Source organism: Lissotriton helveticus, chromosome 12, assembly GCF_964261635.1.
Source record: "Lissotriton helveticus chromosome 12, aLisHel1.1, whole genome shotgun sequence".
NCBI classification, from domain to species: domain Eukaryota; kingdom Metazoa; phylum Chordata; class Amphibia; order Caudata; family Salamandridae; genus Lissotriton; species Lissotriton helveticus.
Window position 1 is genome coordinate 90,105,984 of NC_136073.1, and position 144,179 is coordinate 90,250,162.

A 144,179-nucleotide genomic window follows, 5' to 3' on the forward strand; every position below is an offset into this window, starting at 1 on the left:
GTGGAGTTTATTACATCCAGGCTGTTACAGCCAACAATACCACCAGGGTAGCCTGGGCATCAATTGAAGCAGCCAAAAAGGCACTGTCAATAGCACAGATTCTAAAAGATGGGGGATACTCATGACTCTCTTCAACAAACCAGCTTACACCTAACCCTTTGCAGTCCATGCTAATGGGAAAGACAGCACCAGAGGCTCAAAGCAGGAATACTCGATCCTAAGGAGTGCTCTTAACAGGTCGCCAAGAAAGCTTCAAGAACCAGATCCATTACCAGTCCAGGAAGACAAAACACCATTGGACAAGAGCCATGACTGGATCTTTGAACAGACCCAGAATACACCAGTAAATCACACCCACAGATAAAACCGTTCTTGCAAAAATGGGACACTTGCGGATAAGTTCATGAAACATTAATGTCCTGCTGGATAAACTAGATTGTGAGATGCTGAAGTATTTAAGATAGTTTCAGACGATCATGTTGCAGGAAACCTGGGTGGAGGAGCCCTCAATATTACCAGGCTATTCTGACCTTTACACACCAGCAAGAAAGGAGTCACCCTAAGGCCATTGAAGCAGAGGACTGGCGGTGTATATATCTGCTGCACTAAAAGAAGATTGCAAACTAAAATCAACGGCATGCTCAGAACTGCAAATATTTAAAACCACTTCACCTGGGCCACAAGCGTGACCCTCTTGGCAATACTGAATATCTACACACCACCAAAAGTGCAGGCCAAACATAAAGTCATAGAGTATCTGAAAACTGATATTATTGAACTCTTGGAAAGGTTGCCTCACTTGGAAATAATTCTCTAAGGTGATTTTAACATGAATATGCGTGACTCACCACTAGAAAACAAGATCCTATCAGTCCAAAATGCACACTGGGCAATCCCAGCCCAGAGTCAACATCATTCCTTCAGGTCAGACAAAAAAGGTTAAGAGCTTATTAATGAGCTTGAGCATCTAAACCTCACGGTTGTTAACAGTCCACCAGTGAACACTTCTACAACCATACAAGCAGCTCTTTAATAGACTTCACAGTACTATCAGCCTCCTTGTGTCACGTTCCCGTGTGTAGTTGGGAGCGAATGCTGCATGGTTGGCGGTCTAGTTCTCCACATGAGCGCAGTACCGCAGGTCACCTCTTGAGCACTTCGGGGTGACGCCGTCAAAACCCCACAATGCCCTAACACAGTGCTTGTGGCTCCGAAGCTGACGCTATCAGGAACTCTGTTCCTGCTAGCAGAGCTAGTGCGGGCGCACTCGCTCTTCCTGATTTCCTTCCATGGTGAGCGCAGGAGCGTTCTCTCCCATTCATGGTAAGCCCAGGAGCGCATTACCGCTTTCTCCCTTTTAGCGGATAGCGCTGGAGCGCGTCACCGCTCAATACCTTCCACGGTGAGTGCAGGAGCACATCACCATTCTCTCTGAGTCGCAGTGAGCACAGGGGAGCATTACTGCTTTCTCCCTTTTCGTGGTGAGCGCTGGAATGCGTCAATGCTCAATACCTTCCACAGTGAGCGCAGGAGCGCGTCACCGTTCACTTTGAGTCGCGGTAAGCACAAGAGCGCGTTACCTCTTTCTCCCTTCCACGGTGAGCGTAGGAGCGCATCACTGCTATCCTCTTGCCATATACCTAGCGCAGGAGCGCATTGTTACTTTCCCCTGTTTTCACACCACGGTGAGTGCAGGACTTCATCAGCACTATCTTCTTGCCATACACCTTGCGCAGGAGCACATTGTTACTTTCCCCTGTTTTCACACCACGGTGAACGCAGGAGCGCATCACCACTTTCCTTTTCTTTGCCACGTATCGAGCACAGGAGTGCCCTGTTACTTTATTCCCTTTCACGGTGAGCGCAGGAGCGGCTAACACTGTAACCACTGTTTAAGGAACCCCCTGTTACTCAGAGACCGTGGCTTCCAGCGCTGGTGCGCTACCTGTCTTTTCCTGGTACCTAGGTGGTAGGCGCTCCTACCGGAGGTTCCTGAAATCATCACTTCCTTCAGGTGACTGTCATTCTTTTTCTACCATCTTCTCGATTAATGCATGGATGTGTGTGTATACCGGTTGAGGCAGTAAAGTGACCGATTGTTGGTTATCCTTCCATGCTCCAGGTCAGGAAAGACAACAAACTCCACGGAGGGTCCATTATCGTTTCATGACACCTTCAGGCATATCCCTTCCCAGGATTCCTTCTCCGGTCTTCACCATGCCCCAGTCTGGTACTGATTAAGGTAGGACAAGGGAGCAGGTGGGAGACGGTGGAGGTTATTCATATCATCCCTGCAAGCCTACTCTACAAGCAGATGGTAAGGTTTGTGGGGTCCTTGACACCTTGGTCAATCTTGTTGACAGCTTCCAACTGGCAGCAAGAGGAGAAAGTGACCACCTCCTGCACGAACTGAGCCTAGCCATCTGCCTTGCCTATTACCTGCCAGTTAAAGCAACACAAAGCTCAACTTATACCATCAACAACAGAAGAATTAAATGGTCAACCAACTCAGATCACATCGTTCCTGAGCATACAAAAGTACCACTGCTGGCACACATAGCTAAGGGGGAGCCCTACCACACCATATGGGCTCAGCTTATCCAACGATTTGCCAAACAATATGCTGTGCAAGTGTGTATCCCCAGTAAACAAACTCTGAGCGAAAAGACCATAGCTCACTACTAGCTAAAAAACCTTAAACTTACAGTCAATTAAGCCCTGATGGCACTCCAAAAAGCACCAACAGATAACTCCCTGAAAGCCATAGTGGCTAAAGTGAGAATAGCTTTCAGGAAACACAGACTGGACCTAAGGAGAGACGCAATTGTTAAACTTTGGACCATACTATTAAATGATTGAAAATCCAACAGATATGAGAGATCTTGGAAGACCGTGAACAATCCAAATTACTTATCAAAAACCACTACAACTGCAACTATTCTAGAGGAACTTTGGCATGAGTACCTGCCAACCCATTTTTAACATAATGCCGCCAATGATGGACTACCTAACTGGGTACCTAGCTCCCAAAGCATAAAAGTTCCAGCAACAAGTTAATTTATTGAACCACGTGGGGATCAATAGAATTCTTGTAATGCAGAAAACAATCAAAGCGATACCATCCCCCTTAAGTTGTAAACTGCAACCATTGAAAAGCTATCTACAAAGGGCTGTCGTGAAATCGAACCAGGTCCAAACAGCTTCCCTACAGTTATCTTCAAAGAGGACGAGTACTTCTGGGCAAAGAGCTTTGAGCCAGTTTTTTATAATATTATAACAACCAACTCCATACCTGTCTCCTAGTAGGAACTAATCATTTCTCCCATATACAAGGGAGGCGACATTTCCGACCCAACAAATTATTGGCTATCAGCAATCCTCGATGTTGAATCAAAGTATTTCACTGGATGAGTACTGGAAGAAATAACATCTTGGGTCTCAGAAAAGCAAATATTCCCCCTCAACCAAACTTGATTCTCAAAGAGCATGGAGAAAGCTCCCAACACACTATCATTACCACTAATAATTGACCAGTGCAAAAAAAAAACACCACCATCTTTTCCCCTGCTTTGTTGAACTTTGAGGCATCATTTGGTCTAGTTGACCGGAATAAGCTTTGGCTTATTGATTTTCTGTTAGTGTTTTTTCCTTTCTTTGTCTCCAGGTGTCATCATTGCACCATAATTCCCTGAGAACCTAGACGTCAGGTCGGTATATTGTAATTGGTCCAACCTAATCTTTATGATTGTTTGTATTCACTTTTCACACATGCAGTAGCATAATTATATAGGTCCTGAGGAAGGACAAGATTACACTCAATCAAAATGACTGAACCATATAGACCTTGATTTTGGACTTACGCAGTTATTATTCAAACCTGCATTTGCATAGGAGGCATACATTTCAAGTCTAAAGTCAATTCCTGAACTACATATATACCTGACACTGACACCAATACCTATGGCCTGTTAGTTGATTTTTCACACAGCAGATGCATATGAGGATGGAAAAACCCTCATTATAAAACAATACATGATGCTCAGCATATTATTAGAAGATGATTCTGGAAGGAGTTTCTTGGTTACATGCATAATTTGGCAATGAAAACCAGCACTGAAATCCACACGAGAAAGACATTGCTGTCATTAACTCCCACATGTATGATCAAGGTGGCGCAGGTAATTGTTGACTTCAGGCAGATAGGTTACAATCCATAAAGTGGTGGCTTCTGTGCTAAGGCAGAGGAGCATTGCCCCAATGCATTTCAGCAGTGCTGAAAAAAGCAATACGTACCCACATAAGAGACACATCTACTATATGTACTTGAGACAAGTCAGTCAAAAGCTTGTAGAACATATATATATATATATATATATATATATATATCAGAAAAATCTAAGCTCCTTTCTCCCAAGACACAAACACCTGCTGTGAGAAAGTGGATTATTAGTTGAAGTGGATGGTAGTCATCTTCAATTAATAATGGAACTATTTCTTACTAGGTCCAGTTAATTCTCAATAATCTAAACTCCAGCTTAAACTTTGGTAGCTAGAGCAGAGCAGGCATGCTTAAACTATGACAAATGTGTACAGCATTTATCAATTTCAAACAGTTAATAAGTCAAAAAGACAACACAATAAAAGTCCTACTCTAATTCATGAAGATAGAGACGATTGCAATGAGCAAATAGCCACAAAAATGACAGAAAGTGAATGTAAAGAACCAGACAAATGAATTTCACAATGTTGGACGTTTATAGCACCAAAAAGACCAGTTGGTTATCTGGCTACCTGGTCGTGCTAGACCGTGTGAAAGTCAGAAGTTAAGGATGACTACAATTGAGTGCAGGTTGACTACTGGGAACTGGTTCAATCTGATGGAACATTTACCTTGCCTTTCTTGGAAAAACATTCTCATTGACATGGTTGTGGGTGATTGGGATGCAGGCTGAATTCAAAGAATGGTTAATTGATGGCAGTCTAACAAAGTCCTAATCCTGAGTCAGAAGTTCATGTTGGCAGGAAATTTGGGGAGGTCATTGTTGACCGTGTTGTACTCCATGCATGCGAAGTGTACCAGAGATATGATTCTTATTATAATGAAGATGTTTCTAGTTGCAAAAAGCAGACTCGGTCAACAACATGTATCTGCAGGTATCTAGTTGTGGTGTAGGGTTCAAATCAGGCCTACATACTCTGCTAAACTCTCGAACACCTTAGTATAGAAGTTGGCACGGACACTGGAAAAGGTAAAAGACAAGTTTATTAAGACCCCATGGGGTGGTGATACATTCCCACAGCACCCTTCGGCAATGTAAGAAGTAGCACACCGAACATCGATGCGCGACCTCTTTTATACAGTTTAATAGCAATAAAAAGATAGGCGGGTACAAGTTACACATTTTAGGTACATATAAGGTCATTTTTGGAACACAGCCAACATGTGGGAGGAGTTTCAACAGCACTGGTCAGTTAGTGTGGACATTCCTAAAGAGTGACCAATTGGTGCGTAGTGCGCATGTGCGCTTGACCAGTACTAAAAATAGCCTGTTGCCGAGCAGACTAGTGACCATGGGTATCGAGAAAGGACAAAAGGGCACACTGACCACGAGGCAGCGTTCATAGGAAACGGAAGTCAGAGGGATTCAAAATGGCCCCCGTTCGTTTTGGTCAAGTTAACAGAAAAGACCGTGTAGCTGTGCTAAACGCTAACTCAGGAGCTGCCAAAACACGACATAGTTGTGCTAGACTGGATCAAAGTCAAACGTTAAGGCAGTCCACGATGGGGCATGGGTTGGATACAGGGACCAAGCTTGGCCCAGTTTTACGTTTACCTTTGTTTCCTTTGAGAAAAATCTTTGTTGATTTGGTCATTGGCAGATTGGGGTTCCAGCTGGATCCAAAGAGTCAATCGTACCTGGGAACCATCTGCAGTGCAGGATGTCAGTGGGAGCTTCAGTGTTTGAGTGAAGTTCAAGGCTCTTAACATTGAAGGTGAGAAAAACTCCAAGCAGGAAAAGTTGGGCTTCTTGCAATATTTGCGTTCCTGGAGCTTAACAGTAGGCTAGCCAACTAGTCCTTGGAGTGTTATGTGATACCCGTGGAGCCCAATTTTCTTTTCCTTATGTTAGCCTACTTTTTTACGATGCATGCTGCTTTTGCTTTGCTCACATTATAATTTATGTATAGTCGGCACATGTTTTAGTATTTTGTTCTTTTCTGGGATTTAGCCTGAACAGCCTAGGCAAGGTAAAACAACATTGCTCCTTGTTATTCTTTATGATGCGACACTAACAACTAGACATAATAGACAAATTCAGCTGTTGCTTTGGAATGTACATGCATTATAATATAATTTGAGATGTCTTATTCTGGGACATGGACGGGTCTAAGGTCCTGCAGATGAGAGGTCTGCCCAGCTGAGACATAGGAAAGCCTTCTATATTTGCTAAGGTACAGGGTCTGCCACTAAAGCTCAGAGAATTCTATTATGTAACCACTTAGCTTGGTAGTATGGGTAGGTTTAGTTATATGTGTCAGATAATTTGACAGGACTTTTAATTGTATATGGTTTACTAAGTTTGCTGATGACATTATTGGCATGCATTTGCTTTATATTTGTGGCATATTTATTGCATATTAGAGCACAATTGTTTAAATATATATTGCAAACTGTTTTTGTGTCTTGGTTTCATTTTATTTTAAGTTAAGTAAAAGTGCGAGAACAGAAGGTTGTGACCTGCCACCATGATCCCAGTGAGGGTCAGGAGTATTGTGTTTTGGGGTGCCAAATCACTGGTCTCTCAGGAAGGTTTGGCAGGTAAGTTAGACTTTAATATTTAGTCGGAATTGGGCCCATAGATTTTAGCATAGTATGGAGACTCAGTCCCTATCTAACGATGTTTTGTGGTCCCAAGCACAGTTCTGTTCCTGAATAGAATCCATGCAACAGGAGTCCACTTCTGAGTCCTGGGACCAAGTTGGGAGCAAATCTAGTATTTGGGATTTCTCTCCACGAGTTAAACAGCACATGCAGTCCATTTTCTGTCTTTCGCAGGTCAAGAGGTGTTATGAAAAAGGTAACCAGAGATTCCATTTTTAAGCCTGGTGTTAGCTTGTGGATGGGAGAAACTCTTTGGCCAATAAGAACAATGTTACCAGGGTCAATCCTACCCACTCTGAATCATTTTCTGGGGGTTTGGCCTTAAACAATCCCACAGTGCCCTTTTCTGCCACAATCTAACTTAGCAGAATCTTTATTTCCCCTTGCCAGAGCTGAGATGTATCTAGGAAAATTAGATACTCCTCCTACAAACCAGTTCTGGAACAGTTATCCCTCCACTTGGATTGGTGTTACTCTGGCTACTTGGACAATAGTCGAGGCAGGCCTTGGTGTGAGTACATCTGCCTGTGACAGGTGATGCCTATTGAAGCTTTTGCAGTTGATTGGCAAATCCCGTAGGCTATCTTATTAGGAGGAGGTGATACCTCCTTCCAGATGAGACATGTTTGTCTCTTCCCTGAGAGCCATTCGTACATCCCAATAGGCTGATATGTGACAGTAGTGGATTAATGCTGAAAAGGATACTACAAGAAGAAAAACGTCTACCTTCTGAAATTGGCATTTTCTAAATGGTAATTAAAAATCAGATTTGACCATTATGTTAGATTTTGAATAACTATTGATTTGGGTTCTTGAATCATGGTCTTAGCTACTTCCAAAATGAATTGATCCATTCTAAGTTGTTATAATGTAGCCCAGTGCTTTACTTTGGACGAGCCAGCCTTTTCACAATGACAATGACTTTGGAGATGTTTTTACTTCCTGGGCAAGTAAAACCTTCGCACACATTCCCTCATGTTTAAATACGATGCACCCTGCATTTTGGGTTTTTAGGGCCTACCATCAAATGAATTATAAGTGTTTAAAAGGAAGGTTTTTTGTGTCAGCTCAAATTTTCAGTTTTAAAATGCCTGCTCAGGATGCAGGGCAAGTGTGTAGACAAGCTTTACATTGTGACTTTAGAGTTCCAAAAAAGGGTCTGTGATCCACTGGTAACACTTAACCTACAGCCCACTGGTACTGAGCACCATAGACTAGGGACTTATAGGTAAGTTAAGTTTACCAAATAGGATTGCATACCAATTCATTATGGGTCAGAGCACATGCTTGTTCAGCAGGGTCCTTGTGTGCAGAGTCAAAAGAAACAACAGCATCAGCCAAAAACAAGGGGATGATCATACAAAAAGAGGCATTTGGTTACACCCGGGATTAAGGAAGGGCATTTCACACAAGAAAAAATGTTTTTGCAAGGAGAAAAAAAATCAAAGAAACCCACAAGAAATGCCTAATAACATTCAAAATAATAGGTCTAAAAGTGTGGGTCTGATACAACCTTCCAGGCACACTTCTGGGATTATTTCTCAACTGGAAAATTCTGAAAGTTTAATCAGGGGGAAATGAAAATCTCAGACCTTATTTTTACATTTTTTGGTCAGACACAATATGTTTTCATTGTTCCTAAAATACTCACCTTCTCCAATCATCAGGGAGCAATTGTAGTTTGTTAAATTGTTATCCAAGAATGAGAGTGAATTTCACACTCATAAAACATTGTCCGTTAAAGAATATGAATTCTTGTTCAATTTGACACTTTTTTACATGATGCCATTACATAACTGTGGTTTATTTACACTGTATTACCTCCTCTCCCTGAACCCTGTTGATAGTTGATAGAACTGACAGTGTTAAATCTAAAATAATAAATGCAAACCTTTTCCGCATCTAATTATCATACAGCTTAATGCATCAAGTAATATGAAAATATAAATGTCCATTGTTCTAACAACAAGGTTTTATATTCTCAGTCAGAAAAACTGGCAGCCTTAACCACAATGTTGATCTTGAATCAGTAGTCACGTTTGAATTTGATTTAATTATGTCAGAAAGAGAACAACCTATGGATCTTTGTAACTCTTCCATTTCTTATTGTATTGGTATTATTAAGCATTCCTATCATTTTCCCAAACTGAGCTGCTTGCATTTCAATAAATAGAAAACATTTGGATACTCATTAGAAATGTCCTGGAGCGGGGGGCGTGGTTTTCGGCGCCGTTCAAGATGGCCGCCTGAGGAATAGCTCCGCCGCACCTGCCTTTTCTTTAGCATTTTATTCCCACTATTATTGTGGCTGTGGGATCCTGTCAGCAGCGATATGCAGCGGAATGCCTGGAGCACAGGGTGAGACTGTTTTGGAGCTTCCAGCGCGTCCCGCTTAATATTATTTCACTAGCGTCTCCTCCGGCATCATTAACCGCCATTTTGAAGCTCTCCACAGCGCAAGCGAATATGTCGGCTTATGACGGAATTAGTGCGTAAAGACCGACACTGCTACTGAAGAATACCTTACATGTGGAGCACATAGCAGACCTGGTGAAGAATGCTGTGCAGTTCTATTTCCATATCTGTCCTGTGCTGTGTGTCAGTTCCCACTCTACTAAAGGCAGTGTAGTCATGAACAATATGAGTAGAATTCCATGGGAATGAGTACAGCTCGGTAATGCGCAAAAAGCAACACAGCCCTTCTGAATAGTATTTGTGCTGCCCCATGGAACACAGCCTGCTGAGCTGACAAGTGCCAGAGTTGTACGATAAATATAGCGCGCCCCATCTGACAAGTAGCAATGTTTTTGCATTAGAAATAGTGCAGTCGGGACAATGCTTTCGGCGCCGTTCAAGATGGCCGTCTGAGAGATTAGCTCTGCCGCAACGGCCTTTTCTTCAGCAATTTATTCCTGTTATTACTGTGCCTGTGGGATCCTGTCAGCAGCGATCTGCAGCGAAATGCCGGGGGCACAGGGTGAGACCGGTTTTGAGTTTCCAGCGCGTCACACTTAATGTTATTTCATTCGCGTTTCCTCCAGCGTCATTAGCCGCCATTTTGAAGCTCTCCACAGCGCGAGTCAATATGTCGGAATTTGGCAGAATTAGCACGTTTTGGAATAAGCTCTACATATGCTACCCCTCTGCTCATGCTGTTTTTCAGCCTCCTCAGCATTGACTGAGTTGCCCTTAATACTTTACAGGATGCTTTGCCAACTTTTTGGTTATACCATTAAGTTTTCCTCAACAATGACGCCATTGTAAGTACCTGTGCACTCGCTGTTTTCCAGCCATCAACTCAGGAGCCTCATGTATATTTCTTTGACGTACATTTCTGGCTTGACATCGCAAATTGCTACTGTATCTCCTCAGTGGACCTCTTCCTTCTGTGTGCTGCACCACAGATATCTGAGTTGCCTCTGACATTTTGTGTGTGACTGTTTGTTATTACCATCTGCCTTTCTTCCCTCAGGAATATCGTCATTTTAAACATCTACACCACTTGCGGATGCTATCTTCCAGGGGTGTGCTGCATTAGTCAATCTACGTCTACCAAAGCTTCTCCTCCTACTACATCGACCAAGCACTTAAAACATGATCCTCCATTTCCTGATAAATCATCCTCTACTATCTCTATGGAGTTAATTTTGGAGGAGTTTCGCGCTTTACATCCATTTGTAGAGGAGACTAGTAGTGATATGCAGCTCTTGAAGGAAAAATGGTCTTCCATGGACAGCAGACTTACCTCTGGGGAACAACAAGTTACGGAAATTCAAACCAATTCTCAACGTATCTCTGCTTTGGAAAAGTCTATCCAGACTCTTCAGCAACATACAGAAGATTTAGAAAACAGGGACAGGAGAAACAACCTTCGTATATATGGATTTCCTGAATCCCTGGAGAGTGATGAACCCGTGACTTTTTTCCACTGCTTTTCTTCCGAAATTACTAGATATGCCTCCTACTACTTCTCTTAGTATTCAGAGAGCTCACAGACTTGGTCCTTGTTCATCTACTTCATCAAAACCACGTGGAGTCATTATTCTCTTCTTGAAATGTACAGACTTACTTTCTGTCCTTTCTGCAGCAAGAGCCAAACGTCAAGTTTCCTGGCTTGGTCAGAGAGTGTTTATTTCTCAAGATATCTCATATGTTACTGCAACTCGACGAAAGGAATTCCTGAATCTTCGCGCTCCTTTGAGATCTCTTGGTGCTAGATACGGCTTATTCCATCCATGCACCTTCAAGGTTACTCATCAGAATCGTACTTGGACTTTTTTGGATCCTAATGAACTTAAGAACTTCATTCATATTCAGTCTAACAGCAGCATGGACACCTCTACTCCTCCTACAGGCTAATTGGTTTGACATTTATCTTTGTTTGTTTTCCTGTTTCTTCTTACAGTTTTCCTGTTGGTGTTTCCTTTTAGATTTAATATAAGACATTTTTGAACACTCTGTTATATATGTTTATTTGTTGTTTCCATTGTATTGCTCTCTCCTAATGTTGTTTTCTTCTTATTATTTGTCTTCAGATATTCCAATGCAAAGTTGTGTCCCTTGATCCCTTAATTTGTGTGGCTCCTATCCCTTGGCTTCCTATTTGTGTCCTGGTGTGGTTGGACTCCTGTTCTTCGGGTGGTTCATCTTATTGAGTGTCGCCATTATCTCATCTCTCCTTTTGTTTTTCCCCTTCAGGTATGTTCACTTCAGTCATCCTTTTGGATATGTACTGTCTTTTCTCTTCCTTCATCTTTTTTCTCCCTTGCTCTTTCCCCTTCCTTTGCTTTCCTTCAACCTTATCCTTCTCCTGATGTTGCATGCAATCCCTCTTTATCCATCCCAATTCTCCTTTTTTCTTTTATGCACTGTCTCTTCTTCTACTTTCTTTTTTCCTTCCCTCCTTTCTTTCCTTTCCTTTCCCATTCTCTTTTTTCTTCGATCCTATTTTCTTTTTTCTGGCTTCTTGTTGTTTTCTCTTTTCGGCTTTATGATGTTTACATACTTTTTTGCAAATTTTAATGTTATTATATTTTTATTGTTTGCAAATTTAGAGTTATCTCATGGAATGTAAAAGGTTTTGTTAACCCCATTAAACGCCAGAGAGTACTTTCTCATTTATCCTCCAATACCCCTGATATTGCTCTTTTACAGGAGACTCACCTTAATGATCTTGAATCTCTTAAGTTAAAAAGAAATTGGGTGGGTACAGTTTTATTTTCTCCCTCTTCCAATAAAAAAATGGAGTTGCTATTTTAATTCATAAAAAATTTAAATGTAAGGTATTATTGGAAGAAAAAGATTCGGAAGGGAGATGGATTTTGGTTAAATTACTAAATCTCTTTCTCTAACTGTTTTTAATATTTATGGTCCTACTCAACCTGATTGTTTGTTTTGGCCTTTAATTACAAGCAAGTGTATACAACACAAAGATGACTTTTTTCTTTTAGGAGGAGACTGTAATCAGATTATAGATCCATTCCTTGATCGCAAATCCACTGTTCGCTTCATCCTCCACAAACCTCACAAGCAATTCTTGAACACTATACTTCAAACACATCTTTCTGACTCTTGGAGACTCACGCATCCAGACACTCTGGGTTATTCATTTTTCTCACACCCTCATGCTTCTTCCTCTAGATTAGACTATATTTTTCCCTCTCACTCTCTCACTCAAAATATCTTATCTTCCTCTATTCAACCTATTGTTATTTTGGATCATGCTCCCATTATAACTGATATTGATCTACTTCCTTCTCTTCCCAAGCCCTCTCGCTGGCGCTTTAATTCTGCACTTCTCACTGTCCCTATTTTCTCCTCTTCATTTCAAACTTTTACTAATGATTTCTTTCAAACTAACTCTACTCCCAGCACTCCTCCTTATATACTCTGGGATTCTTTTAAAGCTACTGCGAGAGGATTTATTATTGATTTTTTCTCTAGGAAAAAGAAACAATTCTATAATATCTTCTCTCGCATATATGAAAATATTAGAACATTAATTCTATACCTCTTCCAATAACTGTATGTCCCCAGAACTTTTGCGTGTGAAGATCTCTTTCAACAAGTTTACCACAGATAATACCTCCTCAATTCTTCTTCGTAGTAGTGCGCATTATTATGGGAGTCATAACAAATCTGGGAAACTTTTAGCTAACTACGTTAAATCTCGTAAGGAGAGTACTTCCATCTTTTCCTCTGACAATGTTCTTCTCCATTCAGATAAACATATTCTTGAACAATTCAAACTTTTCTATCAACAGCTTTACACTTCAGAATCCCCTCCTACTTCTTCTTTGATTCACTCTTACTTTAAAAAGTTACCTAAACCCTCTACATCTCACATAATTGTTCAACCCTAGACCTTGATATTTCCCTTCATGAACTTTCTACGACTCTTTCTTCCCTTACTAAGGGTAAAACTCCTGGTCCTGATAGCTTCCCGGTGGAGTTTTATTTGCATTTTTCTGACCTTTTATTACCTAACCTTTTATTGCTTTTTCAATCCTTTTCTTCCTCTGGTACAGCTGCAGGTACCTTTCAAGATGCCGCCATCTGTCTTATTCCGAAGGAAGGTTGTGACCCATTTCGCTAGTCATTGTTGATTATAAACTTTTTGCTAAATTACTTGCCTTGCGTTTGGATTCTTTCATGCCCCATCTTATTGGAAAGGAACAATGTGGTTTTATTAAAGGGAGGCTCACTTCTGATAATTCTCGTCTTTTTCTGAACGTTTTAAATAAAGCCCCCTCTCTTTCCATACCTTTGGCTGCTATATCTGTTGATGCTGAAAAAGCTTTTGACAGAGTAGATTGGTCTTTTTTATTTGCTTCACTTAAGTGGCATGGTTTCGGCTCCAAATGTATTTCTCTTATTTCTTTATTATACTCTTCTTCCAAAGCTTCTGTTCTTGTGAATGGCCAACTCTCTTCTTTCACTCTTCAAAGAGGAGTTCGTCAAGGTTGCCCTCTCTCCCCACTTCTTTTTGTTCAGGCCCTTGAACCTTTTTTGTCCTCCCTTTGACAGAATAGTTCCATTTCCGGTTTTCCCTATGGTGACCATCAAATAAAACTTTCTGCATATGCCAATGACATCCTCTTGTTTATTTCAGACCCTGAATCATCTATCTCTCCTTTGTTATCTGAATTTGAAGCATTCTCCCTTGTTTCTGGTTATAAGATCAACACAGATAAAAGAGAAATTCTCCCTCTAACTAAGTTTTGTCTCCCTCATTTCTTTTCTTCCACTGGTTTTGCCTGGAATAACACTAAGATCAAATATGTTGGTATCTGGTTCTACAATTCTATTTCCTCCTCCGTTAAATTAAACATTTCTGCTGTTCTTTCTCGAATTGATCAGTTATTTTCTTTTTGGAACCCTCTTTTTCTTTCTTGGTGGTGTCGACTTGATTCCATTAAGATGATGATCGCTCCTATTCTTATTTATACTCTCTCTATGTTGCCTGTACATATTCCTGCCCTGTATTTCAAACATATTGATTCCTCTATCTCAAAATTTCTCTGGAAAAATAAAGAAAATAGAATTTCTCTTCTTCGCAGACCTAAATCGAATGGTGGTGTTAATTTCCCAGACTCGCGCCTATATTACAAATCCTTTTCTTTCCGTCAAGCTTCACGTTGGCTTTCATCAGAATCTTCCCCCTTCTCTCCTCTTTGGCTATGTATTGAACACTCCTTTTTATCGCCATTTTCTTTTGAGGAGATAGTGCGTTTCTCCTCTAAGTCCCCTTATGATTCGCTTCCCTTTTTTAAGCATACTTCCTCTCTTTTTAAATCTTTATTCTTGTTGTCGCTTATCTCGCGCGAATCCTTTCTACATTTACCCATCTGGTATAAATCACTTATTCTTTTACACAATAGGCCTATTTGTTGGACCTCTTGGAGACTTAAGGGTATTATATGGATCCGCCAGCTCTTTGATGGTGTATCATCTTGCTCCTTTCCCCATTTTCAACTTCAATTTCATTGTCCTCGTTCTTGATTAATATTATTCTCTTCCTTCCTCAACTTCCCTTACTACCCCTCCTCATCTTCTTGTACTACTCTCTACTCTTCCTAAAGCGTCTCTTATTTATAAATTCTTTTCTTCTCCTAATCCGGACTGTCTCAAGTCCAAATTGGAACTTTCCTGGGAAACAGATCTGGGATGCACTTGGCCCATTTCCCTTTGGGATAAGCTCTGGTCCAAATCCTTGAAGATTTCCCGATCTGCATCTCTATCACAGACTTTATCTTTCTCCTCTTTCCCTTTCTCGTTTCAAATCTTCCTCTGATTCTAACTGTGGACTTGTAAATCACCTAATGCTGATCTTCTACATATGTTATTTTTCTGTCCTACGGTTTCTACTTTTTGGAAACAAGTTTGGTCTTACATTTTCCATGTTTTCTCACTTTCCATCCCATACTCACTCCCTCTTATTTTTCTCGGTAGTCTCTCAGATTCTCTAACTTTTACCCCACACTCACAGGGTCTCTTTGATCTTATGCTTGCCCTTGCATTTCAACATATCTCTTCTAACTGGAAATCCCTTACAAATGTTTCCATACAACATTGGTAGAACTCTTTATGTCATTTTCATAGACTTGATGTCTCCTTCACTTCCTCCTGTAAACCACCTCGTAATGTTGACCTGTATTGGTTGCCTCTTACCACATACCTAGATCATTTAGCTCAAAAGAAACCTGTCCTTATCAATTCGGAAAATTTTAAACCCGTTGAATGAATTTACTCTCTCCTTCTTGTGTATTTCAATACTGTTTGACAGCTTTTCTTTATTGCAATGTTTTGCATATATTATAAATTTTTTTGATTATTGCTTGTACTATTTCTTCCTTTGCCGTTACCTTCTATAGAATTGTTTTGTTATAGTATATTTTCTCCGACTCCCTCCACTTCGCCCTTCCCTTTCCCCTTCAAAATATCATAAAATGCTTTTAGTTTCTTAGTTTGACATCAGCAATGTTGTGACTTTCATTTGACTATATGCTTTCTACTCTCCTTTGCTGGTGTCAATTGTTATCATTATTATTCTTAATAAAGCTTTTTTTTCAAACATAAAAAAAAAAGATATGTCCTGGAGCACAGGATGGTAATTGCACGTTTTGGGGTTAAGAATTATGGGTGTGTAAAATTATCAGGGATTCTAAGTTGAACCTTACGAATCCTGTCATAATGGCTCAGATTTCCCTGGTAGTTCCACATTCTCCCTGAAGATAACCCCACAGAGGGGCCTGTTTTCACCAGAAAAAAACACTAGGGTGTACATAGCAGGTCCATGTTAAGGTCCCAGCCTCGTATTTTCTGATAGGGCCAATAACAGACCTGTTAGAAGTTAATTTGGGAATGATTGACCACACATAATGATGGCCTAGCTGCACTGAACAAAACTATAGGTTTTATCAAAACTGACTCAAATTATGGCAGCACATCAAATTGCAGGCAGGAGCATTGCTTTGGACAAGAGTAAGCTGTAAAAACTTAAGAAGATTTGGCTTTATTCTTGTCACCAGATCGCCTGCCCATTAAGTACTGCTTGGAGTTCATCTCTGGCCTTAATAGGAGGATATAACATTTAGGTACAAATATACAAAATAACAGTGCAGAGCTAGATGACAAGATGGCAAAAATCTCCATGGCCACCATGTACTTGCCTTTAGTGCTTAAGTAGGTAGGTATAAATGACAACCATACGCTGAGGAAGGCAAGCATGCTGAATGTAATAAATTTAGCCTCATTAAAGCTATCAGGAAGTTGTCTTGCCAGAAATGCTACTATAAAGCTGATGGAAGCCAGAAGCCCCAGATATCCCAGCATGCACCAGAAAGCAATGGAAGACCCCTCGTTACATTCAATTATTATCTTTCCAGGTTCAGTATGGGTGTTAAACTCTGAGAAAGGAGGAGAGACACATAACCATGAGATGCACAGACACACCTGAAGGAGTAAACAGACACTGATGACCTTGTACACTAACTGTTGCCTGCCCCATCGATTGATATCACTGTTTGGTCTGGTTGCTTTAAAAGCAATAACTACCATGATTGTCTTAGCTAATACACAGGAAATGCAAAAAGAAAAAATTATTCCAAAGATTGCTTGACGGAGGAGACACTTCACATGGGTGGGATAACCTATAAAACTCAAGGCACACAGAAAACAAAGTGAGAGACACAAGAGCAGCAGGTAGCTGATGGACCGGTTGTTGGCTTTTACTATAGGTGTCTTTCTGTGATAGTGAAAGAGTCCCAAGATGGCAATAGGGACTGTTGATAAGAAGATGCTGATTGATGCCAGGACAACTCCTAGAGAATCCTGGAAGGAAAGGAATTCCTTGATCTTAGGGATGCATTGGTCTTGTCTGCTATTAGGCCACTTGTCCCATTGGCAGTGAAAGCAGCTTGCAGAATCTGAGGCACAATACAAGAAAGAACAAAGTAAAACAGAGCATATGTGTACTGATTGGTGATAATAGCAATTCTTTACATTTCATCCTATATATTTCCATATCATTCAAGCTGGTTTCAAATGCAGATCAATTGAAATTTATGTAGCAACAGGAGTTGAGGTTTGGCCATCAAAATGAATTTGCATAGTTAACAAAACCTTTATTGTCAATATATATCACATAATCTAGGATTTATTTTCAGTTGAGCATTGCCATATTTAGAAAATGCCCTATTTCAAAAGGGTCTGATGCTGATATCCTTTATTGAGCTCTCTCTAAACAGTTTGTAGAAGATTGGAATACAATTTACTGCTCCTTATAATAGCCCTTTGATTTATTCATTATAATTTGGAGACAGGCTTGTCTTTGGCCTCTTACTGTTCAGCTGTTTAGCCCAACTTTATTGGTAAATTAAGGCTGGCCAATCTGTACTTCAAAATATAATAAAACAATCTCTCTAGAAATGTTGACTCAAGGTGGCCACAGGAAGAGATGTTTAATCTACTTAAAGTGTCACATCACCAGGTTGCTGCCCCCTTCAGTTACAGAACCCCATCAGAAGGATGCAGCTCAGCACTTCTGAATGTAAGTCCTTCATTCTAATTCTACAAGCCAGGGTTGATTGTCCCATTGTCATGTTGGATTCCCTGAAGGTATCAGAATAAATTCGTAGAAGGCTTACAATCAATCTGGCTTTGATCCACAATCTATTTTAACAAGTGCACACCTAAAATTATTGTTGAATTACTGGAATAATGCCAGATCATCACATCACACAGAATAGCATCAAACACACAGTACTACTAGACAACTCACATAAAAGAGAGAAAATATATCCATGTATACCTAAACATACTCCATGGCATCTTCCTTGTACTTCCCCCTTTTGCTCCCTTTTAGTTAATGTGTGCAAACTTAAGTTCTAATAGGAGCTCTCCATGCAAACTTTTTCTTTGTGAGATTCTTTTTAATTTACAGAAAATCTAGCTGTCTGGTGTGCAATATTTCCGCATTGCAGCACTTACTTCATTAATCCTCATAAGGTGCTATCTTTCACAGGAAAAGAAGTTGTATATCTCTATAGGTGATCACCTGCAAGCTACTGTCCCATTCGGCTACACAACCGATCTGAAGGATGCAGCTGAGCAGTACTGTTTGACCTCCAGAGTTCTAATTTCACAAGCATACTTGCTGCAAGAGATGCACAAAGAACTGTCTCCTTAGCAAGCTTAATAAAGTTAATCTTTCAAAAAATATTATCCTCATTATATCCATCATAAAAAGGGTTTGCTATCAGACTTAATGTCTCTGTATAACTATTTAAAAAGTCACTCTTGTAATGAGTGATAGGTTATCCGACATCCCCAATGTGCTTGTGCCATCTCAGAAGATTTTGAAACTTGGGATTGCAGTGAACTGGTTGTTGCCTTGGGGGGTATGGTATTGTGTGAAAAACCAGGACCTATTTGCAGTGTCCACCAACCTTTTTCCCTCATTTTTACAAATAGATGCTGGTTTTCTGACTCTGATTGTTCCATGGGCTCTGCTACCCAGACTCATGGTCTATGTTCCTATTAAAAGTAGATGGTGATTAGGAATAATTACAATTTGTTCTTACAACCTAACTGTAAGTCCTTAGTATATTGTAGGGCATTTAGATTTAGAGGCCCAGTAGATGTAATGCACTTAATTGTGCACTGTGTGGTTCCTGCTGTCCTTATAATAGGCAGCCCTGCCTTGCAAACTACTTTTAAAGATAAATTATATGCAATTTCTACTTAGGAATAAAGATACTTAATTGGTGCTACAGGGACGGCCCCGGACTCTTGGAAGACAGCCAAAATGATGTTCTTTTTAAAAAAAATAAACCACCTGTGGAGTGTGGGTCTTATCGACCTATATCTCTGATAAATGCCGACGCTAAAGCTTATTCTAAACTCTTAGCAATGCGAATAACCCCTCTCAAGCCACAACTTGTAAATGATCAACAGCATGGCTTTGTTGTTGGGAGGGACACCACCACACATATCAACATTGCTATTACTGCCTTCGACGTGGCTGCAACTAATCTCACCCCACTCGGTCTGATACTTTTAGACTCAGAGAAGGCGTTCGACCGATTGGGGTGGGATTATTTGTGGGGAGTCTTGAAGCAATTTGGTTTTAGAGGGTGTTTTTTGAGAAGTATACAGGCATTATATAGGGATCCTAATGCAAAAATTTGCTATGCTGGGCACTCTCATCAACTTTTTCAATTTTACGGGGGACGTGGCAGGGATGCCCGCTATCACCCCTGCTTTTTGCTCTTTCTATGGAGCCATTTATTAATGCCTTGCCAGCTCAAGTCAAGATTGTGCCTATCCAGCATGAAGGCAAAATTCTTAAAATTACAGCATATGCGGATGATCTAGCTATTTATACCACTAATGCGGTGGACGCACTAGTAGGGATAACAGAAGAAGCCAATAACTTTGGGGCCATTTCTGGCTATAATTTAAATATAAATAAAACTCAAGTTATTATGAATCATCAGGCCAACTCACCAGTGCAAGGACTCTGCCAGTCTGCAGTATATCTAGGGGTAAAGATATCATCTAAGATTGCCAAAATAAATGCATTAAATTATGATCCTTTATTAAAAGAAGTGACTACTCTTTTGAAAAAATGGCATAAGATTCCGCTAAACCTTCTAGATCGTATGAACTTGATCAAGATGAACATCTTGCCGAAATGTTTATATTTCTTCCGTTCCATTCCCTGTCGCGTTAATAATTTATTCGTTAAAAAATTAGACAGTATTCTTAGCAGCTTTATTTGGGGCTATAAGAAGTCTCGAAGGTTTATGTCAATATTAAAACTTCCACTTGAAAAGGGGGGTCTGAATTTTCCTGATTTCAGAGCATATTTTTTTGCTTCTTTTTTAGGCCGGCTTCGTAGTCTGTTCACTGTTAACAACCAATATTTTTTTCATCAATTTATGCTCGGTAGTGACTCAAAACAATTCCTGGCAAAAGTGCAAGACCCAAACTACTATAAACGGGTAAAATTTAAGACTACGAGGGACGCAGTACGTATATGGAACTTGATGCTGACTAACTGTAATACTTCCTTTTTCCATACCGAGCTGCCACCATGGGATAATCCAGGGCTTCCTGATATTTTTAGAGATAAAATAGGTCGTGAATGGGCTAACTATGATATTGAGACATTAGGAGACCTATATGGTACTGATGGCTTTCTACAATTCGTAACATTGAAACTTCTGTACAAATTGCCTGAAAAAATGCGATATAAATATATTCAAATTAGGGATTACCTATTACGTAAGATTAATTTGAAAGAAGTTAGCAGCTCAGATATATGGACTTGTTGTTACTCTGCGAATAGAAAATCATTACTTAGTTTGGGATACAAGTGTCTCAGTCAAAATAGGTTGGATGAAGCCCCTAGATTGGCGCTAAAATGGACTACTAGCTTAGGATTTATTGTGACAGCCCAGAATATCTCAGCCGCCTTAGCTAATATTTGTAAAGCAGTCCAGTCTTCTAGTTTGAAACTTCAATCGTACAGGACAATTAGTCACCTTTATTATACCCCATTAAAAATGTCTAAATGGTCGCAAAATAACTTAGGTAACGATCGTACTAAATGTCCTAAATGCGGTCTGGTGGCAGCAGACCTCATACATATGATCTATTCATGCCCATCATGAACTAAGTATTAGTCGGAAATAGAAAATATCTTATTCAAAATCAATTGATTAATTTTCGACTATCTGCAGCTTCTGTATTACTGTCTATGTACCCGGTTAGCTTTACCAATAAAGATTTGTTAAATATTGTTTTGGCTTGTGCCAGACCGGTGTTAGCGAGGGATTGGATCTCTCAGAATCCTCCTCATACGACCGAGTGGTGGACACTTGTTCATGAAATTTATACTATGGAAGGTGCAATTGTCAGGAACAGAGGCACAAAAGCAAATGCAAAGTTTGTCAAGATTTGGGGCAATTTTCTGTAAAGTCTGCACTGATACGGATTATGGATGCTCTGTGCTTATGATGTTATTAATGATTTATATGGATCAGGAACTTCCTCCATTTCTCTTGTTCGTGTTTCTCTTTTTCTTTTTGTTTGTTGTATGTTGTATATTGATCTGTACCTGTATTCAATGTGAATTTGCACTAATTTGAAATTAATTTATTTTTTGTTTTTTTTTAGTATATGGAAAATGTTAATCTCCTTGACTTGCTTGTCAATAAACCCCCCCCCCCCAAAAAAAAGTAATAAAGGTACTTTCAAAGTCACATACTACCTTATGTTTACATATGCATCACCCCAAGGTCTCGGGTAGGGTGCCTTGTAACTATAAGTGGGGACATTATTACATTTGTTTTATAAGGCATGGTGGGGGAAAACTTACATTTCACGTTTCTCCATTGTAGAAAACTAGCTCAATAAGTTAACGGGGAATATTTTATCTTGGTACACATATTAACACAAGTAACCTAGAATGTCACTCAAAGACTCAAATTGATAGTTATGATAAATCCTAAAACTTCTTACTGTTAGATTTATAATAACTATTACTGAAAAGAAGTTACAGAACTTTCTTTTCTATCTGCCAAAATCCAGCCTTCCAACTGCCCTCTCCTGATTCTGATTCTGATTCTGCCAGGCTGAACCAAGCTGTCTTAATGATGTTTGAAGTGGCCTGCTAGAGAGACAAAGGATTTCCTGTGGGTGGAGAGCTGCAGCTGCAGAAGTAAATGCAGGATGGGGTGGAGTGGCCATAGTGGTCTTAAAAGGGAGAATTACACTTTAGGACAGCACAGGCTCATCCAAACATCCTGCACCCCCAACCACACAGTAGCCCCTGTAATTAGATTAGTGTAGGAGCTGGCAGGAAAGTGTTAGAGAATCTTAGCCATGCCAGTCAATTGGCTTAAACAGATCTAACACTCCAGGAGAGAGTTTATCCATCTTGGATTTTGGAAGAATAGTCCTTTCTGGCACAAGAATATGTCAAACTTTGGAGGAAGTGGTCATACCTGAGGGTGGCAACCTACATCTCATTGGGTAGGAATGCCCCCCCTGTTTGATGCCCAGTAACACTGAATAAATATGTAAGAGTTGCCAAGCAACCCCTATCTACTGCCTGAAACAACAAAGAGAAGAAGAACCATGATCTGCAAGTAAAGGTCTGCATCTGAAGGACTGCACCTGCTGTCCAATCTGGTACTACAGCCCTAAGGACTTTGCCTGGCTTTACTAAGCTTAAGGAGTGGAATCCATGGAAGATAGAGGTTGACTGTACGCCTGGGCATATAATTCCAGTCCGCTCGCGGAGTTTGCTGAATTCAGCAACTCCACATTACATGGAGAGAATGTCGGGTTACTAATACCTCTGCGCTCCATGGCGGAGTGGAAATTATTTTATTCTGTTGGTGTGCTTGTCATGTCATTATACGTGCAAAGGGGAGCATGACAAGACTTGTCGGGAGCCTGGGAATGCCCATAAGATTTTCTAGCCACCCAGGAGTGCCTGTGAGATTTTGTGCCGACTAACTCAGTATTAGGCAGTGCCAGTGACTTCTGCCACTTCTTTTGTGACTTAGGCCAGTGTGAGCGAGCGCAACTGAAAACTAGAGAATATTCTCACCTGGAAAAGCAGCTAGATTTGGAACTGGAAGGATCACACTCTTTGTCTGCTGCAAATATGGCATTATATATCAGGACTTTAGTTATGTGATATCACAAGTGAGCTCAAAAACTGTTGTATAAGGGTGTTGTTTGTTTGATAGAGAGCATACATCAGGATTTATTCATAATTTTAATAGATGTTTTAAATTTAGTGTGGTTGGTGGCCTGCAGTTTCAGTAGCTGCCTTTTTTTGCCATTTAATGTCTCTTTTTTTGTAAAGGAAAAATGTTGCACAGTTCAGATCATTTGAAATATTAATTTAATTCACTATATGGCCTTGTCTGCCAATGGGCCTACGAACAAATAGGCCCAGTACCAGTCATAGTCATGGGTACACGAAACAACAGTTTCTGTTGTTTCTGTTGAACTGAAACATTATTTAGTCCATGGATAGCATAGATTAAATTTAAAAAAGTGTTTTTGTTTGTGGTATATCTTCTGCAAAACTTGAATAGGTGGGGAAATATATATTTGATGCCTTCAGAGTATGTGTGTAACATTTTACAGCCCGTTAATTCTAATTTTTGACATTGCGGAATGAATCCTAGTGTTTTCTTCAGTGTTACCTTGCCTTCTTTCTCTGGCCATTTCCTCATGCCATGTGACCAGGAGACATTTTGTATAGTCAGTGTCCATAGGCGTGCATGTGTTCTTTGTTTTCCATGCTTCCCTGTTTGTTGTTTGACTATGTGGTGGGTGGCCATTTTGTTATGCAGCCAATGTGCTTTTTGCCATAGGCCTGCATTTTTACTTACCTCCTTGCATGTTGTTTACCATGTGGCCATTTTGTGTTGCCAACAAGTGTGTATTTTTCCATAGGCTTGCATGCGTTCTTTGTTTTCCATGCCTCTTTGCTTGTTGTTTGACCATGTGACCATTTTGTGTAGCGAGCCACTGTGACTTTTGCCATAGCCCTGCATAGGTTCTTTCTTTTCCATACCTCATTGCTTGTTGTTTGACCATGTGGTTATTTTGTGTAGCCAGTCAGTGCGCTTTTTGCCATAGGGCTTCACATATTCTTTGTTGGTTGGTCATGTGGTCGACAGCCATTTTGTGCAACCAACCTTTTTTCACTTTTCGAAGCCATTTAATATGTAGAGGCCTGAGCTGTTTTGTTTGTGTTATTTTTCTTATTATTTCCCTGATATCAGGTTAATAATATGCTTGAGGCCTAGTTGCTCATTACCCATAGTAATTGTACTGTATAAACAGTGTTTAATATTAATATATATATTTTTTGAATTTTTGGGAGATTTTTCACCTGCACCACTCCTTGTCTCCCAAATCCCAATGGCTTTCTTATGTTAGTCTCCTAGTACATCAGCAATTATTTTTTTGTTTTTAAATATTTTTTTTAATAATATTTGTTTTCACAATAACAATTTGTATTTGCTTCGCTTTTCACATGATTATTTAAAAAAAAAATATTTTTGTATTGTTTTAATACTTTTCTTTTTTACATTCTCCCAACATCCATTAATTAACACCCTGTCTGCAATAGGCTCACAACCACACAAAAGCATTCATTTTCTGAGGATTATTCCATTGTCACCTGCATTTCCCTGAGTGCCACATCCCAACTTGATGCAAACAGTTACATATGTATGTTGTTGCTCTTTCTTATCCTTCCTGATTGTAAATGAAAGTTCAGGTTGGTGTGGTTTTACTTTTGACTGGATTCACTATATTGTTGTTAATTATTTATAACTTAAGTAACCCAACTAAATTATTCTGATGGTACTACTAAGTCAAACTGCAACAATGCCACATATCACTAATATTCTTCTTGCTTGTTGCCATTTAGGTGCAGAAAAGAAGCCACATCACCCATAGTATTTCCAGGCAGAAGGCCTGTGCACATGATGTGTGACAACACAACACATGATGCCAGAACTGACATCTTTTCAGCTTGTGAAGTGGCACTGCCAACTGACAGTTTCAAGATGGCCTAAAACAATAGTGCTAACAATAAGGTGGCCAGGGATGAAAATGAGCTTACCACCACTGGTAAGTTCCCCAGACCATTTTCAACATCGTTAAGTGCCTGCCGCACCGGCCTCAAGGGAGCAAGCTTGGAGGAGCACTCCTACATTTATGGCCCCATCCCACCCCAACCTAGGCCCAAGCCCATGTGTGGCACAGAGGCAGCCAATGTAATCATGGCAACGCTGATGAGCAGTGGTGTTGAATTGGAATTATCTCTTTTGCAAAGTAGCACCCAATCATTGCCGGAAACTCAGCTAAGTGGAAAACAATAGCTGCAGCCACCAATAATAGTTATTTCTCTCCAAGTCCCCCTTCTGATGATCAAGACTTCACTTGGATCCTGCCTTAGACTGAGGCACACCAGTAGAGACAAGGGAAAAGGAAGATTCCTGAAAGCCTTGGAGTTATGGATGAAAAAGAGGAGGATTACGACCAAGTCATCATGGATTTTAGCTTAGGCCTATAGGAGACTGCCATCCCAACCTACTCTGAGGGTAAGGCACAGATACCTCCACCACCAGCTTCCATATTTGCAAGGCCCCTGCTACCTGCATCCACAACCACCTCAGTAGACATACGCACAGCAGAGAAGTAAATGTCAAAACAACCACCTACCTATTCAGACATTGGCAGTGGGACCAGTGTACCTCCCAAATTTGGGACTTCTTTACAGTTAGTAAGCAGGAGGCGAATATTGCTGTATGATTCCTTTGCAACACAAGTGTTAGTTGATGTATGCTTGGTACGCACTATGAAATCGGAGGCCAAACAACCCATTTGAAAATAAAAACACGTAATGCGCTGGGAAGTGCACCCTAGCAAAAAACTGCAAATGGTGTTGGTGAAGGTGGGAAGTGCAAACACAACAATGATGGACAGAATGTGGATCAATGTCACAGATTCACCCCAGTCCAAAGATCTGGGCCCAAATCCATCGTTTTTCCACTCCACACCACCCTGGGTTAGACAATGGCGATATGCAAATCAGCGCTGACCCTGTGCCCCATGGGAACAGTCCAGTCCGAACTACAAAAGCCATGTCTTTCCCAGAACGGAAACAAGCATCCGAGGACCAGCCCGGTTTCGAGGTAACACCTCTCTTCAGCCCGGCTAGCTTGATTCCAGTGGTGTGGAGTGCCTGGGACTCACGTCTGAGCATCCCCAGTACACTTAGAGCGGTAACTGCAAACACAACAATGATGGACAGAATGTGGATCAATGTCACACATTCAACCCCAGTCCAAAGATCTGGGCCCAAATCCATCGTTTTTCCACTCCACACCACCCTGGGTTAGACAATGGCGATATGCAAATCAGCGCTGACCCTGTGCCCCATGGGAACAGTCCAGTCCAAACTACAAAAGCCATGTCTTTCCCAGAACGGAAACAAGCATCCGAGGACCGGCCCGGTTTCGAGGTAACACCTCTCTTCAGCCCGGCTAGCTTGATTCCAGTGGTGTGGAGTGCCTGGGACTCACGTCTGAGCATCCCCAGTACACTTAGAGCGGTAACTGCAAACACAACAATGATGGACAGAATGTGGATCAATGTCACACATTCACCCCAGTCCAAAGATCTGGGCCCAAATCCATCGTTTTTCCACTCTACACCACCCTGGGTTAGACAATGGCGATATGCAAATCAGCGCTGACCCTGTGCCCCATGGGAACAGTCCAGTCCGAACTACAAAAGCCATGTCTTTCCCAGAACGGAAACAAGCATCCGAGGACCGGCCCGGTTTCGAGGTAACACCTCTCTTCAGCCCGGCTAGCTTGATTCCAGTGGTGTGGAGTGCCTGGGACTCACGTCTGAGCATCCCCAGTACACTTAGAGCGGTAACTGCAAACACAACAATGATGGACAGAATGTGGATCAATGTCACACATTCACCCCAGTCCAAAGATCTGGGCCCAAATCCATCGTTTTTCCACTCCACACCACCCTGGGTTAGACAATGGCGATATGCAAATCAGCGCTGACCCTGTGCCCCATGGGAACAGTCCAGTCCAAACTACAAAAGCCATGTCTTTCCCAGAATGGAAACAAGCATCCGAGGACCGGCCCGGTTTCGAGGTAACACCTCTCTTCAGCCTGGCTAGCTTGATTCCAGTGGTGTGGAGAGCCTGGGACTCACGTCTTAGCATCCCCAGTACACTTAGAGCGGTAACTGCAAACACAACAATGATGGACAGAATGTGGATCAATGTCACACATTCACCCCAGTCCAAAGATCTGGGCCCAAATCCATCGTTTTTCCACTCCACACCACCCTGGGTTAGACAATGGCGATATGCAAATCAGCGCTGACCCTGTGCCCCATGGGAACAGTCCAGTCCGAACTACAAAAGCCATGTCTTTCCCAGAACGGAAACAAGCATCCGAGGACCGGTCCGGTTTCGAGGTAACACCTCTCTTCAGCCCGGCTAGCTTGATTCCAGTGGTGTGGAGTGCCTGGGACTCACGTCTGAGCATCCCCAGTACACTTAGAGCGGTAACTGCAAACACAACAATGATGGACAGAATGTGGATCAATGTCACACATTCACCCCAGTCCAAAGATCTGGGCCCAAATCCATCGTTTTTCCACTCCACACCACCCTGGGTTAGACAATGGCGATATGCAAATCAGCGCTGACCCTGTGCCCCATGGGAACAGTCCAGTCCGAACTACAAAAGCCATGTCTTTCCCAGAACGGAAACAAGCATCCGAGGACCGGCCCGGTTTCGAGGTAACACCTCTCTTCAGCCCGGCTAGCTTGATTCCAGTGGTGTGGAGTGCCTGGGACTCACGTCTGAGCATCCCCAGTACACTTAGAGCGGTAACTGCAAACACAACAATGATGGACAGAATGTGGATCAATGTCACACATTCACCCCAGTCCAAAGATCTGGGGCCAAATCCATCGTTTTTCCACTCCACACCACCCTGGGTTAGACAATGGCGATATGCAAATCAGCGCTGACCCTGTGCCCCATGGGAACAGTCCAGTCCGAACTACAAAAGCCATGTCTTTCCCAGAACGGAAACAAGCATCCGAGGACCGGCCCGGGTTCGAGGTAACACCTCTCTTCAGCCAGGCTAGCTTGATTCCAGTGGTGTGGAGTGCCTGGGACTCACGTCTGAGCATCCCCAGTACACTTAGAGTGGTAACTGCAAACACAACAATGATGGACAGAATGTGGATCAATGTCACACATTCACCCCAGTCCAAAGATCTGGGCCCAAATCCATCGTTTTTCCACTCCACACCACCCTGGGTTAGACAATGGCGATATGCAAATCAGCGCTGACCCTGTGCCCCATGGGAACAGTCCAGTCCGAACTACAAAAGCCATGTCTTTCCCAGAACGGAAACAAGCATCCGAGGACCGGCCCGGTTTCGAGGTAACACCTCTCTTCAGCCCGGCTAGCTTGATTCCAGTGGTGTGGAGTGCCTGGGACTCACGTCTGAGCATCCCCAGTACACTTAGAGCGGTAACTGCAAACACAACAATGATGGACAGAATGTGGATCTATGTCACACATTCACCCCAGTCCAAAGATCTTGGCCCAAATCCATCGTTTTTCCACTCCACACCACCCTGGGTTAGACAATGGCGATATGCAAATCAGCGCTGACCCTGTGCCCCATGGGAACAGTCCAGTCCGAACTACAAAAGCCATGTCTTTCCCAGAACGGAAACAAGCATCCAAGGACCGGCCCGGTTTCGAGGTAACACCTCTCTTCAGCCCGGCTAGCTTGATTCCAGTGGTGTGGAGTGCCTGGGACTCACGTCTGAACATCCCCAGTACACTTAGAGCGGTAACTGCAAACACAACAATGATGGACAGAATGTGGATCAATGTCACACATTCACCCCAGTCCAAAGATCTGGGCCCAAATCCATCGTTTTTCCACTCCACACCACCCTGGGTTAGACAATGGCGATATGCAAATCAGCGCTGACCCTGTGCCCCATGGGAACAGTCCAGTCCGAACTACAAAAGCCATGTCTTTCCCAGAACGGAAACAAGCATCCGAGGACCGGACCGGTTTCGAGGTAACACCTCTCTTCAGCCCGGCTAGCTTGATTCCAATGGTGTGGAGTGCCTGGGACTCACGTCTGAGCATCCCCAGTACACTTAGAGCGGTAACTGCAAACACAACAATGATGGACAGAATGTGGATCAATGTCACACATTCACCCCAGTCCAAAGATCTGGGCCCAAATCCATCGTTTTTCCACTCCACACCACCCTGGGTTAGACAATGGCGATATGCAAATCAGCGCTGACCCTGTGCCCCATGGGAACAGTCCAGTCCGAACTTCAAAAGCCATGTCTTTCCCAGAACGGAAACAAGCATCCGAGGACCGGCCCGGTTTCGAGGTAACACCTCTCTTCAGCCCGGCTAGCTTGATTCCAGTGGTGTGGAGTGCCTGGGACTCACGTCTGAGCATCCCCAGTACACTTAGAGCGGTAACTGCAAACACAACAATGATGGACAGAATGTGGAACAATGTCACACAGGCACAGGGTCAGCGCTGATTTGCATATCGCCATTGTCTAACCCAGGGTGGTGTGGAGTGGAAAAACAATGGATTTGGGTCCAGATCTTTGGACTGGGGTGAATGTGTGACATTGATCCACATTCTGTCCATCATTGTTGTGTTTGCAGTTACCGCTCTAAGTGTACTGGGGATGCTCAGACGTGAGTCCCAGGCACTCCACACCACTGGAATCAAGCTAGCCGGGATGAAGAGAGGTGTTACCTCGAAACCGGGCCGGTCCTCGGATGCTTGTTTCCGTTCTGGGAAGGACATAGCTTTTGTAGTTCGGACTGGACTGTTCCCATGGGGCACAGGGTCAGCGCTGATTTGCATATCGCCATTGTCTAACCCAGGGTGGTGTGGAGTGGAAAAATGATGGATTTGGGCCCAGATCTTTGGACTGGGGTGAATGTGTGACATTGATCCACATTCTGTCCATCATTGTTGTGTTTGCAGTTACCGCTCTAAGTGTACTGGGGATGCTCAGACGTGAGTCCCAGGCACTTCACACCACTGGAATCAAGCTAGCCGGGCTGAAGAGAGGTGTTACCTCGAAACCGGGCCGGTCCTCGGATGCTTGTTTCCGTTCTGGGAAGGACATGGCTTTTGTAATTCGGACTGGACTGTTCCCATGGGGCACAGGGTCAGCGCTGATTTGCATATCGCCATTGTCTAACCCAGGGTGGTGTGGAGTGGAAAAACGATGGATTTGGGCCCAGATCTTTGGACTGGGGTGAATGTGTGACATTGATCCACATTCTGTCCATCATTGTTGTGTTTGCAGTTACCGCTCTAAGTGTACTGGGGATGCTCAGACGTGAGTCCCAGGCACTCCACACCACTGGAATCAAGCTAGCCGGGCTGAAGAGAGGTGTTACCTCGAAACCGGTCCGGTCCTCGGATGCTTGTTTCCATTCTGGGAAGGACATGGCTTTTGTAGTTCGGACTGGACTGTTCCCATGGGGCACAGGGTCAGCGCTGATTTGCATATTGCCATTGTCTAACCCAGGGTGGTGTGGAGTGGAAAAACGATGGATTTGGGCCCAGATCTTTGGACTGGGGTGAATGTGTGACATTGATCCACATTCTGTCCATCATTGTTGTGTTTGCAGTTACCGCTCTAAGTGTACTGGGGATGCTCAGACGTGAGTCCCAGGCACTCCACACCACTGGAATCAAGCTAGCCGGGCTGAAGAGAGGTGTTACCTCGAAACCGGGCCGGTCCTCGGATGCTTGTTTCCGTTCTGGGAAGGACATGGCTTTTGTAGTTCGGACTGGACTGTTCCCATGGGGCACAGGGTCAGCGCTGATTTGCATATCGCCATTGTCTAACCCAGGGTGGTGTGGAGTGGAAAAACGATGGATTTGGGCCCAGATCTTTGGACTGTGGTGAATGTGTGACATTGATCCACATTCTGTCCATCATTGTTGTGTTTGCAGTTACCGCTCTAAGTGTACTGGGGATGCTCAGACGTGAGTCCCAGGCACTCCACACCACTGGAATCAAGCTAGCCGGGCTGAAGAGAGGTGTTACCTCGAAACCGGGCCGGTCCTCGGATGCTTGTTTCCGTTCTGGGAAGGACATGGCTTTTGTAGTTCGGACTGGACTGTTCCCATGGGGCACAGGGTCAGCGCTGATTTGCATATCGCCATTGTCTAACCCAGGGTGGTGTGGAGTGGAAAAACGATGGATTTGGGCCCAGATCTTTGGACTGGGGTGAATGTGTGACATTGATCCACATTCTGTCCATCATTGTTGTGTTTGCAGTTAACGCTCTAAGTGTACTGGGGATGCTCAGACGTGAGTCCCAGGCACTCCACACCACTGGAATCAAGCTAGCCGGGCTGAAGAGAGGTGTTACCTCGAAACCGTGCCGGTCCTCGGATGCTTGTTTCCGTTCTGGGAAGGACATGGCTTTTGTAGTTCGGACTGGACTGTTCCCATGGGGCACAGGGTCAGCGCTGATTTGCATATCGCCATTGTCTAACCCAGGGTGGTGTGGAGTGGAAAAACGATGGATTTGGGCCCAGATCTTTGGATTCGGGTGAATGTGTGACATTGATCCACATTCTGTCCATCATTGTTGTGTTTGCAGTTACCGCTCTAAGTGTACTGGGGATGCTCAGACGTGAGTCCCAGGCACTCCACACCACTGGAATCAAGCTAGCCGGGCTGAAGAGAGGTGTTACCTCGAAACCGGGCCGGTCCTCGGATGCTTGTTTCCGTTCTGGGAAGGACATGGCTTTTGTAGTTCGGACTTGACTGTTCCCATGGGGCACAGGGTCAGCGCTGATTTGCATATCGCCATTGTCTAACCCAGGGTGGTGTGGAGTGGAAAAACGATGGATTTGGGCCCAGATCTTTGGACTGGGGTGAATGTGTGACATTGATCCACATTCTGTCCATCATTGTTGTGTTTGCAGTTACCGCTCTAAGTGTACTGGGGATGCTCAGACGTGAGTCCCAGGCACTCCACACCACTGGAATCAAGCTAGCCGGGCTGAAGAGAGGTGTTACCTCGAAACCGGGCCGGTCCTCGGATGCTTGTTTCCGTTCTGGAAAGGACATGGCTTTTGTAGTTCGGACTGGACTGTTCCCATGGGGCACAGGGTCAGCGCTGATTTGCATATCGCCATTGTCTAACCCAGGGTGGTGTGGAGTGGAAAAACGATGGATTTGGGCCCAGATCTTTGGACTGGGGTGAATGTGTGACATTGATCCACATTCTGTCCATCATTGTTGTGTTTGCAGTTACCGCTCTAAGTGTACTGGGTATGCTCAGACGTGAGTCCCAGGCACTCCACACCACTGGAATCAAGCTAGCCGGGCTGAAGAGAGGTGTTACCTCGAAACCGGGCCGGTCCTCGGATGCTTGTTTCCGTTCTGGGAAGGACATGGCTTTTGTAGTTCGGACTGGACTGTTCCCATGGGGCACAGGGTCAGCGCTGATTTGCATATCGCCATTGTCTAACCCAGGGTGGTGTGGAGTGGATAAACGATGGATTTGGGCCCAGATCTTTGGACTGGGGTGAATGTGTGACATTGATCCACATACTGTCCATCATTGTTGTGTTTGCAGTTACCGCTCTAAGTGTACTGGGGATGCTCAGACGTGAGTCCCAGGCACTCCACACCACTGGAATCAAGCTAGCCGGGCTGAAGAGAGGTGTTACCTCGAAACCGGGCCGGTCCTCGGATGCTTGTTTCCGTTCTGGGAAGGACATGGCTTTTGTAGTTCGGACTGGACTGTTCCCATGGGGCACAGGGTCAGCGCTGATTTGCATATCGCCATTGTCTAACCCAGGGTGGTGTGGAGTGGAAAAACGATGGATTTGGGTCCAGATCTTTGGACTGGGGTGAATGTGTTACATTGATCAACATTCTGTCCATCATTGTTGTGTTTGCAGTTACCGCTCTAAGTGTACTGGGGATGCTCAGACGTGAGTCCCAGGCACTCCACACCACTGGAATCAAGCTAGCCGGGCTGAAGAGAGGTGTTACCTCGAAACCGGGCCGGTCCTCGGATGCTTGTTTCCGTTCTGGGAAGGACATGGCTTTTGTAGTTCGGACTGGACTGTTCCCATGGGGCACAGGGTCAGCGCTGATTTGCATATCGCCATTGTCTAACCCAGGGTGGTGTGGAGTGGAAAAACGATGGATTTGGGCCCAGATCTTTGGACTGGGGTGAATGTGTGACATTGATCCACATACTGTCCATCATTGTTGTGTTTGCAGTTACCGCTCTAAGTGTACTGGGGATGCTCAGACGTGAGTCCCAGGCACTCCACACCACTGGAATCAAGCTAGCCGGGCTGAAGAGAGGTGTTACCTCGAAACCGGGCCGGTCCTCGGATGCTTGTTTCCGTTCTGGGAAGGACATGGCTTTTGTAGTTCGGACTGGACTGTTCCCATGGGGCACAGGGTCAGCGCTGATTTGCATATCGCCATTGTCTAACCCAGGGTGGTGTGGAGTGGAAAAACGATGGATTTGGGTCCAGATCTTTGGACTGGGGTGAATGTGTTACATTGATCAACATTCTGTCCATCATTGTTGTGTTTGCAGTTACCGCTCTAAGTGTACTGGGGATGCTCAGACGTGAGTCCCAGGCACTCCACACCACTGGAATCAAGCTAGCCGGGCTGAAGAGAGGTGTTACCTCAAAACCGGGCCGGTCCTCGGATGCTTGTTTCCGTTCTGGGAAGGACATGGCTTTTGTAGTTCGGACTGGACTGTTCCCATGGGGCACAGGGTCAGCGCTGATTTGCATATCGCCATTGTCTAACCCAGGGTGGTGTGGAGTGGAAAAACGATGGATTTGGGCCCAGATCTTTGGACTGGGGTGAATGTGTGACATTGATCCACATTCTGTCCATCATTGTTGTGTTTGCAGTTACCGCTCTAAGTGTACTGGGTATGCTCAGACGTGAGTCCCAGGCACTCCACACCACTGGAATCAAGCTAGCCGGGCTGAAGAGAGGTGTTACCTCGAAACCGGGCCGGTCCTCGGATGCTTGTTTCCGTTCTGGGAAGGACATGGCTTTTGTAGTTCGGACTGGACTGTTCCCATGGGGCACAGGGTCAGCGCTGATTTGCATATCGCCATTGTCTAACCCAGGGTGGTGTGGAGTGGATAAACGATGGATTTGGGCCCAGATCTTTGGACTGGGGTGAATGTGTGACATTGATCCACATACTGTCCATCATTGTTGTGTTTGCAGTTACCGCTCTAAGTGTACTGGGGATGCTCAGACGTGAGTCCCAGGCACTCCACACCACTGGAATCAAGCTAGCCGGGCTGAAGAGAGGTGTTACCTCGAAACCGGGCCGGTCCTCGGATGCTTGTTTCCGTTCTGGGAAGGACATGGCTTTTGTAGTTCGGACTGGACTGTTCCCATGGGGCACAGGGTCAGCGCTGATTTGCATATCGCCATTGTCTAACCCAGGGTGGTGTGGAGTGGAAAAACGATGGATTTGGGTCCAGATCTTTGGACTGGGGTGAATGTGTTACATTGATCAACATTCTGTCCATCATTGTTGTGTTTGCAGTTACCGCTCTAAGTGTACTGGGGATGCTCAGACGTGAGTCCCAGGCACTCCACACCACTGGAATCAAGCTAGCCGGGCTGAAGAGAGGTGTTACCTCGAAACCGGGCCGGTCCTCGGATGCTTGTTTCCGTTCTGGGAAGGACATGGCTTTTGTAGTTCGGACTGGACTGTTCCCATGGGGCACAGGGTCAGCGCTGATTTGCATATCGCCATTGTCTAACCCAGGGTGGTGTGGAGTGGAAAAACGATGGATTTGGGCCCAGATCTTTGGACTGGGGTGAATGTGTGACATTGATCCACATTCTGTCCATCATTGTTGTGTTTGCAGTTACCGCTCTAAGTGTACTGGGGATGCTCAGACGTGAGTCCCAGGCACTCCACACCACTGGAATCAAGCTAGCCGGGCTGAAGAGAGGTGTTACCTCGAAACCGGGCCGGTCCTCGGATGCTTGTTTCCGTTCTGGGAAGGACATGGCTTTTGTAGTTCGGACTGGACTGTTCCCATGGGGCACAGGGTCAGCGCTGATTTGCATATCGCCATTGTCTAACCCAGGGTGGTGTGGAGTGGAAAAACGATGGATTTGGGCCCAGATCTTTGGACTGGGGTGAATGTGTGACATTGATCCACATTCTGTCCATCATTGTTGTGTTTGCAGTTACCGCTCTAAGTGTACTGGGGATGCTCAGACGTGAGTCCCAGGCACTCCACACCACTGGAATCAAGCTAGCCGGACTGAAGAGAGGTGTTACCTCGAAACCGGGCCGGTCCTCGGATGCTTGTTTCCGTTCTGGGAAGGACATGGCTTTTGTAGTTCGGACTGGACTGTTCCCATGGGGCACAGGGTCAGTGCTGATTTGCATATCGCCATTGTCTAACCCAGGGTGGTGTGGAGTGGAAAAACGATGGATTTGGGCCCAGATCTTTGGACTGGGGTGAATGTGTGACATTGATCCACATTCTGTCCATCATTGTTGTGTTTGCGGTGAAGGTGGTAAGAGCATTGAATCGGATTCTACTCTCATCACGGTGGAAGATGAAGAAGAGGGTGATTTTTTTAATGCAATTCAGCCCTGTCTCCAGCAGTTCAGTAATATCACCCACCTCAGCAACATCGCAATGGCACAAGACACAGTCAGGTCAAGACAACAAGGCAAGAGCATACAATGACTGCACTGCTAAGATATACATTGAGTCTACCACCTTCTTCTCTCAAGAGGTCGCATGCGTCAGTGGCACCCGAAAATACAAAAATCCAGGCTACCAATCCTGACATGTTTAGGCAGGAAGGGCAGTACAACGGGAAGCTGGCTAAACTGTTTGCGCTTGACCTCCTCCCCTTAGTGATTTTTCTAGAATTTGTGTTGGCCATGTCCCTGAAAAGGAAGGTTCCCAGCCGGACCTATTTGGCCAGAGTTGCTGTTCCAGCACTACATCACGATGTGCTGGAATGGGTTGGACACGTTTTGCAACAGCGTACTGTTTACACTATCCACCTGACGACAGACGTGTGGACCAGATGCCAAGCCACTGTTTACATGTATATCACTGGACGCTGGATATTTTTTGCAGGGGTTAGAGAAATTATATCTGTGGGTGTTGACACTGTAGAAATTGTCAATGGCACTCTGACGCGTGCAACAGAAGCCATGTTCAACAAGGAGAAATCCCATACCGCCGCAAATATCTTGGATGACTATAACAACAAGGCATGTTAATAGCTATGTCATTGAGGGATTGGCATTAGATTTGCTGTCACAGACAATGGCAGTAATGTAGTTAAGGTCATGTCAGATGGTGGATATTCCACAGCCCTGTGTTTGGCACACTGCATCAACATCATTGTACAGGACTCAAAAAAGAAGACTGAGCCAGCAAGTTACTGTCTACCTACGGAATAATCTGCACTCAATTCAGCTATTCTTTCTTTTAAATCCCAGAAGCAGTCGAGAACTATTCAGCTTGATAATAGAATGCCATCTAAAGCCCTCATGCAGGATGTGCAAACAGATTGGATCTGGTCTTATTACATGTTGCAGCATCTGTTTGAGCAGTACTGACTAATCAATTAATATGTCAGGGGATGCAACTGGGAAAGGTATGGTCATTGAAATGGAGCAATGGGCCCTAGCCACATGCCTTCCAGAGATGCTGTTTCCTTTTGAGATTTTCACACAGGAAGATGGCAAAAGAGGACAGTACGATGGGCCAAGCTATCCTGATGTTGCATATGCTACAGCAACAGCTTAAGGAGGTATATGAAATGTATGCAGGTTGGGACAAAAAGAAGATGTGCATGAGTTGATGGAGGGATTATTCCTTTGCGTGACTGTTAATACAAGGCTGCAAAAAGACATTGTGTCATACAAACATTACATCTGCACCACAATCTTGATGCACAGTAGAAGCAATTACTGGCCGCTTTCATTCCTTTTTTTAGACTAAACTTTTAAATTACAAGACATGCACTCCTGACCAAGCCAGTGACCTGGAAAAAGCATGGCTGGGAATTAGAGCCCCACTCCCTGGCAGAAATTCTGGGATGCAGCCTTCCACTTCCATAGAGCCTTGAGGGCAGTGATATTGGATCACCAGCAACAAAAACACCCAACAACAGAAACAGAACTATCGTCTACAAAATGTACATTTGATAAGTTTCTAAAGGCAGGGCTTAAGTCCAAGTGTAGAGGTGAAGGCAAAAGAGGTCGAGCAAGTTGGAGGACTAATGGCCATTGAGAGGATGGTCTAGGACTATCTGGATGACCCAAAAGAGGTCTATCTGGATCGAAACTAGGGGTGGGCATATTTTACAAAGTTGCCTTTTGCAAACTTCCGCGAAACGGCAAGAAATCGCTGCGAGCACACAAAATTTCTCGTGCTCGCGGAGATTTTGCTGCGCCCGTCGAAACTCAAAAGTATTGCCTGTGAAGTGGCGCTACTGTGTTTGCGTGAGAAATAAGCCAACCTGGTCACCGTGTCTTGCTTTATTTATTTATTTATTTCATTTATTTGCCACTTTGCGGCCAACGTGTTGTGCTTATTTTTTTTAACGTTTTCTTAAACTTTCTTTTTCCGCCCTTCTCCATTGAGAGGCTGCACTTTGAAAGAGAATACTGAAAGAAACAGACTGCTTTTCCAGCAACAGAGTTTCATTCGATTTCACTCGGGAACAAACAGCAAGTCAGAAGAATCGAGATCGAGGTAGAGACGGATGGAAAGAAAGAGAGAGAGGGAGGGATGGAGGGTGGGAGGCAGAGAAGTGGACACGCGGGCTTCTGCAAGTGTCTCCATCCAGACGCTGCACTTTGAAAGAAAAAAATTAAAGAAACAGACTGCTTTTCCAGCAACAGAGTTTAATTCGATTTTGGATCCATTCCACTTAGACAATTAATAGCAATTCATACAGGTTAGACTTGACTGAAAAAGCAGTCCAAATAGTCACAATTATAATTAAGTAATTCAGACATTGACTCGCAAAGATTTCAGAGTTAAACTAAAAGACTGACCAAGATTAGATTATATTTCACTACAGGGATCTAAACATATAAAAGACCAAGATAAGATTATATTACATTACAGGGATATAAACATATATAAGACAATTTCACCTTCAATCAAACATTATCGACATTGGAAAAATCCTGTCAAATTTTTTTCCAGATCTTACCTAAATTTTAGAGTGAAGAAAGACACCTTGCTTTAGCCAAAGTGAGCTCCAATTCGTATATTTGATAAATAAGGGTACACCACTCCGAGTCATTAGGAGTACTCCCTGAGATCCATGCCCTAGCAATACAAAGTCGGGCACATGCCAGCATAATTGTGATGAATTTCTGAGAGCCCCCGCAAATTAATACTGAATACACAACATTTTTTCCTTAACAGATAAGTTTACAGGCAAGCCCAGAGTTAGTGACATATAATTCATCACCCCATTTCAGAATTTTTGCAAACAGGGGCAGAGTGCGAACACATATAAGACATCAGCCGCAAAGAGATTACATTTAGGACATCTTGTTCTATCTGTTCTACCTGTAGAAGCAGTTACTCCCCAGTTTACAATGACATCTGTGGTATAGTATAAAAGACACAACAAGCACCACTGCTGTAGCTTAAAGTTAACAGAGCGAACCTGTGAATCAAGCATATCTATTTATTTATTTCAATTATTTATTTCAAATATTTGTATAGCGCAGCTATCACCTTACAGGCATCCTGGCGCTGATATCAAAGGCCATCTGAATTTCCCCGGCCGATACTTCAGACAATAAAAGTCTGCTCCATTTTTATGCTAATAATGGAGTGTCGTCCACAACAAATTGAAGATATGCTTGATACATAATGCTTGTAGTGGGTTTTATACCAGGCTTAAAATAGTATGAAGAGAGATCTGACCTATCGATGTCCTGTGCCTGCTTGGTACGCGTAAGCATTTAATCCCTCATTTGAAAATATTTAAAGAAAGAATGACAATGTAATCCAAAGGCATCTTGTAAGTTGGAAAAGCCTCTAAAGCCATCTGGATGAAATAATTGACCCATTGTTGTAATTCCACAACTTGCCCAGACTCTACAAGTTGGATCCCAAGAAAAAAAGGAAAAAGCCGGGTTGTCCCATATGGGAGTGTCTGTTAATAAAGCCAACAGAGTATTTCTTACATAACCCCTTCTAAATAAAGATAATATCTTTAGGTATCTTGAAGTGTACCCTTTTACAGTAGTTGGGATCATTCAATCGATAAAAAAAGACTAACATCTGCACCAAGAGCTAGATGGTATCAGAATGATGGCGAGTCCGGCTCCCCTTAAATCAATAAACCGTGCAATTGTCCAATAAAAGCGGCCCAAAAAAGAGCATAAAATCTGGAAGTGAGAGCCCTTCTCTCCTATATGAAGATTTACAAAATCGGATAGCATGCTTTGCCCGCATATAATCCCAAATAAAGCTACCAATCGCACTTTCCAGGCGTCTAAAAAAGGAGTTCAGGAGCCTCAGTGGAATTGTCCTAAAAAATAAAGATATTTGGGGAGAACATTCAATTTAATTATATGTATTCATCCTATTATGGTTAGTGGTAGCTTACTCCATAATTTAAATTTAGCAATAGTTGCAGATAACAAAAGTTTTGTAATTTAATTTAACTACATCAGAGACCAGGGAGCAAAGTCTAACACCTAGATAAACTGCTGAGGTCCCTAGAATTGGACCTTGAGGAGTCAAATTCAGAAGAACATGAGATTTAGAAAAGTGGCCAAATATTTGTACTTCAAGGGCGATCTCAGTAATTGCTGCTGCTGGGTTAGAAGAGAAAGTTGCCACATCATCGGCATATGCATTTAATTTCAATTGTTGGCCTTCGAGAGACCATGGTTGGATAGGCAAAAGAATGGGGGAAATTGGACACCCCTGTCTTGTCCCACAATAGATCTGAAAAAATCCAGAGTAGCTCCCAGCGTGTGCCTCCTGAGCATGTGGGGTCTTATAAAGTATCTGAATCATTTTAATAAAGTTTTCCCCTACACCGAAAGCAGACAGCGTGACACATAAGTAGTCCCACGCAACACGGTCAAATGCCTTCTCGGCATCGAGTAATATCATGCTCATCTTCATATTGCACTTCTCAGCGATGTCAAATGCAGCAATTGCTGTTATGATATGAGCAATGGTATCTGTCCCCGGGAAAAATCTATGTTGCTGTGGGGATACTAAAGCTGAGATTACTGAAGTGAGGCAAGAGGCCAGGATTTTAGCGAACCCTTTAGCATCAGTGTTAATCAATTAAATGTGCCTATATGAACCCAAATCCTTGGCCGGTTTCACAATAAAAAAAAAAAACACATTCAATATTAGTTATGTGCCAGCTTGCTGGGACCGGACTTCCTGCCTGAATAGATTGAATAACAAAGGCATATTCCAAGCTTAACATGTTTCTCAATATCTTATAAAACTCCAAAGGCAGCGAGTCTTCCCCTGCCGCCTTATCCGAGGGTAGGGTCATTAATGCAGCTTCAATTTCAAGCCTTGAAATGTGTGACTGTAGGTCCTCTACCAGGTCCTTCATGAGAGATGGTAGATTGCAGTGTTGAATATATTCTATACATTTACATCGATCAAACTCTTGTGACTGGCTATATAGCTTTTCATAAAACAGAGAAAATTGTTCCAGAATGAGTGCAGTATTGGTATAGAGCTTCCCATCTAGTCCCTTAATGGCCTGAATTTCACCCTTGTGTTGTTGTTTTTTTTGTAATTTGATATGCTAATACTCAGCCAACCCTTTCCCCATATTCATACTGAAGACTTCTATATTTGACAAATCTAGCAGCTATCTGCTCCCTCAATCGGCGTCCAGTACCGGCCTACATCTCTAAAATTTCAGTACATACTTGACGTGCATCAGTAGCACCCTGTGTAATGTTAAGTGCATGAAGTAATTTGAGGTGGCAGACCATTTGATGTAGAGAATTAACATCTTTGGTGGTGGCTCTATTTTGTTTTGTCTATGTATTGAAGCATTATACTACAAACTTATGCCTTTATGGTGTCCCATACTATTGAAAGTGAAGCCGACCCTCTATTAGTAGTAAAAATTGTATTAGGAGAACCCAAGATAAAATGAATGTATTTACTATTAGTCAATAATTGGTGAGGGAAAGTAAACCTAGGAGTATTGGACCCATCACAATTTAAAACCAGGAAAAATTGAAGTAGATCGGTTTATGATCTGACACTACTCTTGGACATACTGACATTTTTTTAGTTTCTAGCCACATACATTTATAAGACCATGTCTATTCTTGAGTAATGTTTATTAGGATAGGGATAATATGTACAGCCATATCTGTTGGGTATAAGGTCCGCCAAGCATTGCAAATTCCATATACAGTGATTAAATCATTTAGGGAAGTCTTAGTTCTAGGTTTGAGAACATTAGCCCTACAATTGGTAGAGCCAATACCGTAATTCATTACATAGTTGAAGTTCCCCATTAAAATCAAGTCCCTGCCCAGCTCAGTAATTCCAGGGAAAGTGTATCGAATATTTCAGGGTCATTAGTATTCGGTCTGTAAACAACATATAGTAAAAATGTAAATGAACGTAAGAGCAATTGTACCAAGACCCATCTCCTCCTAAAGTCAGCTGCAGTCTTTATTATATGGCCTCACCCCCTGACTTGCTGTAGTCTGTGTTGTGCAGGCAACTATATTGTACTCTAGGACCTTAATTAGGGCCCTGTCTTTGTATGCCAAGTGAGTCTCTGTCAGGGCCACCAAATGGGGTTCATAATATCCAAATTCTTCCCGCACCTGCTGCTTGGACTGTGCATTAATCCCTGACACATTACAACACGTACATTGAATATTAGTCATCTAAACAAAAAGAAAAGATCTGAATTCCCATGTTTGGATATTTTATTGTAGACATAACATATCCACTAAGAGACATAGTGTACATTCTAATTGAATTCCCTATTTTTTGACCTATTTCCCCCACCCCACACCCTCTGCATGTGATCCGATTAGCAGGAGTGAGGCCATGACTAACTTCAAATTTAAAGCTAGTGCCCACTACCCGAAACACACAGCCACCCCCATGCCCTAGTGAAGGAATCAGCCCGCTCTGGAGCTGTTGATGGAAAACAGCCCAAGGGAGCCCCCAACCCATCCACCCAGGAATCCCCAATGACTGACCGTCAGCTAAGCAGAAAAAACAAAACGAATAGAGAAATTGGAAGAAGAAGAAAAATAACAAAAACATCAGAGACCGAAATAAGTTTTTTTTTAAAAAGAGGGGGGAAAGAGGAAAAGAGGAAAAAAGAAGTGAAAACAAGGCTATACTGTAATTATTGCATATGTAATGTTCATATATTATTTGACTATGCAGTATGATTGTTCACCCCTCTAACCCAAACAAAGTCCTGGGCCGCATCTTCTTCAGAGAAGCATGTCTGGGAGCGAACATCCTTCATAATTTTGAGACGGGCAGGTTGCTGCAGAAAAGCTTGAGGTCCTGCTGCTTTCAATGGGTTGATAAACTGCCAGAGCTTCCATCTCCGGTCCATTGTGGTTCTACATAAATATGACCATGCAACAATTGACAAATTGTCAACTAAGACTGGTGATGTTGGTTGGATTGTAAGAGAGACAGCTTGTCTAAGGAGGAAGTTCCTGATATATATCAATATAGGTCAGGTTGTGTTGCCTTAGTACCAGAGGCATTATGATTGAATGGAAGCTGATGACCATGTAGTATTTGCAAGTTGCTTAAATAAAGGAAAGCCTTCATGAACCATGTACTGCCCGGTGTCAGAGCCTTCCTTGCCTTCCGGGATCCCAAACATCCTCAAATTATTCCTCCAGTGTCAGTTTTCAGGGTCCTCAATCTTAGCTTGGGGAGATTTCATTAGGCCCTCATGATTCTCTAAAGACTTAGCTGTTGTAGTCACCTTTTCCTCATTTTGAGCAACTCTTTGCAGCAGGTCTGCCACTTTGGTTGCAAGGTTACTAATCTGACTGGAAACCTCTTCCAGTGATTATTGCACCTGTAATATATCTGTTCTCACCTGGGTGTAGTAGACGTGTGCCTCAGCCCATTGGGTCTGCAGAACTGATATAATTAATCTTAAGGATGGCTCTTGTCGACCCTTCAAAACCAAAGGGGATGATGGATGGAGTGTTGATCATTGCAAGCACTCACCCCCAGTCAACTGATCTGGGTTTAATCCACCATCATTCTGTAAATGTCATGGTATTTTTAGAGCGCGCTGTCACCAGATGGTCACCTTGCGGTGTCGCCTATTCGGCTTCCTGGCGCTGATACTCATACCGCTGTGGAACCCCTCCTGGATTTCCCTGTGAAGTGTCCACTCCTGGGCACCCCCAGGGTGAAGCCAGGCATCCTTAGCGCTGTTGGGGCCGGTGCGGAGGCTAAGCAAGCTATTGCCCAGAGTTGCAGCGTGGGGCCCGTGATTAGAATAGGCACCGAGGCGAGAATTAACAGGTCTGAGGAAATTGAGCCGAAGACCCCGCCGAGGTGGGAATCGAACCCTGGTCCCCTAGCCAGAACTCTGCATCAGGGTCTGCCGCTCTAACCATTGAGCCACACTCCTCCTTCAGCTCACGCCACCACCCCAGTTCGGACATGGCCATATGCAAATCAGTCTGTGCCTCATGGGAACAGTCCAGCCCGAACTGCAAAGCCATTTCTTCCCTGGACCAGAAACAAGCATCCTGGGACCGGTTTCTGGTAATCAGCCGTCATCAGCCAGGCTAGCTTGAATCCAGTGGCAAAGTGAGCAAGGGATCCACGTCTGGGCATACCTTGCCAACTTAGGGCGAACAAAACAAAACCAAAGTGGATGATGGACGGAGTGTTGAACATTGCAAGCACTTACCCCTAGTCAACTGATCTGGGTTTAATCCATCATCATTCTTTAGCTCACTCCGCCACCCCAGTTCAGACATGGCCATATCCAAATCAGTCTGACCCTTTGCCTCATGGGAACAGTCCAGCCCAAACTGCAAAGCCATATCTTCCCTGGACCAGAAACAAGCATCTTGGGACCAGTTTCTGGCTCATCAGCCGTCATCAGCCAGGCTAGCTTGAATCCAGTGGCAAGGTGAGCAAGGGACCCACGTCTGGGCATACCCTGCCAACTTAGGGCAAACAAAGCAAAACCAAAGGGGATGATGGATGGAGTGTTGAACATTGCAAGCACTCAGTGTCACTATTTCATATAAATTCCCCCTAGTGCGCAGAACATGCATACATGTATCAGCTTACACTCATTATTAAAATTTTGGCGACTGCGTTTTGAAGGGCACTTACCCTTTTGAGTAATTTACACTTTGAGTAAGCTTATTATTTTTTGACTAACACAAAATCTGAGTGTAAATTAAACTTGAATTTGCACTTGGATTCTGTGAATAGTAAAAAAGTTGTAAACATACTCAAAAGTGTAAGTTACCTATGTAAATAAAGACCTTGAAGTTATGTTGCCATTTCAGTAGTTGGGTAATTGGGAAAATAATTGTGGTGTTTAACATTCTGTGTTCCTAAAAATAATAAATAGTAAGCGTGGACCTTTTTTGCATAATTTTTGGGGTTGTATTTGGTGTTGCTTTACAAATTAGTATTGAGTGGATCGAGGCAGCACCTCTACATCTAGTAAATAGATCCAAAACGATAGTCACTGCATGCTAATGGACAAACTGTGGGAAATATTTTTAGATCTGAGATATGAGGCTCTTTACATGAATGTTTGGAGGAGTAGTGCTCTAATAAATCATGTACAACTAGGATCCAAGAAGTTGGGTAAATATCTCAATATTGTTCAGCTGTGAATACTGTTAGTTAAGCGCATTGTATACTTTTGAGTAGCATTACTGATTACCTCAACTTACCAGTGTGATTTGATATCTCTCCGAGAGGACAGGGAGTGCACCTGAAACAGCAAATGGGTTCTCCTGGTTTAGCAGTTTTTCTGAAGCCAGGTGGGCAGCTGGGACTGCAGAGTGAGTATGATTGGCAATAAAACACGTTGAATAATGGGAAGCTTTGCAACACTCTTGGTTCATTGAAACTTGCATCATATGTCTTTATGTACAGTGTATTTGACACATTGTTCTGGCTTACTACATATTTCAACAGTGTCCACGCATAAAGATGTAAAGTCTTAATACTAGCAGTCTCACAATGTTTTAAAACACGAAGAGTTTCATGATGTTGATGTACTTCAAGCTCATATAGGGGACTATACATGTTGTTAGTCCTCTGTGGCTGTAAGACAGCCTTCCCACTGCAGCAAAGAACTGATGGAAGATGCATGCCGCTTAACAGTCAAACAACAGATCCCCAATCACTGCCAAAGAGCAAAATCTGTTGTGACCCCTTAGACCCTACCAATGTACCATCTTTTGCCATGATGTACCGTAGCAAATGTACCCTTGGAAGAACAAACGTCTCTCACTTTTTACACTTTTACACCAACCTGCACCATGCCATACTCCCCAGCTCCTTCTACTTCAGTGTAGGAGTGTTACAAGTGATGGAGCGAGATAGAAAACAAAATTTTGTTTAAACTCGCAAAGTCACATTTCCATAACATGAATAAAATTATTAATGATTTGTGATATGTCGTGCTAATACAACCTAGATTAAACTTTACACGTGGGGGGACTAACATGTGTGCTCATAAACGTGCATAAATGTTGCATCTTTTTGTTCGTGCAAAATAATAAAATAATTTATTGTTTTCGTTTTTGTCATTACTAACTGCTGCATATTTAAAATAAGCATGTGCTTGTTTTGCTTTTTTTCGTCTGTGTGATGTCATTTCTACTATTCTAGGTGCATATGGGTCTCATAGAAAAACGGAGACTGGTAAATATAAACGCTGCTTTATTTGTTTGCAATGGCTAGGTAACATTTTGATTAATCGGGTGGGTTAATTATTTAGTAAACCATGGGGTGGATACAGAATATACTTTATTTCTTACATTAATACTTTTCTTGTGTTTGTTTTATACTAGAAATCATAAGTTGCCTGCTTTTGAGGCCTAACTATTTGAGCCGCACAAAAAGAGCTAATCCATATTTCTGCAGAAAGTCACGAGACGCCCATTCTGAATTAAAACGTTTATTGAAGCTGCATTCACAAAGCAAAAACTGATGAGCTGACATCATTCTGTCGGACATGGCCAAGGTCGAAAGTGAACTTTTTGTCAGTCCTTAACTTGGCATCCGCGGAAGTTGCACCGTAAGACTATGGAAGCTGCGAGGATGACTTAAAACAAAGTTGCAATCGCAGGAAGCCTCTGGCTTCACGTGGAAGAGACAATGGTCTTTGTAAGACATGATTTTGTGGAACTTTTTAAGAATCGGGTGACATGTCACTTGTCACTCTCAGCCAATGGGACGTCGAGTATTTCTGAAAACTTTCCTTTGCTAGTTTAGTTAGCGTAGAAAGGTATAAAAAGTCATGCCCTTAGGGTTGGGCTGGCTGCTGCTTTCTGACTTTCCGATGAGGGTGATGTGCTGCTGGACTTTGCGTGGAGCACGTAAGAATCCTCAAAGAACTTTACTTTAATTTCTGTCTATTTAGCTCAGTTAGGGAAATAGGTTTTAGAAATGCTAAACTTTATATAATTCTTTGAAGTTAATTCAATTGCTTAAATTGTATTTTTCTTATTTCTTACCATCATGCTTGCTTTATTGCAAATAAATTTCATTTATAAGACTTACAACATATATACCATAATTTAGAAAATAAAATCTTACTTTTGACAAACAAGCTGGTCTTGATTATTTAGAAGTATAGGTTACCATTAGCTAGATCACGTCGCCTATGGTGGTCGTTTAAATGGTTGGGTTTTATTCTAATGACAATATTCTTTCTGCAAATGTATAAAATGTTTATAGTTTGTAAATAATGTGTATATAGATTTATTCTGACCACCTGATTCAGTAGGCCCAAAATATATCAGGTTCATAAATGGGTCCATGTTTAGTATAGAATTTTGTTTATAGGTTATGAAGTTGGGTAGCGTAGTTTATGATATATTTTCTATAGCCCGCTGGATCAATTATCTGGTAGCAGAAATTGATGGTTGCTAAGCGGTAACCAAGGTAACATGTTGGTTGCTAAGGATTGCGTCATGGTATGAAAATAGGATCAATGTTTTAACACTTGTTAAGTTCGTTTTTCGTGCCTATCTGTAAGCTATACCGGTATAGATTGTGTGGCGAGAAATTAGTCACGCAAGCCATCTGTTCGTTTGTAGTGATATCGCCGAGTATCACAAGAGGTATCGCCGTGTACCATAGTGTTGTCGCCGAGCAGCACAGTTTTAGGGCTAGGTCTGAATCTTGTATAGTGAGGATTTTCTAAGAAATCAAAGCAGCATGAGAATAGGGACAAAGCGCCTTCCATAAAACTCACTGTGATGAGAGTATTAGTTATATCCAAGCTTGAGTGAAGGGTAAAATTTAACGTCGGTGCATGATTATCTATAAACAGGTTAGAGTCCTGTACGGGTACATGTTTCATATCTATAAACAGGTGAGAGCCCTGTACGGATAACGTCGTTATTTTGCTAACGGTGCATGATTTCTATAAACAGGTGAGAGTCCTGTACGGATTTCGTGTGTGTTTGAATTTAGGGAATTTTCCGTGTAAAAGTGCGAGTTTGAGTTGTATTTTATGTTCAAGTGGAACTCTTAGAACTTTCACTTCGCGGTGGGTTCAGAGCAAAGCGAGTTCATAATTATACTTGCTTGAAGGGTGGGGTAAGGTTACTCTACTGACAATTGAATATTATCCTTAGTGTGAATAGCGCCGTCTATTCCGAAGTGTGGATACTTGAATGTATGTAAACTATCCTAATTAGTGAAACGAACAGATGTTGTCTTTATAAGTCATTGTTAAGAATTAATTTACACTGAAAAGTGTTCTTAAAATGGCGCTGTGAAAAGATTTTGTGAAGGAAGGGTAAGCGCCAGGAGTGAGAAGCGAGAAACCGCAGCTGCTGTGTACGTCACAGAGCCGCGCTGGGATTGGGTGACCTACGTCACAAGCTGTATTCTGATTGGCTCCTGAGTCTCTGACGGCCTGTGAGCTGATTGGTCCTTAGGAAAATCTCCAAAATTATTGGTCGAGCTGAAAAGTGACGCAGCTCAACTGCCATTGGCTTGTTGGTGTGTTTCGCGCACGGATTGGTTGTTTTGCGGAACATCCCGGAAATATTTTACGAACGATTTTGTGAAATAAATTTTACTTTTGAAAATGAGTTATCATTTTAAACATGTTGAGAAAAAGACAACATTATTTCAGAAATTTAAGAATTTATTTTCACCTGACAAGAAAATCGAAACGCGAGGTGGTAAATTACTTCATAAGTATAAAACACCTGCAGCGTACATGGAAGGTGAATACGGATATCATACTGTCTTATGGTTCGACAGTTGGAAACGTTATACTAAAAACGATGGTGTTTTGGCTTGGCCTGATGATGGTTCATTTAATGTAAGAGTTTTAAGAAACTTACGAGAAAAAATGAATGCTCTTGTTCCAAAACCGAGACCAACTCAATTTGAAGCTTTAGTTGAGTGGGAAGATGAGATGTATCAGTTACAAAGAGAAGCTAGTGGAATTAAAAGACCTTCTAAAAATCCATCATGGAAAAGAGAAACTCATGAAGATAGATTACGAATGTGGAGACAGGGAAACATGAGTGAAGGATTGTATTTAATTCATGAAATGGTAATGGGTTCTCCTACAGGAAAATCTATGGAAAGTGAATCTGAGGATGCAGTTATGGAAGAAATATATACAACTGCTAGAAAGAAACAGCCTAATCAGCCTTTGAGACCTCCTAGATCATGGTCTACTCCGGTGGTTTCTACTGAAACTTCACCGAGTGCACCTCCAATTAATGAAGCTCCTAAACTTTATCCAAATAATTGTGAAATCACTGAAACTCCTAGAAGACCAGAATTTGAGAATGCTCGAAATGAGGGTAGACATTTTTCAATGACTCCAAGAGCAAGGGAACCTCCAAAAGATTATACAAGAGAAACAAGAAATGTTGAGGATGATGATTATAATGAATACTTAAGGTCTAAAGAAGAATTAATCAAAAGAATGACAAAAGGCATGGAAGCTGTCACAGTTCCAGTAACAATAGGTCCTGTTCAGCCTGTATTTGATCAAAGAAATACAAACAAAACTGGATTAACTATTCCTTTAAATACAGAAATTCAAAAGCCTGCTGAAAAATTTTATTCAGATTTGACAGAATTAAACACTTCTAGATCGAGAATGCCTGATTTAACCTTTAATGAGGATTTATCTCCAAAAACACCAATGGGTGCTATGTCAGATGTAGGAAGTCCTGAAGTCAGGGTAACTACACCGAAGCTTGATGTGGCCAAATTAAAAGCAAATATTGAAGAATTAATAATTGGAACAATTGGCCCAGATAGTTTAAATTACTATCGGGATGATGAACTATTATTCATTTGCAAAAGTATTCAGTGGAAAACGAAAAATAAATATGATCAATTAGAGGATCTAGCTGCAGAACTTGAAATCGATGTGAGTAAACAAAAGAATTTTGCAAAACATTACAGATTAGATTTCTCAGAAAGCGACATTGAGAGTTTGAACTCAATGGGAAGAATAGTTCACATTAAAGATTTAATTGTCTATATCAAAAAGCTAGGAGAACTGAACAAATGGAGAGTGAAATGGACTAAAAGGAAGGAAGATGAAAGATTAGAAAGAATGTCAAAACAATTTCCAATGAGAGAAGTTGCAGGTGGAGGATATGTTCATGTCCCATGGTCGAGACAAGACATTCTGTTATTCACAAATGATTTTCCTAAATTAAGAGAGAAACCTGTTGAGTGGTACAGGCAAGTCGATAGATTTATCAAAGTGTCAAAAGTTCTGTGGATTGATTTGGATGGATTTTTTGACATTGTTGTTCCATCTGATCTTTGGACAGAATGTAAAATATCTATTAGTTGGCCAAAAACAGAACCTGAGCGAATCAAAGAAACAGGTGCCCCAAATCCACTCGTAATGGATTTTTACGAGAAAGTAATTGTTTGGATGAAAAACAAAATTCCACCCAAAGAAGTTGATTGGGTTAAAATAGAAAGAACAGAGCAGGAAACAAAAGAATCAGTTCATTCTTTTTATGAAAGACTACTGTTAATCTTTAAACAATACAGTGGTTATGAAAAATTAGATGAGAAAGACATGAGTCATTTTATCTATAGATTTGTTTATGGACTAAAACCTGAAATTGGAGAAATGATCAGAACTAGTATTGTCGGATGGCAAGCACTATCTATAGATGATATTCTGAGAAAAGCAAAATATTGTAGCGATGAATTAGAAGTAAAACAGAAGAAGCTAAAGGAGAAAGCCATGTGGGCACAGGTAAAAGTAGCTGAACAACAGATTGCCAGCATGGGAAATAAGAACACTAATTTTGTTCAAACTGGAAATACGAACCAGATACAAGGAAAGTTTAAAGGTAATAATTTCCAAAAGAAATTTAGCCCAAAGATAGAAGAGCTGAAACAAAGATTACCTTGTTTTAATTGTGGCGAAATTGGACATTGGAGGGACGAGTGTCCTCATCCTCCTAGAAACTTAAAGAATCCCTTATTGAATCCACAGATGCAGAATGGTGTTAACGTGCAGCAACAGCTACAGATGCAACAGGGGTTAAATGAATTTAATATTCAGCGACAATTACAACAACAGCAACAACAACAGGTGAATAATCGTCAGGACCAGTTGCCACAACCACCTTTTCCGAATTGTGGGGGAGTTCAAAAATATAATCCAAACGTGGGATTTCAGGGATGTGAACAGGTAATAAAACCACAAAAACAGCAAAAACAGCAAAGGGTTCAAATGCAAAATGCTTCACAACAATTTTTATTGACAGAAAGCCAAGACAGTGATTCTGATGATTATTGCTGACGGTGCCCGAGAGAGGAGGAAGAGTGTGTTGTTGGAGCCACTCTTGAGGTTGACCAGTCTGGTCCTTATGTAAACGGGAAAGTTAATGATGTAGACATCACTTTTCTAGTGGACACTGGTGCTACCCGTTCTACTGTTAGATCAGTGGAAATTGAAAACCTACCTCTCTCTGGGGATACCATCCAAGTTGTCGGAGTAAGTAATCAGCAAATTAACACAGACTTAACGGATCCAGTACCAGTTGAAATTGGAAATTACAGAGACAAACACAGATTTGTGGTTTGTAATAGTAGTCCAGTAAATCTATTAGGCAGAGACATCCTATGTAAAATGAATTGCAGAATATATTGTTCTCCTGAAGGAGTTGAATTACAAACAATGGAGGAAGATGGTTTGTACAGAATGACAATGATGATGATGGAAGCAGAAGAAACAAAATTGTTTCCTGCATTTGAAGAAAAAGATTTACCTGAAGAGCTAAAAGAAACAGTGAAATCTGAAATATGGGATTTTACTGGGAATGAGATGGGTCTGATGAAAAACGTAGATCCTGTTAAAATTGCATTGAAGCAGGGAATAGAATTTCCAAACACTCCACAGTATAAAATGAAAACAGAGACAATTGAAGGTATTACACCTGTAATTGAAAAATTAATCAAGCAAGGTGTATTGGAAGAAATGAAGAGTAGCTCTTGTAATTCACCAATTATGGGAGTTAAAAAGGCTAACGGAACATTTAGGATCGTACAAGATTTGAGAAAGGTTAATCAAATTGTTATTCCATGTTGTCCTGTGGTTCCAAATCCAGCAGTAATTCTATTTCAGATTCCATATGATGCTGAATGGTACACAGTCATTGACCTTTGCAATGCATTCTTTACTGTTCCTCTACACCCAGACAGTTATGAAATCTTTGCTTTCAGATTCCAAGGTAAGACCCTTGGATGGACAAGAATCCCTCAGGGCTATACAGAAAGTCCTTCAATCTTTAACGAACTGTTAAAAAGATCATTAGAAGATTTAGACTTACCAGGTAGGTCTACGTTGGTGCAGTATATTGATGATTTGTTAATAGCTGCTAAGACAAGAGAAAATTGTGTAACAGACACAATAATTCTGTTAAATCGCCTTGCAGAAGAAGGACATAAAGTGTCCCCAGCAAAACTACAGTTTTGCAAACAGGAAGTGAAATATCTTGGTCACAGAATTGCAAAGGGAAAAAGACAAGTAACAATAGAGAGAATAAAAATGATTCAAGCAATGTTACCGCCAAGAACACAAAGACAGGTCAGAATGTTCTTGGGAATGGTAGGTTACTGTCGACAATGGATAAGTGGATTTTCAGTAATTGCGAAACCACTACAAAGACTGACCAAATCAGATGTAAAAGATCCAATTATTCTCAATGATGTTGAGATGGAATCTTTTGAAAACCTGAAAAAGAGCTTATGCCAAGCTCCTGCTTTGGGTATGCCAAATTATGAGAAAGATTTTGAACTGTATTGCAGTGAGAGAGAAGGATGTGCATTATCTGTGTTAATTCAGAGACATGGAAACCTAAAGAAACCTATTGCATATTTCTCTGCAGTTCTTGATCCAATTGCAAAAGCATTACCAGGTTGTTTAAAAGCAGTTGCAGCTACAAGTATCAGTCTTGAACAAAGTGAAGGAATCATTATGGGATTTCCTGTGAAAGTTTTTGTGCCTCATTCAGTTGAAATATTACTGACAAGAGGTAAGACTCAACATTTAACAAGTAGCAGATTGACAAAATATGAGAAAATCATACTAGGAGCAGATAATGTTTCGATTTCAAGATGTTTGAATCTGAATCCTTCTACATTACTGCCTGATTCTGAAATTGTTGATGACATCGAGACAGAACATGAATGTTTAGATGTCATGGAATTCTGCACAAAACCAAGAAAAGACATCAAAGACAGACCTTTGCCTGAATCGGATTTTGTCTACTTTGTAGATGGCTCATGCTTAAGATCCGAAGGTGGTGTATTGAAAGCTTCATACTCAGTTTGTACAGTCGAAAACATTAAAGAAGCATCATGTCTTGAAGGAGTTCGTTCAGCTCAAGTAGCTGAATTGATTGCTTTAATTCGTGCATGTGAAATATCAAAGGATATAAGAGTTACCATCATTACTGATAGCCAGTATGGGTACGGAGTTGTGCATGATTATGGACAACTCTGGTCACAGAGAGGATACATGACATCAACAGGATCACCAATTAAAAATGCAGTTTTCATTAGAAGATTAATTGAAGCAATACAATTGCCAAAAGAAATTGCCATAGTCAAGTGTGCAGCACACACTAGAGGAACTGATTATATTTCCAAAGGAAATGCCTTCGCAGATGAAACAGCAAAGTACTGCGCAAGGAAAAATTATTCTTACAATCGGAATAGAAGTACAGAAACTGATTCAAATTCATTAATGCTAACAACTATTGTAGAAACATGGAATGAGATTAGAGATTTACAAAACGAAGCAGATGATGAAGAAAAAGACCTGTGGTTAAGATCAGATTGTAGACAACGTGATGAAGATGGAGTGTGGGTTTACAAAGATGGCAGAGTAGTTTTACCAAATTGCATGATTTCTGACATGGCCAGATTATATCATGGTCCTGCACATTTAGGAAGAGATTCTATGGTCAGACTGTTTAAAGAGACATGGTTCAATACCAAATTTAGAACCATTGCAGAATCTTTTTGTCAAAGGTGTTTGTCATGCCAACAAATGAATCCAAACAGAAAATCAGTGGTGGGGACAGGAATAATTGGTCGAGAGGGTGGTCCCTTTACCAGGTTACAAATAGATTTCATTGAAATGCCATTACACAACTGTTTGAAATATGTACTTGTAATTGTATGCTTATTCTCAAGGTGGGTAGAGGCTTTTCCTACACGACATTGTGATTCAATTACAGTAGCAAAACTAATGCTCAGAGAAATCATCCCAAGGTACGGTTTTCCAGTTACTATTGAGAGTGATGGAGGAAGCCATTTTGATAATAAACTGTTGAAGTTAATTTGCGAAGCTATGAGTATTGAGCAGAAAATACACTGTGCATACAGACCAGAGGCATCAGGTGTAGTTGAACAAATAAATGGAACTATCAAAAACAGAATTGGGAAAATGTGTCTAGAGACAGGAGTTAAGTGGACTGATGCTCTTCCACTTGTTTTGATGTCAATAAGAAGTACACCAGATAAAAAGACAGGTTTGAGTCCTCATGAAATTTTGATGGGAAGAGTTATGAGGCAAGCTTTTGTACCTGTAGGTAAACTGTTGAGCATAAATGACAGTGCAATTTTGGATTACTGTAAAAGGTTATCTGATATGGTAACTTCTGTGTCTAATCAGGTGGGAACTGAAGCACAATCAAATGACAAAGTTTTGACACATGATCTGAGACCTGGAGACTGGGTCAGAACGAAAGTACATCGGAGGAGGAATTGTCTATCTCCTAGATGGCAGAAACCTAGGCAGGTAATCTTGATCACTACTAATGCTGTAAAGTGCAGAGGATTGAAGCGCTGGATTCATCCAAGTCATACTATTCCAATACCAACTCCTGAGAATTCTGATGTTGAAAGTGATACCACAGATGACTCTGATTCTGAAGCAAAAGACAGAACAGAAGGTGAAGTAATTCCAGATTCTGAAGATCGACAAGAAAGTCGACATCTGGAAACTGTGCCAGTGAATGGAAATCTGACAAGAAAAGACTTAGAAATAATTGAAATAGATTCTGAAGGTGAAGAGAATCTGTTAAAAGGAAAGATAACTGAGGATTCGGTTGTCTATATTGAAGACAGAGAAGCTGAACCAAAAGAAGTTTCAGACCAGGAGAGTATCGAAAGGCAGAGAACAAGCTCTGAAGTAAGGAACAAAAATCCGAAATCTGGGAAGCTAGAGGTAATTGAGGAAGAGGAGGAGAACGAATTACCGAGTACCAGTGATGGAAGACAAAGTGAAGTTCCTGAAGGAGTGAAATTGCCGTATAGAGAAGTTCCTGAGTCAATTGAAATTTCAGACTACGAAACTGAGGAAAGTGACGTGGAAGGTGGAAGTGAAAGCAGAAAGAAAAGGACTTGGAAATCTGAATCGAATAATTCTGAACCAAAGAAAAAGTACGTGAGAAAAGCAGACTACTGGCCTGGTGGAAGATTGAGAGTCAGATTGATTAAAAGGCCAATAGAACAAGTTGAAGAAATAAGTAGTCAAAAGAGTCCTGGAAAAGAGGTTGGAGTTGGAAGGAAAATAGAAGTGATATCAAGAAAAGGGAAGAGAATAATTAGACCAAACCAGAAATACAAGTCTCCTGAGTGGACTTACTTAGTAATTCCACCTGTTATAGACATATATGATAGTAGTGAAGAAGAAAACGAAATCCAAGAAATTAGTGACAATGATTGAAGTACAAATTTATTAAATTGGCATAAGGCTGAAGAAATCCTGTTAGTTGACACAAGGTCGAAGAAAACTGTCTAATAGAAGAAAACTTATGTATGACATAAGGTCGAAGAAATCTTGTTTAGGGTTATAAAAGAAAAATATATTTTAAAAGGGGGGTGTATATAAATTTTAAAATTTATTTTTAATTTTATTTTTGAGGCTAAAACTAACCTAAAAATGCCTTACATTAAGGAGAGCACTTCAAAATGCTCTGTTTTTAAAAGATGCTGTAAGATGACTCTGGTGTGTCTGCTCATTTTAGTTCTGCTCTGGTTGGTACTAGCTGTGATTATACCTTTAGAAATGAATAGAGAATTACACAAAGTTAACTTAACAAGCAAAGCTCTGGTTAGCCAAACTAAACATAGTGCATCTGCAAAAGTAATTGATCATCAGCCTAACATTCATCAAGATAAATCAATAGGTGATTTTTCAAGCAATACTTTCACAAAGCTTTTGAGTGAATATGTAAAGGTAATGGATGCAAAGGATTGTTATGTATGCGTTAAGTTGCCCGCTTCTGTTTCTGAGGGAGTAACATATAATATGCTTCCTCTCACTTATGCTGTTACATGTAGTGTATTAACTAGTTTATTTTATCAAACTGGTCGTTTAGAATATTACTATTCAAATTATGATGAGATTTTTGCTAATGTTAAAATTGATAATGCTTTAAATAAGCATAAGAAAGCTAAACAATTGAGAGAATATTTCCTTGTTACTAATGAACTCACTTATGAGTATGCTTACAAGAATAATCTAACATGTAAATTAAGTGCTGAAGGGAAGAAATTTCTGAATATGGTTGAGGAGAGAAGAGCAATTTATAAGAGAAATGAATTAGTCAAGCAGACTAAGTCATCATTCTGGCAAAAAGAGGATGGGAAACTAAATGGCAAAATGCTTGAAAATATTGCAATTCACATAGACAAACCTGTTAGTGGAAAGCTTTGCATTAGAAGAGATAACACACTTTTTGATAATTATTTTGTAGGTGCAAGCAACTGTGAAGATACTTATCAGATTATGGGAGGTTGGGGATTTAAAGGTGGAAAAGATCCTATCTTTCCTGGAATTTATTTTGTTTGTGGTGATAAAGCCTACTACAACCTTCCAGACCATTGGTATGGAACTTGTTATGTGGGAATTGTTTTTCCTAAAGTGTTTCATGTTGACAGAGATTCAGAAGGATTATTTAAAATTCATAATTATGTAAATAGAGCTAAAAGAGAAACTTTTACTGAAGTTCTGGGAGATATTTTCCAAGCTGTAATACCTTTTGTTGGTATAACCCTAAATGCAGGGAGAATCAGAAAATTGTCCACTATAGTTGATAGATTATCAACTGACACTGCTGATGGGTTTCAATTAGTGAATGTTGAAGTTATTGCAATTAGATCCATGGTAATTCAAGACCGTCTTGCTTTAGACATACTCCTAGCAAAAGAGGGAGGAGTCTGTGGCATTTTACATGTCCAACATTGCTGTACATATATACCGGATGAAAGTAAAAATATTGAAATGTATATTAAGAATATTACACAAATGCATTCTGAAATAATTCCTTTAGAAGAAGAAGATTTTACTGGGAAACTTTCAAATAGGTTTCAAGCAATTAAAAACTGGTTTCATAATATCGGAAGTTCAATTCTTGGCAAGATTCTGGCACCTTTGATTATAATTATATTCATTTTTATTTTGACTAAAGTAGGTTGTCTGTTGCATAAAAGAAAGAAGCATTTAAGAGAAAAGAAGAGAATTTATAAACTCAGAAAAGAAGAGGAAAGGGAGATTGAATTGCAGGAGTTACATAGAGAGCGTCATGTTAATTGTAAAGATTATGCTGAAACAGACTTTTAGGTTTACTAATACAATGAATTTGAATCGATTTCTTATAAATTAAATTTACCAAAATTTTGAGTGCTGGTGTGGTGATTTGTTAATCACCAGATGAGGGAGTTGATGGAGCGAGATAGAAAACAAAATTTTGTTTAAACTCGCAAAGTCACATTTCCATAACATGAATAAAATTATTAATGATTTGTGATATGTCGTGCTAATACAACCTAGATTAAACTTTACACGTGGGGGGACTAACATGTGTGCTCATAAACGTGCATAAATGTTGCATCTTTTTGTTCGTGCAAAATAATAAAATAATTTATTGTTTTCGTTTTTGTCATTACTAACTGCTGCATATTTAAAATAAGCATGTGCTTGTTTTGCTTTTTTTCGTCTGTGTGATGTCATTTCTACTATTCTAGGTGCATATGGGTCTCATAGAAAAACGGAGACTGGTAAATATAAACGCTGCTTTATTTGTTTGCAATGGCTAGGTAACATTTTGATTAATCGGGTGGGTTAATTATTTAGTAAACCATGGGGTGGATACAGAATATACTTTATTTCTTACATTAATACTTTTCTTGTGTTTGTTTTATACTAGAAATCATAAGTTGCCTGCTTTTGAGGCCTAACTATTTGAGCCGCACAAAAAGAGCTAATCCATATTTCTGCAGAAAGTCACGAGACGCCCATTCTGAATTAAAACGTTTATTGAAGCTGCATTCACAAAGCAAAAACTGATGAGCTGACATCATTCTGTCGGACATGGCCAAGGTCGAAAGTGAACTTTTTGTCAGTCCTTAACTTGGCATCCGCGGAAGTTGCACCGTAAGACTATGGAAGCTGCGAGGATGACTTAAAACAAAGTTGCAATCGCAGGAAGCCTCTGGCTTCACGTGGAAGAGACAATGGTCTTTGTAAGACATGATTTTGTGGAACTTTTTAAGAATCGGGTGACATGTCACTTGTCACTCTCAGCCAATGGGACGTCGAGTATTTCTGAAAACTTTCCTTTGCTAGTTTAGTTAGCGTAGAAAGGTATAAAAAGTCATGCCCTTAGGGTTGGGCTGGCTGCTGCTTTCTGACTTTCCGATGAGGGTGATGTGCTGCTGGACTTTGCGTGGAGCACGTAAGAATCCTCAAAGAACTTTACTTTAATTTCTGTCTATTTAGCTCAGTTAGGGAAATAGGTTTTAGAAATGCTAAACTTTATATAATTCTTTGAAGTTAATTCAATTGCTTAAATTGTATTTTTCTTATTTCTTACCATCATGCTTGCTTTATTGCAAATAAATTTCATTTATAAGACTTACAACATATATACCATAATTTAGAAAATAAAATCTTACTTTTGACAAACAAGCTGGTCTTGATTATTTAGAAGTATAGGTTACCATTAGCTAGATCACGTCGCCTATGGTGGTCGTTTAAATGGTTGGGTTTTATTCTAATGACAATATTCTTTCTGCAAATGTATAAAATGTTTATAGTTTGTAAATAATGTGTATATAGATTTATTCTGACCACCTGATTCAGTAGGCCCAAAATATATCAGGTTCATAAATGGGTCCATGTTTAGTATAGAATTTTGTTTATAGGTTATGAAGTTGGGTAGCGTAGTTTATGATATATTTTCTATAGCCCGCTGGATCACAAGCTCACAGGTTCCTTCTACAGCATCTCGTGTCCACAGGTCACCATATCAGGACATCATCAATGTTTCTGTGCTGAGTATGACTACTTGGACTCACATAGAGTTACACAAAATTTGAAAACAATGCCTTACTTCACCATTGGCACTGTGAAGTCATTACATTGCACACCCCTTAACTTAATGTCTTTCTAACATATTGTCTAAAGTATACACAGCATATAACAAATGAAAGAAGCTCTTCTAACTAATGCATAACTATGCTATAACCATATTTTAAAGTAATCATGTCAATAGAAAAACAGCCAAACAATCATTATGAAGGTCCCTCTGCCATCGTCCCGGTGATGGGGACCGATGTCCTATAAGGCGGCAGTCCCACATGTAAAATTACAATGTGGCTGCCACCCCGGTTGCCGCAAAAGGGATTTTTTCTATTGCTGCAGTGCTGCTGGCTGCAGCACCCGCTGCTATTTAAATAAGGCAGGTTTTGCTTTTCCCTGTACTGCGTGGCAAGCACCACGCATTGCCTGCCACATAGTGCAGGGAAATGTAGGGGGGCACCATAGGTGCCCCCCAGGTGCAAAAAAGAATTGACCCTGCAGAAGGGGGACTAGCAATGGGCCCCCAAAGTCAATCCCCGCCAGCCTTTCCATGGTGGATGAATCCAGCATCGTAATCTGGTCGAAGGTGACTGCTAGGCTACAACATCATTTTGAAGATGTGGGCGGTTCATCGGGCAATTGTGACGATTGCTTCTGTCCGATTCCTGGCAGTCAGGCTTTCCGCCCGCCATCACAATGCCCGTCATGACAATCTGGCTGGTGGGAATTGGCCTCACTGTAGCGGTGAACCCGCCACCAACAGCCTGTCAGTGGCAGGTTCACCGCCATCATAATCAGGCCCTTTTTTCTGTCGATGCCTGGCCCCTCTGTTGTAGTCTAAATGAATCCATGTTCATTCTTCCCAATAAGAGTTCTTCACTTCATGAGGTGTTTTCTACAACTCTGTGGAGTCATTTTCCTGACTTTCGTAAACACCTTATATGGTAGCAGTTGCCAATGTAAGCATGACACAAAGCCAATGCAGCTTGTACTTTTCCCTGGCAGTCCTTTCTTTTGGTTATGCCCAAACAGCCATCATTGCAGTCAGCCATTGAGCAGGCATAAGTGTGATTAGATCCCATATTCCCATGTCCCAAAATCACCACCACCGATAAAGGTAAAAGCAACCAACGAAGTCAGAGATGGCAGTGGCAATTGCAAGGTTGTTAGGAAAGAATATTGATTTTGATAAAAAAACATCATTGCATCAATATTATGATCAGTAATGGGCAGCGCACAGCCTATGTTCCTAGGTGTATCTGCTGTTGGTTATGTTGTCACGTGCAACTCAGGCTTCTCTGTCTGGACCAAACTGAGTTACAAGGAATACAATTAGCAAGAGTACTGAGTCAGTATTCTCAATTAATCACAAAATGTTCATTGAAGTTTATAACATAAATCCTTTAATGGTCATTTCAGTTCGATGACCTAAGCTTTGTTGTTAAAGGTATAGAACAATCCTTTCAAATAATCCCAAGGTTTTCATTTCCGTTAATTGTAGCCATCACATGATATGTAGTGATCTCAAATGCATTTCGGGCATCAGTGTTGCCCTTCAACAGGGGATATATCTATAAACAAAAATCTTACATTAGGGTCTATAGCAGGAGAATATCTCAATATCTGTTTAATAAAGCATCAAGGATTGATGCTGTCTGTGATCATGCACATGCAAGTGTAATAAAATGTATCATGTGGCATAATTTATGCGTTTACTGTTATGTCCATGTTATCACCACCCACACCTGCATAATTTCACTTATCCATGACGCATGGTTCAGCCGTAGTACTAGGATACATCATGTCCACCTGATGCACTTATATTAGCTCGAAACCACGTTAGTTGTCTTTTAACACTAGATAGGTTCATATTACCACTACCTTATTACACTTGCATATGCATGATCACAGACAGCATCAATCCTTGATGCTTTATTAAAGCTTTATTCTCTCTACGGCCGTGCAAATATTTTGAAGATGCTGATCTTTCCTAAATTTCCATATTTATTTCGAACAATCCCCCTCTTGTTTTCAGCATCTTATTTTGCGAAAATAGATAGAATGGTCTCTAGGTTTTTATGGGGCTATCGACGATCTAGGCGTGCTTTAAGATGGTGTTCTCTTCCGAGATTGAAGGGTGGATGGGGGATTCCCAATTTCCGTCTATATTACTGGCTTATCTCTCTAAAAAATATGGGCATATTAATATTTCCCGATATTAGCCTGGACGAAGCAATCAATCCCTCAATTTACGGGATGCTGTTAGGGGAGGAAGTCTCCCAATGTCTAATTAAAATCATAAAACCCAGCTATTATAAGAAGACTAAATTCAAAATTATATCAACAGCAATATCAATATGGCGCCAGATCAAAAAAAAGTTATCCGATTAAACAACCTGAATTATTATTCTCCAATCTTAAATAATCATATGCTTCCCGAAATCTTCAAAGATCAAATCATGAAGAGATGGCATATTGCAGGCATTTGTAAATTGTGAGATCGTTATTCTGATACTTTATTTGTCTCTTTTTCTAATTTACAAACTAAATATATCTTCCCAGAATTTTTTTTTTAAATACCTTCAGATATCCAGCTTTTTGGACTCAAAGGGCTTTATTCAGCATATCTGTATGAGTAAAAACAAGATTTTAGAAGCTAGTAGAAGTTCAAATAAAATTGGACCTATCTATCAGATGGTTATTAATCTGATGGATGATGATTTAACCATCATCGAGAATAAATGGCAAAGGAAACTGGCAATGGTTAATATTGATATTACAAGGTCTATTCAATTATCGATCAGACTATTGTTTAATGGTTCGCTACAAAGCCAGCACTTTATAGCAATCTATGATCTCTATTATTCTCCGATAAAGATGGCTAAATGGAAAAACAGCAATAATCACACGTGCAAACGCTGTGACGAAACAGCCGCTGACTCTATCCACATGTTCTTTAGATGCCCTAAACTTCTTCAATATATTTCTGACATTGAATTCTTTTTGAATAATAGTTTGGGGGTCACCGCAAAATTGTCTGCTGAAATGGTTATTATGGGTTTAGAAATGGATCAGATAGAAACAAGGTCGGCAGCTGAAGAAGCTTTCCTATTTATTTGTATGTCTGCGTATCGTTTCTGTATCACCTCATGCTGGCTAGATATCGAACCTCCAGTGTTTCATAACTGGCAAGTTAAACTTTTATCTATCTTTCAATTTCAAATGGCTATCTACAAACATAAGGGTACCAAAAGAAAGGAGTTTGGACAAAAAATGTGGGCCCCCATCACCAGCGGGATTTAATCTCGCAATGCTTCTAAAATGTTAAATACTTTTTTTGTAACGAATTATGAACAACTAGTAGAGTACTGTTTATATGACGATAATGCTGTGAGGTATGTTTATTGTATGACTGTTTGCTGAAATAAAACTAATAAAAATGTTACATTTGTGTGTTATATGTATTAATTTAAAAACTATTGCAATTTTGATATTTTAAAATGCATTTATTGTTTCATTATAAAGTATAAATATATGTTTAATTTATGTTAGTTGATGTACAGTTTGTGTATATGATAAGTAAAATAGATACATTTAAAAACTACTGTTTTATTTTTTATCTATTTCAATTATATATTTCGTTTTTAAATAAAATCCTAACTATGTCATTTTTATTTTTTAATAAACATTGTTGCTAAATATATATCTCTCAGCACTCTTTGCAAGCAGGGAGGAGGAGGATCAACAATCCCTGATGCCCGTGTGTCTCCCTCACAGGAGAAGGGTGCACAGGTGTGCCCAGGCCAAGAGCATGCTTGTCTGCTCCCATCCACATCTGGACGAGGCCGGGCTTGGCTCCATCTCTTGGCTTCATCGTATATCATACCTCCTGAACTGCTGGCTTGAGAAGAAAAGGAATTCAGTAAGTGGACTAGATTTGCTGGATTCATTAGTTTGACCAGACTTGATTTGGGGGGATAAGCTCTCGGTGATCTCCTTTCTTGCTCCTGTGCAATTTAATACTGTGTTTCCTTCCCTGTTGCTGATAGAAAGCCAATATTACGGGTAACAAGAAGGCTACTTACAACAAGGCACCTTTGGGGACCCCACCACAATACACTCATTTCTGGCTAGAGCTGCAAGTGTGGTTTCGAAAGGAATTGACCTAGCAGAGAGGCCTCTGTCCATAGGATGCAGAGGAAAAGCTCTCTCTTCTGCCACAGGTTCAATAGATATAGAGGAGTTACGCGTCAAACCACTCAATGGGGTTAGCCCGGTTGCTGTGGACTTACGTCAGAGAGAACCCCGAGGGAGTATTGCCAGCCCAAGCCCAGGGAGGACCTATTGGTTAATACTACACCAGTACACCCTCCAGTCGCAAAGCATACGCGGAAATCCAGACAAACTGTAGATTTGATATCTCCTTCTCCAACATCAGGTTTGGAAACCTAAAACTGCATGGGGGGTATACAGAACTCCATTTGGGACACAATGCTACAAAGATTCTCAGTAACTTTGAAAAAATACCTGGACTCTCTGAAAGAGAGAGAGACCTTTCAATCTGGAGATATCATTTGGGAAAATTCTAACTGTGTGCCAAGAGCAGCAGAAGATGCTTCAAAAGGAAGCTATGGATGTTTCTAAGTTTGATGATTTGGCTACATGTATGGTTAAAACTAGCTGTCCTTCCTCCTCTACAGTTTCCTCTTCTATAAATATTACCCTTGAAGCATCAAAGAATAAAGGTCACCACAGGTCGGAACAAAGCCCGCAGTCAGACATGCTTCCGGCCACATCAGCACAAGCACCTGATCCAAATAGGTCAGTTGTGCCTTTGGTGTCATCACACATTTTATCGCGAGAGCCTCCATCTGTATAACAGTGCTCTTTGTTACAAGTGTTTAACTACCTCCTGCCTGTTGGCCATATGTTGTTGTTCTTTTGGGTATTCCCCTTTGTTAAATCCTGAAAAGGATACACCTACTCAGCTTCCAAAAAAGGTATGTCACTCGAATTTTAAGGTGTGGGATTATAAAAATATTTTATTGGTACACCGTGTGGCTTGGGTTGGTTGCTCCCCTATGACTATCCTAGGCGACAGTGATATTGTAAATTTTAGATAACCAATGATTGTAAGGAAATGTTTTTCCTAGTATTTTTAGACTTTTTCTAGTAATGGCGGTGTTAGTATTTTTCCTCTTGGTTTCTTTTACAGGCCTCCTTATTATGAGCACCATTTATCTTTGTGTCTGGTCCTGCCAGCCAATACAACTCTACAAGGTTTTAGAATTGGGCGTAATAATCAATTTGCACCGCTAGTGAATCTTGATGAGCAAGACTGATAGTCCGTGAGTCCCCCTGATTTGCTTTTAAGCACTTAAGTCAGTGAATCATTTCTGGGGCTTTCTGGAATGGATGTTCAGCAGGCAAAGAGTGACACAACTCGCTGTGCTCTTGTTAATGAGCTCTGCACTGTTAATACTCAGCAACCAAGATCTTGCACTATATGTCAAGGTGGAGTCTCAGTGAGGGAGCAAGATGCTGAGGTCTCAAGTAACTATAATAATTTTGCATTGATTAGTTGGACCGTGGCTGGGCTTAAAAGTAGGATCTCTGACCCAGTCTTTCGTATATAAATAATTATGACCTTGTTGTTTTCCAAGACACCGGGGCTATATCACTAATTAGAGCATTGGAATGTTGAGAGCTCCATTGAAGACAATGCAGCTCCAGAGATCTGTATTCACTGGTAAAGGCCCTCTTAACTGAGTGTTCTAATCTCCACAAGCTGCCAAGAGCATTCCATTCTATTGTTTAAAATCACAGTGAGCTCAACAGTCAAGCCAAGGTGAAGAGCAGAGCAGTAGCAATGGCAAATCCTCAAAGATATGTACAGTTTTGTGAAAAACCTCAACAAATATCTTTCAATTTATTTGGACACCTTTCCATTGATGAATGGGTAAATAAATCTGCTGGAGTTCAAATGGAGAAGACTGGAAAACGTCACCAAAACTTTGCTGCACATGAACTGGATATACTTGAAGAGCAGAGGGCTGAAACCAGCACTAGAACAGCAACAAAATGGGCGACTCAAATATTCAGAGACTGGTTAGTAGAAAATGGGTATCAGCCGGACTTTGAGATGAAACCACTGCCTGAACTCTGTAGCCTTCTGAGACATTTTTATGCAGAGGTAAGAAATGCTAAGGGGGAATGTTACAGTAATCAAAGCCTTATATCAGCAAGGGCTGGACTAAATAGACAAATTAATAATCCTCCTTTTAGCAGAGCTGTTAATATCATGCATGATGCTGTATTTTCACCCGCAAACAATGTGTTAGTAGCAATTTTAAAAAAACAACGTAGAGAAGGCAGAGATATCAGTATAAGAAAGGAATTTATCTCAGCACAGGACTTGTCATTGATAAAACACTGTGGTATCTTGAAATGTGATGAACCTATTTCACTGCAGTACAAAGTTTTTTTTGATACCCAACTACACCTTGCAAGACGTGGCAGGGAAGGATTACGGGAGTTGCCTAAAAATGCTTTCACCTTCCAAATAGATGAAAACAACCAAGAGAATGCAACCTTAACTTTTAACGAACAAACAAAAAACCACAAAGAAATAGATGATAAATTAAGATACCAAAACAGAGGTCGCATCTATGCCCAGCCAGACAATGATATGTGTCCTGTGAAATCGTTAAAATTTTATATTTCAAAATTGCCCAGAGATTGCACATACTTCTATGTTCAACCAATGAAACTTACTGTGGAGGATGCTGCATGTGCCACTGTTTGGTATTTCAAAAAGCCACTTGGAAAAAACACAATTGGAGGACTTATGAAAGAAATCAGCAGAAAAGCAAGTTTAAGTCGCATTTACACAAACCATTGTCTGCGCGCTACAGCTGTGCAATTGCTTGCAGATAATGGTCTAGAAGCTCGACAGATTATGGCAGTCACTGGCCACAAAAGCGAAACCAGTGTACAGAGTTACTGGAAAGCTTCATCTGAAGATCGAAATACATGGTCCACTGTACTAGCAAATGCAGGTGACAATACCAAGAAAAAAATCTCTGACAAAAACATAAATGACCCTGAAACTTATGCAGAAATAGAAGGCAATCCTTCTTTGAAGATGCCAGGGAGCAGAGCAGATCACAATAAGGAAAAAATTATTAAAGATGTTTTTTCTCACTGTAACATCACATTTAATGGCAATGTACAATTTGTAATGAAATGAAACCTTATAATTGAAAACTTTCTGTAACAAATTATTTCTAATGGTTGTCATGCTTTGCAAACTTCCTTCTGTTCCAAAAGTATTAGTGTGCATGTATAACTCCTAAATTTGAAACTTGTTATTCCATGATTTAGTACTGAAATTGTAGTACAAGGTGATGTTAATGGTGTAATAAATAATATTTTTTCACAAACTTAACGGTCTGTTGTTTTTTATTCTCCTTATTTGAATACAGTTTTATATAGCGCAAACTAGACCCGAAAATATCAGGTATCAGAGTGCTTTACGTGTGCACCAGTTCCTTTTACAGATGGACACATTCATTGTTGTAAGACACAGGAAGTTTAAGTGATTTGCCCAGAATCACAGGATGCTGAGCGTCGTTGCAGAGATTTGAACCCTCCCTTACCCAGCTCAGTTGCCATTATGGTAATATACAGGTTCAATGTCTTCTTTTGTCAAACTCCCCTCAGTATTTTCAACCTCCAGTCTACTTTCCAAATTCAACATTAAGTTTAAATTGTTTCACAGTTGGATATGTAGGTCAGGCATAGGGCGTGTTATGTAGCCTAATGTCAAACATTCCCCTTTAAATTCAAAATATAAATACATTGAAATATACAGTTTGTAAGAGACTGCCAACACATGTATTGTTTTTCTTCTAAATCTAAAACTGGGTTTAAACAAATAAAAAACAAATATCTAGCCTGGGAAGGTCTGTGACACATTTCAAACCGCCTTTTTTGGTGGTGGCATTTATCTTTTCACTGACGAGAGCACAAGTTATAAATTAAACACTTATTTTGTAATTACCTTCCATGTGCGATGTATCTTCTGCAGCTCATGATTATACTGCACTTAAAGATCGGCACGATCACACGAGTTAGGTGGGAAAGCTGCAAATTATCCAGGTTTACCGTTTCACCTTGTACTAAGCAGCCACATAGTAGGCGTTTTTATGTCTTTCCCATTTGCCTCAAATAAGGCTTTGTTTTCACCTCTCAGTGTATGGGCTAGAGTGAGGGTGGCAGGATGATTGTATTTCAAATCGGCAAAGCCCCTTCTGACAAAAAACGAAAATAAAACCGGCGCTCTTTCTAGCTTCCGGAATAAGGGGTGGGCTCTTCCTTTTTTTTCTTGGTAGCAGGCGCATGCGCAAAATAATCAACAAATCCCGTAATTTAAAACGTTGAAAAAACGTTTCATATGCCTGGCATTTTTTACGTCGATTTAATGAATGCCCCGTCATTGCCGTTTCTGCTCCACAACATGGCGTCAACACATCACTTGGATCACAGAGGCAGAGAACATGGCGTCAGTTGAAAGGTAGGTTTGAGACGAGTCATTATCCTGCACGCGCGCACGATGTGCAGACCTAGCTGTTGCCGTTTTAGAATTACGTGTCAGGTAATTGCTGCCACGGTCCAATGCTCTAATAGCCTTATAGTCCGCCCATAGCGGGCTATACTGGCTGTTAAAGGCCCGCTGGCTAGTTAAAGGCCCTCGCCTTCGGCTCGGGCCTTTAACGATCCAGCGGGCCTTTAACAGCCGGTATAGCCCGCTACGGCGGGCTATAAGGCTATATTATATGCAATGGTTTTTTGCGGTATTGCTACCTGGCTATTGCTTCCCCTCACAGGAGAGCCAAAGGAGACCTCACTATTTGGGGCAAGTTAAATCTTATAATTAAAGTGTCTGCCATGAATAAGGGCAGTTCTGCTTACCAGGCTTTGCTTTTTCATGATTGTAAACTTTTTTTAGTTTTTAATTTAGTTATTATTACAATGATGATTTATCTAACTCCTATAGTAGTTTGTTTGAAAAGTTATTTGATTTTGTTGTGAGCCTATATATCCATTAGAGAAGGGCTATCCTGCCCAGTCACAAATTGTAATCAGTGGGGACTTTAATGTGAAGGTAGGTGGTGAAAATGCAGTACTGGGCTCGTGCAGCTTGGTTTTGGACAATTCAGTGTGGGACGTCATGGGACTGGAAATAAGAGATTCGACCTTGAGGATTTAGGGGCATATTATCTAGGAACGGTGTTATAATTATCTCCGCTTTAGCGGCAGAACACTGCTGCTAAAGCGGCGATAATGGGCTTTATAATATCCCCTTGTGAATTCCCATAGAAGCCCATGTTCTGGTGTGAACATGGGCTTCTATTGGAATTCTCTACGGCATATTATCAAGCCCATTATCACGGCTTTAGCGGCAGTTTTCTGCCTCTAAAGCGGCAATAATTATAACACCGTTTCTTGCTAATATGCCCCTTAGTTGCTTATTTTCAAGTTCACGGCCTCATTAAGCATACATATGGAGGTAGGGGACAAGCCTCAAATATTACTTATTTGCTTCCAAACGTTTCCTACAGCAGTGCTTAAATGGCACCCTAATAAAAACTCAATGGACTGATCATTATGCTATATTAGTAGAAGTAGCTTTCCCACTTGATAGGGATAAAAGACTGCCAACATCTTATGGAATTAGCCATCATCCCATGGATGGTTTAATGGTAGCGTGGCACCTTCCAGACCCTTCAGGTGTGTTAAACGGTCTTCCTAAAAAGTACCTCGTGGATTTTTGTAGCTGTTTAGTTAAAAGATCTAGAGATGAGTTATTCTTTTCTTATCTGCAGCTGTGTGATATTAATAAGAATTTTTTACTGAAATCCCTTACAGCGGCGTCTGACCATCCATGCTGGCTTGATGCAAACTGCTCAGCAGCCAATCGCTGCTGGTGGAATATCTCTACACATTTTTTTCTATTAACTCTCTGAACTTCATTGATGCTTGCCCGTATTTATCACTGTGGTATTTAGCTTGAATGATTCATTCTATGAAGTAAATTGAACAAGCCTTTTGGATGGCCATCTCACTGGTATTTAGGTTAGCAATTTGCAGCAAGCTGCCCAAATACACAAATTAGTGTGGCAGGAGTGACACATTTGCATTCCTAGTGTTGGTAGCATGCACTTCACCAACAACCTGTGAGTGTGTGATGCTATTGGCATCATGATGTGTACTGGGTGATTTCTTATTTATTTCTGTTTTCTTCTTTTATAAAAGTATAGGGGAAAGCAATTCGCTGGTCGACTAATGTTGCTCATGCCTAAATGGCACAACTGCAAGGGTGTATAATAGCAATTGTTGCCTTGGTCCAATGTGCATCATTAATTATTGAGCTGTTGAAGATTCTTATTGACTGCAAGTATTGATTCTTATTTCAGCCTGGGTGCACTGAGATTTCTTATTGACGGCTTCCATTGAATTGATACTCATTAACGCCTGGGGCCAGCAATGTTCAATATAGGTTTGATCTAACCTTAATGCTAATTACCCACTGGGACCATTAATGTTCATTTCTATGTCTAGAGACAGTGATGTTCTTTAATGCTGGCCTTTGACATTCATTACTGCCTGTGAGCCTAAAGTGCTGCTTCTTTCTAATTAGGAACATAGAATATTTTGTATTTGTATTTGTATTTGTATTTGTATTTGTATTTATAAAGCGCGAATTGTTGCCCTGAGGCGTCCAAGCGCTAATGATAACCAGAACCATCCATATATCACTACACCCCCTTCCCTGGGAACTAAAGCCTGGAACTACCTGCCCACCCAACTGAGACTCGCAGAATCAGAATTCATGTTCAAGAAGCTGTTGAAAACTTGGATTTTTGCAGCTCCAGACAGTCTAGTCCTCCGTCTCATCTGATAGCAGCACTCTATGAGACCACTTTCCTTTAGACTCTCTCATACCCACCTCTCAGCACCAAGATGCTCCAAGGAGTGATGGTTGTGCTATACAAATGACCTCACTATTTCCTTTATTAATTAATTCCCATAACAGCTAGGTCTGAAGATCACAGAGTTTTTAATAAAGAACTAGAAAGTTCACCTTGCTTACAAAATGTACTTGCACTAAGAGACATGTTGATGAGAAGATAGCTTTCAACATTACTTTCCTGGCCAGAAGGTTAACTATGTTAAAGAAAGTGGTTATCTCTACAACTTCAAAGTTGTGAAATAAATGAGTACTTGAAAACATCTCTTTCACTTTGTTTGTATAAAGTTTAAAACTATTCTCGGTCTTGTGTAGTTCATGACTGTTTTGATTGTGTAGAGGTGCCCCAGTGTTCTTCTTCATTTATTATGTTCTTGTTTGAATTTTTTAAATATTATTTACCTTTGAAAGTAGTTGTGCATTAGGTATACAGTGTAATTTGTAAAATAAGAAATGTCAATGCCAAATGATTTCTCAGTAGTTTGCAGCTGTTGCTATTTAAGGTCAGGGTGCTCAATACATAGGCTAGGCCTAAGTTCACATCATTCATCTTTTATCCACCACCAGATGCCCCATGACCCTTTATATCTCTTTTTTGTGTAATTTTCTTCCCAGATTTTCCATTTGCCACTGTGTTTCCTTTTTTTCTTCCTCTTTCTTTCATCTTTTTGCGTCTGTTGAGGAAAACTAAGTATAGAACCCCCAAAATGAGAGCTAATGAACTCCACCTGCAACCACCAGCTCAAATTAAGCACTGTAGCGAAACATTTTATACACAATTAAAATATGTTTATACACTGGAATATTTTTATGAACAAGAAATAAAAAATACTTTTGAAGCCAGTGCACACTAATGCAGAAAGATACAACTACTGACAAAAGTAGTTGCAAAACGTAAAAAAGAAAATTGTAAATGCCCACACAGCAACTTATTTGAAAGGTTTTGCCATGTATATTGAGACAAATCTATTCATTTTAAATATGAGACGAGTCTGCACATATCTTCCTGCAAATCTAAATATCTGCTACTGTACATTTAAATGGAAGAATGAAAAACCTCACTCTACTGAATTATTAATGTTTTACATTTAAGGAGGTATTAAGTGTGAGAGAGGAAGGATATTCATAGGAGTGTGGGATAGGGATGCATTATTTTATTAATATTTGTATTCCTTTAAAATTAATTGTACCTTAAATTACTAAAACCTTGTACCTGCCCTTATATATTTCTAACCAGCTGATTTAATATCTGCATTAATACCTCAATACTCATTTACTTCAGCCTGCTCTAAAGAAAAAAGCGTAAACTTGAAGAGCCCCTTTTCAGCAACCCTGTGCCGATTTTGTCATGAATATAGAATGTTAGCACAGTTGTTTATTAGAATTCTATGTTTAGGCTATTGAAGACTTCTGAGGAATCCACTTACAGACTGATGTTTCTGGTGAAAGTACAAGTTTCAGTTAGCCGGACACACTTATGTTTTATGTGGATGAAGAAGATATATGAGAATTTCTAGAAAATGTGGCATAATTTTATCGTTCCAGAAAACAAACTATATTTCTATGACAAAATGAAATGCATCAGTTTGGTAATTTACTTTAGTTTCCTCTATTGGATAAGATTTAAATTCTATTACTCTTATTCTAGCAACATGGTGTTTAGGTGTTTCCCATTGTTGTCCTGGAAATAGCATGTCAGTGTACTAGTTGTTCTGTGAAATCCTGAGGAATCAACTCATAGTCTACTGCTCCTTTTCAAAGTGCATGTTTCATTGACCATAACAGGCCTTTCTTCTTATCACAAAGGATGACATTTGTGGAATTATATACATTGTGTCCTCTTTTTTGTTTCTGCAGAACTTTCCATAATTTCCCTGAGACAATCATGTGAAAACTCATTTCCTCTCAAACATGTTTTTTCGGATCTCAGTATAGGGTCATCAATTTTCAGAGTGTGAAATCTGCTTAAAACCCAACACAATTCTTAAAATTAGTATTTTACCTCCAATAAACCATTTATATTGTGACTAAAATCTGTAATCAGTCGTTCTATATGCACCTTTTTGAAAGCCTTAAAACCAGGCTTTCGCTACAAACATTTAAATGGGACATAAATCTCAGAGACTAACAGAAAAAAAATCCGTCAACTGGACTTCTTCTAATTTTCCTTCTGAATAGGTCAATGAAAATACAGCACCTAACAAACAATTTTATGGATTTTACCCTATTCTGTAAACATCTAATTTACAGCAGCAACATTATCCAAACGGGACTCTCTGCCTATACCCTTGTCAATACCTACCTGTGTGTTCTCTCCCCATTCAATAATATTGCTTAGTTAGCATTTTGGCCTGATGAGGAACATTCATGCCAAGAGACATGGATAACCGTTAATACATAGATCCTTTGAATTTGCAATTGAAACAATAATAACTTTATCTGCAAAAAACGTTGGAAAAAGTTTATTTACTTCTGTCACGGGGCACAATTTGAGTGCAATATAAAGTCTCAGTAGGTAGGAAATTCCCCATTTAAGACAGTAACACCCATCATCTGGTATATATTTATTTATTCACTTATGTAAAGAGTATTGTGTAATATGAGTATGCCACCCTGAAGTCACATCAGAGAACTAGTGAGTAGTAAGCACATGTTTAGTGTCTAAAGTATTAGGGAACTTCAGATAGCCATGATGATATTAAAAGGCAAGTTTCCTGGGGCTGAGGTCTGGGTGTACTTTTGGACGGCATAAAATAGAATTAGCTTAGGACATTGATTAAAGATACTATGACATGGAAAGATCTTGCTGGTGAGTGGGTCTTGTGCCTGGGAAAGGTATGTATTTTTAAGACATTAGTGGTATTAAGTCTACTTGACCGCTTACTGATAGTCCGAAGGCAGGGATCCCAAAAATGTGCAGGATCTTCCACCATGTTTAAGATGTTATAATCTTTTTTGAACAGTAGCATTTGGCCACATTTTGCAGATAAATAAACATTTTATTCTTCTAAAAAACATTTTACTGGCCGTGGCTAAGATGGTGGTGTGAGCAAACGTCCTGCTCCGGAGCTCCTGCCGACGGCCTACATTAGCACTGCCTTTCTGGCCGACACAGCTGCAGTCGGCCCGGATCTCTCAGGGGACTTGACCCTGGGCTTGGTGAGCGGTGTTTGGAAGAGAAAAGAGGCGGTTGGAGGGGCATTTCGACTCCGGGCCGGGAGCTGATCGCTGCAGCGGCAGTCAGTGGAGCGGAGCAGCTAGGAGCCGCGGCCGAGTGGCGAGAAGCCTCGGGCGCTGCTGTTCGCCCTTGCTGGGTCGGCGAGCCCGAGAGCCCCTGCTGGTGCATTGCATTGCGCTACGGCGTTCCTGGCGAGAGCGGCCTGGTGATCCCCCCCTGGGGTGGAGGTTTGAATTCCTGCAAAGGAGCCGGTCGGTCTGCCATTTTGTAGACTGACTGGCCTGCCGGAGTTGAACAAGTGCGTCTAAGGCCTGCACTGCAACGTGATACCTCTGAAGAGCTGCAGGGCACAGGTATCAACAACGGAGCCTTAGCTCCCCACGTTACAGCCCGGATTGTGGTGTTTGATGACCCCCAGGCGGTGGAGCCCTGGGAAGGTACTGGAGAGGCGAGACTCATGTCTGCCTGCCGTGCCTGAGCCGGTGCAGACGTGAGTGCTGACCCCCCAGTCCCCACCCAATCCCCCCCTCCCCCCGTGAAGCCGGCGAGTGGTGGCCCCGAATGAGAAATGCGCCTGAAGGGGGGGGGGGGGGCTGGTGCCAACTGTGCAGAGAAGGCGGCCTATTGGGAGTGAAGGTGTATGGGTGCCCCGAAGCACTGGTTTGTGGTGGGCCTGAGGCCGGGCCTACTGCCTGGTTTGCTTGATGGTGGCAGAGGACTGTGGAGGAGCCCATTGATGGAGGCCCAGTGATATCACCAGTGAGTGACGCTGCGGATGGCAGAGCAGCGCTGAGAGGCAGCTGGGTCTGGTGTGCCATTACTGGATGGTCTGCGAGACAGGGCTGCTGGCGGAGTGGACGTGGGGGACCCTATAAGATTACAGCCGGGTATCGGGAGGCTGTCTACAGAGGTACCACTCTATGGGTCTGGTCTCTGGCGTTGGTGGTCACAGCCGGTGCCGCTGGTGGTAGAAGCAGGCTTGGCGCTTCCTGGGGATCCCCGCCGCGAGTCAAAGAGCGATTGAGCGCTGCAAAGTCAGGTACCTATAGCCTGTAGCCGGAGGAGCAGGGACAGAGGAATGCCGCCCTGAGCAGGAGGCCTGGAGCATTGGTAGGTGGAGGCCCAGCGCCGACTGGGGAGCGGTGCTGCTATAGGTGCAGCGGCCTGCGGACTGACGTGGTGGACCGTGTGGGGATTGAGCTACGAGCCTGGGCAGGGTCCTGCCCGTAGGTGCGGTCCAGGAGGACACCCCATCTGAGGGAACTGAGTAGACTCATAGGCGGTATACCCCAGGAGTGCTCAGCGCAGAGAGTGCCGGATCTGTCATTTTGGGACAGTGACTGCTCCGGTGTGGGACTAATACGCAGCGTTGGGTGGTCCAGCGGCGCCATCACGACAGCAAAGGCAGAGTGAAGGGAGGTCGGACCGGGCCCTGGCACTGCCCCCGCTTCCAGGTCTAGCCTCCACGGCCGTCGGGCCTGAGCATCGTGAGGAGGGACCAGCTCCCGGGAGAGGTGATTGCGGCCTGAAGTTGAGGTGCTGGACTGACACAGGTGAGAACGGCAGGGGTGGTGCACATTGGATTTAGAGAAGATAGGAGTAACGGAGAACCCCTGGGAAGGGCGCCTTGATGTTGGCCCGTGGGACCTGGTGTGCACCCCGGCAAAGTGGCAAATCTCAGGGTGTCTTGGTGGCAGCACATAAAAGTCTTCAGAGGCGCTTTGGCACACCACCTCCTCTATCTGACGCTTGGGACACTAGTAGATTCCAACTACTGAAGGGGAGCCGATAAAGGTGACGGGGGGGACCCTGCACATATCTCAGGAGCCCAGTAAGAGAGTGCTATTTGCTCTTCCAGGACACGGAAAGATAAGACTCTTAAAGACTTGTTTGCCAAAGCACAAGCTGGACAAATGGCTTCCAGCATGATGGCGGGTCCCTCGGGCCCGACATTGGGACGTGAGGAAGGCGCTGAACCCATCACCAAGGTATTCCTCGAATCCATGTTTGTCGCACTCCAGGACGACATTCAAACCCTCAAACAGGAGTTCACATTGGAAATCAGGGAGCTACTGCGGGATGTGGACGGTATCGGGGAGAGGGTCGCCGACCTAGAAAGCAAAAGCGACGGGAGAGACACGGAGATAGCGGCTCTCCAACAGGAGATCCTCAGGATATATGATCAACAAGTCGACCTCCAAACCCACGTCGAGATCCTTGAAAACAGATCCCGGCGCCATAATATACACATCAGAGGAGTGAAGGTAGACAATGACTCGAAAGACCTCAAAGGAACTCTTCAATCACATCCTGGGTAGACCGCTGGAGACAGAGTTGCGAGTGGATCGTGCGCACAGAGTAGGACATCCGTGGGCTCCATCGGCTCCACCACCGGACATTATAGTCTGCATTATAGTCTGCGTCCAAAATGTTCACACCAAAGAAGCCATCCTCCAAAAAGCACGTCAAATGCATCCCTTAAGTTTCGGGACCACGCACTGGTGCTTTATCAGGACCTGTCCGCCCTTACCTTCCAGAGGATAAGATCCTTCAAGCCTGTCACAATGCACCTACAGCAGAGCAATATATCTTACAGCTGGGGCCATCCATTCAGACTGGTGTTTCGCATGGATGACAAACTATACCAACTGCGCTCACTCTCCGAGGCTTGCAAGCTACTGGGTGTGGAACTTCCGGAGGCGGAGGGTGGGGACGAGAGCTCAAAAGAGGAGGCTGAAGATTCCAGACCCCGATGGCGCCAACAGGGCCGCAGGCGCAGTCTCAGGCAACCCCCCCGGCTGCAGAAGTCATGGAGGGCAGGAGGTCGGCTCTGGAGGCTGTCTCCTCAGACTGCCCTGGCACCCAGCCTGGTTGACTTGGGACAATTTCTCTAACCGATTGCCTATTTGTCTGAGGTCCAGGTCGTTGACGGGAGGGGGGCGCCTCTAATGTTGGTTACTTGCCCGATACCAATTTCTCCGATCAACGATGTTTGATGGACTACGTGTTCCTTTTCACTACTTTATTGTGTTCTGTAGTTTGGGATTTGTCGGGGGTGGTATGGGGGGAATCCAGTGCTCCACGTTTGCGTTTGCTTTAGAGCTAGTGTAGCTCCTTATCTACACGCGGCCTTCCATTGTCTAGCAGCCAGGCATGCTGGCGACACCACACATGGCTCCCTGCACGCACGTCTGAACTCGCTGGATATCAGATATGCCTGACACTACCCTGTGGATCTTAACACTGAATGTGAGGGGTCTTAATAATCTGGTGCAGCACAGAGCGGTTTTGTCATGTTTAGAAAGAACACAAGCTGATCTCTGCCTTCTCCAAGAGACCCACCTGTTGGCGAGAGACTGCCACCGTCTACGGTCCTGCAGATTCCCCACTCAGTTCTTTTCCTCATGCAGCCGGGTTAGCGATTTTGGTAGCACAGAGATTTAGGGGGGAGGTCCTACATAAGGGGGCCGAGATTAAGGGGAGACTCTTGACATGCCGTTTCGCCATAAACGGCCTGACGTTTACTATTGGCTCCATACACTCCTCAAATGAAGGCCATGAACGGTTCTTACATTCCGCTCTCAATGAAGCCACAGCCACATCGGACCGTAATATCATTCTAGGGGGCGACCTAAACCTTGTTTTTGATAACATTAAGGACAGATCCAGCCAGCGCTCACACCCAACGGGAGAGCTCTCGGCGGAGGGGCTTGAGCGTTTGAATGACCTAGGGTTACATGACCTTTGGTGCAGTTTTCACCCTCTAGACAGTGAATACTCGTACTACTCCAATTCACATAAGACCTACGCACGACTGGACCACTTCCTGGTATCTGCCCCAGTGCGCGCGCTCACGACCACAGTTGACATAGGAGTGACTTCCCTGTCGGACCACGCACAGGTACTTGCCACTCTCACTCTCCCACCCACATCATGGCCCGCCAGGGTATGGCGTCTTAGGGATGCTCTTTTACACAGGGCAGATGTAGTTAAGCATATACAAACCTCCATCACCGACTACCTCTCTCATAACGCGAACTCGGACACCACCCTCGCAACTCAATGGGCAGCAATGAATGCGGTAGTTAGGGGGGAGTTCATCGCCATTTCGGCTGCAGACAACAGGGAGCACCGATGCAAAAGGGATGAGCTCACACAACAGACCCGAGAACTAGAGCAGATGCACCAGAGGACGAGGGCCCCGAGGGTGTGGCGACAGCTTAAAGCTGTGCACCACCAATTGGCGGCGCTTGACCTAGACAGGGCGGAATTTGCGGCTCTACGATTGAGACACGCCTACTATGCCGGGGGTGATAGGTGCGGGCGCCTCTTGGCCAACAGGTTGTGGGAGGTCCATCAACAACAAGGGGTCAGGGAGCTGATTCAAGCGGATGGGAACAGTGTATCGGAGGATGATGCTATAGCGGAAACATTTTGTGATTTTTGCGCCACTCTATACACGGGGGCCCCGTTAGACAGCTCTGAGGGAGCTGCTTTTTTATACTCTGTTTCCCTACCATCTCTGACCACAGCTCAGGCCGATAACCTTGACAGGAACATCCAAACGGAAGAGGTCATTGCCGCTACATCTCGTCTTAAGCTGGCAAAAGCCCCTGGGCCGGACGGCTTCTCCACTATTTTTACAAGAAGTTTTGTGCTGTGCTTGCATCGCTACTCACCCAGCTGTTTAATTCCTTCGCCGACTGGGGAGCGATACCGAGTGATCTTCTAGAGGCCTCCATAGCGGTAATTCCCAAACCTGGAAAGGATAGATCTAAATGTTGGGCATATCGCCCAATATCCCTCCTTAATGTGGACCTTAAATTTTATACAGGGAAACTTGCTGCTCGTCTTGCCCCTCATATGCCCGGCCTCATTGATCCGGACAAAGTGGGCCAAACGTCGGATAACATCAAGCGAATTGTACACCTCATTGAGAAGGCTACCCGGGTGCCGCGGGAATATATGATGTTGGCCATAGATGCTGAAAAGGCATTCGATCGTGTCCATTGTCCCTACATGGAGCAGGTTTTGGAGAGAGTGGGGATAGAGGAAAGGTTTCGTACCTTTGTATTGAATTGTTACAAATTTCCTACAGCCACGGTCAGAGTGAACGGATACAACTCCTCTCGATTCTCTATTGAAAAGGGTACGAGACAGGGATACCCGTTGTTGCCCCTTTTCTTTGCCCTCTACATGGAGCCTTTATCTCAGAAAATGCGACAGAATCCGGAGATCACAGGGATCAAGTTTGACGGATATGTCCACAAAATTAGCCTGTACGCGAACGACTTGTTAATATCATTAGCCCTGCGGGCATGCCTCGCAGACTTAGACATCTTTGCTCGGGCTGCTGGATTTAAGGTAAATGCGGACAAATCAATGGCCCTGGATCTCTCACTGACGCATTCCACTCGGGAATACCTACAAACCTTGTCTCCCATTCAGTGGGCAGCGGACACAGTCCCATATCTAGGGATCCAGTTAGCTTCCTCCCTCCCTGCAGTGGTTATTAACCCCTTAAGTGCTGCCGTCGGCCGTTGGACGTCGCGAGCACTAACTTCGTAGTGCTGCACACGTCCAGTGGCCGACAAGGCCCTGTCCGTTTTGCGGAAGTGCCGCACTGCCGCGAAATCGCGGCCGCGGAAAACGGGCTACTAATTATGCCATACTACATGGGAAAATCTGCCGAGAGATGGGTCGGTGGAAACTACCCCCTTTCCTGGCTAGGCAGAATCGCGGTTGTCAAAATGACCATTTTACCTTAGATCCTCTACCTCTTCCGCACCCTCCCTCTCCAACCGCCGGCCGGATGGATTCGGCAGACACAATCCGACCTAGCTCAATTTATCTGGAATGGTTGGAAACCACGAATGAGAAGGATGCTGGTGACACTTGCCCCAGAGATGGGAGGGCTGGAAGTTCCTGATCTCGGGCTCTACTTTGAGGCGGCTCAATTGAGACACTTAGTTGAGTGGAGCAGATGGGAATCGGAGAAACACTGGTTGTTTCAAGACCAGGCGGTGGCGGCAAGGCCCTTGCAAGAAATCCCTGTCCTACGTAAGTCCTACGTTACCCCTAATCTATATGCCTCGCACATCACGCGGGTTCCTCTGGATGTGTGGGATGCCACTAACACCAAACACGAGCTCACAACCTTCCCATCACCCCTCACTCCATTGATGGACAACCCTGATTTTACCCCTGGTATGGATACAGCGGCCTTTGCACACTGGAGGCCTGCTGGTTGGCGTTTTCTGTACCATGTATATGGAGCCGAGGGGGGTCATCCTATTCTCTCAACTTAGACAGGAATATGGTCTCCTGGAAACTGAGAGACTAAGATACCTACAGGTACGACATTGGGCGCTCCAACCGCAGGTTCGCTCGGACGCGGACAGGCGCCTTTCCCCTATGAAAGGTGGCTCATCACCCGCACATCCGACAAAAAACTCATCTCTGATTTTTACAAGATGTTACAGGGCACACAGCCGTACACACACAACCCTAGCAGGGAGCGATGGGAGAGGGAGTTGGGCGGGACACTCAGTCACAAAGTGTGGAATGGGATATACTATAGGACTCAACACTCTGCGTACCATATGGGGCTTACGAAGACACTCACGAAGATTGTGACGTACTGGTACTATACTCCGAAGTTGTTACACGTGATAGTCCGTACCCGGGAGGCAACCTGTTGGCGTGGCTGTTGCCAGGTTGGCAATCTAGTACATTTATTATGGGACTGCGTGCATATTCAACATTATTGGACCTAGGTGTTGGATGAGGTGGATAAACACTTTGAGACTGAGATCCCGGGTTTCCCAACCTATGTACTATTGGGACTCCCCAACCCCCTGACTTACCCACTAAAATCTCGCAGAGGCAGACAGATGGCCATTGCACTGGGTTCAGCGATACAAAACATACTTACTCACTGGTGCACTCCTAACACCCCCACCTTTACTGCATGGCTGCATCGGCTGTGGCATGTACTCGGTATGGAGAAGTTGGCACTTACTATGGCAGGGGAGGGCTCTAAACATGACAAGCTGTGGCACCCAGTCGCTCTTAGCTACCGAATTTAGAGAGATCATATACCCCCGATATCTTAGGTTGCTGCGCCTCACAGAGCCACGACAGACGGACTGGTGAGGGGTCATTGTGGGCTTAGCACAGATTAGTGGTGGACGTGGAGATGAGGGGAGGGGGGCGCTGGATAGGGGGGAAGGCGCGATCTTAGGGGGGGCGTTATTTCCCTTGGTTCCTTTTTCTTAAAATTCTTTTTTCATGTAAGTGATATTAGCCGAACATGGGTCTAATTTTGAGCTTGCGGCCTAAGGTAGGCTCTGTCCAGTCGTTCTGCTAAGACACTGCTTGATGACAGCTAAACGTACGTGTTTATGTTTATGTGTTGCAAAATCAATAAAGACATCTAAACCATAAAAACATTTTACATGATACGCAGCATCTTGAACTGGATCTGTTTCTCTGCTGTAAACAGTTAATTGACTTCTATGTAAGAGAAATGGTTTCATTCTCTTACATGATATTGTAATAATTTAATACCCATAGGGTATAAGCTCTTGCCAGTTTGATAAGATGGTTGTTTGGTACTAGACAGTAAACCTTTTTTAAATTTTCACTTTTGTGGGAATGCACCAGGACAATTGTCAACAGTCTCGGGCCTTCTTGAGATACAAAGTATTGTGGGCCAACATGCACCAGTGTTTCTGACACATACTCTCCCACCCTATTAGCTGTTGCAAACAGGATGCAAAGAGAGCTTTCCGCTTTTCCAGTACTCCTACATCCTCATTTTTCAAGGGTAAACTAGGTTGAAACTCCTGTTAGCTACTGCAACTTGTTAGCAACATTGAGCAGGGTGCTGAGGTCGCTGTTAACTGAGCCTGGTATCCATGTCTGGCCCAAAGAGGGTTGTGGCAGACGACAGCATGTGCCATACAATCTCCACAAAGGCACTGCTGGGATAGCTGGCATATGCCCCAAATTCTTTTTTGAGTGTTTGCTGTTTCACAATGATTCTTTGGTATTTTGCAAGGATTAAGGGAGGGACTTATAAACACTTGCAAAGTCCTTTGTCAAGGTGAGGGGTTGAAAAAACACCTTTACACATAGCGATGGTGAGGGGGCTCAAATTATCTCCTCTCCCTAAAGCATACACTTTTACTTCAATCTTTCTCAGGGTTCAGAAACAATGTTACCATTTACAAAAACACTTTATATATGTAGTAAGTGCGAGCATGCTTATAAGAACAATCCAAGCCTTGTCCAATGGCTGGGCTGTACTTGTTGCCATTCAACATCTCCTAATCAACCACCAAGTATTGCTCCTTGCTGCTTTGAAAGGTTAAGTGGGCTCACTTTTTTTCATTCTATTTAAAATATATGAGTGCTCAACAAATTGCCTCCTTTCGCTTGAATTTGGGTCCCTTTCGCCTGTGCCTTTTCGCTTCAACATTGTGAATGGGTGCAATTTTCAGCCTACACTCTCTGCTCCTGGTGTCAGCATTTAATACTCTGTTAATAGTTGCTTTCCTGGGTCAGGAAGCTTTTAAGTGCCATTTTTAGCCAACCTGAATGCAAACTTTTGGTATGGTATTCAGTAGACTAAAATGAACAGAGCAAAAGCGCACCAACTATTTATAACACTGCAGTCTTCGCACTTTTCACTGTCTACAAACACACAGAAAGAAATATGCAGCAATAAAAAAATGAAAATTACAAAATATTTTTGTTGTTTTATTTCTAGTGGACAGAGCAATATCCTAGACTCTAGCATATCATTTTACTCCTAAGGCATGCTATCTTTTGTTGGCGTATACCAGTGATTCAGTGGAGGCCACTAGTCGTCCATACTTGATTCTGTTTGCTCTACCTGCACTGCTTGTAATAATCAAGATCGCGATATCAACCTATTTTTTACCCTCCATTTTTGCATGCATTTTCAATTTAGCCTTTTTTATGTATATATACTTTATTATTCTGCTAGTATTGATTAATTTTGTAAACCCAATTAAACAAAAGGGGGGAGCATAGAGGTATATGGGATAGAATCAACCTCCAGTACTAATGTTTACAACCAATCGGATTCTATCAAATTGTCTTTTTTATTTTTAATATATAGTGAGATATAGATACAGTGGGTGTTGCTGATCCTTGTGGTTGACAAGAAAAAGCGCTATGTGTTTTAAAAATACCCCTCACACACTATGATTCCCATAGTGTCATGCTTCATCATCGGGGTCTTCCCGTCCCTCTACGGGGCGGGGCGTGCTACTACCTACGGACTACGTGGGAGCACTTGTTGTTATGAAGATAGGCTATGTGTGATGTGAGGAGAATGTGAGTGGTAGGGGGTGAATGGATTATGTGAAAGATGTGAAATGTTTAAAAATTCCCTGGCTAGTAGAAAAAACAATGTATCACTTCTCTAGCTGGAAATGTTAAAATGGGGTTGTGGTAGGGATATTTACTATGCCCTACTTGGTCGACATGTTTCGTAAGCACCTATGTTGATCCCTACTACACTTAAAAAACACTAATAGATTGTTTCATATGTCTACTTTCCTAAAATAGACTTTCAAAAATAAGCTAGTCTATTTATTCCTGGGCTAGAGTTGGCCCTTGGAGAAAAATGACCCAGCATGGTCTCCGAAAACAAAGGGATAACAAAAGGAGAAAAGGAAATAAAGGATCAAATCACTTTGATGAAATTATTAAATAACACATCACCATCATGTGGATTTATATTTTTCTCAATGTCTTTTTTTTTATTCTTATCATGGATTCTCTATTATGCGATCCATATGTTTTAACTGGCAATTTTCATCATTATTTGAGGTCTTTTCGCCGTTGGTTGCTTTCTGGGGGGATCAGCAATAACAATGGTGCAATTCCATGGGGTTTGAGAATCGCATCATCTGCCAATTTTATCTAAAAATAACCTTCACTGTGTACTGATAGGTGGCGCACAACTTTGGACCATGTTCAAATGGTAAAGTATAAGAATTGCAGCGTATTGTTGTCGTAAATTGCGGAAAAATGACATTATTTTGTAATTACATTCCTGTAACGTGATAGTCTCAAAAGAACATATATTGGATATATACTTACATTTCTTAATTGTTATCGTGCCCCATGAGCTTGTCATCAGAGGTCTATTCATGTGGTCACTGTAAAGAATAAGCGTTTTAAGTTAAGTATAAACTGCAGTGCAAGCAGGGGCGACAACAATTAAGAAATGTATGTATACATCCAACTTTAACATAAAATCAACTTCTTCAATAATTTCTTGTCCTGAAACAAAACCCCTTCCTCCCCTAACAATTCTCATCATGCACAAACCTTTCCCCTCTGAACTTCCCATATTTTGGCCTCAGTCTTTCCACTTCCCAACACTGACCTCCTTACATCCTGTAGTCTCTCTCTCACTTACGCTACCAAGCATGCTTCAATGAATCCTCCTTTGCCAGTTCCAAAAACCATGACATCCCCTTCCCTCTGCCCCCCAAGGGGTGGATATGCCAGCATCTGACTGTCCATCCTTCTCTTACCGCCAACCAGGAAAAGCCCAAAGGGCGTTTTACTGCCCCCCGCATAGATTTGTTTATTGGTGTCTATTCGTGCACTCTACTGGACCATAGTTTATTGTTCCAGAGCTTACCAACCACATCCCTTACTCCCATCATGTAGTATGCATTTCCAAAGTTTGAGAGATGCACCCCTTCATTACGAAAAATAAATTTGATCTTCCTTCTTAATGCCCCCATGGGATATTACCTCAATGTCCGTTGCCATGCATGAAACCCTCATAGTTCTGTTCAGTTTGTTTCAATCCTTGGAATAACTGAATGCTTCAACGCTCCTCTCCACTATCTTCTAGGGACAACCTACATCCAAATCAGACATGACCCTGTGAAATTCCTCCTAATGAACTGTAAATCCTACTGCATGTGCTGCAGCAGCATCTGACTAGACAATTGGATCAGATCAGATAGAAAGAGCATATCTGTTCAACCCCTCTGTGGAACCAACTTCACTAAGAAATTAAACAAATTGCCACATTGCATCCCACTGCTACCCTACCATAGCACCTCATGCCTGCTACTGGATAGTCCAAGGCTCCATCCATAGATTTGCTGGTCCACCTACTTAGCTGCCCATCGTACAAAAGAATGTCCAACTATCAAAGTCATTTGTTCACTCCTCCCTGGACTGCCCACACATCCTATGGTGAAAAACATGACGTTAGTAGTTAGTCGCATGCCCTGACCTCCCTTAACCAACAAACTCCCCTATTTCACATGCAGCACTCAGAGTACCTAGATGTCCATCTGCCTATTCTCCGAATCTGGCTCCAATCCCATCCCAGCTGCACTGCAGCCATTGCTGCACTATTCCTAAATTGATGCATGTCAAACCTTGCTTATCCATCCCTGGGTTCCTCAAAGCCATGTGCATCACTGTCAGTAGTTGGAAAGCAGTACCCCGTTTGCTCCTCATGGCAAATACAGTCTCCTCCCTTTGCCACACCTGAAAATTGCTCAGTTCCCACTCCAGGCATGTCTTAGACCTGTTCCCTTCCCACACCCATCTACCTCACCCTGCATTGTCTGTCGTTGACCTCCTCAACCAGATCTTCAAATGTGTCTGCTCCAGATGTACCTCACTATGCAAAATCCTTGCATTCTGTGTGGAACCTAGCAACTCTGAGACCCTGAAAGCACCAACCAACATACACAGCATGCCTAATCTGAAAATAAAAACCTCCAAAAGATCATAATAACAAACCGGCAAGGCTTACAGAATGTGTTGCAACAGCTCAAATATTATGGCTTCTCTCAAACCAGACTCTCTACCCTGCTGTCTATGCCACCCTTTCAAAATAATCTCCAGAATCTCATCCCACTCCAGGTCAAAACCCCAGTCCAACTTGCTGTACAACACAATACAAACCAATTTTCGTACAATAGTTATGGTAGACAAGACTTTATCAATACAATACAGCACAAAACATATAACTCTCTGTTCTCATCTTCTGTTTTCCTACACCATCATCATCTGTGAATTCCATTAAAAACTCTCAATTTACTTCCATGCTGGCTCATAGCTTCCCTCCTATAGACTCAGCTAATAATCTTTCCACCAGTCCAATCACACTCCTTCCCCTATCACCCAAATGTCTTGTGGTAGTAGCGTATTCCTGTCTTCTGCTCTTACGACATTCTGTGGAAACATTGCCACTGTGAATGAGACAAGGGAGTCTGCTATATCGTTGTACACCCCTCGAACATGCTTTGCTCTGAAAACAATGTTCAGTTTAAGCAATGATAAGTGAACTGTTGCAAAAATTGCAGAACTCTTAGCTCTCATGCACTGCTCACCAATTCCATCACTGTCATGTTGTTTGTGCTGTACATTGCTGTTCTGTTAGCTAACCTCCCGCCCCACACCACTATTGCCAGAAACAATTAGCCAATTTGGTGGCCATCTCTCGCAACACCGCCTCTATTCACAGAAGAGGACAATTCCATGAGCACGAGCTACATCCAAAAAAATCTGAACCTGCCAAATTGTGTTATCATCCAGAAACAACATAGCCACTCCATTGAAGTTCTCTAGAAAGGTCCTCAAGATACCGAAATTTGCAAGCACAACCCCAACAATGTTTGTACCTTCCTTAACACCAAATGCCTCAAACAAATTACTTTATACGAGACTTTCCTATATCTTGCATTGTGGTAACCTAGCCACCAACTTCTCCGTACCCAATTCTATTGCCCAAAACTGTACCGGAGACATCAATTTTCTCAGGGGGTAAGAGGACACCCATTTTTCTTGCCAAATCTACACATTGCCTCAATGCTCTGAGACCTTCACCTGTGTTATTGTGCCTACAGACAGAAATCTTCCAGGTAATGGAACACCTCTTTGTACCAGCTTTATTTCGAAAACACCCACTGCAAAAAAATGCTGAAAGCCTCAAACAGTGAACAGCATATTGCACAGCTCATTGGTAAAACTCTATCTACAAAGGTATCCCCACCAAATTACATACCCAACAATAGGAAATCCACCTAGTGGATAGGCAAAAGCAGGAAGGTTGACTTGTTGTCATATTTGGATAACTCCGCCCCCTCCCACTATGCCACACCAAGCTGAATGGATCAGTGATTACATTGCTATCTACACTACTTCATGTCCTTGATGGCTATGAAATCATTCACTGAGGTCCCCTCAGGCCAGGACAGGTAATGTATCATCCTGAACTCCCCTCACGCCTTTTTACAGACCATCCCTAGGAAGTACATGATCAATTCCGCTAGCCATTATTCATGCGATTGGACCACAATCCTCCCTCACTCGACCTCTTGCTCCAGTTTAGCTGACACCACTTCTGGCAAAGACTATGCCAATTGAAGATTAGCTGCCCAACTCGGTCTCCTAGGCTCTTGGTATCCCACCGCATACCCTCCTGAAAGCCCCACTCCAATCTCCAAACTGCCTCCCTATCTCGGAATGCCCACAGCAAAGGAATACAGCTTTCTACTCTTATGATCCACATAGAGATAAAGATGAGGTCATATCATAGATGGACGCATGTTTATAAATGTAAATAGATTTGCATGCTTTACATATGCTCAAATCTGCTAACCAAGGGACCCAGGGGGAGTGGCATGCAAAGACAGTCTCCTCTCAGGCTTTCTTTGCAATGGAGCAGGCCAGGTCAGGGCAAAGGGTAGGGACAGAGGAAGAGAAGGGTGCTAGTGATACTATGTGCAGCAGGGTGAGATGATTTGCTCAAGCGTGGTGTTCTGGCATGATACACCCAGGGTGTGGGGCATTGGATGGGGTGGCATCATCGTGGACAGCAGATTATCTGTGCAGAAACAGGTAAATGCAGTCTCGTCCTCCTGCTTCATAAGATCTTTAGGTGGCTCCCAATTGACAGCCCTCATTGGTAGCAGGTTGGACTACAGTAACACTCTTTAAGTAGGAATCACTACACGCCTCCTGAAGAGACTACAGACAATATAAAACGCAAAGGGAAGACTCATCCTTGACATCTTCAGGCAGAATCACATCACCCCACACCTCAAGAAGCTACACTGGCTCCCGATCCAGAAGAGATGCTAGTTCAAGATGCTGATCCACGCATACAAAGCCCTGCACAATAAAAGACCAGCATACATCAGGAACCGAATTACACCTGCGATCTGCCTCCCTTTCCCTCACAGATACCCCCTCGATCAACCAATCCAATGGCGGAGGACGCTCCTTTGCTCACCTGGAGTCCAAAGCCTGTGATGACCTTCCCCTGTACCTCAGAAATGCCATGTTGCTTGGAAAATTTAGAAACAGACTCAAGACACCGGTGTTTGAATGAACAGAACACCGCGAAACAGCAAGCAACTCCAGCGCCTTATAAATTCTGATTGATTGAATGATTGATCGATTGACCTCCATCTCTTGAACTCAGAACCCAGAAGTGACTCCAGAGCAAGTTGGATAGCCTCCTGATCTGAAGCTTAGGGACATAATAGGCTTCCAGCCACCGTCACATGGAGTCTCCTAACTGTGTGCCAACCCTACCTTGTGGTGCCACCCCAGTCCTAGACCCTCTGTAGAGGGACTAAGGTGCCTGCCAGTGTCTGCGCAACACATCCATAAGCAGAACCGATGCATCTCCCCTGCTGAGCTGTGCAACCTCAAACAGAACCACTGCATCACAGCTGCTGCGTGCATTGGACCCATTGCAAAAGACTTGCATCGCCGCTGCAACCCTCATCTTCGGACAGATGCATCACCTTCGGAACTGCCGATGCTTTCCCTAGTGCAACTCCTTGCATCTGCCATGAATGCCAGCCTCAATGACGATGCTCCGCATTGCAGCTTCACCATTCATCAAAAGTGACAGATTGCCCTGACTGCGCATCGCATCCCCAACACCGGACTTCACATCTCAAGCCCCATTGACGGGATCCCCATCATTGACACTACAAGACCTTGCACTGCACTCTTGATGTTGCTCAGGAACTGAGGTATCACCTCTCATCCACGCAATGATCTGTAATTGGATTTAAGGTACTGTGCTCAGCTTACCTAACTGTATTCTGCAGCCAGCTTGTGACTTTGTCCCAGTCTGGCATGGCCAGATATCCGCAATAGCGCTTTGTGCTTTTTGCCGGTAATTTTAATATACACTTGCCTAGTAAATGTTTCCGAATTGTGCCTGAAATAAAAATTTCTTCTCACTTTCTCTGGAGAATGACTGCTTTCTCTGGCCAGGAGGCAACCAACAAACGGAAGCTATCTTTCCTTAATATTCTGAAAGCTCATAACCAATGGAAATCTAAGATTTCATGTTTTGCTTGAATTGCCTCACTTTATCGTACCCAGAATATCCTGCAAATGTCATTATATTGATGTAAAATCTAATTTTTCCCGTCATTAAGTTACTCAAAACTCTGGAGCTGGCTGCAACAGCTTAACATTCTGCTATTCGGTAAAGTTTATAACAACATTAATCAAAAATTATGGGTCTATCATACCCAACAGGAATCAGTCATGACTGGGACCATGTGAAGTCAGTGTGGGAACAATGATGTTTCCACATCTTTACATGCTTCGATCCATTCATGTCTTGTGAGTTAGGCCCACCCACATGGGAGGAATTGCTTTACTCAAAACACATGTGGAATGTAGGACATTAAGGGTTTTGCTTTTAGCTGGAAGTTCCAGAGAATGCTGTCACATAAATGCAGAGAAATTATATTTTAGACCCATATTTTGACATTTGCAGGCAGGGCGGGCCCCTTCTAATGAGTATTTTGGGGGGGATGGTGGGTTGAGGGCCAGTTACATTGCCGTGGAGGCTGGAAATGTTGCTGCCAGCCTGCCGGCCACATTCCTACTTGCTGCACTTCTAAAAAAACATTGAAAAAACAAATCACTAGTTTAAAACATACCTAAAAATTATTTTAACACCAGTTGTTTGAAGTCAAATACCTCTTGTTGGGCGAAGCTGAAAGCTCTAGCCAAAGCATGTCATGGGTGTCTCCAAAGGAAATCCCTCTGATGCATGCACTAAAGGGATTTCTATCCATGGGTGTTTTGATACGACCTTACCATTCACAGTGCTGATGGGTTGCATTGTGAAATTGGAGGTCAAATTCATAGCACCAAAAATAATACGGTTCACAACTGGAATCAAAATAATTCGCATAGCACATAAAGCTTGTTTAGCTACCCTATTGAGCTTTAAATATAGATTTTCTTAACTTCACACTATCCTTGCCACCTTACACGAGTCACAGTTTTGCTTATATGTTTCTCTTTTACTTTCTAAAATGTAATGTGTTTGCTTTGGCTGCTGAAGTTTACCTGTTTCTCTCTACCGGCCCACTGTATCAGGCTGGCATTGACGAGGAGGTGCTGGCCTGGAGGGGCACTGGGATCATAAGTGCCCACCTTCACATGCTGAACAGTGCACTGAGGACTCAGCTGCCAGTTTACAATGTCATACCTTGCTGGTGGGTTACCATTCTTGTCAAAGAAGGCTTCAGTGCCAACCTCAGTTTGGAAACGTACATTCTTGACATAATGAAGTAACTAGTGGTGAAAGAGAAATAGAAGGCATGAGGCTTTTTCGTGATTATCTTTTTTGGTAAACTTATTTTTATTAGGTTTTTTCGAAAATGAACATTTACATTAAAGGAATGGTGTTTCACAAGATACTTTATAAAGCATTTTGCATTTTCTTACAGATCACCTCAACCAGCAATACACTCCCATTCACAGTTTAACCTAATGTCTTTCATTCGTTCTCTAAGTTGTAAATATAATAAACACACCAGTGTGGGAACATATGTACCCTTAGCACCCTTATCAGCCAGAGGCCAAATAATCTTTTTAAAAAGGGACACTGTCCTCCAACTGGGAGGAAAGAGGGGCCTGGGAGGCTCTGACATAAAACCTCCCCAGTAGCAGTTACCCCAGATAATCAAATGATATTACCACAAAGAATCTGCTGGCGTACATTTGAACAAAGAGAAACAATGCTGACAAGAAAACCATTTCAGAAGGAAACAGTTCTAAGATTATGATATATTTTGTACTCTGCATTCAGATTATCATGGTAGAAACAAGTGCTTCAACTATTCTATTATATTTGACTAGGTCATTGGTGCTCTTTTATTTATTTTAAATGATTTTTCTTTGCATTTTTTTAAAAACACAGAAGGAGCACAACTCAAAGGTACATCCGTCTGATTGTTTCATCTTCTTAATATCACAGAAGAAAACCAAAAAAAAAAGTAAAGGGAGCCTAAGGACTGATCGGTTGTCCCCTTTAGAAATAAATTCATAACATGATAAGCCTGTGCAAATTAGCTATACAGTACAAAGCTAGTGCAAGACAGCGGAATCATAAAATAGGGTCCGCTAATTTGTATTAGTAAGGGGCATGTCAAGGGAGTCCCTTCAAAATTGCGAGTCGGATGAGTGGGACCGGTATGCCCAGACGTGGGTCCTGTGCTCCCCATGCCACTGGAGTCAATCTATCCTGGATGAAGAGGGGTGAAACCCCGAACCGGTCATAGGATGCATGTTTCCAGTCGAGGGAGGACCTGGCTTGGCAGTTCCAGCTGGACTGTTCCCACAGGGAACCGGATCAAGACTGATTTGCATAAGGCCGGGTCCAAACTGGGGTGGTGGGCTGAGCAAAAGAATGATGGATATTACCCAGGTCTTTGTGACTGGGGGGTGAATGTTTGTATTGTTCAGCATGCCGTCCATCAATTGTTTCTTTTGCATATGTCACCCTAAGTGGGAAGGGTATGCCCAGACGTGGGTCCCGGGCTCACTACACCACTGGATTCAAGCTAGCCTGGCTAATGAAGGGTGATGCTCTGAAACTGGTTCCAGGATGCTTGTTTCCGGTCCGGGGAGGACCTGGCTTGGCAGTTCGGGCTGGACTATTCCCACAAGGAACAGGGTCAAGACTGATTTACAAATGGCCGGGTCCAAACTGGGGTGGTGCGGTGAGCAAAAGAATGATGGATTTAACCCAGATCTTTGTGACTGGGGGTGAATATTTGCATTGTCCAGAATTCCATCCAGTAATTGTTTCTTTTTTCCCAATGGGAGCAGTCGAGCCCGAACTTCCAGGTCTTCCCTGGACTAGAAACAAGTATCCTAGGACCAATTTCGGGGTTTCACACCTCTTCAGCCAGGATAGCTTAACTCCAGTGGCATGCAGAGCACGGGACACACGTCTGGGCATACCCGCCCCGCTCGGGGTGACAAATCCAAAAACAAAAATTGATGGACAGAATGCAGAACAGTATTATACATTCACCCCCCGTACACAGATCTGGGCCTAAATTCATAGTTTTTTTGCTCACCATGCCATTCCAATTTGAACCCAGCCATATGCAAATCAGTCTTGACCCTGTGCCCAATGGGAACAGTCCAGCCCGAACTGCCAGGCCAGGTCATCCCTGGACTGGAAACAAGCAACCTAGGACCGGTTTCCGGGTTTCTGCCCTATTCAGCCAGGATAGCTTGACTTCAGTGGCATGGAGAGCACTGGACCAACATCTGGGCATACCAGTTCCATTCAGGGTGACAAAAATACAAAAACAACAATTGATTGACTGAATGCAGAACAATATCATACATTCACCCCAGTACAGACATCTGGGCCTAATCCATTGTTTTTTTTGATCGCCATGCCATTCCAGTTTGAAACCAGCCATATGCAAATCAGTCTTGACCCTGTGCCAATGGGAACAGCCCATCCCGTACAGCCAGGCCAGGTCCTAACCTGGATTGAAAACAAGAATCCTAGGACCGGTTTCGGAGTTTCACCCCTCTTCAGCCAGGATAGCTTGACTCCAGTGGCATGGAGAGCACGGGACCCAAGACTGGGCATACCCGTCCCACTCGGGGTGACAAATTCAAAAATAACAATTGATGGACAGAATGCAGAACAATATCATACATTTGCCCCAGTACAGAGATCTGGGCCTAAATCCATAGTTTTTTTGCTCACCATCAGGGCCAGTCTGACTACCGGGCGTTTTGGAATTCTGCCGAGCTGGGGGCTGATTTCACTGTGGTGCAGGCTGATTTAGTTCATGGAGACCTGCGTGTACTTCGAAATAATTAAAGCAAAACGAATTTAGTCAGTACACGCAGGTCCCCATCAATGAAATCAGCCCCCAGCTCAGCCGCATTCCAAAATGCCCGGTAGCCAGTCCGGCACTGCCCACCATGCCATTAAAACAGTCCAGCCTGAACTGCCAGGCCAGGTCCTCCCTGGACTGGAAACAAGTATCCTATGACCGGTTTTGGGGTTTCAGCCCTCTTCAGCCAGGATAGCTTGACTCCAGTGGCATGGAGAGCACAGGACCCACCGTCCCGCTCGGGGTGACAAATACAAAAATGGCAATTAATGGACAGAATGTAGAACAGTATCATACATTCACCGCAGTACAGAGATCTGGGCCTAAATCCATTGTTTTTTTGCTCTCCATGCCATTCCAGTTTGAACCCATCCATATGCAAATCAGCCATGACCCTCTGCCCAATGGCAACAGTCCAGCCTGAACTGCCAGGCAAGGTCATCCCTGGACTGGAAATAAGCATCCAAGGACCGGTTTTGGGGTTTCTGCCCTATTCAGCCAGAATAGCTTGATTTCAGTGGCATGGAGAACACTGGACCCACGTCTGGGTATATCCATCCCACTCGGGGTGACAACAATGCAAAAACAACAACTGATGGACAGAATGCAGAACAATTTCATACATTCACCCCAGTACACAGATCTGGGCCTAAATCCATTGTTTTTCTGCTCACCATGCCATTCCAGTTTGAACGAAGCCATATGCAAATCAGTCTTGACCCTGTGCACAATGGGAAGAGTCCAGCCCGAACTGCCAGGCCGGGCCTCCCTGGACTGGAAACAAGCATCCTAGGACCGGTTTCGGGGTTTCACCCCTCTTCAGCCAGCATAGCTTGACTCCAGTGGCATGAAGAGCCACATGATTTGTTCAGCATTCCGTCCATCAATTGTGTGTCTTTTGCATAAATAATAATGAGGCAGGTCAATTGGCAACCCACTGGGAATTGCAAAAAGTGACAACACACTATTGTACGTTGTAATTTGAGACTTCCTAAATGCGAGTCGAAAAAAGTTGCATTATGCACTTGCAAAATGTAGTGATCCTACATTTGGACCTTGCTGCCCTAACAGCAATTCCAGAAATGACACTAATATGCCACATCATGTCATTTTGCACCACAATTTGCGTGCGTGTACTGGAATACTGTGAACAAATTGAATGCGAGTAGTTGCCATAAGTAATGCTTGTATTTTTAGCACTGTTTTTTTAACCCAGAATACATTCTTCAAAATTGATACTAGGATATTTATCATATTAAAAAGAGCCAAAAGGCAGTTTTCCATTGTGTGCAATTATGGATAATTTTCCCAAAAGTTTGCTTAATTATGCAGATGCTAATTAAATGAATTTAGCACACTTCTTTTTATGGCACACTTGCATGGTGGTCAAGGCTCTGAGCACCCCCCCCTCTTTATTTATAAAGGGATTTTAAAGTGGGTACACCTGTGGGTCTTTATTGGACTGCTTATTTAATTTGTAAGCCCTAAAAACATATTTAGATGGTCTTAGATGTGGCCTAATTCAAGAAAACATACTCTTTCCATCTCCGAAAACATAGTGTAGTTTCGGATTGCTATTCACTGGACGAGCCCAAAACACGTGGTAAATCTATCAGATTAAATCACTTTAAAAGACCTTGCCATTAGAATGCATAAAATGTCTTACTTGCCAAGGCTGGAAATCCAAAATATTTGCACAGGCCCCATGGAGAAAAGGGCTGTCCGTTGGATGGCAGTTGCTCAAGTCTTGCAATGCCAAAGCAATGGCATATACGGCAGAGTAGATATTATAGGTAATTCTTAGGTCAGAGACTTCATTGTAATTGACTTTAAAGTTATCAAACTTCTCAGATCCTGTGCATGGGACAGTGTTGTTATCCCAAGAGCTCAACATGCTTTCCTCATAGAGCCATTTGCAGCCAAAAGCTTCTTCCCAAAAGATTCTAATTAATGTATAACCAGGAGATTGTGAAGGCTGAACACTGGTGAGGTAGTCCTGAAAGCCCAACATCCCACCACTGTGTATGGCAAAGCCAAGGGATCCCAGCAGGGCATCTGCATACTTCTCCATGGGAAAGAAAGTAGAGGTGGACCAGCTCTCACTGCCTATCCAGACTTTGCCGGTAATGTTCTGCCTCACCATTTCATCCACAACAGGTGCTATATCGTAGTCTGAAGATATTATGACAACAGCTACTGCTAGTGATGTTTTGATCACTTGAATGACGTGAAAGGCATTTCTGTCTGCTAGGCTAGTAAGGATGCTCTCAGAGAATGCAACGCAGACCCCTCCCTGGATGAGCTCTTGCTGTAAAATGTGGATCATCTGTCTGCCATAATCACTGTCTACAGCCAGGAGACCAACCCAAGTCCAACCAAAGTGCACCAACAACTTGGCCAGGCCACGAGCCTGGGAATCATCACTTGGGATGGTCCGGAAAAAGGATGGGAACTGAGTTCGGTCACTCAAGAGGGGACTTGTTGAAAAGTAGCTGACCTGTTGAGAAATGTTTTAAGATGTTATCATTTTTACAATGGGTTTATTGACATATAAGACATAGCTAACACCAAACATAGCTAAAACAAAACAGAACCAAACACCATAGTAATGGTGTCATGTTACTTTAAATGCTGAAGTCTCTCATTTCTGGTTACTGTTTCCAGGTACCTTAGAGCGTTTGACACTGTGTATAGTACTCAAACAAGCAGTGCCCTTTTCTGTATTTCAGATGCATGAAACTATTTCTCAAAAAGCACTGATATTAGGAACCATGAGAAACGTAAACAGGGTCATAAGTTCTCTGAGCTTTTTGGGTAGCCCAATTGGTTATGTATCTTGGAAAGTAACTGTCCACACCACCACCACCCCTTTACAGCATACAGTTGTATTTATGGAACAATTAATACAACACTGTCATTAGACGACTGTGACATAGTGGGTTTGGGTTTTATGAAAGTTGCTTTTAAGTACTGTGCCCCTGTTTCCAATTCTGCTTGGTGTACCTGATATAATGGTACACTTAGCTATCTTTTCACCAGCAATTAGTGTAACTTTTTTTTACAGTTCAGCCAAAATATGAAGGTTCAAAAACAAGTTTATTTAGACAATTGTCCATAAAACATTCTAAAAAATACATATTAATTAAAACCTTTAAATTAACCCCCTCCTCACCACCCCATCCCCATTACATTTAATTTTTTTTAATTCTGTTTAACAGATCGTAGGAATCGAGCAATCCCAACTGCCACATCTAAATATCGCGTCTCAGACAGTAACTCCACAGCCATGTTCCTATAAAGAGCATCATATTTAAAAAACAGAGGTCTTAAAAACCTAATCCGATATGAGAGATAAAAAGTGCAGTCCATAACAATATGAGTAATAGTGCATTCGCTTTCAAAGGGCAGGGACAAAAACCACTAATATTTTGCACCCCTGTCTTATATTCCTGGGATGAATAGATTGGATTACATCCCACCCGAACACTTAGGATTTCTTTTCTCAGACCTGGATCTGGTAACTGTGATGGGTAAGGGAAAACACCATCCTGACCAAGTGAAGCTAACGAGAACCTAATAGATGATTTCTTCTTTAAGTATAGTAAATCGCTTTTTTGTGACGCCATAGCAGCAGATTCTCTCAATTTTCGTTTCCCGGGAAAGGTGAGCCAAGATGTGACAGTACCACTATTTAAATGGCAATTCTTCACTGCGGTCATTCTGGTTCTAACAGCCTTTGCCCACAACCTTTCGCTGCTTTGGCTCTCTTCCCAGCACAATCTGGATACTTTGGCCACCTCATCATTTTCCAACAGGTTGTGGAAGTACCTTAAAGCCCGGGTGGCGGCCGCCATGTTCCAAGATACCAGACTAAACTCTCTCCTTATAGCCTGGACCATGGTGCCTTGTGGGAGTGATAGAAGTCTTTTTAATACTACCCCTTCCAGTCTGCCCCATTCATAGGTTGGATCAAGAGAGAATATCTCTCCTCCATACAGGCCTATTGGTGGAATCTTCCCTTCATAGGCCTCTAAGAATGGGATATGAGACAGGCCCCCAAATCTACCATTAAAACCAGATAAACAGCTTGCCTGCAAAAGGGCCTTCTGCCTAGTAGCATCCCAATGTGCGCTCCAATTCAGATTTTTCCTAAATGTTAAACCCAGGTATTTATACTGATCCACTTGTTCCACCACCTGAGAATCAAGAGACCAGGAAAAAATCAGCAATTTTTCCCAAAAATCATAATCTTCGTTTTTTCCAAATTAATACTAAGCTTGTTCTGCTTACTATAAGAGGCCAATGTGTTGATTTTCCCCTGCAGACCAATTGGAGTGTAGTCCATTAATACCAAATCATCTGCATAGAGCAGACAAGCAATATGCTGATATCCAATTTTAGGCAAAAAGGACTTTGATTGGGAAATAGCTGTTGGGAGGTCTTCCAAAAATAGACAAAAAAGTAGGGGTGTAGAACGCACCCCTGACGTAGGCCATTGTCGATAGAGATTCTCTGGGACAACCGTCCTGTCTTGTCTAACTCCACCTGAGCCCCATTGCCAGAGTGCAGGGATTGAAGAGCCCCTAGAAGGTGTAGTGGTAATTCCCAAGCAGCAAGTTTTCCCCATAAAATATCCCTGTCAACAGAATCAAAGGATGTCCGGAAATCTACAAATCAACTGCACAGTCTTTGATTTTCCTAACTGCTTTTCGAGTAATAGCCCACAAAGCAAAGCAATGGTCTATGGTTGAATGACCCTCCCGAAAGCCCCCCTGTTCTAAAGGAATTCTCTTAGTTTCAATGGCCCATTCTTCAAGTTTGGCTAAAATAATCTTGGAGAATATCTTTAATGAAATATCCAGAAGGCTTATAGGCCTGTAATGCATTGGGTTTGTACCAACATTTGGTTACAGCTGCCTATTAGAAGTTGCTAAAGTAACCCACTTGGACTGCTTGTCATCAGCTACCGCCCACATTCTGCAAGGCATTCAGCTGTGTTCAACTGTGTGTTTTAAATATTTTATTTATGATTTTATTCAAGTAACAATTTAACAATTTTCACATATAGAATAGCAGTGTCATTTCTAGTGTTTATTCCCAGAAAGCACAAGCTATTTATATATCATGCATCTGGCAACAATGTTTACCTGGTACATCACTTTATGTAGCCTTCGACAATGGGGGTTGACTACATAGCCTAGCCATAGCCCAGGCCCTGCAGAATTCAGCATACAGTCAACCACTGCTGAGTAAAAAACCAAGCGCCCTGATACTTTTAGATCTTTCAGCGGCGTTTGATACTGTCAGCCATGCCTTGCTCCTGGACAGGCTGACCGCGTTCGGGATAAAAGGCCTGGCTTTCCAATGGTTAAAATCCTTTTTGTCAGGGAGGACTCAGAGGATCCAATTAGCGGATTGTGTCTCTGAGGCGGGTGTTCTGGAGTGTGGAGTCCCGCAAGGGTCCGCACTCTCACCACTTTTGTTCAATCTCTACCTGCAGCCACTGATAGACTCCCTGGCAAACATGGGCTGTAAAATTTTTAACTATGCCGATGACACTCAGCTGTTGCTGAGTATCGATAATACAGTATCGGCTCAGTCCCTGGCTCAGAATATACTAAGGTTCACGCTGAGCTGGATGACGACAAACTTGCTAAAAATTTATCCCGATAAAACGGAGGTCCTGGTAGTTTCAACCGCCACCTCACCTTGGAATGACCTGTTTTGGCCCCAAGAGCTTGGACCTACCCCAAAACCATGCCCTAACGTAAAGAGCCTTGGTATTAAGATCGACCAGGAGCTCTCAATGATCAGCCAAGTATCCTCCGTCGTTGGAACTTGTACCAACCTGATTAGGCAGCTGCGCAAGCTAGTTCCCTTACTCTCCTTAAACATGCTCCGAACCATCGTCTCGGCAACAATAGTCTCTAGGATCGACTATGGGAACGCACTGTATCTAGGTCTGCCAAAAAATCTGATTAACCGCCTGCAGGTCGTCCTGAATGATGCAGCACGGTTATTTTTCAGACTACCCAGACAGACCCACGCTTCCCCATTACTGCACAGGCTACATTGGCTCCCTGTAAAGCAAAGAGTGGAATTTAAAAGCCTGTGCATTGCCCATAAGGCAATCCATGGGCACGCACCTGCCTATATAAAAGAAAGGCTTGAGGTCTACAATCCCAAACGAGCATTGAGATCTTCCAACTCCCAACTGCTGTCATGTCCGCGCCTCAAAATGGCAACTAAAGGCGGGAGATCCTTCTCAATCCAAGCCCCACAAATGTGGAATAAACTACCGGAGCCCCTTCGTAAAGAAACTAACCTCCTCCTTTTTAGGAAGTCTTTGAAGACACTTTTATTCAGAGACGCCTTCGGCTCTCTCTGAGTTAGCTTGCTATATTCTGAATTCCTGCTTACCTACCAAACTCCTGTTGCTGTATCTGTCAGAAGCGCCTAGAGACCTGACGGTGATTTGGCGCTATATAAAACCCAGATAACAATAACAATTGTAGCCTTTGTTTGAGCGCAGCAGTGTTAGTCCACAGGTAACAAAACATCCATGCAGCCAGCGGCACATGCACTTTGCACCTTAAATCCAATTCTCATATGTCAATGTATATGCAAATCTGTCAACTTGAATCAAAGTATTCAGCAGATGTGCATTCAATTTGGGACTTTCCATTCTGGGCTTAACGTCAAAGAACAACAGAAAATGAAACATGTAACTTTCTGATGAACTTAGTGCAGATTTGCATCCCAATTTTGGACCCAGCAATATGTATATATTTGAGTGTGTCATACAATTAAGGATTGTTTTCACACAGCCACCCAATGACATCCCTGTTACTGGTGTACCTGTGGGAGTCTGTACCGACCCAACAGGTGGGCCATGATGATGGACCGGGTGGACGCTGAGTCTCCTATAATAGCCGCCAGTTGGGGGCCCCAGTGGCATTGATAATTTGGCACAGTATCTTCCCTCTCCGTCAGCATCCAGAGGGTCCCGTCCAGGGTCCTCTGAAGGACAGTGCAGGAGTCATATATCCGGTAACCCAGGGTGACATTGGCTAGAAGGCGGGGGTTGTTGCTGATTTCCTTGATGGCAAATACCATGCCCTGAATGCGCTGGTAATTCTGGAAATGGAACCTAAAGCACAAGTATAAAATAAATACTCAATTATAATAACATTAGAAGCCAATCAAATGTACCTCTTTCCTTCTCCCCCTGACTTTATGTCTCATGATTGTACTGTCTCATGTTCCTGATTCTGACCCTTGGCCCTCCATGTATTTATTTTGTTTTGACTCGGTGTATTAGTCTCCATCAATGTTTCTGAATGTCTGTTCTAATGGATCAGAACACCCCAGGCTGATAAATGTGAACGAAACAGAGTTTGTGGGTGTTAAAATGTGTAAACAGCAAATGTAATTCAGTGGAAGTTAAGTTTTGGAGTGGCAATATATGTAAACAGCCAAGGTTGCCCAGTGGAAGTTGAGTTTTGGAGTGGTGAAATGTGTAAAGAGCGAGGGTGGTTCAGTGTAATTTGAGTTTGTGAGTGGTAAAATGTGTAAAGAGCAACGGTTCCAGAGCGGAAGTTGTTTGTGAGAAAGTTGAAGGCAGGGATAGTTGGGGATTGATAAGGAGGCAAAAGAAGAGGTCAAGGTGTCAACAGACTAAACTGTTGGCAAAAAATGATGAGGGTGCCTCAGCTATCTTTGAAGTAGTGGGAAGTTGAGTAGAGAGTCATCATAGTAAAGTGTAAAGGTGTTAGTTAGTGGTTTGAGTTTAGAGCAGCAAAAAATAAGGACCAGAGAATTATTGAGAGGGAAATGTGTGCATGTTATGTACACTCACAAAATGTAAAGTACAGCGGTGGATCACTTGTGTGATTAAGTTATTTTCATTACTGTTCAACGGAAGAAGCTGAATTTTCTTGCACATGATAGTTATTCAGTAAACTCAACTATAATGCGATTTGAGGAAAACAGAGAGACAGCTAAAAACCCAAAGCAATCTCATGTGTCACACTATAAGGGGCATATTTACGGGTAAGAGGCGTAGTGAGGAGTTATATGATAACAAATGGGGAGAGTAAGGGATTTAATCACAATGTGTGAAGGGAGTATACTCCTATTCCCCTTCGCTAGGTATCTATGTAACAAAAAAAGGAAGTATTACCACGGAGAATCATGGATTCTGAATGGGATGTATCTTTGAGAAAAGGAATTTTTTTTCTTTTGTAAAAAACCCCTCACTCACCAGCCTAGTGGTGACATGCTTCATCATTGGGGTCCACCCTGATGACCAAATGTCATCAGGGTGTGCTGCGACACCTGAACTACAGTGGAGCTGGTTATTGTGACTGATAAGTGCAGAAAAAATGTTAAAAGTTGTCCTGGTATGACTTGTATAAAAAAAACTTTATTCGCAAGCTACTGGACAATGTTAAAAAAGTGATGAGATACTTCGTAGGTGATTATGACCAAGAGTATCTATGTGGGTGGTCTACAGGTTTCAACCTTAAAGTGGTAGTTTCCAGGTTTTCTTCAGGACCAAGGTGCAAGAAAATGGACGGTCTACACTCCCTAAAAAGTGTATCCAATCCTTTATTCTTGGTACCAAAATTGCAAAAATCTGCAATCGGTGTGTGCTCAAACCTATATAGGCGAGAAAAATGGAAAAAGACTCCTGATCGGTGCCTTTAAGACATCGTGGGGCAGAGGGTAGGACTATCTCAGCGATAAACGTATTAGTTTCGCTGAACTCAAATTGGCCGATTACCTATGTTCCTCCTTGCTCTCCCCGCTACCCCGCTACTTATGTTCCTCCTTGCTCTCCCCTAGGTAGCGGGGAGAGCAAGGAGGAACATAGGTAATCGGCCAACTTGAGTTCAGCGAAACTAATATGTTTATCGCTGAGATAGTCCTACCCTGAGTTTGCTGAATTTTTCAATGCGAAAATCCAAAACATATTAAAATCCCTCCCCCCCCCCGCAGGAGACATCCCGCCAGAACCCCCCTTCGGAACACAGCAACAAAATACTCCCTGCCTAAATTCTTTCTCTCCTACCACAAAGGAGACTCTCCTCCCCATCTTTCTCTCCATCAAAAGTGGCTCTCCACTTGACCCTGCCCCACCCAATATTCTAAACTTAGTCGCCCCTACCATTCTGCCACCGCTGGTAAAACTCATGAACACCTCCTTACTACAGGGCATCGTGCCCCCGGTTGGAAAAGGGCCATAGTAAAACCCCTCCTAAAAAAACTCATCTCGACCCTGCTGAACTATGCAATTACCGACCCATCTCTTTACTGCCCATAGTTAGCAAAACTGCTGAAAAACGTGTCAACCAGCAGCTTTCAGCCTATCTGGAAACCAGCTGATCGCGGTGGTGGAGGAGGCTAGAAAGATCCTTGATTCAGGAGGATCAGTGGCAGTGATCCTCCTGGATCTGAGCGCAGCCTTCGACACAGTGAATCACAATCCCCCAGGGCTCTTCCTTCCCTGAGCCCCACCCTTTTTAACGTGTATATGTCCCCCCTGGAGAAAATAGTCATCCCCCACGCTGTTAAACTCGTGACGTACGCTGACGATACCCAGCTTGTTGTTTCTCTCAGCCAGCTCAACCGTCCCCCTGATAACCTTCACTCTTGCCTCCAAGATATCTCACACTGGATGGACTGTTCACATCTTAAACTCAACAGTGACAAAACTGAGATACTGGTATTGGGCAACCAATCTCATTTCATTCCAAAGACTCTGTGGCCTCCTTGCATTGGGCCTGCCCCTGTCCCAAAACAATCCATCAAGAGCCTGGGCATGTGGCTCAAAGGATCTTACGTTCACTATCCAAGCCAGGAGGTCAGCAGGGGTCTGCTACGGCATCCTTCGGACTACTCATGAAATTTTTCCCCTGCTCCCCCAAGATTGCAGGAAGCTCCTCATTCAGAGCCTCCTACTATCCAGACTGGATTATGGCAATGCTCTGTATCTAGGTGCCCCTAAGAAAGTCATTGCCAAACTACATGTAGTACAAAATTCCGCAGCTAGGCTTCTAACAGGTACCAACAGCAGGAGCTCTGCAAAACCGGCCCTCAGACTGCTTCTCTGGCTGCCCATTCAGGAGCGAGTACACTTCAAATCCCTCTGCACGACTCACAAAATCCTTCATGGCAAGGGGCCCCACATCCTCAAAAATCTGATTAGACCCCATGAAGTCCCCAGAAATCTACGCTCAGCTCACTTACATCTGGCTCACATACCTAGGATCAAAAAGGGCCACACAGGGGGTTGCCTCTTTTCTTATAACGCCCCCAAGCTGTGGAACTCGCTGCCCCTGACTATGCGCGCCAAACCCAACCTTCTCGCTTTCCGTAATCTCCTGCAAACTTGGCTCTTCCAATAACTCCTCACTTCCCCTCTACTACCTCTTTCACCAGCACTGGGACGCTCACGGGCAGCCATGCGCTTTATAAATCCTGCTTTCATTTCATTTCATTTTGCCTATTATTAATTCTGGCGCTGCCTCCTATTTACGCCTCCCTTGTAAATGGGGGGCATCATCAGAATCAATGGGGGTTGCGGTGGAACACCCACTGCAACACCCATTGCCCTCCCCTTTCACGCTAAGCATAGCATGAAAGGGGGCCTTATTTAGAAGGCAGCGTTAAGCCACGTTATGTGGCTTAATGCTGCCTTGTAAACGTCAGAAAAAGCGACGGTCTTGTGGCGATATGGGCTTGTAACAATGCCTCTAAGTTTCCTGAAATAATGACATTCACAAATCTCTATGACAACTTAAAAGCAGTCTTACTTCTGACAAGTGACAGGTGAAGGCAAATCAGTGAAGGATGTAGGGGTGACCAATCTATCGCCATGAACTGCAACAATGGCGCCAATCAGAATCTCTCCATCTCTTGAGAAACCAGCCACCGGTGGCCTGTGGAAGAGACATCCGGATGCAGAGAGCGTGGGCATCAACAGGCCCAGAAACAACTGCTGAATGCACATCTTTGTAACTCAGAGGCGAAGAAGCAGAGGCACATGAAAGAGAACAAATAATTATATGGGAAATTGTGATAATTTTATAAATTGCAATTTTTTTATATATAAAGTTGACCTTGATTTTGTCTCATTCTCATGGCCAAATGTGAAGTTAACATACTAAGATCAGCAACCTCACATTTTTAGCTGATTGAGGTTTTCCTGAGTTTAATGACGCAGCTTTGGCAAATATTAAAATATTTTACAGGTTCATGTTATGGGTAGGAGGGGTATGTATCAAGTTAGGAATGGCTCACAACCTCAGAAAGAAATACTCTAACACAAGTTACACAAATCGTAATTGCTTAACGACAGCAAAGACTTTACAGTTCCATTTCTAGGACATTAAACCGGCCCTTTGGTGACAGATAGTAAAGGCAGAAAGACCAAAGGCAGAAGAGCTAAACTTCAGGCTACAAAGGTTATATAGATTTAACCATTAAATAGCAAATGTATGCTTTGAGTTATGCAGCAGAGCTGTGGTTTGAGGTATATTGCATATCTATGCTTTGAGTTATATAGCAGATCTATGGCTCGAGGTATATTGTACATCTATGCTTTGAGTTACATACCAGATATATGGTTTGAGGTATATTGCACATCTATGCTTTGACTTATATAACAGATCGTTATATAGCAGAACCATGCTTTGAGCTATATAGTATATTTATGCTTTGAGTTATATAGCAGAGCTGTGGTTTGAGGTATATACCGTATATTGTACATCTATGCTTTGAGTTACATAGCAGATGTATGGTTCAAGGTATATTGTACATATATGCTTTGAGTTACAGAGCAGATATATGGCTTGAGGTATATTTCACATCTATGCTTTGACTTATATTACAGATCGTTATATAGCAGATCTATGCTTTGAGTTATAAGTAGGGCTCCATATTTATTTTTTATCAACTTTATCTGTATTTCTCCATATTTTTTATGGGTTTTGTGAAAAAGAAAGCAGAATCTGGCATATTTCTACATTTATTTAACCAATAAATATGCAGTCATGCTTGAATGCCTGCCAGGTTTCAGTGATATGAACGCCCGCAGAAGATATATGAATGATCTTATATGAAAATATGCACAATTCGAGATCAGCCTTGTGCACATCTACTGCTTTTGTTGCCTATTTACTAAAATTACTTTCTTTTTTAATCCCCTTACCTATCAATCTAAACAGGTATTGGCCCGGCAGTCATGGCAAAGTGTATTTAGGATCACTGAAAAAGTATCCAATTTCCGTTTTTATCCAAATTTAAAAATAAATACAGACAAGAAACTAAATAGTTTTCTGTTTGTATTTATCTGTAAAAGTCAGGAACAATGGAAAACAAGGAGCCTTAGTTATAAACAGACCTATGGTTCAAGTTATATAGCACACCTATGCCTTGAATTATGTAGTATATGTATGCCTTGAGTTATATAGCAGATTTTTAGTTCAAGGTAGATGAGAGATATATGCTTTGAGCTATATAACATATCTATGCTTCGAGTTATACAGTATATCTATGTTTTGAGTTGTATAGAGTTATATAACATATCTATACTTTGAGTTCCTGGACATGTTTTGCAGAATTACTGGTGCTGGAAAACAGAGAACAGAGTTGTCACTCTGTACTCTCTAGATCTCTTCATAGGGATCTCCAATTCGGCTACAATGTTTCTTTCGAGGTGATTTGCATCTCTCTGAAGCTGCCTTTGTCGACAGTTTCCCTCCTTAGTCCTAGCATCCGTCTGTCTATCTGATCTACAGGCAAACATGTCCAATTTTCTATTGATCCCTTTATGAAGCCTCCCAAAGTACTGTTTTCAAATGGGGCATGATACAGTTGTCAGGCTTGTTTCTTTTGTAGCCTCTTGTATTTTTACCTCTTTTAATAGTTGCAGACTACTTTTAGGGAGACATCCAGGCCTAACTCTTTCTGGTGCTGTGATGGTTGCAGTTCTCGAGGATCCCCTGTGATTGGCTACTTGCATAGTTATCCCTCGGCAGAGAGGGTCGTGTTTCAAATGTTGCTTCTAAATGATGATTGTAAAGAGGCAGAGACTGTAGGGGACCTGCAATGTAGAGCAGAGAGTCCAGAGAGTAGTTCTTGCTTCCATAAACGTAGGTGGGCTCCCTTCTGTATCTGAAGTGTCTGAGGCGGCTCTGCGCTCTGCACCTCAGGAGGCTGGCCACAATAAGTGCACATTTTTATAGAGTGTGACTATTGTACCACACGCCCTCCAGCACTGCTGGGACCATCAAGATTACAATAATGGCGGCCCATTCAGTAATTAGCAGACTTGACACATTGCTCATGCATTTCTTTGGCCCCTTGGGCCTGAAAGCTGCTAGCAAGTCCTTCACTCCCAGCATCGAATGACTCTTCATTTGGGAATGATGATCCTGTAGAATACTGAGAAATATTCTCGTCTTGAGAGCATCAGTTAAAATTATCTTTACTATCTGTATTTATTTTTTATCACAAACAACATGGTTGACCACAGAGGAGTGGATGAATGTGAGTGGCTGTTGTATGTGTCTGAGATGACTGAGTGGAAACAAAGAGCAGGGACATGGCTCTAATTAAGGGTAAGAAGAGGGTGCAGTCTAGATAATGGTTCAGGGAGCACCGTTCACTTTGCCTTAGTTTCCTACAAAGTTTGAGTCGGGCACTGCCCAGAGCTATGGTCGGTTAATAGAGCAGTACCCTGTGCAGAAGCAGATGTCCTAAGCTTCTGTCACATTTGACCCATGAGACAAACCCTGCAAAATGTTATCACAAAGACAGGGCCACACTGGACTTCTGCTCACTCTAGTGCAAGCATCAGCAGCAAAGTTGGAAGCATCAGCAGCAAAGTTGGAAGCATCAGCAGCAAAGGTGGAAGCACCAGCAGCAAAGATAGAAGCATCAGCAGCAAAAATTGAAGCATCACTAGCAAAGAGGGAAGAATTAGCAGCAAAGATGGAAGCATCAGCAGCAAAGATCGAAGCATCAGTAGCAAAGAGAAAAGCTTTAACAGCAAAGAGGGAAGAATTAGCAGCAAAGATCGAAGCATCAGCAGCAAAGATTAATGCATCAGCAGTAAAAAATCGAAGCATTAGCAGCAAAGAGGGAAGTCACTGTGGAGAAACATTCACGGTTCATGCTGCAGGGATTTTGATGGACGCTGACTTGTGCGAATTCTCCTCACCTTTACATTTGATGAATACAGTGGCCAAGAGCTGGCGTGATGGTAGCATGCCAGCTCCCATCTAGCATGCCAGCTCCCATATACAAAAGCTCGTTTCAAGTTATTCATCGAAAATTCTTTCGAAATAAAAGGGCACTTAAAACGTAAATGTGGATGAGGGGCAGCGCAACGACTAGGTGACCTACACAGCTTCTTGCAAAAAAATAGGAAGCAGATTATATTTTATTTGTCCTGCTGAGAACAAGGAAATTCTGATCAAAGACAAAGTCATCCTCCCATTTGTGGGGGCCGAACCCTTTAAGTGAACAGGTAGTTTATAAGCTTAACTAAGCACTCAATTACTGACCCCACTGTTGCTTTTGCATTCTGACGTAAAATGAAGAAGATGAAGCAAGTTAAGGTTGCATTAACTAACGCATTCCGAAAAAGGATACACCTTCTAATTACATGTCAGAGCTAGCAGGTGACTGGAAACATTTGAAGGTGCTGTTAGGATTCTCAAGTCTCTTAATAGTCAAGTCAAGTCAAAACCACTTTATTCGATTAATTTAAAATCATAAAATTATACTAGACATTTATAAAACTTATTTAAAACATGTTTAAAAAATCAATTAATACAATTTCAGTCATAATGACAATTAAAACCCGTTATAAAAAAATAATTACACAATTTCATTTCCATTGGAGCCCAAAAATCCATTATTCAGATCCATTATTTAAATACATGGTACAAAAATAGTTAGCTTTCTGGGTTAAAGGTCCAATCTTGATCTCCTAATTCTTACAGATGCAGCCAGAAAACTGGAGATACAGTACATAATTACGGGGGCTTACATCATTTGCAAAAATAACAATGCGGGCTTATACTGTGTAAATCTCATCTCTTTCAGTATTGGTTTTACAAATCGATTCCAGGGTTCAGAATACAAGGGGCAAAAGAACAAAAAGTGCGCAGTGTCCTGGGCGGACTGGTCATCACATTTACATGGAGTTGAATCCTCAGACCTACACCAACCTTTCTCATCCCAAAGAATCATATGGATTTGATTGAAACAGAACTTTGTCAGTAACCATCTATGGAAAAAATTTGTCACCACTGACAAATAAGGAGCCAACTCAAGGGATGTGGTTACCAATACATGTGCCCTCACAGAGGGTTTACCTAGCTCATCCGCTTCCCGCTCGGCAACACAGAGCCTAGTGAAGTTAGTCTTCACCCACACTAGATCTGCTTTACACAGGGATTCTGGTCTAGCAAAAATATCAGGGCGTCCTAGCTTCATAGCCAGAGACTCTACATAGGACAACCACTGAATATCCCTCATGTGATCTAGTTTTAGACAATCTTTTATTATCTTATGGTTAAGACTAAGGTTCGGATTTAACCAGAGCTTAATCCATAACAGGATCGGAGCTAGTTTTATCATGTCTGTGATGTATCCCAGACCTAGCTCAAGGTGTAGGGAATAAGTTGCTGTTGACTGAGGTAGGCCCAGCAATGACCGCAGGAATTTGTTTTCCTCCGTTTGGATGCGGTCAGGTTTTACAAACCCCCAAATTGCAGCCCCATATCTTGCAATAGAGACTGTATTGGCTTTGTAAATAGCCAAGATCGCCTCTGTGGGTTTCCCCCCTAATCTTTTAGCAAACCCCAAAACTGCGGTGGCAGAACTTCTCACGGCATTCGCTTTGGATGTTAGCTGTGGTATCCAAGTACCCCTATGATCGAATACTACATCCAAATAGGTGAAAACCTTTACACTAGAGATAACCTCGCTGCCACAAAAAAGGTTTTGTCTTTACTTTTAGAGCCCCCTACTGACATTGTGTGGGATTTACCACTGTTAATCACCAGATCTAGACTGGACATAAAAGTTCCAAAAGAATCAAGCAGCTTTTGCAGGGCAATCGGGGTCCTGGCTATCAGCACCACGTCGTTGGCATAGAGGAGCACCGGAATTGGCGCACCCCCATGCACGGAATATCCTGAGTGACAGCTGTTAAGTTAGCCTCCAATGAATTCACGTATAATGTGAATAACATGGGGGACAAGATACAGCCTTGGCGCACCCCTCTGCAGGACCTAAAACTCGCTGTACATTTCCCCTCTGTTGTTATCCTAATGGAGGCATTCAGATCTTAATGCAACTCCGCTAGGGAATGCACCAAGGAACAGTCAAGTCCCATTTTCAAGAGCATAGTCCACAGCCTTCATCTATTGACTATATCAAAGGCTGTGGATAGGTCCATGAAGCCTAGGAATATGGATCCCCTTTTTGCCCTCGTGTACTTGGATATTATGAGGTGAAGATTGAGGCATTGGTCCTCCGTACTCCTCCCCGCTCTAAAGCCATATTGTACCTCTGTCAGAATATTATTCTCTTTGGCCCAATATGTTATTCTAGCCAGGACAACCTTCCCTAGAATTTTAATAGAGGAGTCCAACAATGATATGGGCCTATAACATCTTGGGTCTACCCTCTGACCTTTTTTAAACACTGGGATTATAGTAGCTCTGGACCAAGATTTAGGAAATCCCACAATGGCTGAGGCATTAAAAACTTTAGTTAAAATATCAGCCCAGTACAAAGTATTTACCTTAAACATATCCGCGGGAACCCCATCAGGGCCCGGGGCCTTTCGTTCCGCAGTACCATTGATTGCTTTAATGACTTCAACTGTATCAAATCTGAGAGGCGCCAGGGGGTGTTCGGACACAGGGACTTCAAAAGATTCCTTCTCCATGTTACTACCGTAGATTTTTTCAAAATGGCTAAGCCAGTCTTCCTCAGAGATGTTAAGTTCCAGCGCCGCGTTTTGGTCACGAGAGAACAATGGGGTATTAATAATTGACCAAAACTTGGCACTATTTTTTAGGGTAGCTTTGTCCATGAGCTCGGCCCAAGCTTCCCTCTTTAATTAATTTTTACGTGCTTGGATTGCCCTGGAGTAATCCTTTCTGCGCTGTACCACTAAGACTTTGTCCCTCGGACGAGCATTAAGTGCTTTTTTAAGGAGGTTATGGGCTTTACTGCAGTTATTATCAAACCAGCCCATTACCGGTCTATTTTTAACTCCCTGGCCTTTAGCTGTTAAATTCATGGCCACTGTCCGACAGATACCTTCAAAGGATGTTAAAACATCCTCGCCCTTAGAGAGAGGATTGACACAAATATTTAAATCTTGTGCAGCCATTGATGTTAAATTAAGGAAAAAATCATCAGGAACTACCTGTCCCCATTTTATCCTTCTCCCCTGATCTTTAGATTTGACTGATATTACAGCCTGTGGGGTAACAGGAGAATGTAGGAGCGAAAAACCATTAGCTAACTCCATCCCCACGGGATTGTGATCACTCAATGGCATGGATAAAGCATTATAAAAAATCACATATTTAAGAACACCTAATGATAGAAAAATGTAATCAATTATCGATTCACAGTCCCTTCCAGTATATTTGGCTACTCGTGAACTTTAATCATGAAACTCTGCCTCGTACAGATCATTACTAGTTAGTAGGTTTTCAAGAACCTGCCCCTTCTGGCTATGTTCGAAGTGCGGGGGGGAAATACTGTCAGGGCCATCTGCATCGATTAGGTCACAATGTGAACACAAATGTACATTAAAATCACCCAATAAAATAAAATGACAATAAGTGGTTTGCTTTTCCTTATAAACAGTTAAAAAATCTAGTAGCCACACTAAATGCACATTCGCAGGGTAGCCATGTGGTGAATTATAACAGTTTACAAAAAGTATTTTGCATCCATCAACCAGGGTTACCTCTATAGCAAGAAAATTATGAGTGGCACAATCAACCTTTATAATTTTACCCTTTACATTCCCAGAGACCAACATCAAGAGGCCCCCTCTATTCCGTCCCGCCCGGAGAGGGCAAAGCAGGTACAAAAAAAGAAGTAAAGCCATCCAACCAAAAATCACATTCCGTATCCCAGGTCTCTTGCATGGCGACAATGTCATACAGCTTTACAGAATGTAACCAGTCGGGGTCTCCTCTCTTGGACCGTAGACCGGCAATATTCCAACTTAACAACCTAACCTTATCCCCATTGTCAGATATACCCAATACCGGTTTATATCCATCGTTAGCAGAAGAAGGTACAGGAGCCATAGGGGCAGAGTCCACTATAACTTCATCAACCATACCCTCTCCGGCCCCCCAGTCTCTTAATAGAACACAACATGCACACCGCTAAGATTACCATAGCCTAGCATCCCAGATTCTTTCATACAAGTGTGTAAAATAAGTGCTTTAACAAATGAGAATCAAATGAAATAAGATGACGAACACCACTTTTGTTGGAGAAAATGTATGTCACTGGTTTCTTAAACCAGGTAATGGGTTAACTAACAGGTTATCCTAGGCAGCCAGTGATGAAACATCCTGAGCTGGCTCCCAGCCTGAGTAATAAACAAGCATCAGCAATACATTACAACTGATGCAGTATTGGGGTATAGATGTAGTATTTTAACAGGCTTCAAAGGGGTTTGCACCACATCTGGAGCCCAAAGTCTGAGAGAAGGTAACTCCAACCAAGTAAAGCCATCAGGACAAGCCAGCCCCACCAGCTGCTCAGGTGTGCAACCATCGTATAGGCACCTAGGGGACCTCAAACCTACACACCTGCCCAAGCGCCTGAATATCCCCTCGGGGGATTAGTGCGCTATACAATTCAATATAACATAACATACCAGGGAATACAGAGGTGCTGTTGCTTTCAGCCAAGGACCACACTGGAAGAGACTTCTTAGTCCGGAGGCCTAAATAGGCCACAATTCCCTGCATTATGTAACCCCTTTGGAAAAGCCACTCAGCTAAAAAGTGGGCAAGCAAAGGTTGAATGGCACCACTACTCGACTAGTCTGTCTCACTGTGTGAGACTTGGCAGCAACATACATCGAGAATAAAATATTCGTTCTGATTGACAAAATATCTCCAAGACCAGTCAAATCTCTATGTCGATCACATATTATGAACCAAAGAGTTGATTATGGAGTGTAATATGTTTATATTCACTCATATTATGCTTTTAAAGAATTGGATTTTTTTTTTTTTTTTTTTTATGCTGTTTTGTAACGCGCTCAATTACTGCCGGAGTATCCTGGTGCGGGAAAGAAGAAAGAATTATAACAGCAAACACTACACATACAAGAGAACTAAAAGGCCAATCTAAACAGATGAGTTTTCAACGCTTTTTTAAAAGCACCAAAGTTAACAATAGCACGCAGAGAGAAAGGAAGCTCATTCCAAGCTAACGCAGCCTTCACCGCCACTGAGTGCCCTCCCAACCGGACACGCCGAAAACGGGGAACCTGCATCAGATGTTGAGCAGCAGAGCGCAGGTCTCGGTTGGGAGAGTACCGAATGAATTGTTTCTTCAAGTAGGCGGGACCCTGCCCATTGATGGCTTTATGGGCCAGGGTCAGAATTTTAAAGTTAATCCTTTGGGGAACTGGCAGCCAATGCAGGCTCTGCAGGTAATTCCCAACGCTGATCCGGCTGGAGATATTCCCCAACAATCTAGCGGTCACGTTTTGGATTACCTGGAGCCGCCTTACCAAATAAGCCGGGGAGCCACTCAGCAGAGCGTTGGCATAGACCAAACGCGAGAGAATTAAAGCTCTTGCTACTGACTCTCTTGCCGAGGCAGGCAGATAAGGGAAGAACTTCCTGAGCGCCTTCAGGGTCCCAAAGCACCCTCCAGTTAACTTCTTAATATGCCCCTCGAACCGGAGGTCATCCCCGAACCAAACCCCCAGGTTCTTAGCAAGGCCGTTCACTGCACAGGGCATGGGGAAAACAACCGGCCAGAGTAAGTCCCTGAAGTTAGGGGGGAATTGACCATAGAGAAGAATTTCGGTCTTATCCTCATTACACTTCAGTTGTGATGAAGCTAACCAGTTGAAAACTGAGGACAGACAATTCTGAATCAGTTCTGTCTCCAGTACCGCACTAGGCCAGGTGAACAACAGCTGCGTATCATCCGCATACGCTATAATTTTGGCTCCCAGATGTTCGGCTAAGTCTATCAGGGGGGTCAAATAAACATTAAAAAGCAGAGGGCTCAGAGTAGAGCCCTGGGGGACCCCTGTCAAGAGAGGCCTAGCCGAAGATGAAAAAGGGGGGAGCCAAACCTGCTGAGATCTAGACGCAAGAAAGGAGCTCAGCAATCTAAAGCGAGGTCATTGACGCCAATATCAGCAAGCCGGGCGAGGAGGCGTTGGTGAGGCACCGTGTCGAACGCGGCAGAGAGGTCCAATAAAATTAGAGCCGCTCTGCCGCCACCGTCCAGACACTCCCTGACCGCTTCCGTAATTTCCACCAAAGCCGACTCCGTGCTGTGGGCAGCACGGAACCCAGATTGAGCCGGGTGAAGGGCTCCAGATGTTTCCACAAACTCATTAAGCTGCTGAAAAGCCAATTTCTCGCTGATTTTAGCCAAAGCCGGAAGCAGCGAGATAGGCCGATAGTTGGCCAGCACTGCAGGGTCAGCTCCGGCCTTTTTAAGCAGGGGCAGGAGCTTAGCCTGTTTCCACCCGGCGGGCACTGTGGCTGATTTAAAAGATAGGCTGACTAAATGTGTCACTTGCTGCACAACCACATCGGCAACGCCTGCCAACACCCTCGCCGGACAGGGGTCCGATGGAGATCCAGATTTCAAGGATTTAATCACAGCCAGTGTGTCAATAGCTGTGGGAGGAACAAACTCAGTCATCCTGGCCGATAAACCCCTCAGAGGGGGGGAAAGGTCAGGCATGCCATCCGCTAGGCTGTTGGCGACAAAACTAGACTGAATAGCAGGTATTTTTTCCTCAAAAAACATGGACAGGCTCTCACACCATGCCCTTGAAGCTGGAACTATCCGCTGCTCAGCATAAGGGGAAAGAAAGCTATTAACAATCGCAAAAATCTCGCGACTGCGGATGTATGACGTTACAACGCATACTTTTACCACGCCTACCATTACCACGCAATTTTTACAACGCAGGATCCATTACAACGAAGTACCATTACCACGCATGTATTTACAACGCATATACCTTTACAACGCATACAAATACAACGTAAGTATTGGTAAGTATATAATATTTTTTTTAATGTAATTTAATTAAAATTATTATAATTTAATTTAATTTAATTTAATTAATTTAATTTAATGTAATTTAATTTAATTTAATGTAATTTAATTAATTTAATTTAATGTAATCAATTTAATTTAATTTAAATTTAATTATATTTAATTTTTACCCTGTACCCTTTTACCCAAAAACCCAAAACTGACCCTGAACCCTAAAAATACCCCTTTACCCAAAAACCCAAAACTGACCCTGAACCCTAAAAATACCCCTTTACCCAAAAACCCCAAACTGACCCTGAACCCTAAAAATACCCCTTTACCCAAAAACCCAAAACTGACTCTAAACCCTAAAAATACCCCTTTACCCAAAAACTGAAAACTGACCCTAAACCCTAAAAATACCCCTTTACCCAAAAACTGAAAACTGACCCTAAACCCTAAAAATACCCCTTTACCCAAAAACTGAAAACTGACCCTAAACCCTAAAAATACCCCTTTACCCAAAAACTGAAAACTGACCCTAAACCCTAAAAATACCCCTTTACCCAAAAACTGAAAACTGACCCTGAACCCTATAAATACCCCTTTACCCAAAAACTGAAAACTGACCCTGAACCCTAAAAATACCCCTTTACCCAAAAACTGAAAACTGACCCTAAACCCTAAAAATACCCCTTTACCCAAAAACTGAAAACTGACCCTAAACCCTAAAAATACCCCTTTACCCAAAAACTGAAAACTGACCCTAAACCCTAAAAATACCCCTTTACCCAAAAACTGAAAACTGACCCTGAACCCTAAAAATACCCCTTTACCCAAAAACTGAAAACTGACCCTGAACCCTAAAAATACCCCTTTACCCAAAAACTGAAAGCTGACCCTGAACCCTAAAAATACCCCTTTACCCAAAAACTGAAAACTGACCCTAAACCCTAAAAATACCCCTTTACCCAAAAACTGAAAACTGACCCTGAACCCTAATAATACCCCTTTACCCAAAAACTGAAAACTGACCCTAAACCCTTTAAATACCCCTTTACCCAAAAACCCAAATAATATTTTTAATAAAATAATATACTTACCAATACTTACGTTGTAATGGTATGCGTTGTAAAAGTACCTGCGTTGTAAATACATGCGTGGTAATGGTAAGCGTTGTAATGGATCCTGCGTTGTAAAAAATGCGTGGTAATGGTAGGTCGTGGTAAAAGTTGCGTTGTAAAGGTTGTATACCAGTTTCTTTGCTCTCTACGTAAAACTACCTTGGCTAAAGGGCAATAGGTTTGACCCCAAGCCCGTTCGAGTTTTTTACAAGCCTGCTTGTGAATGCGTAGCTCAGGAAAAAACCATGGTTTAGATGGAGTGGAGCGCATTTTGCCACAGCACCCCCCTTTAGAAGAGATCGACACCCCCGCAGCCATCCAGTCATTAAAGTTCAGCACCGCTTTGGCAAGATCACTGCCCAGCACGGGCCGACACTCTTTCAGGGTGGCAGCCAGAGTCTCAGTGTTAATTTTCCTGGCACAGACGGTTTTAACCCTCCCAGTGGAAGCTCTCTGAGCTGACCACGCAAATCTGATCAGCTGATGAACCGACCACGTCAAAACTTGAGGGGCGTCAACCTGGAGGGAGAAATTAGAGCAAATCACATCCAGGGTATGACCCCCTGAGTGCGTGGGTAAGGAGACCCACTGGGAGAGATGCGCCAGGTCCAGAAAATCACACAAAGTTTTGCATTCCGGGAGATCCGCTTCCTCGGCATGAATGTTAAAGTCACCCAGCAATAAAAAATGGGGGAATCTCAGGGCTCGGGGGACCATAAAGTCCAGCAAAGCTGTAAGAAACGGTCCAGCCGGCCCCGGAGGCCGATAGATTAGCTTACCCCCCAGAGTAAAATGAGGGGAGAGGACCAAAGAGAAGTTCATCACTTCGCCACCTCCTAAGTTTTCCGGAGGCTCCACCTGAAGGGTCCATGAATCTCTCAAGATGATTGCCAGACCCCCCCTCTTCCCAGAGCTCTGTCCCTCCTATATATTTTATAGCCTCGGGGGACGGCCAACTCGTCATCCGGAGCACTGGCAGCAGTAAGCCAGGTTTCGGTAACAAACAGAATGTCGAGAAAGCCGTCAGCAAGGAGTTCAAAAATATCCGCAGCGTGTTTGCTCACTGAGCACACATTAACTAAGGTTGCGGAGAGTGAGTGGGGAGCCATCCCCGGGAGTGAGGGGTCAGGCAGTGTTTTCACACAGCAAAAGCCACAGGTCGGGCAAGGGTTGAGCCAAAATGAATTCCTCATCTCACCACCGACATCCGGGCAACTTGCAGAACGCAAAGACATCAACTGCTTGTGAGTATAAGGAACAGCAGTAATAACCCCAGTCTGTGACTGAGAGGCAGCCCGTCCCGCGTCCGTCACGGCCGAGGCGCGGACGGGCGCAGACGGGCTGACCTTTGGCTTACCTTCTGCGCGCCTAACGCGCGCCCGCCACGCGTGACCGCTGCGCGTCAGATAGGGCATGGTGTTTTTATAGGAGCACGTCCCTCCCCAGCTAGACCGCTGCCACAGGTTCAGCCGGAGAGAGGACTCCTAGCAAGATGGCTGCCCGCCCTCCACACAAACGGCACACCGGCCGCGATGGACCGGGGCAGGGTAGGCTCACCTCACCCCACCGCACATATCAGGTAGGTCGAAAAACAGCCCCCAAAAGGTAAACTCAGGTTTTAAACAGCCTACAGCAATAAGAGAAACTGACTCGAGAGGCGAGTCTACAAATATGCTAAGAGGTGCAAACAAATTTCGAAGTCACAATTTGCTCGATAATTATTTAAAATATTAAAAGGTAGCAAGTATGTGCCCAAAAGAAAAGCGGGTCAGCATGGGAGCTGCCACCACCCACTCTCACCGCCAAGAACTATGTCGGCAGTTGTTCTTATAGGAGCACGTCCCTCCCCAGCTAGACCACTGCCACAGGTTCAGCCGGGGAGAGGACTCCTAGCAAGATGGCAGCCCGCCCTCCACATAAACGGCACACCAGCCGCGATGGACCGGGGCAGGGTAGGCTCACCTCACCCCACCGCAAATATCAGGTAGGTCGAAAAACAGCCCCCAAAAGGTAAACTCAGGTTTTAAACAGCCTGCAGCAATAAGAGAAACTGACTCGAGAGGCGAGTCTACAAATATGCTAAGAGGTGCAAACAAATGTCGAAGTCACAATTTGCTCTATAATTATTTAAAATATTAAAAGGTAGCAAGTATGTGCCCAAAAGAAAAGCGGGTCAGCATGGGAGCTGCCACCACCCACTCTCACTCGTACCCATCTTGTAAGTTACTGGGATAGTAAGTAAAAAAATAAATCAATAAACACTTTTTTGCAACCAAACAAACAGGACTCTTTTGTAAATTACTCCAGCTCCTTAGGCATCGAAGTATTAAAACAAGTAAAAAGACACACGTCTAATCATAATAAAATAGATAATTAGGGTTGTCTTGAATCGAGGCGGCTCAGTTTCTAGTCTCATACGTATTAAGAGTTCATGCCAGATTAACAGTTCTTCAGTCACTTCTAACTAACACTGAGTACAATAGACATCTGTAACATATTTGTGAGGGCCAGACTTTAAAGTCCTGGCTGGTTTGTAGGGCTGAAATCAGTTCAAAGATACCTTGAAGCATTTGCAAACAGATGCTTTTGGCCAGACAGTAAATTAAACTTGTTCTTGGCTGAAGCCAGTGCATCTCTCTGATGTTTGGCATTACAGTTCCTTTTGCTGGTGCATTTTGTAAGATCTGCACTTGCCCATGTTACAAGGAGTAGGGAGGTTTATGGTCAGTGTTGCTTCCAAAAATCATGATGGCTTCTGTAGCTCTCTCTTTTTGTCCTGACGTAGCTTGTTTAATCCCAATGGGGCAGATTTATGATAACTGGCGCATCCCCAGGGATGCGCCAGTTATTTCGCGCCGCTGCTCCGCCACCCATGGTGTGCCGCATTTACAATGCGGCGCACCATGGGGCAAAAACGGCACAGATGCGTGTCGCATCTGTGCCGTAAAGGTGGCGCATTGCTGGAGTTGCGTCGCAAGCGCGATGCAGCTCCAGCAAGGCTCGGGGGTGCCCCATCTTTACAATGCTGCGTCAAGACCTACGCCTGCTTCAAGCAGGCGCAGGGTTTTGAAGCAACATTGGCCTGAAAGTGACTGAGTGAAATCTTATAGATTTCACTCAGCCACTTTTGCGAGGCGCACCTGCCCCGGAACGCCCACCCTGCGCCGGAACGCCCACAAGTGGCGCAGGGCTTTACAACATGGCGCATCTGCCTAGATGCGTCACGTTGTAAATGGGTCGTAGGGATGCGCCACGTTTACGCAGCGTGACGCAAACGTGGCGCATTCCCAACATAAATCTGCCCCAATATTTTTAGGTGGAAATTAGAGGATGATACGTAAGTATTGGTGTATCCATCTATCAATAGTTTTTTTTGCCAAATACGATCCCCAGTGTTTTTACTTTCATCTTAGGCTTCAGTTTTGCAGACTCAGCTCTGACTTTTGCATTTCTAAGGAGTAAGTGACTACTATCATTAAAATCTCGACTTTTTTCATCAGACCTCGACTTAGACTGCCTCATTATTTTTCAATCCCTGCACAACCCCGTATTTGCATCCGGAAAAGATTTGGCATATGGAGGATCGAAAGGTGATCAGATACAACCCAATCAATTGTTTTTAGTTTAAGTAGGTATCTGTTCTTTGTTGATATTGTAAGAAAGCGAATGGGCTTTAAGTTTTAATGTAGTTCGGTTGAAGAAGTATGATGGGAATCAATAAGATTGCCTATCCATTAAGTGAGACCATGTACTGCGATGGGATTAACTATTCTATTTATTAGTGTGTCGTTATGAAATCTTTTGTAATGCCTAGATAGTATTATCTTATGAATCTATTTTTATACTAAAAAAAAAAACATGTACTTATTTTAACTCGCAAATGCACTTGGATGAAATTTTGAGAAAATGTGCCTGGATAAGTTTAATACGTGCTTAATCTTTTTATATGTGTGTTTGTATATCTTTTATGGCTACTAACCCGAAATAAAGATTTGAATAAGAAGAAGAAAGGTGATCAGAAATAGAGAAGAGCATGATATTAGAGAAAAGGCGTGAGGAGATGTAAGGAGGACAAGATGCAGCTAGGAGAGAGACTAATGTGATCTATATTTCAAAGTAAAAGCGATGTCATGTTCGGGTGAGAAGAAAACATGGAAAACGGTGAATAGAGACTGAAAAAAATGAGAAGAATGAATTTCATGAAAGAGGAGCCAAAGAGGAGTTTAGAATACATAATAATTATAAATTTTTATTTCACAATATGTGCGTTACCTGTTTACTAATAATCTTATAAGCTTTTCAAACCAAACTGGATTCATTGCTCATTGCAACATCTATCCATATGCAGTACATTGCACTCAGATGGAAGCCATACAGGCTGGTGTGGGGCTTATTACATATTGCTCATGACGTATGTTCCATCTAGCAAAAGACACACACATGATGGACATAAAGTGGAAAAAATCAAACATTCACCCCCAGTCAAGAGATCTGGGTTAAATCCATCGTGTTTTTGCTCATCATGCCACTCCAGTTTAGACCCAGCCATTTGCAAATCAGTCTTGACGCTGCTCCTAATGGGAACACTTCAGCCCAAACTGTCAAGCCAGGTCCTCCCAGGACCGGAAACAAGCATCCTGGGACTGGTTTCTGGGTATCACCGCTCATCCGGCAGGCTAGCTTGTATCCAGTGTCACAGTGAGCCAGTGACCACCCTGGGCATACCCAGCACACTCAGGGAAAGAAAGCAACAGACACACAGATGATGGACAGAATGAGGAACAATTCAAACATTCACAGCAGTCAAGAGATCTGGGTTAACTCCATTGTTCTTTTGCTCACCATGCCACCCAGTTTACACTCAGTCATATGCAAATCAGTCTTGAACACCTTTGAACACCAAGGATTTGAGCAAAGTTTTCTTTATCATTGGTGCCTTGATGTAAGAAGCTCAGTGTAGCTTGTATTCCAATAGGGTGGGGATATAGTGGATTGTATCATACTGATAACCACTTCACCAAGTTCTTCTTCTTCCCTTTCAGGGGGAGAAGTCATCAATGATCTGATAAGGTGTAGTTCTCCCATCTCTTATTGTGATAACCCTTGGACCAACCCTTTCATTTTATGTTGTTTTTTAAATCATGCATAATGTTTAACTCCATGGGTGCTCATGCCGAGCTCACCTCGTCATGAGGCACGGTGCTCGTGTGCTCATGACGTGCTGAGCTCGTAATTGAGCCGCGCAATGCTCGCACGCAGAGCTAATTACCCCGCTGTGATGAACGTTCTGAAGAAATGGGCACGGGAAGCTCGTCATGAGCACAGCGTGACGAGCTGAGCGCGTCACGAGCACCGGGGCGCTGTGCGTGCCCCCCAGCATAGCGGGGGAATTACCCCCACTGCGAAGCGGTTAAAGGCCTTTTACTCCAAATGTATGTACTATAGAATGATGTCAATGACGTATCATCGGATAAAAGTATTATGGACAAACATTTGACTACTGAAGATTCATAAAGGGAACATTAATTATCTATGTTTCCGTTAAATATGTAAATATGTACCTGCTTATATGTACCTCAGCAAAAAAAAAAATCCAAGGAACATAGGCACAAAATTATAACTAGCCAATCTCTAAATATCTATATGTACATACCTCCAAAACAGTTTGCCTTTCAATATTAGGCTACAATATTTTAAAAGGTTTTCTAGTACGATATACTGTGTACTTAGACAATTACCTGAGTTTGACCACATAATAGTATTACAGCAGAACTCTTTGCCAGGGCTCCATCAGATAAATGCATTGATGTCACATTGACTATAGAAGTTGCTCGGAATAGATTTAAAAAGTTTCTGAAAGAGTTATGTGAATGTGTTTAGGCATTTGTGATCCAAGGCTTACACAGATAATATGGAAAGGTGATGCAGAGAGATTATTCACTGGAATCAAGGGTAACATATGGTGATCTATGTTGGTGACCATCTTGGTTCTGTTCAGCAACTTCTTTCCACAAGATATAACTTGCATATTATTCTTCAAATGTAGAAATATCAGGTGGCCTCTTTCTTGCAAGTTTGCTTTTAGAGAGAGTGTTTGAAGTTTTAAAGGTGAAGGAAAACCACCTTTACTGCATGGTCACCCCAGTTATTTTGCCTTTTGCTGGACCCTTTTTTTCAGATTTTAGAATTCTGTGCATTGCTGCTAAGCAGAAGTAAAGTGCCTATACTCCTCCTTTACACATAGATAGACTAGCCTAATCCAAACTGAGAGACATTTAACCTACCTGTCTCTTGTATGTGGTGTAGCAAGTGCAAGTTAAATGTCACTTGTGGACTGCAGTGCCTATTGTTCCATCCACTACCGTGGCAGTGTCAGCATGAGTATAGGTGTACAATGGGCAGTTTAAAACCTGGAGTGTGACCTGTTAAAAAAACTTTCAAAAACGAAAGGCCTCTTTTTAACCGCATAAGCGCTGCAGCTATTTTTGCGCTACGCGGCTTTTTTCCAAAAGCCGCGTTACATGACGAGCTCAGTTCGTCATCAGCATGCGAGCGGCGCAACTGATGATGAGCTGAGCTCATCATCAGCGCCAAAGGGGTTAATTATTAGTACATCACCTCCATCTAGGCATGTGTAGCCCACTAGGCAGGGTACCTACATTTTTATAGTGGGACAGATATCAGATATCAAATTAATATTTCCATGCCTCCATATTGACAAGGACTTAGCTGTCCTTTGCAGAAAACCAGACTACAGATTAAAGTACTAATACTAGAGCAGAAGCCCTTCCCTTCGGTTGACTGGCCGCGTCCCACCAGCGTGATTACCGAGGCTCGTCAGGTAGGCATGGCGACGTAGGAGAGTGGAGAGGCTGTCGGCGGTGGGTGCGCGGTGCATGAGGGCTGCTGTGCATGAGAGCCGGAGATAAGCGGGGAGCCGAGCCAAGCGAGGGCACAGTGAGACGGACGCATGTCCTGCAGCTGAGACCGGTCGATTCGCGGTAAGGCGGCAGTGCGTTAGTGCGCAGCCAGTATACGCAAGGGGGGTGTAGGGGCCGACTGGGAGGCAAATTTTCGTACTAACGCCATCCCCTTAAGACACTCTGGCGAGTGGGCGGCTTCCTCTCTCGTCCCCCCTCCTAAAAAATAAAACGTGTAGACTGCATGGCGCACGCAGCCCCACATGTTTAGAACTCTTTCCGAGTTCTTTCCCGAGTTCTCCCTCTTAGTTAATATCCTATAGCCCTCACAGCTCTTGGTGCTCCTGCGGGGGCTCTCGGCTGGCGCCTTAACCTCCTAGCGCCCACGGCCTTTGGTCATCCCCTCACTCGCTGCCCGTTGCCTGGCTCGCTGACAGAAACTCACCAGCTCTGGGGCTGCTCCCCGTGCTTCCCATTCTTGAGCCAGCCCAGGCCCCGATTATCTCACCCAGACCCTGCTGGCTCCACCCCACCCCCAGGCCTCGAGGTGCTTGCACTCGCTTCCAGAGTTTGTATAGCACGTAGCCCTAGTCGTTCTTGGACTTTCGGTCTGACCCGGAGAGGCGAGGTGGTGACAGCTGGTGGGGTCAGGGTTGGGGGGCCCTGAGCAGGTTGAATTAGGTGAGCAGGGGGGTGCCATTAGCTATACACTTATATAGCCACACAGCACACAGTCATTGCACACAGCGCCTGAATCCTAATAACTTCGCTGTTGTAATAAAGCACTTGTGGCGTTGGACCCGAGAGCAATCAGAAGAGCCCAAGTCCCTCCTGGAACAATGAGATCAGGAAAAGAAAGGAAGTATACAGCACCCAAGCGAAGGAAATCTAATCAACCTGACGTTGCTGAGGTTTCAGACCACGCTAACCAAAGATTAAAACCTCAAAAACCCTTAAGCCTGCAGGACTATTTTAGAAAAACGCCATCAAAGACTGCTGAATTGCCACAACCACACATGCAAATTACCACCACAACCCCGGTTCAATCAGGGTCGATTCACTTGGCCCCATTGCAACATTGGGCACCTGAAACCAAGACGGCAATTGAGTCATCAGAAGTCTATATTTTTGGATCTACTTATATTAACCATAACAGTAAAAATCCTCAATCTGCCCACTTCAAATCGGGCAATTTTTTCGTGTCTCCAGCAGATGACAAGGGTTCTCCTCACTTACTGCAAACCCAGTTGGAGGACACTACGTGCACAACAGAGGCCCGCTCAGCGCCGACACAACCCACTGTAATTCGCCTGGTGACCCCAACTAAGCCTCCTGAGGCCCCTCCTCAGCAAACAACGATGGTGCAAATTCATGGGCAAGCCAACCCTGTGCATTTTAACAGCAGCCAACTACCCTCAACTCCACAATCAATAACCACCTCAACTGTACCACCAGCTTTGAGTCCCCTGTACATGCTATTTTCGCCACCCGGGCAAATACAGGACCCATTGCAAAACCAGCCAGTATCGTCTGACTTGAATGATCAACCTATGTCAGATTTGTCTCTTTTTTTCAAGACCACCCATAGTTCCCCCAGGCCCAGTCCTATCTTAAACGAAAAATTAAACACCGAAGAAAATACTGCGACCAGTGCTTGGCCACAATTCCTACAGACCCTTCAACAAACTGTTAATGCACTAAATTACCATTCGGTAAAACTGGAGGTGCAGGTTGACTTACTAAACACCTTGGCATTATTCACGTCTGGGATCGACAGCAAATTAGGCAAATTAAATTCTTTAATTTTAAGGGTGCAAGCCTCTACGAAGCTTGCCCAATTAACTTGCTGATGTTCCCCAATTATAGATTCTCTTTCTCTGCTTCCAGAATGCCTAACTACTGTTATAAGGGAAGTCAAGTTGATGAGGGGAGGAAACGTCCTCACTATACCGCCTTCCCCCATACAGCAAGAACATCAAAAACCGACTGAAGATCTTCTTAAGCAGAATACAAACATAAATGAAGGGGTGGCGTCAAATGCAGGAACAATCACCGGCTCAACGGAGCTGAATGGACATTCGCAGTGCGTTCAATCACAACCAAATCTGGCGGTCGAAAACGGTCCCCCACTGACACCAACTGGGCCGGTAACCAGGCTAGACCAACCTGAGCCTGGGCGAAAAGACAGCCCAGCACCTCAGATCGCTCCAATAGTGGAGGCTCCTCTAGGGTTTTTTCCACCATGCAGTAAGAGAGAGCGTATACGCCAGCATAAAGCTAGAAACAAACTTAGGGCAAATCCCAATGTGGCCCCCCAGGAACTCTTTCCTATCTTTATAAAAGCAGAAAACAAAAAATCCTCCACTAAAACTAGTGCATCAGAGCCTATGACAAACCTCAACGGAGATACCACAGAAATACTCACCCAAGAACCAGTGAGGAGCCATCAGGACTAAAGCAAACAAACTATGGTCCCAGAAACAGTTGAGTGCAGCGCTTCCACAGAAATCACAAGGGTGAGTTCAGATAAGGCAAGCAAAATTGGGCCCAAGATGGTATCAGGAAAACCTAGGCCATCGATGGCCCTAACTCCTTCTGGAAAGGAAAATGCAACGTTAAGATTAAATTATTCCAAAACTATCTGCAACGATCCAATAACCCTGACCAGCCACAGTCCACTTTTGAAGAGGGTTTCGCAACGACTGACACAACAGTTACACGAAATCAAATTAGATATGGCAGTCGAAAAATTCAACATCACGTCCCTAAGTGTACCGGAGTCGAGCAATAACGACCCATCGTGTCATCAGATTTTACTGGCCCCTGAATACAAATCTAAGGGGCGGCATGACATTCTTAATAGATCCAACCTGTTAAAACTAGAGGAAGGCATCCCGGGGCTAGCAGGATTGGCCACGGACAACATTGAATCCATCAAATTTCTCCCCCCCCCCGAGGTAACCAACCTTCTGAGGTTACTGTGGCGACTTTTTCATCGGCCAGCTGGGTAGGAGCTTTTCTTGAACAGAAGTCCACTCTGCGGAACTGGGGAATTAGAGTGTACCCTTATTCTACGCCAGGGTATCCAATTTCCCTGCTAACTAGACCGACTTCACCCAGTCAGTTGGCAACAATTAAAACAACAGAACGTGTGAGACCCTACTCTGTCTTAAAAAATTATTCAGGGTCAGACGTTGAAACTAAATGTTCCGAAAAAGTTGGAGACAATGCAGAATTAAACCATTGTTGGGGGTGGCTGCCAGCGATCCTGTCTTCCAAACACTCAAATTGACCGTCTGTGGCTGAAACGCATGTAGAAAAATACAATCCCTCTGGAAAACCCCTCTCAGCGGCTGATCCACAGCTAAAAACAGATAACAGGCAAGGGCGGTCGCCCTTCTCATTGTGCTCATGGAACGTTAGCGGACTTTATCAAAAAATCTCAAAAGATGACACCATGGCCTTCTTGTGCAAACATGCAGCAATTGCCTTACAGGAAACCTGGGCGTTAGAGGGCCGCCCCATAGAAGGATACATTGAATTTTGGAAATCAGCACTCAGGGACAGCCGCTTTGACCACCCCAAAGGCGGTCTGTCCATATACATCTCTAATAACTTAAAAGGTCTATTTAATCAACTCCTTTTCAAAGAAGATTGGTTACTAGGGGTTAAAATTAACCTGTGGAGGAGGCAGCGTTCGCTCTTCCTCATAAACGTGTATATTAACCCCAGTACCCGTACTAAAAAAGACCATCTGGCCTGCCTTGTGAAATCATGAATTACATTGCCACTGAATACCCCAACTCGGACTGTATTGTCACGGGGGATTTCAATACAAACTTATTTCAGGGGAATGTAGCAGACATGGAAGGGCCCGACTTGACTAACATTATTGAGGCTATGACTCAATCTAAACCTCCGATCCAAGCCTCTAACACATTGGGTGAGCTCTCTGTGATGAGATTCTACAACGCAGGCTATCTGGTAGTGAATGGAAGGTCAACCAGTGACTCACCTCCAAACTGGACCTGGTCGAGCGGAAGCAAAAAGTCTTACCTAGATTTTACTATTTGCAACTCAGAACTATTGTTTAACCTGGACAGTTTTTGCATCCACCCACGGTCTGAAAGCGATCACAGGCCGCAAGTCATTTCCTTCATCACAAATCCAGAACTCCATAAAATGGCTCCTGTAACCTATAAGGGAATATACTCAGAAAATTTAAAGCGCCTCAAATGGAGTGAGTTCAACATGCAGAGTGTTCTAAAAGTAAGCAAGGATTTTATAATAGGCAGTTTTTATGAAGATGCCTTCCCGACAGTGAAATGGTCGCAGCTCTGTCTTCATCTGATCAGCTCTTACCCAGCGACTGTGCAGGGCTCAAGCCGTACTCCATCAGTAGGGGCTGCAGCTTCTACCATCATAAAATCATTAAAGAGAACGAGAAACAACACTTTGAGGACGCTCTCAAAATTCCCGGGGAACAGTGCTTTTCTTATGATATACCACCAAGCCCAAAAAGCTTTCAGGAGGGCAGTCACTCAAGAGAAACAGGTCCAGGAAACCCAATACTGGGTGAAACTGGTGTGGGAAAGCAAGCAAAAAAACTCAAGGGAATTCGGGTCTCTTTTTAACCGCACCATTCTGAACCTGATAAATTCTGGTTCAGCGAACATTCAGGAAGCGGAATGGGCATCATATTTAATGGATCACTTTCAGGCACAAGATCACCATGATCGTACTAGATCAGCCAGGGTATATGGCACTGGCGCTGGCGCTTTACCGAGTACTCCTTCCGACACAACACAGGGGTTTGTCTCGGTATATGTATTAACCGAAGAACGAGTTGTCAAAGCAGTGACAAAAGGGAGACAAGATGGAGCACCAGGCCCGAATGGCCTGCCACAGAGGTTATTTAAATCGGACATTCCTTTCTGGTCTATGGTGTTATTAAACCTCTTCAACTACACTTTGAGGACACTTACAATCCCGGACTCATGGCGGGGTGCAATTATTCACCCCATTCATAAAGCTGGATCACGAGCTGCCCCTAATTACTATAGACTAATCGCCCTTCTGGACATAGAGGCGAAACATTATGCAGGGCTCATCTTGGAGGACCTTAGGCAATGGGCAAAGGATCATAATCTGATTCCTCTGAATCAAACAGGGTTTGTTGCCAACTCAGGAACCATGACAAACCTACTCGCAGTTTCCACCATCATCGACAAAGCTCTTTCAACATCTAGGATGGCATTTTGCTGCTTTGTCGATTTTAAAGCAGCATTTGATAGGGTGCCCAGGGCGGCACTCTGGAAAAAACTGAGCCAGTGGGGTATTCCAGATAAAATCCTGAACCCTATCATTCAACTGCATTCTAATACATAGGTTCGAGTGAAGTTAGGGTCCGGCATGCATCTCTCGCGAAAAATCATGACCTCACGTGGTGTCAAGCAGGGATGCGTGCTGGCCCCCCTTCTCTTCAACCTATTTATAGCTGATCTGTCAAGTACCTTAGATAAGGTAAACAGTCACCTGCCCAAAGTAGGAGGTATGGCATTATGTAATCTTTTATATGCCGATGACCTGGCCCAGTTCAGCCTCACAAGGGTAGGGTTACAAAGGCTCCTTGACTCATTAACGCAATACACAATCAGCAATCAATTAGAAATTAACATGAAAAAGACCTTGATAGTTCCATTTGGTAAGAAACGTGGTGGCTGGTCAATTAACAAAATAAGTCTTTCAACTGGCCTATCATATAAATATTTAGGTGTCTATCTGGACTCCAGGGGCTGCTTTACAAAGCAGAGTAATGTGATCGCTGCCAAAGCCACGGCTCTAGTGGTATCTTTGGCTAAACTATCGAAGAAACTTTCAGGTCCAACTTTTTCTCCTCTACTGGAAGTCCTTAGAGCAAAGATCGGGCCTACACTTTCATATGGCTTAGAGATCTTCAAAGGTAAAATGAACACTGTTTTAAATAAACATACAACTAAAATCTACAAAAAAGTACTTCATTTGCCGAGTACCGCATCCCCTGCACAGATTAGATTAGAGCTGGGGTTAACCAATTACGAAGCCTCTAATGTTGGTACATATATCAAGCTTTGCCATAAATTAAGACAGGCTGAACCAGGTACTCTAGAATCTCTAGTCTGGAAAGAAATTAATGAGATCAATCCAGGGGGATCATTTGGCTGCTTTTTGAACGATTACATCCATCAAATGTCTGCTGCCGACCTCTGGGCCCTTAACCCCAGTCAGACTGCCTTTAAAAACACAATTAAAAATGTGTAAGATTGACATCCCTTGCTACAGATAAAGCTCTTCTCACGAAACGCAGTCATTCTTGGGCAGTAGTCAACTCCTACAAACGGCTATCCCCTGCCATGTACCTCTCTACAACATTTTCACTCTATTTAAAGCGTTGCTTTATTGCCCTAAGAATGGGAGATTGGCGCTTTCTTCAAAATCTACCCACCTGGCGTCGTAAGAAGGAGGATATAACATGTAGAGGATGGGGGTTAGCAACAGAAACAATTTTGCATGTGGTCTGTATCTGTGCCTCTTTCAATTCCCAACACAGGTGTTTGCTTAGGCCAGAATGGAACAGGTTGGGAGTTTGGACTTGTAGGCATGCCATTATTGCTGCTTTGTCTTGGGATAACATTGTTTTAAATATAAAATAGGCCACATTTATTCAGCAAGCGTATTGCAATTTAGTTAAAATGGAAACTGCTAAGGCCCCGTTGCTCACTGTTTAGATTGAATATGTACTTTAATAGAACTTGTAACGACTGGGAGGGTCACACCACAAATTGAAATTTTGTAGCAAGTATGCTTATGGTCAAATTTTACTCTTTCTACTCTTTTAATTATTTTTAGTCATAAAACTGTACATAATGTGTTTTGGGAAAACTTTTAAAGATATTGTTTTTATATCTAAATAAAGAATTATTACCTACTAATACTGTACCTCTGGGAAAGGGCTAGCTAGAAAAATAACTGAACAACTATTTTTAATAGGTAATAAAAATCTATTAACTGTGAAGTCTAATTTTTAATAATATTTTAAAAAGTCTTTGTTTCCCTGACTGCAGTTCGTGAAGTCTAATTTGCATTAATTGATCAGCAACTCTCAGACTCTTCACAGCCCAAGCAAAGAGAAAGAGGTGTGAAATTCCTCCCAGAGTCAAACAATAGGCTAACCCGAATAGGCAGAGATGACTTCCTGGAGCTCATTAATATATGGAGGGTGGGACCTGTGTCGTATTCTAACTGTCCGGTCTGTTGAGTGACATGACAAACTCTGGTGCACTTGAAAGTGAGAGAATGAATTACCAGGACAATTTGTGTGTATATGTATGGTAGCTAAAGGGACCTGCCTTTGTCCTACCAGACTACTGTTTCTGGAATTGTTATGGGTATAGTGCCTGCTTCAAACTGGATTTTTGCATCAGATTTGGGAGGGTACTATTGTTACCACAGAGCACTCTCCTACACATGCACAACCTATTAACCCATGTTTAGTGTGACTGAAGACTTTCTTCATCTTGAAAATGCCCAGACATGTGGCACAGTGGGCTGCATGCCATGAGGCAAAAACTAGATAGCATGTACAGAGGGTTGCCCATGGAAACCTTTACTCTACTGGATAGGGAGTACCCAGGAGTCACCCAATCCTCCAGCTGATGCCAGGCATAAATATGTCAACCCAAGGTACCTTGACGGAAACCTTTGTTGTCCTACAGATGGAGAAACTTGCTCTTTGTGACCTGTGAGGAGCTTTCAAGGACTGGGCCTGCTCCCTCATATACCCAGAACAAAGAACTCCAAGTACTGCCTCCTTTGTGGCTACAGGGACACACAAAGCTCCAAAAGGCCTTCACTCTACAATTCCCAGCTGACCAGAGGCATCATTTACTTGGATTTGACTCTGCTGGTGCCTTTGCCTGGCACTCTGAGAGTCCTAGTAGTCCCCCCCACACACACACACACTCCGGAGGACCTATGGGGCTTCAAATTGTGTTCCTGTGATTACCTGGCATGTATCTGACCAGCAGTGGGGACTACAATTTTAGCTTTGTCCCATGGGTAGACAGCTTTTTCTTTAAAGAAATGACTTAGACCCTTTTTGGATTAGGACTTTTAAACTTTTTCAATTTTTTTACTTTAAGACTTTTACTAGGACTACTCCACTTGGTGTATCAGACCAGGGCTCAACCATGGCTGTCCTCAAATCTCTCCTAGGTCCTGATCTACTGCAAATGTTGACTACCTTTGGTGCTTTGCATTTTTTGGTGTCATTTTGCTCATGTAAATATTCCCTATTTTTCTAAATAGGATAGGGACTTTTATAGCCTGGCATTTAGTCTTTATAACTGGTTTGGTATTGCATGAATACTTTCCACATTGCCTTATGTTAAACTTATATGCTCTGTGCCAAAGCTACCCAGGATTGAGTTCAGGTTAATTTAATGATTTTGAGTGTATACCCTAACAAGAGTTATTAATATTTGTTGAGGAGAGAAGATGTCCACTCCCAATAATAATCCAATTTATTACACCTGGAAATACATTTTATTTTATTATTAGATTTTGTAAGTCAACACTGAGTTGTTTGTAAAACTCCAGTGTTTATAACCATGATGTCATTTCTTTGAAATAGTGTTTTTGAACATTTATATTCATATTTTTGGTACTGGGAAGCTTCACGTTTAGCATGGATACTGAGACAACATTTCAAGATGAACTCACCTTGGTATGTTTTTGCGTGTGTAAAATACTTCAATTCAATTTAATATTTATTATGATTTAGAATTCCGAAGAATTCCGCATAAAATACATGGTTAAAACACAATTCCATAACCAAATAATTCAAATAAAATTACAAATTTGCATTTCATTAAAAAAAAAAACCATTAGCATTAGGTAGTAAAGTTACCATATATAAATTATTACCAGTTTATACAAATTGTTTAGGCTAATTCTATGCTAAAAGCATTCAATTAAAAGAGAACAGTTTTTCTGATCACTTAGCTATACTCTACGGTGGTCAACTTCATTTCAATGCAGATGGTCTTTCAACATATGCAGGCTTTTTTCAATTGCAGCACGCTATGGTTGATCGGGAAAACCTGATTAGGTGAGGTACACAAAAGAATTAATATATGGTTGTAATCCAAAAATAAATATCAAACAACTCACAACATTTAAAAAGATACACATGTTTGGTTGTAAGCATAAAAACCTGAGCTTAAAGAGCTCTGTGCATCTTCTTTTGGAAAAATTATCCCAATTAATACTAGCAGCAGAAAGTTTTTATAAAGTGATCAATAAAGTGCTAATGCTCTAAGCATCCTCTACGGAACACCCTTTACCAATGAATAACTAGCAGCAAAAGTATCTCATAAGGTGCACATAAGAACTTAAAAAGTCCAAAAAAAGTGCAAGTGCTCTGTGCAACTTTTTGGGAGATTATTTCCCAACCTCCCCTAGCAGTAAGGTAAATGGTCTAACATAGAAGTAATATAGACACTCAATCACCATAACATTTTACGATCTAAATAAATATTTAAAAATTCTTTGAAAAAGCGAAAAATTTTAAAACACATCAGTTTGGATGGAGGGGACAGAAGGCAGTTATGGGCCTGTTCTGCTGTGGAAATATTATAATTTAGAAAACCAATCCTTAAATATCTACGTCGTATTAAATGGAGTGCAGGGCACACAAACAAAACATGATTCAGATCCTGTATACCACAATTACATAGCTGACAATATCTTTCATTTTTGGGAATACCTTCCGAGGAACCTGTTATAATTCTTAGAGGTAATAAATTCAATCTTAATAACAGAATCACCCTATGTACTCCGTGTTTTAGGTTCCATAGGACATAAGGTTGGGGATTTGTAACAATGGTGCTCCCAATAATGCAATCCATACTTCTATTCAATGAGCACAATTTCAAATCTCTTTCACGAGAAACCACAAATATTGTCTTCTTAATTATCTTCTGTAAGGCTGTTTTACATAAAACCGCTGCCCCGTCCATATCTAAACCTAACATGCTTAATGCTTTTAAATAATTTCTAAAAATAGCACTTTTTCCCAACATGTTTACAAATATTTCCCTTAGTAAATTGTCTGAACCGTTTATTAGAGCATTACACCACCTTAAACAGGCAGCCATTGATAACAGATATGTAGAAAGAAGACCAAATTCGAGTCTAAGCGCTGCGATCGGCGCTGCACGGTTCAGATTACATATTTGGCGCCAGATCTTTCCTTCCACTTTCTCAAATTTGGCCCACTCATGCGTATGTATTGTTTTGCTAGCATAATTCAAAGTCGGTGGGATCTTTATTTTATAAACTGAAATATTATGTGAGAAATGTCTTTTCCCACATTGCATGTACAGGCGATTAATTGCAGAGGCTTGTGAAATCGCTTTACCTTTGCAGTGTTCCATGTGTCTATTGGCTGAACACCTGTTAGTAAATATTTTTCCTAAATATGGATACAAGGTTACTACTTCCAGTTTTTCCTTTCCCAAAAACCAATTCAAATTTTTTCTTACCTTACAACCTTGATAACTAAAAATCATAACTTTACTCTTTAAAATATTTATTTTTAAAAAATACTCTTCTTTATACATAACTAGCTCTGTCAGTCGTCTTTGCAAACCAATTGGTGTTAAGCCCACTATTATTGCATCGTCTGCATATAACAGACAACTCAGTTTTAGGTTACCTACTTGAGGAGGGTCTACTTTACTCTGACCTACACTACTCGGTAGATCATTGATGTAAATAGAAAAGAGTAAAGGGGCCAGAAGGCACCCCTGCTTCAGCCCATTATGTGTGCTTAATTTCTTTGAGAGGCCTTGTGTTCCCCCCAATAAAACTTTTGTCCAGGTCCCAGAATGGAGAGCAATTATTAATCTTAGGAGGTTCCCTGAAATCCCCATTGTAACCAATTTCCTCCACAGCGTCCCCCGATCTACCCTATCGAACGCTGTGGAGAAATCTATAAAGGCTGAGTACAACGGGACCCCCGACCCACGGGATATTTTTCAATTAAGGTTTGCAGAACAGAGATGTCATCCAGTGTGCCACTATTTTTACGGAATCCTGTTTGTTCCAAAGGTATATAATTATTTCTGAATGCCCACTCTTGCAAGTGGCCAAGGATACTCTTCGCGAACAGTTCCCCCGTTGCATCTAAAAGGGAAATTTGTCTAAAACTGTCCAGGGAATTTTTTGGGCCCTTCTTATATAACAGGACTAATATACTTCCCTTCCAAGATTGTGGGATGTCCCCATCATTATAACAGTGGACAAACAACAGATGTAAAAATGTAGCCCAATCCTCGGAGTCCTGTTTTATTATAACTACAGGAACATCATCTGGCCCCCTTTGATGTATCCTTCAATCTCCAAACATGTCGGTGCTCCTACATCACCCCCGTTAAAAAAACATTAGCGACCTCTTCAAACTGATCAGCTAGTTGATTTGGAGCATAACGTTGGGAAATATAAATAAACCATTCGGTTTCTGAGATTAAAATGGGTTCTGATTTTTCTCTCCCATCACAAAACTTTGCTATCAATGCCCAATACTTTCTAGTATCCCCGGATAAAGCCACTTCTTGTAAATTAACCCATTTTTCCTCTTCAACCATCCTATGATCTGATGCTATTTTCCTTTTCCGAACCTGTTTTAACCTATATATCTCTCTCTGCCTTTGTAATCTGGGCTCTCTAAATTGGTCTGTAATTAAACCATTAATCTCCTTATTCAATTTTTTAATTTCCCATGATGTTATTACTATTGGGGGGACTCTCACACCTTGCTTGTTTCTTCCCAATCTTCTAATTGCTGCCAAAACCATCTCATACCTCAGAACCGGGATCTCCGGACTTGGGCTAAAAGCAATATTCTCTTAAAGTTTGGAAGTGCCTTATATGATCAACAAGTACGGCCATTATTTCGAGAATAAGTGACATTTTCATTCCTCTGATTCCAGAGTTCGGGCTTCACAATATTTATAACCATATTTACCTCTGGAATGTTATGGTCACTTAACTTTGTAGGGAGTACCTTGAACTGTGTGCACACACTAAACAATTGAAAGGAAACTGCCATATAATCAATTAAAGAGTGGCCATATATCCCATTAAAAGTATAAGCTGCGGGAGAGTCCTCCGGGAATCTACAGTTTAAAAGTACAAGGTCAAGATTTCTAAGATTTTGCAGAAGGGATAGGCTGCATTTATCAGATTTTATTTGGGCCGGGAATACAGACTCTGGGATAGCCCAAACATCCTCCAGGTCCGAATTAGAGAGGACAGGACTGCACTATTACTTAGCTTAGCATTAAAGTCCCCTACCATCATTATGCGTGTACATTCTTCAGTATTACCTAAACATTGCACAAAAGTGCAGATGGAGTCGACCAATGGGTTAGATGCCCTTCCCGGGGGAATATACACATTTACCAGCAACAGGAACATCACTTGCCCCAAGTTATCTTTTCCTATTTTCAGCTTTGCACAAATACAGCAATTTGAAGGATGTTTATATATCACAGGGTCCCATGCTATGTCGCAACTGAATAAGATGGCTAGACCTCCACGTGCATGCCCTTTTACAGATTTTTTTGCTGTGCTACAGTACACATAAAAGTTCTCAAGCTGGAACTCTTCCCCCGCCCACGTCTCTTGGAGACAGATTATCTTGGGGGCTAATTCTACTAAAGCTTTAAGCTTATGACTAGATTTTCCTAACCCCGCCACATTCCGTGATATAATGTTCCCCAATTGGCTACCCCCGCTCTGTGGGCTTTATGGTGGATGTTTTTGCCCCATTCAAAGTACCTGGAACCCAGATCCACTTTGTCACATCATCTTCCCCATTTGCACTAGGAGCCCACCGAACCTTGGGTGCTAAAATATTAATTTCTCTATCACCCGAATTTTCTTCCTACTGTTAATTCCATGTCCTCATACTTTATGTGGTTGTTTACACCCTCATACTCAGTGGGGCCATTCCCTTGCGCCTGATAAATTGTTCCAAGACTTTTGGTCAGAACGCTACAAGGGACTACACTAGGGATCACGTCTATTCCTCTTCTCCTAAAACCATCAACGTTTGCTAAAACCAGTGCTGACACTACCCCTGATGAGAAAGTAGCTTTAGTTCTAGGGGGTGCGCTCCTTCAATCTAAATGTACCAATTCAATATCTTTACTGGTGATTAACCCCAGATCCTCTATTTCAGATAGTGTCTTGAGGAGGGCACTTCTATTCCATAGCGTTGGTTCGGCATCGAACAGGGAGCTAAAAGTTAAAATCCTACTCGCTTGCCCAGCACCTATACCAGTGTTCCTAGTTTTATTCATACCTGGTTGTCCCAAGGGTAAATCTCTTTCTAACTTACCCCCTTTACTATTAACAGCCGTAGTCATTCCCCGCCCCCCACTTATCCCCTGGCTGGATTCAGGCCTCATTGAGGACAGATCCTGCCCATAGGGGTGTCATACGGCACCTCCTGGAGCTACAATTGGATCTGTTACAGGGTCATCTAAATTATCGAGTTTAATTCCTAAACTAAGGTCACTGCTTGTATCATAATTTAGCCCACTTTATTCCTTACCCTCTTTATTTGTTGGGGCGTTCAACACTAAAATTGGACTATTCGGCTGAAAATCATTTTCCTGCCCATGATTTTGACTCACATTCATTATAATAGATTGACCCACAGTCCTTGCATTCTTTTTGATAGAGGGGGATGTATAGCTATTTCCTATTTCACTTTCAGGATGGAACCGCAGTTTTTTCTGTTTACATTTCAGGAAACGGCGGTTCTTCATCTTCTTCTTCACCCTACCGCCATTTTTGCAGTTTCCTTTACTCACTATTGAAACCTCTCCCAAAGGTACACTAACTGAGATGTTAACTAATTCATCAGGTACCTGAAGTCTTGATTCTTTTGGATTCATTTTTTAAAAAATTGGGTAAACACGTAATGGGTTTAGAGCTGAGGAAACCTTTAATTTTAAGTTTCTCCCTATTGTAGTGACCTTTGCACACTCGTGAAGATTAGCTCGGAACGGGCTTATAATTGGATTTCTTTCGGGAGAAGCACTTTCAGGACCCACAAACAGTTCTTTTATTTCCCCCACCACTGAATTTGTATCAATATTTTGCATCCCAATGTGTATTTGACATGCTTGACTGGGTACTATAGGAGCCTTTTCAGGGATCGTTAGGGTTTGCTTGAACTGTTTAAGGTCTTGAACCCCTACCAATATGGGCGAGAGGACTTCCAGTATGTGATCAGTGTTTAATGTACTTTTCTCAAACAAAGATAAAATTGCGGAGAGGGTTCTTTCTAATGCAAAAAAGATCTCCATGATCCCCCCGTCCAAGCGTTCTCTCTTACATTCAGAAAATTCCCTGCCCCTTTATCCTCAACCGCTGAAACTCCTGATATCTTTTCAACAGAGAGGTCTAATAAATTAGCAGCTTGGGATAAATTGGTAGGTGTACTGCTGTACATGGTAGGCATATGTGTTTGAGCTCAAATTGGGGCCGGGTACTTTTCTGAATCCGGATACAATTCAGGATCCATCTCCAAAGTGCCAGACTTTTTCAGCTGCGTCATTAGTTCTGCATTCTTTTCCATTTGATTAGCAAGGTCCGGTAAGGTATAATCCTCCATTTTCGCCTCCCCAGATCTAAAGCTGGATTCTATCCGCTGTTGTACTTTAAAAGAAAGATCACTTGATTTAGTCGACAGAAAGCCCGGCACAGATCTCTGTGTGCCTCTTGAATTATTCAAGAGGGTTACCAATCCTGCCTGTGGAGATAATATGGTGACTTATAGAGTAGGATGAGAAAGTAGGAAGGATGACGTTCTAACAAGGATTCGCAGGCGCAGCTCGGGGAGGCACTTGGTAACCTAAATGTGGATAATCAGTGCTTTTATTCACCGGCCTTCACCAGCCTCTGAAAATCAACCAATCAATGCGGCCCACACAGCAGCACTAAGGACCCCCTGGACCCTACCCTTCAGATCACACAGGCTGCGGCTTCCGTGCCCAGCAAATCTTATACAGCTTTTATAGCACCAGCCGCTCCTGCTGCTGCCCAGGTTCAGCCACTTCCACAAGCTCCAAACCGCTGTGAGTTCGGTAAAAAGCCGTGAAAAATCGATCTGCCGCACTATAGTTCTCTACCGCCGGCCCCCCAAGCCCCCAGGTAGGCGCTACACTCCCCGTGGTCAGTGTCCCTCCGGATGCAGGGCGGCATTGTCGGCGTTTTCTCCAGTAGGCGTTTTCCCCAGTAGACAGTTCAGCTCGCCTCGCCTCTCTGCTCTGTCAGCCTCCGTGGCTGCAGCCCAGGTACCGCACGCCACAGAGCACTCCTCGCAGCTCAGCTCAGGCTCTGATGGGTGAAATAAGGTTAGCTCTTACTGATGCTATTGTCCCTGATACACCATGGCGCTGAAACCTCAGACTGCTCCAGACCATGAGGCACTACAGACCCCCAGGGCAAACCCCCAGGCCACCGGGTAGGCCCCTTGAGCAGGCGGCTCTCTCCCTACCGTCACTTCAGACACAGTATTGCGGTACTGCGATGCGGCGTTTCTCAGCGTTTTTCTGCATTTTCGAGTCCCGCGTCCCGCCTTCCGAACTCCGCCGCCGCCGCTCTATTTGCACTGCTGCTCTGCTGCTGCTACTGCGGCCACCGTAGCTCCCATGATGTCATTATGTCATTTCTTTGAAACAGTGTTTTCGAACATTTGTATTCATATTTGTGGTAATGGGAAGCTTCACCTTTAGCATGGATACTGAGACAACATTTCAAGATGAACTCACCTTGGTATGTTTTTGCTTGTGTAAAATACTTTGTTCACTGAGCAATGGAAAGAAAATGATTAATTTCAACTTCGGGAGTGGGTGACAGCCAAACATATGTTGGAAACACAAGTTAACCCTTAATGTATCTTTGCTAGTGGCTGATGATGTATATATCAATGACTAGAGGTGCATCAAGCTTGTCAACACAAAGCTATTGACCAAAGGGTCGGCAACTAATTGGTTTAAAGTAAGCATCCTCTTATTTCTACCTTCGTGACGCAACTTATATTAACACAAGCAACTTCTAAACATTTAAGAGTTTATATAAAGACACCCAACTATTATAGTGATGCTTCTCTGGAGATAATTGTTAGCTTCATGGCATCCTGTTACCTATAAAAAGGATAGTTGAGCAACTCTGGTGTAGCTTTTCTAGAGTTTTTTATGAGTATTTCAGTTAGCAAATTGTATACAAATGAATGCAAAGCTGGCTGGAGTCAATAGCTCATAGTAGGAATCCTGCAGCAATGGCAGTCTCAAAGGACGGTAATGAATATGAGCCCTCAATGGATGCATTTGTAGTTCCAGCCATAGATCGAACCAATTGCATAGCAAGACAGAGATTCAGTACACACTCGAAAGAACACAGACTGCATGTAGTACAACCATACAGGTCGAAAGGACAAAGACCAGTTGTTGTTTAGTTCCTGGAGTAAGTGCTCCCCAAAGTACTGCTTCGTGAATTCATGACACAGTAGGACCTATGGTAAGTCCATTACCATTTTGCCTCAATGTGGAGCATCCATTGTGGAGTAGCAAAAATAAATATACCAGAAGCAGTATGCCAGTATACACTGGAAATCAAAGAGTGTAAAAAGGACAGAACCACTCGGAATACAGTCTGGAAGACAGAAACAATCATTTATAAAAAAAGTGTTCCACACCTGAGGCATTTGAAGAATTAAATATTCTGCGTACCCACAAAAATGCTCAGGCAGGTTTCTGGACAATAGCGATTGTACTTCAGAAGAAGACCTTGTCACTTGGAGTTTTAAAGAAATCTTGAGCAGATATTAAGACAACGTCCTTTTGAAACAATACTGCTTTCAATCTGCTTAACTTATCAAAGTTAACATAAAATATTAAATAGAAGTCCATACCGTAACTTCTCTAATCTTATGCATTGGAGGAAATAGCATGTTGTTACAGCAAGTAATGACCCTGGAAACCATCATCACAAATGGCACACCTTGTTTCATCCCATAACTTTGGTCATTCAGGATCAAGTAGCTTCCATTAAAAGCAACCTGAATACTGGCCGAATCAAGAACAGGGTGCCCTTCTGATAACACGTCAGATTAGCCATGGGTACATTGCATATTCTATGAAGTGTCATCACTTTACAAAGTAATGAATGGCTGAAAGAAGTGTGACATTCATTTCTACTAATGAATACGTCAGTGTCCCCATTCAAATATTTGGAATCAAAAGGTAAAATCCAGCTTTCATGAAGACAACTTTGACCTAACACCTAATATCTTCCCACTCAAAAAATGCAGCAGACAAGATGTTAACCGAAATGTTGACATTGGTTGTGTGATAAAGTCATGGGTAAGTCATACAGCTGATGGTTCTTTGCTACTGAAAAAGGCAATACAACGTCTATTCCAACATGCTGGAGTCTAAATGTATGAATTACATGAGCCCAAGGCAAACATTCTTTTAGATGTGCCACTTTGCCCCAAAGCAGTTTATTATTGATGGTATTTCCTTTTGAATCTTTGAATCTATTCAAGATTCAATAATGTAAATGCTCATTAAAGGACTCAACACAATATTATGAATCACACACTTTAAGTGTGTGGTATTAAGTATCTGTATTTTTCAGGTGAAACAATTAAAGTTTTTAGTTCCGGCAACTGAGTGGTACAATCCCCTAAGTATTGTTAAACACTTTTTGTTGATGGAATTCTCAAATTTCCATGAAACCGTGAACAGTGGAACAAGCTTCAGAGCCTTGTTGCTTTTGCCTAAGGCAGGCTGAGCTGAAGCGTCAGAATATAACATGCAATCATACTGTTCAAGATGCAAAACATCACTGGGCACAGGGTATTCTGGCTCATACTGCAGAAGTTCTTGTGTTTGCAAGGTAGGGTCCAAGACATAATCAACATCAGAATCTGTTAAGGAGGTGATCTATTGTATCCATCTTTGATTTAAGGCTTTTGTATTTAGGATGCTTGCCTTGGTGACAGTATCTAAGACTGTGATGGGAGTAACCATAATTATGTGTTTCCCTGAGCCAACAATCATTCCTTTATAACAGCTGTCTTAAATGAACTCAGTATATTTTCTGTTTATACAAAACCTGTTTCAGCATTCAAGTATAAATGTCATTTAGATACAATCCTTACAGTGTCACCTCATTGAAGGTGACAAATGTATATCCAGTGGGTCCTACAATGACATGGATCACCAAGTCAGTTGTGTTGGCATGAGTGTGTAAGTGCCTGGATGTAAGTATGTCAGTTTGCAAACTTATGAGAATATCAATATGTTCTGTGGTCCATTGTTTGTCTGAAAAATATAGGTACATTATTTTTACAAAGGTTTAAACATTGTGCACAGTCTTGGTATGTATGTTTTACCAACGTTGAGCAAAACTAAAAGTGATTGTAGGATTTTGTGGTGTTTGGTGGTTGTAAGAGAGCACATTTCCCTAATAAATGTGGTAGAAGGCTTTTGCCTTAATTTGATTGTTTGAATACTAAGAATAGGACACTAAGGAAAGCAATTTTAGCTTTCTGGAAATTGAATTTGTAGCCATGCTCAGCAATTCCAAAAACATTGCTATCCTCTCTGTCTGGCAGTTGGTGCTGGACTGTTCCCATGAGGAGCAGGGTCAAGACTGATCTACATGTGGCTGGGTATGAATTGGGGTGGCCAAGTGAGCAGAAGAATGATGATGAATTTAACCCAGCTCTAATAGTGACTAGGGGTGAGTGTCTGAAAAGTTTCAGGGCTATGCCCATCATCTTTTTGTGTGTGCTAGGTATTTGTTTAACTCATCGTCCATTAGAAAGATGACATCAATGTAGGACAATGCTTCTTGTCAAATGTCATGTAGAATTGAGGTTACTTGAGCAGAAAAAAGTCCAGGGCTGTACCTATATCCTTGAGGAAGTCAGCAAACACTTTTCTGACTTTATAAAGTGCAAAAGGCCATTAAATCTCTGGTTTCAGGTCCTATATTTTGGCAGAAAATGCCACTGAAATGTTTAAAGTGGTTTTATAGTTTTGACAACTATGTTGTTCATTATTGCTACACTGTAGGCATTCTGAATTCACTGTTTAAATGTCTGTAGTCTAAAACTAAGTGATAAGAATTAATTGCTGAAATGCAAGGCCCAATAACACCATGATGCACTATTTCTAAGGGAATTTCCCTAACCAGGTGTTTCGCTTCATGTTCTATTGGGTACTGTGGTTGCATTTGAGTGCTGGACCTTATGAGTATAATGCAATAAGATGGGTCCTTATCCCAGCCTACTTGATTGTGGTATAATACCTGGGCTTGTGAAATAGCCCGTTCTGCAGGATATGCTTTTTTGACAAGGTCTGGACCAAGAACAGAGAAGGAAGGTATGATGATGTTTTTCTCTAGTTGGACTTTCTGAACAAACTGATGGCCAATCTATCTCAACCAAGAGAATGTTATATGTATTTGTAAAAATTTCCCAGAATATTTCTTTCATCATATACAATATGTCACCCTTGAGTTGGATGTCCAAATCATACAGTACATCCGAAGGGCTTCCCCTCTGATCTGGTGTTTCAACTTACATAAATAAATGAATGGCTCTCTCAGCCTGAAACTCTTGAAGATTCTGGCAAACTATTGTGATCTCAGCTCCACTGTCTAGTAGTGTCAACATCCATGTCTTGTTCAGAGAAAGCATTCTCCATATATGTGGCATGTTCAGCGGAAATACCTGCCACTTTCTTCTTTCTGAATTGGTGTTTTTGTTTAGGAAATTTCATATCCTTTTTTATGATGATGTCAGATGAGCGCTTTGAACGCTTTCTTGGTTTGACACTCATGTTGCCTGTGCTCTGAACTTCCCCTTCTATCTGATCATTTCTTTGTGAAGTCATGAAAGGAACAAGAAGGATGAGTAACAGTATACTTTAAGTATTTCACGGTTACACAAGTTATGTAACATTTTCAGTGGACTCCAGTTGCCGAGATCCACCCGCGTTTTTGGTCTTTCTTTATTTTTTTGTTTATTCCAGCATTTTTTAGAACCCTCAGGTATCTGTTTGGTAAATTCTTTTTAAGAATTACCTTACGCTGCAGTTTGTTATTACTTGCTCCCAAAGTATCTCTACCTCTAGATGTATAGGTTTCAGCAATAATTGTTGGTAATCAACGCTTTTGATCCATGATAAGGACCTGCGTGAAGGGATAGTGTACTACCAATGCAGTACCTGCCCTTAAATATTTCTTTAAATCATTGAGGGTACTGTGACAAAAATGCCAATTAATTTCATCCCCAATTCCAGGGCAGGGGCCGTCTTCTATTTATTTTGAATTTGTTTTAACACGTAAGTCAAAACAGCAGTAGATGGTGTACCATGTGTGATGGTATATATGGCAGCAAAGACTGTGCCCCAAGGTGCTAAATGCTCTACTGGGGGACCAAACCAATTAGTGGGTATATTGTGAGAATTCTATGTTTGTCTTGGGGTCCTCTATGGAGAAACACTGCATCAAGCTGATTTGTTTTCTCTGCAATCCAGAATGGGATTTCCTCCCATCCGGCAGGAACCTTATACATAATTGCATTGATAGACATTTGACTAATCACAAACACAAACTGTGGCTGCATCGCTTTAACAGCCAGCACAGGGGTAACTGTTATTGTATGCAATACACATTGTGCTAAACCTCTATACAGTCTGGATAGTCTGGCCAGTCCTAGCTGGCTATACACCATACACAACCTTGGCACCATTAAATGCTGCAGACCTTTGTACCCTGCACAAGCAGGGTACGAAGGTCTGTAGCATTTAATGATGCCAAGTTTGTGTATGGTGTATAGCCAGCTAGGACTGGCCAGCATGCCCCATCATTGCTGAGGGGAACCATTTGTACATTGTTTAATGGATGTGGTAGTACTCCTTGGAACCAATTGTGATGTTCCTGATGTGTGAATGGAATTTCTAAATCTTCATAAGCTGTATATGCATTTGGTAATACAGCTGGTGTATACGTATGAAATGGTTGTATGGTGCCATCAACTGCAGTAAACGTGACCCAAAGGTAGAATACCTCTTTTTTATAAGCTTTTCGGGTCCTCAAGCATGAACCATGAAGGTAATATCTCCCCCTACTTATGACGTTAATTTGACTATAATATGATTATAGTCCTACCTAGCACTACTTACTTTAACAAGAGCATAGTGGGAGTATCCTCTGCCAGATTCCTTGAAAGCCTGCCCCCTTACCTGAGTGTGATGTAATAGGAAGCCAGCCTATGAAGAACAGGCTATTGTTTTCCACAGGATAGGGCGCGGAGTCTGAAGTTCTGTTTCTCAGCTACAGTGCATTCTGGAAGGGTCCCAGCTGAAGTGCTCCTTTGCCAAATGTGGCGCAGTGCCCGTTTATATGATAAAAAACACTGTTCCAATTGCACTGTGCCAATGGTACAATGCTGATGCAATGGTTAGTTTAGAGCTGAGGAGCTATCTCCATCTGGACAAGGTATCACATTCTATGAGTTCTAGCCTTGGACAGAGTGTACAAATAACATGATAATAATGCTTGCTAAGAAATGAACAGCGTGTATAATAATTTCTCATTATATTGTCATCTAAGTGCAAAGCATATTAAAAGTCAAAATTCTAAAAACAATGTCAAGCGAAAAACATGGAACCAAAATGGAAGCTGGGCACTTGCCCCGTCATACCTCACAACAGGAGAGGACAATGTGAGGACGAAACTTTTTAAAACTTTTTCTTTTACAAGTCACTAATTGTTGTTGTGCTGATCTAAAAACACTCACCAATCATTTTGCCGATCGCTGGTTACTCCGCGCTGCGGATTCCATCACAGCTGCGGCCCCCCGGCAAAACCTCTGAGCTGCCGCCATCACAGGCGTGCACATAGGACATGCCCCCATCGAGGCCACGCCCCCTTGCCTATAACCGGCGCTGAAACACGAGAGTCCAGCTGAACCTTCACTCCTGAGGCGGAAAGCCGGGAGTTTTTTTAAAGCTGTACTTTTTAAAACTTTTTCTTTTACAAGTCACTAATTGTTGTTGTGCTGATCTAAAAACACTCACCAATCATTTTG

The 144,179-nt window shown here is 42.6% G+C and overlaps 1 protein-coding gene across 1 annotated transcript; it reads right to left on the bottom strand.

The window, feature by feature from the left end:
• Nucleotides 1–16,381: 16,381 nt before the first annotated feature.
• LOC144797907 (extracellular calcium-sensing receptor-like) lies at nt 16,382–103,618 on the bottom strand. The gene is made up of 7 exons (XM_078668708.1): nt 103,422–103,618; nt 99,463–99,754; nt 94,271–95,101; nt 62,267–62,277; nt 62,093–62,101; nt 45,013–45,116; nt 16,382–17,310 (listed from the first exon to the last, which is right to left on the bottom strand). Exons 1-7 carry the CDS (start codon nt 103,616–103,618, stop codon nt 16,382–16,384), a joined length of 2,373 nt encoding a protein of 790 aa, XP_078524834.1.
• Between the last annotated feature and the right edge of the window lie 40,561 nt (nt 103,619–144,179).

What these genes read in the sequence shown, in the direction of transcription:
- LOC144797907 (XM_078668708.1), bottom strand. Translation starts at nt 103,618, where the DNA reads ATGTGCATTCAGCAGTTGTTTCTGGGCCTGTTGATGCCCACGCTCTCT. An exon ending in GTCGGTACAGACTCCCACAG is followed by an intron (nt 95,102 to 99,462) that starts GTACACCAGTAA and finishes ATTTCTCAACAG; the next exon opens with GTCAGCTACTTTTCAACAAG. An exon ending in AGAGATATCAAATCACACTG is followed by an intron (nt 17,311 to 45,012) that starts GTAAGTTGAGGT and finishes ATTGTGCCTCAG; the next exon opens with ATTCTGCAAGCTGCTTTCAC.